The sequence below is a fragment of the Henckelia pumila genome, chromosome 1 (assembly GCF_033568475.1).
Source record: "Henckelia pumila isolate YLH828 chromosome 1, ASM3356847v2, whole genome shotgun sequence".
Taxonomy (NCBI): Eukaryota; Viridiplantae; Streptophyta; class Magnoliopsida; order Lamiales; family Gesneriaceae; genus Henckelia; species Henckelia pumila.
The window spans coordinates 136,681,531-136,825,709 of NC_133120.1; the positions used below are offsets into that span (position 1 = coordinate 136,681,531).

Genomic DNA, 144,179 nt, shown 5'->3' on the forward strand with positions numbered 1-144,179 from the left:
AAACTTATTTTTTTCATAACATGATATTATATATTAATATATACACAATAAAAATATATAAACAGTAAAATAAAAATTCTTACTTGTTGAATATTTTTGACTTCTTCTTGTATTTTGGAGCGTCGGAAAATATAGAGAACCTTCGAGCGATCGTGCTGATAACGTGTTGCGAAAAAGTAAAAATTTACGGTAAAAAGTAAAAACTCAAAAACTCAAAATTCTACACTTTATAAAATTTTTCTCTCTTCACAATTGTGTTTTTCTACACAAATGGAGAGACCTATTTATAGATCTCAATTGGAGATTAGTCAAAAATTAATACATCATTAATTACATCATCACACACTAATTTTCAATATTTTACAACTCAATTTTCAACTTTCAACCTTCAACATTCAACAATAAATAATAATATATATTTATATATATTTTCAACAAGTGGTTATATTTAGAATTGTCAAATAAGTCGAGTTTGTTAAGCCGTCCCACCTCGCCCCGACCAACAAAAAAAAACAGATTGGATTGATATTTCTTAACCCGTTTAAATAACATCTGGCCATGCATCGACTCGTCGAATGATGGGTTTTGAGGGTTGTAGGTAGGGGTGCAAACGAACCGAATCGAGCCGAATAATGATAAAATTTTAAGGCTCGAATTCGGCTCGATAAGAGTATATTCGAGTTCGAGCTCGATTCGAAGTTCGATAATTTCAAATATTTTGGCTCGAGCTCGGCTCGAAATGAAGTTCGAGTTCGAGTTCGGTTCGAAATATTCGAATCTATTCGTGAACTATTCGGATATTATGGTTCGAAAGGCTCGAAATGTTCGAAAAAATTCAAAATGTATATATATTTATTATAGAATTATATTATATTAATTAAATATCAAGGCTCGCGAACTATTCGCGAACTATCGAACAGGGTAATTACGGCTCGAGCTCGGCTCGAAAAAAAGTTCGAACATGTTCGAATTCGGCTCGAGTTCGATAAACTCAAATACGAATCAAATATTTATCGAGCAGACTCGTAAAACTCACGAACATGTTTGGTTCGTTTGCACCCCTAGTTGTAGGTCAACCATTCATGGATCGATTAATATAACTAAAAATTAATTAAAGACATGTCAAGGTTGGATTGAGAAATTCACAACTCGTCCGAATAACGGTCCATCTTGTCTTGTCCCGCCCATTCAAATGGTGGATCGTTATAAATTACGGGTTCACAACAATTCCTAATGTGCATATAAGGTAGTGTTTGAAAGAGCTTCTAAAAAACAAATTATAAATTTTTTTAAAAAAAGATTTCACAAAATTTCAAAAATATTTAATTTTTATAAAATATAAAAAATACTTCTTAATAACTCTCCCAGCTACTACCTAACATATGTTTGACAAATCACAATTAACCGTAAAAAAGAGAAAATTGGTGCGAATTGGGAAAATCCAATACGAGTGAGAGATAAAAAAAAAATTAAGAGGGGCGTTTTGGTCATTTAACACAGAGATAATCCGACAGAGAAAAGTACGGCCCGCGCGGTCCTCGTTTGTATCCGATTAAAAAATTTCCCCACCTACCATCCATTCATGAAGACCAATCTCCGCTACCCAAATTTCACACCCAATATCTGCCTCACGATCATCTCAATCCAACGGTTTATATTCACAAACTAAATCCCCAGTAACGCCCCACTATAAATTATACTCTCACACTTCTCATCCCTTCCCCAGTTTGTGCCTGTGCTCTCCACACTCGCAGTCTCTCCAGCTAGGGTTCATACATTTGCATTCGGGACCGTTTGATCTCTCCATTCTAAGGTCAGTCGAGTAGAAGGATCCTACGATCTGGCTTTTTTTTTTTAAAGATCGATTCTTATTTTTTGATGATTGTTGACGATTTTTATGCATGTAGATGCTTCTGTTTTCATACGTTATTTTTTGTGAATATTCTGTGATTTCTTATTTGGTGAAGTTACTTTTTTGATGTTTTGGGTTTTTTTTTTTGCGTGATTTGAATGAACTTTGATTACAGGAAGCAGCGGAAATGGTGAAGAATTACCCGACCGTTAGTGAGGAGTATCTGAAGGCTGTCGAGAAAAGCAAGAAGAAGCTTAGGGGATTCATCGCTGAGAAGAATTGTGCTCCGCTTATGCTCCGTCTTGCGTATGCGTTCCTTGCCGTAGCTGATTTTTGGTTTCCTAGTTTTTATGGTTCATGTAGTCCGTTCATTAAGGAAAATTGATGATCTGTTAATTATTGAGTTAAGATCTAGTTAGACTCATCAATATGTGTCTGTGCAGTAGTAAATGCATCCCTTCGGTAGGGTTTGATCAATTTGAACATCACAAAGTTGTGATTCTCCAGTTAAAATGGGTAGAAAACTTGTTTGGTTTACTAATAAGTAAACTAATTCAGTGGAAATCTTAGGAACTCTCGAAAATTGTGTATTTATGATCAAAATCACGTCTACACATCTTATTCATATGGGTTTTGAAAATATTAATGATCCTGAACATGTGGATGAATGGAATAGCTGTTTTATCCCTCATTGCTTGTGCCGTGAATCTTATTTTCCGAATAAGCTTGCATTCTGCGGCATGCTCTAATTTGTGTTTTTACAAGTATCCTATGTTTTCAGTTCGATTCACATGTCGCGGGTACCTAATGACATATCATGTATCTCTACTGTTTGTTGTTCAACATTAATTGTAAAAGCAATCACTTGATTCTGGTGATAGTTTGTTTTTCCTGATGGAAATGTGGTACATTGGGATTGCAGATGGCACTCTGCTGGGACATATGACCAGTGCAGCAAGACTGGAGGTCCTTTTGGAACCATGCGATTCAAAATTGAGCAGGGACATTCTGCCAACAATGGTATTGACATTGCCGTTAGGCTGTTGGAGCCCATTAAGGAGCTATTCCCCATCCTTTCTTATGCTGATTTTTATCAGGTACTTTGTCTTTAGCACTTTGTGGACTTCAACACTGTATGTTAGTTGATGGATAATGGAAATATTTAATGTCCTAAATCATGCATGCCTAGTTGGCTGGAGTTGTAGCCGTTGAAATTACTGGAGGGCCTGAAGTTCCCTTTCACCCAGGAAGGCCTGTAAGTGAAGCCTTTCATCTGTATTGTTTATTTATTTAATGTTGTGAATGAATATTGTGAAATTGTGTCAAGCATCTTGAAAATTTGTTCAAGGAACTACTTGTGTTTTATATTTGGATGCTTGTAATTTTAATTACGCAACCATTGACTATGTAGTGAAATTTTAAAAACTGCAGGACAAGTTGGAGCCTCCTTTGGAAGGTCGCTTGCCTGATGCTACCAAGGGTGAGTAAGAACATTTGCTCTTCGTAGAATTTTGTAGGATTTAGAAAGAAAATTGAGAAACTAAGCTAATATTTTCAGTTGTACTGAGGTTTTTATTTATTTTTTTTTGCTGTTAAGTACACGTTTCTATCTTTGATATTTTATCTTCATTTGATGTAACCAGGCTCTGACCATTTGAGGGAAGTTTTTGGCAAACAAATGGGACTGAGTGATCAGGATATTGTTGCGCTCTCTGGTGGCCACACTCTGGTCCGCATTTTCTACAGTTATTTCATTTAATAAATACTACCAGGATTTACTTTAATTCTTCCTTTCTGATAATTGTGTGCTTATTCAAACAGGGAAGATGTCACAAGGAGCGCTCTGGATTTGAGGGACCGTGGACTTCTAACCCCCTTATCTTTGACAATTCTTACTTCAAGTAATTCTATCTGTCTCAATTTCTTATACCGTGCTTAGATCTTGTCTTTCTGTTTGTCTGAAGGACCCAATTATAAAGGTTTGCATCTTGACTTATGTACTTATGTTTTTGGTTATAAACAGGGAGCTTCTGAGTGGAGAGAAAGAAGGGCTTTTGCAGTTGCCATCAGACAAGACTCTTCTCACCGACCCTGTCTTCCGCCCACTCGTAGAGAAATATGCTGCAGTACGTGTCTAACTTTCAAAAACTCTCTTCTTTCTATCAGGCATCAGCAATCTTTTCCTGATATTTAAATTGTTTTTTGTTAGGATGAGGATGCCTTCTTTGCAGATTATGCTGAGTCTCACCTTAAGCTCTCTGAGTTGGGGTAAGACATTATCATGAAGCTGTGTTTGTTTGTGCAAAAACCGATGATCTTGTTTCAACACATTTTTTGACGTTCCAATTTATCTTAAAAGTTTTTCATCAAATACATATCTTGTATATCGGATTAAGTTTTCAAAGCACTATTAATGCAATTTTCTATTGAAATTTCTGCAATATATTACATCATCTAACCTTTTATAAAATCACACAAACCCTAAACCCAATAAATGATACAGTTCATCAACCTTCACAATCTGTATTACCACACAAGTTCACATGTATTTTCTGGAGTCTCACTTTTATTCGCACTATTAGAAAAAGTTTCAAATCGAAACAAGGTGAAGTCGTTGATATATGTTGATTTTGATTTGCAGATTTGCGGAGGCCTAGAATGTTGGCCCAAGTAAGGAGTGATGGATGACCTAATTTGTCTGTCGTTTGTGTTGTCTCCTGATTCTGGCAAACTTGTTGATGTATTAAGCTACTTGTGCTTTCTTTTGATGATTGTTGGAATTTGAGATGGTCGTCAACTTTACAAGAATAATAAATTTAGACTGCAAATTTAGCTCTTTTTTTTTTTGAAAAAAAAAAAATCTTGTTTCATATTTGTTTGTGGGTGAATGCGTATTGTCTATGGAGTTCACTCCTCTTGTCCTCTTGTTGCATGGAGTATGATCCCCAACGGCAAACCCCCATTGAGATCCCTATATTTATAGTTTAAAATTAAAATAAAATATAATATTTAGGAATCTATCATATGTGGGGTTTCTATGGATGTCGTGTCTCCCATGATTGGTCCAAATCAAGGAGTCTCACGTGAAGCTCATTGATTAGAACTAATCAAAATCCGCCACGTTATTCACAGGATATTATATTGTAGGTAGCATCGACATCTCCCATATGTGGAAAGGGGGTGTTAATTTCTTAATAAAATATTTATGAAGTTAAAGTAAGATAATACGATGTCGACTTTCTAAATATTTTTTATATTATTATTCGAATTTATTTAAAGTCTCAATATTTATCTATTACATACGTTAATGCATTATCATCCATGAATTCATTGGATGACAATTTCCTCCCAACTCCATGGGAAATCGGATACCCCACCTGAATGAATGAAGAGTATGGAGATATTTTTTGAACTCGATTAAATAAATATGTAAATGGATATGAGATTTCGGATTTGAGGATAGAGCAGAATGTAATAACATCTTACACATCTCGAATTGAATACCCGATTCTATATATATAGATATACACACATATATTATATATAAATATAGAGAAATTTTAAGAAGTTCAACAATTCCTGCCCACCTTGTCCCCAACCACTAAAGTCCGGTATCGGATTTTAGTTGTTTTTTATTTTTATTTTTCGCATCACTAAAACACGGTACCGGGTTTTAGTGGTTGGGGACGAGTTGAGAATAATTGGTTGGACAACTGAAAATTTCTATATAAATATATATGTAAATATTTATTCATGTATTCATTATATTAAAGAAATGTTAAATACATATATCTATATATGCTTATATAAATATGTGTATATATTTGTTCATGTATTAATTATATTAAAGAAATATTAATTTTTTTTAATGATGGTAGTTGGATGAAACATAAAAAATTATTAGTGTAAATCTAACGGTATTTTGTAGAATTCCGAGGTTGGGATAAATTATATATATATATATTATTTATTTCTTATATTATGTTTATTTTGTTAATTTTTTATCTTTCATATTTTTCTTAATATTGTTCTTATAAAATTTGGTGAATAAGCATAGTTTTATAAAAATAATCAAATTTGAAAAAATAAAATTGTATATGATAATATAATATTTGGGTAGAAACAAAAAAAACATGAACGACAACCCTAGCTTCGTTCTTGCCGGCGGTGATGGGGCTTCGGCCGATGAACCTCCGGATAAGGGGCGTATTTCTTATGCTGCTGCTTTCCTGGCTTCATCTCCTAGGACAACTAGGAAAAGTTTTTCAGAAGGTGGAGAGGGCTCTATACAAGCTAAGCCGATGGTCTTATATAAGAACAAGCCTGGCATTTTCTTTTCTAGGAGGAGACTATTGTGATGGAGAAAGCATATCCTCATGCATTGATCGGCAAATTTTCGAGCAGCTGGCCTTCGATGGAGAAAACGCTTTAGGCGTTTGCAGGAGTAGGGTTTCTGGGCCATATTCCATGAAGTTTCTTCGGCCGAGATATCTCTTTATTGACTTCAAGCTCGAGGAAGATATGGCTAGATTCTGGGGGAAGGGCCGTTGGTTTGTTCGGGGGCAACTTTTGCGGGTGTTCAAATGGACATCCAAATTTGATTATAAAAAAGAAAGCTCGATCGTCCTAGTTTGGGTTAGATTTCCGGACTTGCCGATTTCCTTATTTGATAAGAAACTCATTTTTTCAGTTGCTAATTTGGTTGGGAAACCTCTGAAAATGGATGAATTAACATCCAAATATGAAAGGCTCACGCTGGCTAGGGTGTGCGTGGAGGTAGACCTGCTGAAGCCTCGCCATGACGAAATTTACATTGGTTTGGGAGATAAGATCGTTATGCAAAAGGTGGTTTATGAATCCATCCCTAAATATTGCACAGATTGCTTTCATGTAGTGTAACGCCCCGAATTTATCTTAATTGAGCTTAATTGAGTTAATCGGAGATTTCAGAGTTCAAGAGCCGACTTGATTTTGATCAGGATCCTTTTTGCAAATTTTGGATTTTTCAGGGACTAAAATGCAAAAATGGAGATTGTTAGATATTTAATGGGCTTTTGACTTTTCTTCTCCATTCCTTCTCCTTCTTCTTCCTCTCTCCCTCACCCCTCTCCTCCATAGACGATGCCCCAAACCCATTCCAAGCTTTGTGATTTCGATTTTCGGTCGATCCGTCCGTTGGAATTTAATTCTGAAGACAGATTAGCGATCACGGCAACGAGAGCTCCGTCATAGCGTAAGTTTATCTTCGATCGGACACTTTCCATTTTTTGGATATTGTTAGAATCAATTGGTTTTCGGGTATGTTGTTCTTGGCAGAGTTCTGATTGTTTATTCTCTTTCGGTTTTGAATTTGGACGTCGTTCGGAATTGTTTTGATTTTTGGAAGATTATTCGAAATTTGGGTTTTGGAGATTTGTTGGGTTTGAGCCATTTTTGGGTTTGATGGTTGATTTGAGTTTATTGGATTGATATTTTACTGTCTGTATTTCCGATTTGATCAGTTTTAGCCGTTATGCCGCCAGTTTGAGTTTTGGAATATCAATCGTTTATATTGATGAGATTTTGGATTTAGGAGTTGGAATTGAGTTTGAATGGTTGTTTTGGATGGATTGAAACACTGGAATTCTTTTTTATCTCCTTTCAGATTCAGTTGCAGATTTTGGAGTCCAAAAATTACAGAATTCGAATCGTTGACGAATTGATCGAGGTTTGATATCGAAGTTACTTTATTATTTGACTTGAATCGAATGATGTTTGATTGAGCCTTTTGTGCTTGTAGCTTGTCCGGATTTCAGCTACGTCAATCAAAGAAGATGTAAAAGACGACCCTAGAATGGAATAGGACGATTAACTCGAATCCGGAATGATTCGAGTGTCCTAGGGAAAATCACATACTTGCATGCTTCTTGAATTATATGTTATTTATTTTACTGGAATCAGTTGAATGAGTTTTGATTTGCATTGCATTCATATTGAGCCAATTACCTTTGTTTTGCGGGCAAGAGAGGCCCAGAAGAGTTAGATGTTCTGTGGACTATAGTTGAGTGACATTGGTTAGCAGATTTTTACCAATTGTCGAGAAACACTCCCTATATGTGCCAAGAATCTAGAGGAGAAAAATATGCACCGTCCACCTCGATCGGGAAAGTCGGTGTGTTGGTGATATTTTGCCCTCGGGATCCCAATTGAGAAAAGAGAACTTTTACCTTGTGATTATCCAGACTTGATAATCCTTGTTTTAAAGACATGCATATCATTTTAATTCAGTTCTTGATTGGATTAATTGATTATTTGAAGAATGAGTTCATATTATGATTTGATATATTTACTTGATAGCATGTTAGTCTCTTTTACTGGGAATTGTATTCTCACCGGATTATCCGGCTGTTGCTTTGTTTTGTATGTGTACTTGGCAACAGGTGGGTCAGGAACAAGTCAGAAGAGGCATGGTTAACTTCGAGGGAAAGATATAGAAGTGAGACTCGGTCTAGAAGTCGATTCTAGCATGTCAATCTAGTTTATATTAGAACATGTTTAGTTATCGAACTTCATCGTTATATTTTTGTTGCATGTTCTCGACTTTGGTTTGGTTGTTGAACTCCAGAACTCCTGTTTTAAATGGAGGAATCAAGTTTGTAACGCATGTTTATGTTTCGGAGAATTGTATGGCACAATGTTCTTGTTTTTGGTGATTCTAGCACCGGAGCAGTCAGGGAGGCGCGCCCGCGCATCCTAGCGTGCGCATGAGCCAGGGCGCCGTGCGCGCCCGCGCAGGCCCTTTTAAAAAAAATGTGTTGGCTTTTAATGCTTGCTTATTTTTAATTACTCCTTTAATTGATGTTTAGAACCGAGGTCTCACATTAAGTGGTATCAGAGCGATAAGTTTCTTGGACTGAATTAGAGTGAGCGGGGTAGATCGAGTTCGCATGAATTGAATTCTCGCATGTGATTGAGTTATTTAATTGTTTGTTTAAATACCATGCGAGTATGCTTTATTATGTGAAGATTACTTGAACTACATGATTGTGATGTTAATTGTAAAGCATGAATTATCTGGAATATAAACTATAATTGTTTCTCAATTAAAATTGAATATTTCTGAGATAGAAGAAAATTGTTGAATAGAGATTATGGACACGAGATGATTGAGATTGAGATGTTTGTGTCCTAATGCTCTCGAATTTAAAATATGTGTTCCTCGATAGATTTTGAACAGGAACATTCCGTATCGGAATTCGATTGAATGAGGTTGTTCTACGACCGAAGAATGGACGTTACTCCAACATCGATGGAAGACTTGTTGATGAGGTTCCAGACCTTTCAACCCCCAACCCTGAGAAGTTCAGGAGTGCAGTGAAATGTGTGAATTGGTTAGAAGAAATCGACCAATTATTTGATTCTCTGGAATACAACGATGACCGTAGAATTCGGTTAGTTATGTACCAAATGCAAGGGACTGCCAAAATTTGGTGGATTTCTAGGAAGAAGGCATTAGAGAATCAAGGTTTGGTTGTTTTGTGGAGTTTGTTCAAAGATGAATTTCTTAGGCAGATTCCATTCCAAAAATCGACCGTGTACAGAGGAAGTACCACTAGAGGTATTTTGCAACCGAGAGGACAGTCATTCAAGAAGTACGGGAGTAGTTCTTCCAGCTCCAGCGGATCAAAACAGTCTGGTTCCGGACATAGTTCAGGATCTTCCGGTGTATCTTGCAATAACTGTGGAGGTCAACACCTCAGTGAGCATTGCCTTGGGATTTCTGGATGCTGCAATATATGCCATCTACCAGGATACTTTGCTAGGAGATGTCCTCAGCGTTATACCAGTGGGTCTCAGCCAGGGAGTTCTTTTAGACCGATGGTTCAACAGGAGGGACAAGCTCGTGTAGTTCACTCATTTCAACCACCGCACGAGAATCGGCCTAGATGCTCTTCGATCATGAATCAACCTCCGATTCAATAGACGTTGAATCTTTCTCTCCATGAGGATCCGCAGACTTGTGTTGCACCCGATGATGACACAACAGGTAATTGTTGAGTATGATTTTATGCTCTTATTCTGATAGTTCTGTTACGCTCCGTATTTCTTAGCTGAGGATATTACTATGATGCATCCTCTGCCTTTTGAGCTTTTGCATTCCATAGTTGCTTTTGTCTGTTGTATGACCGCTTGATTTCAGAATTGTACGGAGGAATTCTCTTTGTATGCAGTTGATGTCCTAGAATCTAACTCGAATTGGTTGATAAATCAGTGGTTAGAGAGTTTGCTGGTATTGCCAGATGAGATTCCGGGATTGCCTCTGATTTATGAAGTTAATTTCATCAAAGACTTGAGATCAGACATCATCATTTGAGAGTAGTAAAAAGAGGTATGGAAGAGTGGATTCGGAATGAGGTATGGCCGCTTTGATTCTGTTGTAGTACCATTTGTATTGTAAACTCGTCTTCAGTTTTATAGACCCTTTGAACAGAACCTATCAGAGATGTTAGATGAATTTGTAAGTATTCGATCGGTGGATTTCTCATCCATTTGAAGGTTGTAATGATCTTTTAGATTCTTGGTTGATGATCACTGATTTCATGCCGAGCAGTGATACGCTATTTTACCGACGGAATTTTTATTGGTTTGAGGTGTTCTTTTCAACCATGTTATCTGGAGGTGGAATTTCTGTTGATCACCTCACGACCGTCACAAAATGAATTGATCTGTTCGACGTCTTTACCTAGAATTTGAAGATGTTTGAGTCCTATCGCAGATTATGTAAGAGATTCTTATCATTCGTAAAGCCGATTACTCAGCAGGATATATTCTTATGTCTGGACTTAATCTTATGAGACCAGTTCTTATAGATTTGAATAAGAGATTGACCAGTGCTTCAGAATTCTGTATTCTTCTGTATTGCATACCTTACGGTGCTTTGCACTTATTCTTATTGAGATTTGATGTTTATTCTTGTTTGAAAGAATCAATTATTATCCTGAGCATCGAGACAGCTGAAGACGCTCGAGACTCAATGTCTGAATCTGGACTTTGATCTCGTCGCGATCTTATTGATTAGAAGATCTATATCGCTTTTCTTATGAGGAAATTTCCGTAATCTTCCCTGATGTTGGTAGCTGTAGTAATAATTTTCCGTACAGACTGGGTATAAGAAAGAGAAGATGATTAGAAGTACTGAGGAATTTCTGATTGAAATCTTTTCATTCCGGGGATATCGAATGCAGCAGCTGTTGCTCTAAGCCGAAAGATATGTTTTTATTTTATCTACTATCGGTAATTCTATTTGAGTGACGATTGATACAATTTCGATTTTGAGTTTGAAGCAGGTATGAGAATTCGTTGAAGGAATTCAGATTGGGTTACAGTTTGAGTTTCAGTTCAGTGCCGAGATCGTATGTTGGGAGTAATTGTTTTGTTACATCAGATGTTTCGAGAAAGCAGAGTATCTAGAGATCGGCACTTTGAAGTTATTCAGTATTCTTTCAGATGACAGACGGATATTCAGAGAATTGAGGGATTGATCTTTTCAGAACAGATGCATAAGGAAGTTTAAAGAATAACTACTGATAATCTGGACTGTACACAGCTGGTAACTGAGAGAGAGATCTGATTTCGGTGGTACAGTTTATTATTTCAGAATAGAATTGGGAACTTTCGACAGGTGTTGTTGCAGAGCTACCGGTCAGTCTGAGTTTGAATTGCCATCCGAGTTTGATTGATCGATTGATGAATCTGCTATTGTATTTCCTACAGAATGGTTCTCAGACATGATCAGATGTTAGTGTTTTTGTCAGAACTTTTGTCAGATTGATTGAATATCGAATTTGGTCATTTTAGATAGAGATCTTGGTTATGGCCTTTCTTTTGGTATAGTCTTCGAATAGACTTTTGTTATTCTAGTACACCTGAGTTCAGTGATTATCCTCAAAACGACGGACAGCCAGAACAGATGATATGTATTAGAGGTTTGCCTCTTGTTTAGAAAAAGTTTTTGTATGAGCAGTCTATGCCTTCTCTTAAGCTCAACCTTAACCAGACTTGGTAAATCAAGGTACCGATCCTGAAGGTCCATGGTTCTAATGAGAGGAAGATATGAAACTCCCTGATCCCGGGAGGGAAAAATCTGAAGCATGGTGCTTGACCCTTGCGCTAGCTGACGAGTGTCGCCAACTTTTATGAAGTTCTTGTACAACAAAAACTATCAGATGATTATCTGGATGGAATCTTTTGACGAGTTGTGCGAGCAGAATTGAAAACCTCCATTGTATTGGGATGGTTCTTCTTTTGAATCACCTGTTTTGGAACCAGAATTTTTTCGAGGTTTTGATCAGTTGATGATTTTGTGTAAGAATGAAGATGACTTGGACTAAGCGGTCGAAGTATTCAGATTTTAGATGCAGAATTTTGTATTTTGGTCGGAAAGATCGAATATTTCGGAAGACTCCGAGTTTCAGAAATATTTGCCAGAGATGAGAAGAGAGATAAATCGTCTCTGAGATTGTTTGAATATCATTAGAGTCCAGAGATAATGGGCGATCTTTCCTACAGACTTGTTTTATTCCGTCTCTTTCTGGTTTTCACGTAGTGTTTTTCATCTTTTGATGCGAATTATGTCCGAATCCTTGTTGTTGGGTTACCAGATCAAAATTTCTTTTGCTCTTTAACTGATGAGACCGGATTTGTTGAGATGACAAATTGCTTGAGATGACTAATTCAGAGTTTCGACCTGAATCAGAACAGTTCTGAGACAAACCGTTTCAGTTTGTATTAGTGCAGTGAAGTTGCTACGGATTTGAAGAAGCAGTTAGAAGAACAGAGTTTGTTTGGAGTAGCAAATTCAGGGTTAGTCCTGAGAGAAGAATCTTTATTGCAGTCTTGACTCTATCTAGTTCTTATGAGATTGAACCGTTTTGATTTCGAGGACGAAATCTATTTTTAGAGGGGGAGAATTGTAACGCCCCGAATTTATCTTAATTGAGCTTAATTGAGTTAATCGGAGATTTCAGAGTTCAAGAGCCAACTTGATTTTGATCAGGATCTTTTTTGCAAATTTTGGATTTTTCAGGGACTAAAATGTAAAAATGGAGATTGTTAGATATTTAATGGGCTTTTGACTTTTCTTCTCCATTCCTTCTCCTTCTTCTTCCTCTCTCCCTCGCCTCTCTCCTCCATAGACGATGCCCCAAACCCATTCCAAGCTTTGTGATTTCGATTTCCGGTCGATCCGTCCGTTGGAATTTAATTCTGAAGATAGATTAGCGATCACGGCAACGAGAGCTCCGTCATAGCGTAAGTTTATCTTCGATCGGACACTTTCCATTTTTTGGATATTGTTAGAATCGATTGGTTTTCGGGTATGTTGTTCTTGGCAGAGTTTTGATTGTTTATTCTCTTTCGGTTTTGAATTTGGACGTCGTTCGGAATTGTTTTGATTTTTGGAAGATTATTCGAAATTTGGGTTTTGGAGATTTGTTGGGTTTGAGCCATTTTTCGGTTTGATGGTTGATTTGAGTTTATTGGATTGATATTTTACTGTCTGTATTTCCAGTTTGATCAGTTTTAGCCGTTATGCCGCCAGTTTGAGTTTTGGAATATCAATCGTTTATATTGATGAGATTTTGGATTTAGGAGTTGGAATTGAGTTTGAATGGTTGTTTTGGATGGATTGACACACTGGAATTCTTTTTTATCTCCTTTCAGATTCAGTTGCAGATTTTGGAGTCCAGAAATTACAGAATTCGAATCGTTGACGAATTGATCGAGGTTTGATATCGAGGTTACTTTATTATTTGACTTGAATCGAATGATATTTGATTGAGCCTTTTGTGCTTGTAGCTTGTCCGGATTTCAGCTACGTCAATCAAAGAAGATGTAAAAGACGACTCTGGAATGGAATAGGACGATTAACTCGAATCCGGAATGATTCGAGTGTCCTAGGGAAAATCACATACTTGCATGCTTCTTGAATTATATGTTATTTATTTTACTGGAACCAGTTGAATGAGTTTTGATTTGCATTGCATTCATATTGAGCCAATTACCTTTGTTTTGCGGGCAAGAGAGGCCCAGAAGAGTTAGATGTTCTGTGGACTATAGTTGAGTGACATTGGTTAGCAGATTTTTACCAATTATCGAGAAACACTCCCTATATGTGCCTAGAGTCTAGAGGAGAAAAATATGCACCATCCACCTCGATCGGGAGAGTCGGTGTGTTGGTGATATTTTGCCCTCGGGATCCCAATTGAGAAAAGAGAACTTTTACCTTGTGATTATCCAGACTTGATAGTCCTTGTTTTAAAGACATGCATATCATTTTAATTCAGTTCTTGATTGGATTAATTGATTATTTGAAGAATGAGTTCATATTATGATTTGATATGTTTACTTGATAGCATGTTAGTCTCTTTTACTGGGAATTGTATTCTCACCGAATTATCCGGCTGTTGCTTTATTTTGTATGTGTACTTGGCAACAGGTGGGTCAGGAACAAGTCAGAAGAGGCATGGTTAACTTCGAGGGAAAGATATAGAAGTGAGACTCGGTCTAGAAGTCGATTCCAACATGTCAATCTAGTTTATATTAGAACATGTTTAGTTATCGAACTTCATCGTTATATTGTTGTTGCATGTTCTCGACTTTGGTTTGGTTGTTGAACTCCAGAACTCCTGTTTTAAATGTAGGAATCAAGTTTGTAACGCATGTTTATGTTTCGGAGTATTGTATGGCTTGATGTTCTTGTTTTTGGTGATTCTAGCATCGGAGCAATCAGGGAGGCGCGCCCGCGCATCCTAGCGCGCGCCCGCGCACCTGCGCCCCTTTCGGGCAGGGGTCATGCGCGCCCACGCCTCGAAAGGGCGCGGCCGCGCATGAGCCAGGGCGCCATGCGCGCCCGCGCCTGATGAGGCGCGGCCGCGCGGGCCCTTTTAAAAAAAATGTGTTGGCTTTTAATGCTTGCTTATTTTTAATTACTCCTTTAATTGATGTTTAGAACCGAGGTCTCACATGTAGGCCATGGAGTTGATGATTGTTATGTGAATGAACGAGTTCCACGTCCACCTCCTAAAAATAAAAAGCAAACAGATCTTCGTGCTCTTATTAATGAAAAGAGGATTAAGGAAACAGTTAGTTTGGAACATGCAAATGATCAGCAGGCTGGTTCCAGTGGAGACAAATCGGATGGTACTCGCTTGGTTTGAAAGGAGGTGACTTCGAAAAAAGGCAAAGAAAAGGTTGGTGACGGATCAATGGTGAGCCCCCCCTCGATCACCCCCTGGTTCTCCCTTTCTCAACGGTGCTGATCAGGTTTACTTTGGCCCTCGTAGCCCTATGAGCGGTCAGCGCTCGAAGCCTTCGAATCGCTTTGACCCTCTCCTTGCGTACTTATATGAGGAGGATTTGGTTCCACATGTTCCCGAATCTTCAGTCAAGGCTTCAGGCTCTGTTAATTTCCAGCTAGGTGACTCTTCTGAGTCCATTGATCCCCTAGTGGATAACTTGGCTAATGACCCCGTGTTGGCTAGAGATTTGGTTGTCAATGGAAACCTTATTAGATCTGGGAAATTTGATGGAGTTTGGCCTGGATCTTGGGTTAATGGGGTATTTATTCAAGATGGGTTGCATGAGGATAATAATGCTGATTTGGCTTTGGTTTGATCGGACCATACATTTCAAGAACCTGAGCAGTGCGGGGAGTCTTTCACTAATGAGGGTGATACTAGGCCTTCAGATGGCTGTACTGAAGCCTTGGTAGAGGAGATGGCTGCCCATGGTGATTTACGAGGTTTGGCCGGGGGTTATTCAGTACGGAAAGGGACCGAGCTTGCCATTACGATCACAGAAAATATTTTTGATGATATGTTAAATATTTCTACTGATACACCTGGCGGGGTCGTCCTCCTAAAAGAAATAAATCGGTGCCTCCGACAATGCCAAGGGAAAGTGTTCCTAATCTTGATTCGTCTCAGCCTTTCAATATTTCTCAATGTTGAACGGGATCATTTGGAATGTTCGTGGGATTGGAAATTCTGAAGCTCAAAGACGCATCAAGTTTTTGAAGGTGTCTAACTCTCTTATTTTTTTAGGTGTTATTGAACCCAAGAGACAGTTAGATCTAGAATGGAGCTCTAAAAAATTTGGTTTTTCGGAGGTTATCTCTAATTGTAGCAGCAAAATATGGCTTTATTTCTCTCATCAGGTTTCATTATCTGTGGTGGTGGATCATGAGCAATTTCTCCACGTCAAATTATCTTCTCGCCTTTTTCCAATTGATATTTATGTTTCTATGGTCTATTCTAAATGTAATAGAACAGAAAGGCGGGATCTTTGGGATGGTCTTCTGGATTGTATTCCTCGGGATGGATGCCCTTTGGTTGTTGGAGGATATTTTAATGTTATCACTAATCCGACAGAACACTCTCGTGGTGTTTTCAATTGTCCAGGTGCCATGACTGATTTTTTTTTATTTTATTACTTAAGAGGGGCTGTCTGATGCTGGTTTTGTTGGTGCAAAGTTCACTTGGACTAACAACAGTATTTGGAAGCGTTTGGATAGGGTCCTCCTTTCTTCTAATTGGGCGGAGTTCTTTAATTCTTTTAAAGTGGAGCATCTTCATCGAGGGTCTTCTGATCATTGCCCCCTTCAGATCTTGGCACCTTTATTTCCCAGGCAGTCTGGGTCCTTTCGATTTCAGGATATGTGGTTTTCTCATCAGGGGTTTATGCAAACTGTGAGATTGAACTGGAATAATCCTTGCCCTTATATTGGTCTCAGCAGATTGGTCTTTAAATTAAAGAGGCTTAAATTCATCTCAAATGGTGGAACAAGGATGTGTTTGGTAATGTTCATGATAATGTTAAGGTTCTTGATCATAAATCTTCTTAGGCTCAGGTCGATTTTGATTATAATCCTTCTGAAGAGAATCGAACAGCCCTCTCCTTGGCCCTTGCTAATCTCGCCATGGGTTTATCTATGGAAGAGGCTTTCTGGAAGCAAAAAGCTTCTGCCAAATGGATTATGGAGGGTGAGAAGAATAGTTCTCTTTTTCATAATATGTTTAATCGGTGTCGAGTTCGTAATAAAATTTTTTGAATTTGGGATGATGGTACTGCCCTGGATAATCCTTCTCAAATTTCGGAGTCTGGAGTTCGGTTTTTTGAGAGTTTGTTGACTGGTGAATCTTCAGCCCCTTCTGAACCTAAGTTTGATAACATCCCGGTGTTGGTTACAGAGGAGGATAATCGTTTTTTATTAGCGCCGTTTTCTGAGAAAGAAATCCATGACTGTGTCCTCTCGATTCATCCAGATAGTGCTGCTGGTCCTGATGGATTTTCAGCTGGGTTTTATAGAAACTGCTGGGAGATTGTGAAATCAGATGTTATTGATGCAGTCATAGATTTTTGGTCCGGCTCCCCTCTACTTAGGAGCATCATGACTACCTCACTTATTTTAATCCCTAAGATTGGTGAAGCTCAGAAATGGTCTGATTTTAGACCAATTAGCTTATGTAATGTCAGTAATAAAATCACTACTAAGTTAATTACTCTTCGTCTGAATCAGCTTTTGCCGAAAATCATATCTCCTTCCCAGGGTGGTTTTGTTGCTGGTCGCCTTATATCTGATAATATTCTCCTTTCTCAGGAGATGGTTCATCACTTAAATAATCAAACGAGGGGGGGAAATATTATGTTGAAATTGGATATGGCTAAAGCTTATGATAGGGTTCAGTGGAATTTCTTATATCAGATGCTTAGAGCTTTTGGATTCTCCGAGGGTTTTTGCCAGGTTATCCTTCATTGTGTTAACAATTTCTGGTTCTCTGTTATGGTTAATGGTTCTCTGTCGGGCTTCTTCAGTCGAGAAAAGGTCTCAGGCAAGGAGATCCGATCTCTCCTTCTCTCTTCATTATTGATGTTGAATATTTGTCTAGGGGCTTGGATAATGTATTTGCTCGGCATAGGGCGCTTCATTTCAGTACGGGCTGTCCTTTCAGAATTTCTCGTTTGGCGTATGCAGATGATCTTATTATTTTCGCGAATGGCTCTATCCCAGGGATCAAGATACTTCGGAATTTTTTATTTCATTATGAACAGTGTTCCGGTCAGCTCATTAGTAATGCAAAGAGCGTGGTACTCACTGCTAGTAACTGTCCACCTCAGAAGAAGGGGAAGTATCTGGAGATCACTGGCTTTGGAGAGGGTTCTCTTCCTATTAAATATTTAAGTGCTCCTCTCTTTATAGGCCCGAAGAAGAGTTCTTACTTTTCGCATATTATTGTTAATGCTACTAAGAAATTGCAAGGATGGGATACACAGCTTTTGTCCTTTGGTAGCAGATTGGTGCTTATCAAAAGTGTTCTTTGCTGCATGCCTATATACCTTTTCCAGGTTATGCAGCCTCCGGGGACTATTTTGCAGAGATTTTAGATGTTATGTGCCAAATTTTTATGGGGAGCTAAGGAGGGGAATAGAAAAATTCATTGGGTTACTTGGAAGAATATTTGTCTTCCAGTCTCTGAAGGGGGTTTAGGTATTCGAAGACTAAAGGACTCCTTGACGGCCTTTTCTTTTAAACTATGGTTTCGGTTCAGGTCTGTGGAGTCTTTGTGGAGTAAATTCTTGGTGACTAGATACTGTAAATTTGATCCTCCAGCAGTTGTTCAGATTAAGCCAAATATTTCTCCAACATGGCGACGGATGATGAAAATTAAGAACAGAGCTGAACATGAGATTGGTTGGAGGATTGGAGAGGGTCTGCTCAGCTTTTGGTTTGACTCTTGGCTTTCGGATGACCCTATTTCTTCTCTGACTATTATTCATGGGAATTCTTCCAGGCTTGTTGAATGGTTTTTGGAGGATCATAAATGGAATTTGGCTCGCCTCCTTTTAGTAGTTCCTCCTCATATTGCTTACAAGATTATGGATGTCCCCATTCATCCTATTTCGAGAGATGTTGCAGTTTGGAAGCCAACTCTTAGCGGTAGATTTTCTATTAAATCTGCCTGGGAGCTGGTTCGGCATCGGCACATGGAACTGGGTTGGTTTAAAGGTTGCTGGTAAGTTGTTTAAACCATCTATTTCTATTTTTTGCTGGAGGTGGTTCTTTAAAAGAATTCCGGTTGATGATATCCTTCAGGCTAGGGGGATTTCTCTGGCATCGATTTGCCAAGGGTGTTGTAACCAAGAATCTTTTGAGCATTTATTTTTTGAGTGTGACCCTGCAGTTGGTGTGTGGCAATTTTTTGATCGGCTCTTCCGAGTTCAAAATTTTCAAATCTTCGCTAATTGGAAGATTTCGACTGGCTGGAGTAAGAGTGGCCACATTAGGGAGCTTATTCCTTTTTTGATTATCTGGTTTATTTGGAAGGCGAGAAATGAGCACAAACATAAGGGTACCAAAATTCACTCGGCGAGGATTATTCTTCATATTAATGAGTTTATTCTTTCTATTAACCGAGCAGGCTTGCTGAAGGGGAGTCATTGGACTGGTTTTGAGGATGTGGCTACCTCAATGGGTATGAACTCGGAAATTTCGAGAACTACTACCATTCGTCTAGTACGATGGTTGGCTCCGGAGATCGGTTTTTTTAAACTAAATACTGATGGGTGTTCTAATGTGGGAGGACAATCTGGCATTGGAGGCATCATCCGGGATCATCATGGGCTGGCGGTTGTGGCTTTTCATGATTATATTGGGATTGGTTCTAATATGAGAGCAGAGATTCTAGCTATTTTAAGGGGTCTGCAGGTATGCAAGTTGTATAATTTGTTTTTCCTTTGGCTTGAAGTCGATTCTTTAGCAGCTCTTGCTATTTTGGATGCGGATTTTTCGGCTTGGGAACTTACTGGGATTGTGACTAAGATTCAGGCTATTCTTTTGGAGTCCATGGTGCGAAAATCTCATATTTATAGGGAAGCTAACGGAGCAGCGGACGAATTAGCTAACCTTGGCTTGGCCTTGGGATCGGCCATACTACATCCGACAGATATTTCTGGGAAGCTTAGAGGGATCTGTAGACTAGATAAATCTAGTCTACCTTACATTAGAGTTAAATCTATTATTTCTTAATTCTAGCATTTTTATTCTTATAATTTCTTGAGAGGCTCTGGTCTAGTCCCCCTCTCTTGTATTTTTTTTTTTTATGAAATAAACGGGTAGGGGTCCGCTTAACCCCCGCCACAAAAGACGGCTTTGGGAAAAAAAATATAATATTTGGGTAGGGTATGAGTATGCATCCTCCGATAAGTATGAGGATGGATATGGTATGGGGTGAATATAATAAATGAAAATGGGAACAGAGGTATGATATCCTACCCGAACCCGACTCATTGTCATCCCTATTTGCATCCTCATTTTCTTCCACTCCTACTTATTTCATTTCAACTCTTCTGATTTTTTTCTTAATTTTAAAACGTACTTAATAAAGTTAAAACTAAAATTTGAATTTTACAGAAGAGGGTACAACTTTAAAATGTAAACTTATTGGAAGGGTAAATTGGAGATAAATCTTTAATCAAAGAATCGTGGATTTTTTCATAAAATTATATGATAATGCTATGTGTACATTGAGGTTTATATAAAGGGTTACACGTCCTATTAAATTAGGAAAGTATCCCAAAACTCTTTTAAAATTCTTTCTTTCAGCCTAAATCGTTTGTCTTGCTCAAGAAATTTTTTAATTAATTTTTTAGTTATTTATTATGCAGTTTTATAGAGTGTTAAAATTGAACCCATCCCGAGTTGAACTGAAAAATACCGAACCAGGGTTGAGGTTATTTGGTTCGGGTGGACCCGAAATTTGACCCAAAAAATTAATCGGGTTGGGTCAGATAGGTAGGGATGACAATGTGCCGGGTTTAAACTCATCCCCGTGCGAAGACGGGGCGGGTTCAAACCCGGTCAAATGGGTTACGAGGCGGGGTTGGGCAAGTCCAAGTCAACGGGTCCAGAGTCGGGTTCGAGGTGAGTCCTGAATTTGGGTAGACCCGCCCCGCATATATATATATATATATATATATATATATATATACATATAGTCATGATCCACTACACACCAGTGTGCAGGAATTTTGGAACAATGAGAGAGTTTGAAAAATGACATTGGTCAACCAAATTTTTTGATTTATGACCTTCCTTCAAAAAAAATTTGCAAAATGACCTTCAAATACAAAGGAAATGCAAAAATAAAATAAAGGAAAAAATTGAGAAGGTTATATTTCCAAATTATGGTCAAACGGAGGTTATTTAGTTAAATAAATCCTATATTATATATATATATATTATTATATTTATTATTATTATTGTTATTATTATTATTATTATTATTATTATATATATATTTATGTACACAGTATACATTATACTGCTTATATATATATATATATATTATATATATACACTGTAATTATTTATATAATTCTTATTTTATATATTATATTAAATATATATTGTATATATATATATATATACATAATATATAATTAAATATGGACTTGTACATAAATTATATATATTTAATATAATAAATATATATGTATGTAGATATAATATATATCATAAATAATAATTTATTATTTTTTAAAGAAAAATAAATGTTAACGGGTCGGTAGGTCCAATTAATAAAACTAAATGTTAACGGGACGGTGGGTCGAACCTATATCATAAAAAATAATTTATTATTTTTTTAAACAACTAAATGTTAACGGATCGTTGGGTCCAAGTAATAAAACTAAATGTTAACGAGTTGATGGGTCCAATCCGGGTTGGACCCGTCGGATTTTGATGCGGGGCAGTATGAGACTAAAAAATAGGCGGGGCGGATCCGAATCCGGGTCCAATTTTTTATTGGCAGGGCGGGTCTCGGGTCCGGTGAAACCCGCCCCGTTGTCATCCCTAGATTTGGGTCAACTCGAGATGACCCGATTTTTTTTACTTATTTATAGAATTAATAAATATTAACTATATTTTTATATATTGCATGTTTGAAAGAAAATTATTATATATTGTATCATAGATTTTATCATGTAATATTTATTTTGTAAAACTTTGATTTTTAAAAATAATTTTTCAATTTTTGTAGTAAGTATATCTTTAATTTTGTATAATTAAATTTTTAAATTTAAGTTATATATGAGCGATATTTTTTTATTATCTATTTAAATCAAAATATATTGAGTCATATTTCTGATTTTGTATATTTAATTATTTAGTTAAAAATTAAAAAAATAAATATTTTTGATTTTTTTATTTTAATTTTTTCGAGTCATATTTCGGGTTCAACTCGAATCCAAAAAACTCAACTCTAATCCGATTTCTTTCTGGTCAACGGGTTCAATTTTGACACATTAAAACCACACAATAAATAATAAAATAAAAAATTATTTTCATTAAATTTTTTTTTTGAGCAAGACAAACAATTGTAGATTAAGGTACCGTTTAGAGTTAGTGATAAGATAAATAATATAGAGATAAATAATATATTATAATAAAAAATAAATAAAAAATGATAGTTAATATAGTATGTTTGATTTGATTGATTAAATTTTATATAAAAATAGTAAATTATCATTTTGACCTTTTAACAATTAATAAAATATAAATATTATTATTTATAAAGGGTAACATAGTAATTTAAATTCAATGATTTGATTGATTTAGGATAAATAATTAATGAATTGATTGATGTAAGATAAATAATTAATGGATGGATAAATAATATGACAAAAAGAACGTGAGATGAGATAAGATAAGTTGTACATAGATTAATAATATGACAAACCAAACGGTAAGTAAAAAAAAGAATTTTAAAAGAGTTTTGGGATACATTTCTAATTTAACATAACGTGTAACCCTCTATGTAACTTTAACATCCCAAAACTCGAGAACGCTACTAAACATTCATTCTTAAGATTTGAGAAAAATTTGCGTAAAAATAAAACCTTTATTCAAAATAATTAACTGCGCGTCAGTTATTTTTAAAAGATAAGTCTCGACATCCAAGCAAGACAAAACCCAACATTGGAATATGTGGAACTTGTTTTCTTCCAAAGTAGCAGAAAACATGCACAGTTAAAACATTTCTCTAAACACCGCGCTCATGCATCTTTCGCCTTCCCGACCGTCTGCTTCTCTTCAGGTCCGACTCCATACTCATCAATGTAATCATCAAGAGCGTCATTACCTGCACCATTCAAGTATAGTGAGTTTAAAAACTCAGCAAGAAAATGTATACAAAATTCGTATATAAAACTTGAAACTTAAAATTATGGCATAACATGAACATATAGTAAAACTTGACATTTATGGGTGATGAGATACATGCAGTTGTGGCAACCATCATTATGAGCACTTCATTAGTTTTCCGTGATCATGGATTCGTTATACAACTACCATATGACATTGGCCATATAAACTTTCATTCTTTGAAAAGGTCCTCCCCGGGGCTCATTCCAGGACGTTAGTCCTAACATTCTGTCTCGTGAGCACATATTTGGAAAGGCTCCTTTGGGACTCAATCCGGAGTACCAGTCCCGTATTGCCACCACAAAAGCGTATACAACATCAAAATATTTTCATACATCATCAACATCATACCTTCATCATTTCATGCTCGTAAAACTTGCGTGATAACATCATGTATATCATAATTCATAAAACTTCATGACTTTCATAGTAAAATAGCTTTCATGAAGAAAAATCACATAAAGATGCTCACGAGACATTCGAATTAGAAAATTTTTCCAATAGAACATCTTAAAAACACTTAAAATACCTTAAAATATCATAAACTTGAAATTCGAACTTCAAATGCGAAAAAAATAAAATGGGCAGAACTATTTGCGCCCGGGCGCGCATAAAACGACCGCTCGAGCACGCGGCCCGCTGCTTGAGAGACCAGGCAACGGCGCGCAGGCGCTCCTCGCGACTTCCTCGGTCCTTTTGACAACTGAAAAATAATAATCTTAGACATTCAAAAGCTTCAAAACTCAAAAAGTATTTGCCCAAAAACGACCAACATCAAACAATTTGATTCAAAACTTTACATCTAAAATACTCACACCCAAATTTCTGATTGTTACACGACTAAATCCATAAATCTCAATAAACGTTAACCAAAGACATCAGGAACGATTCACGATTCACGACTCTACATCATACTCATGAAATTTTTGTTTTTTTTTTTTTTGTATGTATTCACCTTATCACCTCCCTCTACACACATTAATCGATCCAACAATTCATGCCACTCGTTTTCTATTCATTGGTGGGGTTTTCATCTTTTAAGTATTAACCACCTATATTGTGGATCATGTACCACCCTAGGAATTTTGGCTTGATCAGGTGTCACATGATATGTGATTCATGTAATGAGTATGTGTTGATGCGTGTGCATATCTTTAATTATTTGTAACACATTCAATTATATGATTAATCGGTGCATGGCCTGGAAAAAAATAGTAATAAAAAAGGGAATGCTTGTTTGCTCGTCCGTGTATTGTGGAATCGTGTGTAAGGCTTGTCTTCTCAAGTTTTGGAAGCCCAGAAATTTTGTTTTGATAACTGTTTGTTTCGAGTCGGGTGAAGAGATTTTATTTTGAAAGAAATTACGAGGTTAATTGATGCATTCGCTTCGGGGCATTGGTTTTTTTTCGAAAAAAAATTAATGAAAATTTCAGAACTCAAAGACGAACCATTCTATATAATGAGAGTGCCGAAGAAATTGTTTTGTATTGTTCATATTTATTTTTAAATCCTTTCACAAATGATTTCCAAATTCCGTTGTTGTTCCATGCACCTATGCACATACGTGTACTGTAGGAAATTTGAAGGCATTTGGAATGAGTTGCGGTACGCGTGAGTGACATATTTTTAATTTTCATTTTGGGGCACTTATCCAAGCCTTAGGATATTTTCTGCTAATCTTTTAAAACTGATTATTTTTATGTTTATTTTTTATTTTTTAGAATTTTTGAGGAGGCTTGTTTACTCAAAGTATTAAAGTCTATGGTTATGAGGATTTTAAGGGAGATGCTTATATTTTTATTGCCTTTGTGTTATTGGGTGTTCCAATAATTAAACCAAATATTTTTATAAGTTTGTGGGTTTGATTTCGAAAGTTTAATTGCTAAATTTTGTTTGCATGTGGTAAGATGGCTTTGGGCCTGCATATAAAAAAAATATATATTTCCTTTGTTTTAAGAAAATTACGAAATGTTACATCCATGGAGATAAATCATAAGGTGTTGATATAACTTGTGATGATGAATATTGTTTTCCAACTACCCAAATAGTTGAAACTCGTCTGCTAAAATTCCTAGTCTTAAATTTCGAACCTCGGTTTCAGAATCTGGATGTGTTGCGTCAAAAGGTTTCCATGCATGTTAATCTGCTCGGTGACACAAATTTTGTCTCCTCATGTATTTGGTCCTCATGATAATGAATAGGCTTCAGAGTTTCTACTAAACATATAAACTTTGTAAACGTGGAGTTAGAGGAAAATAATAAATTTTCTTCCATGGGACATTTTTTTCTTAACTCCTTGATATAAACTAGGCTTGTAACATGGATGTGTGCAAAACTTACTGTAGTAATCAAATTCCTAATTAACCAATTAAACTGTCTAAGCATGTTTAAATGATTAAAATATGATTAAGAAACCGTTATTTGAGGAAAATAAGTAAAAAATAAGATTCAGGACGTTCGAAAAAGACTGGGAGGGCATCAAGGGCCCGAGCAGTTCGGAAGGTCCGAACTTGAGTGTAAGTAATTCGAAAACTCCGAACTCATTCAGAAGGCAAGTGTGCAGTTCGGATGCACCGAGCAATTAGGAAGTTTCGAACTTGATATCAGAAGGTCTGATTTTTTTTGGATAATAATTTATGGGTTTTTGATTGGTGATTTGACTCGAAGAAGTTTGGAACATTTGAACCAGATATCGAAAGGTTTGAAATCAGTTTGCAACAGTGAATTGTCCAATCACAGGGCACACATTTGGTGGATAGGGATTCGAAGCTCAGAAGACACGATCGCAAGGTCCGAATGGTAGATCGGAACTTCTGAACTCATGTCTATAAATAGAGGGTCGAGGCTGTCATTTCTTCACACCATTCCACACTTCTCTCTCTCATTTCAATTATTGGTTTTAGGATTTTTAGGCATCGTCTCGATGGCTAGGCAAAAACGAGGCGCTAACGGGGTTGTAACGAAGTTTTTCCTAGAATTTGGGGTCATCTTCATCAGTGGGCTAATGTCGGGCATAGTTAATACTCTGAGGTCCTTGATAAGTTTGGAAGTATACATTAGCTTAGTTAAGGCTTTTAGATTGGTGTAAATGATACAATATACATTTGATTATAGGCTTGGATACTAGGTTGTTCACCTAGACTTGACCTACAGAGGTACATAAGTACTGGTTGAGATATCCAATTGAGTATACATTCTTATGTGTTGCATTTTATCTGACAAGATATGCATGTATTACTGTTCATAAGTTGCATTTCCATGTATCACGCTGAGCTGTATCTCTTTCGAGATAGTCATTTCTAGTGGGGTCACTCAAGTTCTACTTTGTGGACGATTGGACATCGTTAGTCACAGTAGTAGACGGGTCGGGTGGGCTTATGTACTTAATTGATATATGATTTGGCTTGGCTTTTGTTATAAATCGAGTGTTATTATGCGTATTTCGCTGTTGTTTATGTGGAATGCAGGAAGTGGACAAGATATATGAATTGTAGTAACCCAAATTCTATTTTAAGAGCTTAAATGGTTAAACTTGGTTAAAAAATTTTAATTTGATTAATCGGACCAAAAAATCGACTCCAAGATGTCAGAAAATGGTTCAAGTGTCAAATTTGACTCAGGTAGTTTGGAAGGTCCGAACTACAACCATGGAAGATCGGAAGATCCGAAGTGATCAGACCAAGCGAAGGAATACGGAAGCAAGATCAAAACTTCCAAACATGAGATCGGAACTTTCGAAGAGTTAGTTCATGCGCACTAGTGACGTGCCGCATGCGTTTTGACACGTAATCACATGCAAGATATTGGAACGTCCAAAGGTGTAGGTTGGAGCTTCCAAACAGGGCAGTTCGATACGTGGAAGACATGCAGAGATCGGAGCTTCCGAACCAGGATCGGAACTTTTGAACCCTTGCCAATAAATAGGCCAAGAAATCTCATAATTAGTGTGTTTTTGGAGGTGTTTACTTCAATGTATATTCTTAGGGTTTTTAGTCATCTTCTCGAGGGCTGGGCGATAGCGAGATGCTGCGGGACTTGTAGCGGATCTGTGCTTGGGTCAGGGCCTTCGACATCAGTGGGCTGATGACGGACACAGGTATAATCTGAGATCCCTATTATTATTAAGGAGTATTTAATAGCTTAGTTAAGACTTTTAGATCAGTATTAGTTATGCATGATTATCTTGACTTGTAGAGATGGACGGTAGATGCATGTACATCTATAACAGTTGTTGAGGTACGTAAGTACTGACTGAGATAGCAAGCGAGTATGCATGCTTATGTGTTGCATATTTGTGCCATGATACATGTTTTATTGCTTTGATATATTATGATGCATGTGCATATATCATGATGAGCCTGTTTCTCCTTCGAGATAATCCTTTCTAGTAGGATTGCTCAGCCTTTGTTTTTGGACGGTTAGATGCTGAGAGTCACAATGGCCAACGGGTCGAGCAGACTCTAGTGTTCTTGGACATTGTATATCCACGACCGGTTTGGAGTGAGGGAGTTACCCAGTGGTTTGAGTTTCTGATGGTAGTACTCACACTTTGGCGCCAGTCTGAGCAGGTTTTGATCAGTATACCCAGTTACCTAGTCATTCATTTTGCATGCATGAAGTAAGTATTTTTACTCGTGATTTAAGTTCTGAGCGTAGTTCCCTCACTTTCATGTTATTATGGTTCTTGGAAACCCCTTTCAACGGGGCAGTTGCAGTTGGTTACCTTGGACTTGGGTGTAGCTGGTGACCAAGGTTGGATTGCAAAGTTAGATGCTAGGTTTTAGTTAATTGATTTAAGTTGATGTTTTTATTCTTTCGCTTTGGGTTTTACTTACCAGTTGTATTATGTCGGTTTAGCATTTTGGTTTATTTTTCCGCAATATCTCTGATTATTGTATTGCATGCTTATTTAGACTCTGGTAGTAGGTGATCTGGGTAGGGTCACTACATTTATGGTATCAGAGAATACAATAAGGTTCTTTGGGACATAGTTCTGGTATTTTGGGTTAACATGGGTTATCCTTGTAGAGTGATGGCTGGATTCAACAACGATAGCAGCGACAAGCATTGGAGCGATGAGTCACATAGGATTCCCCGATATCACCGTCATCAGGATGATCGTCGGAGATTCGATTTATGTAGGTTCCGACAGTTTGGACCAAAGATAATGATCGATTATGAGACTACATGCATAGCAGAGGATTGGGCGAATTGTATGGGACGCTGCTGTCTATCTTGCTTTGACCTGGGAAGGAACCTCTGAAGGTTCTCCAGAATCAGTTGGAGAGATTTTCATGAAGATCCTGCCTCATCTACCAGATAATGGACCCCACAATATTGGAAGGATCCGATATATTGGTAAGATCTTTTAGATCTTTGGAGGAATAAGTTCTGCCAGAATTTTGCCCTGAATCATAGTAGAGGCATCCAACAACCTCACGTTCAAGATCAGATGCAGACTAGGGTGAATGATGATACCAATATGATTATGACGGTCGAGTTGTATAGGGTATCTTAGAAGGAATGTAAGATTTTCGCATTAAGTCAGATTTTAAGTGTTTTAATAAGTATTCATGTTGTAAGAATTTGAATCATTAGTCTATGTTGTTTATGTTACTTTGAGTTGTAACAAGAGTTGTACAGAACCTGGATGGGTGGTTCAAGTATTTCGAGTTTTGGAATTATCTAAGTATAATTCCGGTGTTTGGTTGATTGGTATTCAACTACAGTGACTCTGAGAATATTTTATAATTAGTTTAGAGTTATACATGTTGTTGGATGATTAGTTCTGGGCAGTTTCTCTAGACCAGTTGTATTAGATTGAAACCTTGTCGGTTAGTCAATGGCACATTTGTGTTTTTACCAAGTGCTGTGGACTGTAAGGATTTATGACTAGACAAAAAGGATGCGCGACCCTATTCCCAGTGTTGCTTTGGAAGCCTTTCATGCATCAGAGGGTGTATAGGGATGGCTACCTCAAACTTGATGTTTTACCGCAGTCACAGAAGGGTATAGCTATAGTGTTAGTGGGATCTCTTGAAGAGATGTATTTTGGTGCCAGATTTAGTACCAACGGAATTTAGTATCGTTATAGTCTGACTCCGTCAGATATATAGTTTGAGAATTTCTGTTGTCAGAATAGTCTGGAAAATGATATTCCTCGATGAATGAAAGTTCTGAATGGATGTGGTACACATTCGGTATTGGGATTAGACTAGATGGATTATTTTGAATAGATATAGTGTCAATGATAACTTGTAGTTATCTTCTGACTCCGTCAGAGATAAGTAAAAAAAGAAACTCGGGATGAGATATCCTTGATTCTAGCATTCTTGTATTAGATGACTTCTTATAGACCGTGATGTTAAGAAGTTGAAACATTAAGATCAGATTATGTTGATCAGGTGATGTAAGATTCTAGAAGTATTCAGGAACCAAAAAAGGTTGCCTAACTTGCATGCTAAGCAAGAGCCACCGTGGATTGATATCGATAGATGATACCGTGAAGTCTAGTAAGTATCCACTTGTATTTCGGTAATAAGGGAATGTGAACTCTGAGGTAATTGCATTAGTTCTATAAGCCTGTCGTGCTTAGGAAAATTAAGTCAGATGATAACACCTTGAAGGAATTATCAACTTCACTTAGAATGTTGAAATTCAAAATTCCTTAAGCCATCTGGGATTTATCAGGAATGTTTATGTCAAGATTCCATAATTGTATGATCTGTTTGAGGATAGTAGTTGAGATTCAACTAGTGTTGACATAGAATTTCAACCCTGGATTGCATTATTGTCAGACTTCGTCGTAAATAAGAGGAACTGATCAGTAAATTCAAAACTTTTGGGTCGAACAGTTTGAATTTACCAAATAATGGATGTGGTCCATAAAAGACGTGTCTCCGAGTTTATCTGTTATGGTTATAGGTAGTGAAACCTAGTGACAACTAGGGTAAATATTACCTTATCAGGATGGACTAACTTACTTTAAGACATGATATTGTACCCAGCTTGGTACCAAGGATCGTCAACCAAGTCTTCTGAGACTAGATTGATTAGTTGATAAAGGAGTATTGTAGAACGTCAGTTTTTGAGGCTTGATCGAATGTGCATTAGTATTCAAAGATTTTCTACAGTCTCTTTGAGATTCAATCGACAGTTTTGGTTGAACAAGTGCAGTTTTTCCAGTGGAATCTAGCAAGATTGTATGTTGATTAACTGATGTTCGTAAAACATTAGTAGTTAAGGCCTATGGTGATTTCGGGTCTGACAGATTTTTGTTGCCATTTCTCTTGATTATTCGCTAGATCATTGACGCAAGTTATTCAACAAAGTTGAATACAGTAGCATCACAGATTGCAAAAGAGTCGGGAGGACTTTGAAATTATCTTATCCTTTTGCTAATGGTTTAAACTATATTTGGTAAGTCAGGTATTTGACAGACTCAGTGTAACATATGAGTAAAGGTTACTAGTAGTCCTGGTGGATTTGAGAGTCAAAGTTTAACACCGAGGACTAGCTGACATCAGATGGTTTCGATTGTTAGTACCGGACTTAGTACTAATAGGATTGTGATTCTAGTATTTGAGATGACATGGTTTGTCATCTGAGGGCCTGACTTTTTGACTCATTATTAGGTGCATCTTATAAGATGTTACGACACTGGTGTAGTAGTTAAGGCTTGGTACTTTTGTAGTAAACCGATTTTCATTATAGTAATAATAAAGACTAAGCATGTTTAGAATAGTTAAAACATAATTAAAGAATTCTCAAATGGATTAAAGGAGTTGAAAATCGGATTCCTCGCGTTCAAAATGGTCCAGGAGGAGTTCCAAGTGCTTGGGAGTTCGGACGATCCGAACCAAGCAAACCCAGGGATCGGACCATTCGAACACTTCGGAAGCTAAGTTGCAAGATCGAAAGCTCCGAATAGATCAGACGATCAGAAGGTAAGGATCGAACGATCCGATCTCATTCTTGTAATAGATAAGGATTTGATGTGACAGCAATCGGAGATCGGATCATCCTATCTGCTGTCGGCAGCCAGTTATTGGATAGGAGAACACATGTTTGGATGGGGTTGTTTGGGAGAGATAGGACCATCCGATCGATGCCTATATATAGGGTTCGAGGGTGGCCATTTTCAGTGCATCAATTCCTCTTCCTCTCTCCTTTTAGCTCAATTTTAGGGGCTTTTAGGCATTCTTCTCAAGGGTCGGGAGGCGACGAAGCGCTGCCGGGGTTGTAGCGGAGTTGGGCCCAAGTTTTGGGACTATCGCTATCAGTGGACTGACGACGAACGCACGTATTATACTAGACTCAAATTAGCTTAAGTGAGTATCTGTTAGTCTATTTAAGGATTTTAGTGAGCTGTAAGTGATGTAGTGATTATATGCTTATGGGCTTGGACTTGAGTACCCAGCTGGCTAGGTTGCTTGAGTTACATGATTTGAGGTACGGACGTACTATCCGAGATGTCCTGGTTGAGTATGCTTATTCTATGATTGAATTTTTTATGTGGCATTGATTATATGTGCATTTATTATGTCATGGATATTATGCTACATGCATTGACACGTTGAGCCTGTACTTTTCATTGAGATAACCAGTAGAGGGGTCGCTCAGCCCCATGATTATTTTGTGGATGGATGCCATGGTTTTGGATCCGGATAGTCCACGGTTTTATGGTATGGGAGCCACCTGCTGATGCGACTGCGCAGCGTGCTACATACCATGGCACCTTTGACTGAGTAGTGTTCTATCTATGATAGGTTCTGGGCACCCATTCATATGCATTTGTATTTGCATTCATAGCATGTGTATACTCATACCTCCGTGTTGAGTATTATTTTCTCACGTTCGTGTGTTTTATTGGACACCCAATTCGACGGAACAGTTGCAGGTTTCCCAGGTTCGGGGATCAGTGAGTGCTTGGCAACCGGAGAGTTGGGAACTCAGTTGGAGCTAGCAGTTTTAGTTAGGCTTGACCCTTTTGTATTGGATTTCTATTGGGTTTTATTATTATTATTTTAGGTTTCAGTTATTTATCGATTGTATTCTGCCGGGTTAGTATTTTATTTAAGTTTTCGTAGTTTTCTCTGATTATGTTATTTAAGCTTTAATTGCATGCATAAGATTTGGTTCCTTAGTGATTCTGGGAAGATTGCAGCACACAAGTTAGACAGACTCCGCATGTAGTGTTTATCATTGGAAGTAGAGACTTATGTAATACCTTTCAGAGTTATAGGTAGCATTACTCAGATATTTCAATTGATGAAAATCAATTGCAGGACAAGGAAGCGATCCTTGTTGAGTGATAGGAGAACTCTATTGCTCAGATTTTTCAAGAAACAAATGTTAGATTTCATAATTCAGTAATTTTGATACAGTTAGTTTTGATCCAGTGTGATCTTCAGTACTAAAATCAGTGATAGTTCCTATCACAGCTGTTATCCCACAGTTAATGGACATATGTCGATGACTTAAAGGCTGGTCTCGAAATCTTCTGTCTTGGTTGGATTGGTAACCAGTTGCTAGTAAAGCAAAACTTGTTTCTCTAGAAAGGATTCCAGTGCAACAGGAATTGCAATCAGACAGTTCTTCAGGATGACAGTATTTTTCTCAATGTGAGCAAATTTTCCAATTATATTGATGGATGGTCTTTACTTTTGGATGTGATTTAGTTCAGATAAGTACACAGTACTTGAGGACAGTTGGTAGACTATATTGTTAACCATGTGAGATAAAATGTTCCTATCTTAAGATCCATGTTGAGAGCTAGTACAGTGAATTATGGCTATGTTTGGCAAGATCTTAAGAACTGCAGTAGTATTTGTGTGCAGTGATTTTTGTATAATGACCTTAGGAAATTAGTTGCGACATGGTTTCTTGGAGTGTTTCAGTTGACTGTTTTTGGTCCAGGTGTTGGGAATGTTATTATTCCTCCGTGTCAGATTAAGGACATGTAAGAATGATTTTGCGTGGTTATGCCGATAGCATTTTCAGGTTAGACTTAGACCTCATTTCGAGGATGAAATCCTTTTAAGGTGGGGAGAATATAGTAACCCAAATTCCATGTTACGAGCTTAAATGGTTAAACTTGGTTAAGGGATTTTAATATGATTAATCGGACCAAGAAATCGAATCCAGTATGTCAGCAAATGGTCCTAAAGTCAAAGTTGACTCGGGTAGTTCAGAAGGTCTGAACTACAACCATGGGAGATCGGAAGATCCGAAGTGATCAGACCAAGCGAAGGAGTTTGGAAGCAAGATCAGAACTTCCAAACATGAGATCGAAACTTCCGAAGATTTAGGTCATGCGCACTAGTGACGTGTGTCGTCAGCATTTTGACATGTAATCGCATGCATGATATCGGAACATCTGAAGGTGTAGATCGAAGCTTCCAAACAGGGAAAATGGGCATGTGGAAGGCATGCAGAGATCAGAGCTTCCGAACTAGGATCGGAACTTCCGAACCCTTACCTATAAATAGGCCGAGAAATATCACAATTAGTGTGTTTCTGGAGGTGTTTTAGTATATTTCAGTGTATATTCTTAGGGTTTTTAGTCATCTTCACGAGGGTCGGGCGATAGCAAGGTGCTAGGGACTTGTAGCGGAGCTGTGCTTGGGTCAGGGCCTTCGACATCAGTGGGCTGACAACAGACAAAGTATAGTCCGAGATCCCTATTAGTAGTAGGGAGTATCTAATAGCTTAGTTAAAGGCTTTTAGATCAGTATTAGTGATGCATGATTATCGTAGAGATGGACGGTAGATGTCTGTACATCTAGGACAATTTTTGAGGTACATAAGTACTGACTGAGATAGCCAGCGAGTATGCATGCTTATGTGTTGCATATTATGTGTCATGATGCATGTTTTACTGCTTTGATATATTATTCTGCATGTACATATATCATGATGAGTCTGTTTCTCCTTCGAGATATGCATTTCTAGCAGGGTCGCTCAGCCCTTGTTTTTGGACGGTTAGACGCTGAGAGTCATAATGTTCGACGGGTTGAGCGGACTCTAGTGTTCTTGGACATTGTATATCCACATCCGGTTTGGAGTGAGGGAGTTACCTTGTGGTTTGAGTCCCCGATGGTACTACTCACACTTTGGCGCCAGTCTAAGAAGGTTTTGATCAGTATACCCAGTTACCCAGTCATTCATTTTGAAATTACTCATGCTTTACGTAATGAGCGTACTTCGCTCGCATCCATGTTATTGTGTTTCTTGGACACCCCTTTCGGCGGGACAGTTGCAGGTGGTTACCTTGGACTTGGGTGTAGTTGGTAACCCAGGCTGGATTGTAGAGTTAGCTGCTAGGTTGTAGTTAATTGTTTAAGTTGATGTTTCGATTGAGTTATATAATTCTTTCACTTTGGGTTTTACTTATCGGTTGTATTCTGTCGATTTATCATTTTGGTTTATTTTTTCTATGTATCTTTGATTATTGTATTGCATGATTATTTAGATTCTGGTTAGTAGGTGATCTGGGTAGGGTCACTACATGAATTGCATGAAAAGAGAGATGTTGAGGATATATAGGAGGTTGAAGAAGAATTAGTTCATGATTTTGGAAGCACAAAGGGAGAGCCTAAGCACTAAAATTCACAAAGTTGTGGCACCTAGATGATGTTGGTAATGCATAAGGGTGGTGCCTATGCACCACTATGAGGCGCCTAGGCGCTGATACCTGCAAAAATAAGAGCCTAAGCTCTAATTTTAAGATCCTAGACGCTGATCCTGCACGGAAATATGAAGAAAAGAAGAGTTTGCGCAATTCAAAAGATCGGACTTGTTGGGCTTTAATCATCAGGTTTCAAGACTTATAAAATAAAGGATCTAACCTACAAGGAAAAGACGTTACACAACACATGCACATAAGAGCCGAATGGAACGAGATTCTTTGAGAGAGAGAGAGAGAGAGAGAACGAGAACGGCATGTTAAAATCAAGGAATTGGAAAAAAGATCGATTGCGAAGACGAAGGACGCTGAATCTGGGGACGAAGATGCAGATTTGGCTTTGCTATTCTTTCTCTTTCATCTCCTATTTTTGAAGTTTGATGTCTAAATTCATAAACATGCCTTGTTTTTGTTTTTTTTTGCATTATGAACTAAGTTTTTATTTTTAGAGGAATGGTGTAGCTTAGTTGAGACGATTTCTATGACTTTTTTATTTATGTGATTGAATTCCTCAAGTTTACTTGTGTTTTCTAGGTTTTAAAGCTTTCAATTTACTGGTCATATATTGAATGTTAATTTATTTGGAATCTGACACTCAGAAGAGGGGATTTTGAATCAGATAATAAGAAAACACATCGTTGAATGTTTATATAGTTCGGGAGGCGTATAACGTCAACAAAGCTAAGTAAGAACATTGTTTTCACAATATCATTAAGTTATATTTTTAATAGGAATATTGGAATCAAAACTTAATTGATATACTCTATTTTTTACTTTGGAAACGGAAATAGAAATTAAGTAATAGTTCTTTGCTATTAAACAAGTGGAATTCTTGAACATAAATTTGATAGAAATGGTAATCGTGAAAACTAAGTGAAATCAAACCTCTAGATAATTTTATCTTGTTGATATCTCTCAATTGTGCGTGTTTGCTTGCTGATTTTTCTACTTAATCTATTTAGTTTGAAATAATCTGACTTTGAATTTTTTAGATAAAGTCTGGTATATTTTAATTACAAGTATTAATATAATTTTGAATACATACTCCTCGTAGGAACAATAATATACTCACTTTTTATTAAAACTTTATGTCGTGCACTTGCGAGCAAGAAAATACGCAATAACTGTGATATTTCCAGGACATTTCTGATCTACGTCCAGATGATTGTGTTAGTATCCAGAGGGGTATTTTTGAGTAGGTGCTGTAGTGACCTAGTCTAGACCACATAGTAACTAGCAGTCTTAAGCATGCAATTAGCTTAATATAAAAACACTTGTTAAAAGAACAGAGTTTATTGCGAAAATGTAAAACCTCATACAAAGGGAACCTATAAAATACAACCGACACTAAAAACCCAAATTTATTTTCCCATACGTATTTACAACATACAACTTACTGCATGTACACTTGTTAAAAGAACAGAGTTTATTGCGAAAATGTAAAACCTCATACAAAGGGAACCTATAAAATACAACCGACACTAAAAACCCAAATTTATTTTCCCATACGTATTTACAACATACAACTTACTGCATGTACATATACTCCCAGCAGCTCCTCGACCTGCATCTAACCTTTCCTTGATCGACTCGTCCCATCCAACCTGAGCCTTGTCCCGTGGAATGGGGTGTCCAAGATAACACATTGAACATGAGTGGTTAACGCGCAGTACAAAAGTATGAGTATACAAATCTAATATGATGCATGCAGCGTGAGATGATTGGGGTGACTGGTCTACTACCAAGTTTTTCTCAGACTAGGCGCCAATGAGTATGTAGTACCATCTGGGAATCCGACCGCTGGATAACTCACACACTCGTCTAAAACATCGTAGTATCAATCTCCATGCATTGGATAACTCTTGGTGTCAGACAGTATAAACAGGTGTAGGGCTGAGCGACCCTACGATAAAAGCTATCTCGAAGAATATATGGCTCAACGTGTATGTGCGCATGTAGTATGTATGAAAAGCTGTAAAACATGTATTGTTGGGAATGAAACCAAAGTCTCAAATTGGAAGATCAAAGAAAAGATCATGGATTAATATATGGAATAATATCTCCATTGGTATGAGGTCTTTTGGGTGAAGTTCAAAACCAAATCCATGAGGTTTAGACCCAAAGTGGAAAATATCATACCATTGTGGAGATATCCAGATTACATTGCTTAAAAAATGGAGCCGTCTGTGTGAACCCATTTACCCCACGAATTCTTGATCAAAAATGGTATCGATGAAATTCGACATTGAAAAGTTCACTAGAGTCAATGACTTCGGGCTTTGGAGGATCAATATGAAAGCTATCTTGATTCAACAGGGGATAATCAAAGCACTTGAGGGAGAAGAATCGATGTCTGGTGATTCAAATAAAAAGACTCGGATTCTGCAGAAGACATTAAGCTCCCAAATTCCAGTTACAACTGGTGGTTTCCTTCTACTATTTTTTGTTGCTCTTTGATCATGGAAAAGCCAATTTTTGAGAGACACTTATCAAAAATTCTCCACCTTGTCTTCAAAGGTTGGCTGCCTTCCTCCACCTCATGGACGGATATACATATGCAGCACAACCCTTTTTTTTGTTATATATATCTATATATATAATTTCAAAATAATTAATAGTATAGTAAATTTTAAATCTTGTATGTTTTTTGTTTCTTTAAAAATTTTCTATAAAATTCAGCTTATGACTTCGGCCTCTCAAGTCTCAAATACAAATACAAACTAAATGTCTTTTTGTTTCAGATTAATTTTTAAAATTATAATAGTTGTGTGATATGAATTTATTAAAAATGATATTTTTCATAATTTGAGAGCAAAATATATTACTTGAATAATAAAATTATTCGGTGTTGAATCAAAATAAATTGTAGTGGTTGGAAAAAATGAAAATTTTGAGTCTTATTTATTGTTGTATTACTCTAAATTCATGAAATTTTCATATGAGTTTCAAAATATATTATGAATAAAATTTATTATGTTTTTTTTTATAATAATATATAATTTATTACATTAAGTTCAAGTCCACCCTAACTCTAATTCCTAGATCCGTCCCTGCTCCACCTTGAAAACTAAGTTCTCTCTCCTATGCTAACCAAGCTTTGGTAGTACCTAAACTTGGTTAGAGTCAGTATCTTGGTTAGCGTGTCCGTTGAGTTATCATTAGTGGATATTTTCTATATAAATATATATATATATATATATTTACCATATTTACATTATATAAGTATATATATTTTTTAATTTTTTTATTCAGATAATTTAATTATGTGAGAAAATCGAAATTATGTGTAATAATTACTATTTATATTTTAAACAAGCGTGCTGCTAAAAAATTGATTTGGTATGATCAATTAGATAAGATTGTGCTTGGATGGAAAATTTAAAAATGCATTTCGTTGTTTAAAGAAATAAGAACATAATACACCTATCGCATGTTTACAAAGTATTTCATATTAATTATGATGAATTTCATGTTCACAATGATTTTATTTGAAATTAATTCTACTTTGTATTATAACGCATGTGTAAATAAATAAGGTATGATTTTAATATAATTCGAAAGTTATTTGATTGGAGAAATTATCAATAAATACCTAATACCAAACAAAAATTTTTTGTCAGTCCATGTATCAGACATTCCCCTTGCTCAGTCCTTGTTTAAAGTTATTGAAGTGTTTGAACTCCCTATTGGGTTCTAAATACCCAAAATACCCTTATAATAAATTTTAAAACCACAATTACTTCCTTTTTCTTATCAATATATTTGACTTTGTCACCTTCAACCCAAGAATCATTGACAACGGCTCTGAAGCTCAAAGATAATAATTAGAACATCCAAGGAAGTGCACTACCTTATATTTTGACGGTTAAAACACATAAAAGGATAACATCGAGTGGAAGGTGAGTTTGGTTTATGTGTTCGATTTTTTTAATTAATGTGTGCAAAATAAAATGAGGTTTATTTTTTGTGTATGTGTCGTAAAATGGAGCGAAAAATTTTTTATTTTATTTTTGGGTGTTTTAGAATTTATTAGCTTTTATCAAATTAGGTTTTGTTGTTTGAATTTAATTTTATGACTCAGTTTGTGTAGGACCCAACCCGGATCACCTACTAATTCACTTATTAAGCATGTAATTAGAGATAATCCTAAAATAATAATCAAACAGCGGAAATAAAACGAGTAACTACCCCAACTGGAAGTATATAACTGGTGACTAAAAACCCAAAGTAGCAATAGCGTTATACAACCAAATCAAAAATAGTATCAAAACCTACTAAAACAACACTGAAGAAGAAGCACAACGCAGCGACCACTGGTCCACACTCAACCCTCCCTCGAACCACTATCCTCGCCCAACTTGAGCTCTGTCCCGATGAATGGGATGTCAAAGAAAACACAATACAAGGACATGAGCGAAATACACCCAGAATTTAAGAATGCGTATACACACTCGACAAGGATCACTGTAGCATCAGTCTCCATAATCACGGCATTTTTCGGGGTCCAACAATATAACAAGTACGTAGGTCTGAGGGACCCTACTCAACTGGCTATCTCGAAGAAGATTCGGCTCAACATGAATATGCACATACAGCATAATATATAAAGTGGTAAAACATGGATCATGGAACATAAAATACAACATATAAGAATGCATACTCACTGAAAATTTCAGTCAGTACTTACGTACCTCACTAAGGTAGTTCTAGAAATACCAGTCTAGGGTCCAATCCTACAATCCAACAAGTATCATATCCTAAAGCTGGTCTAATAGTATTCACTATTCCAATAGATACTCCCTAATACTACTAGAGATCTTAGACTATACCTGCGTCCGTCGTTAGTCTTTTGCTGTCAAAGGCCCCAACTCCTAAGCACCGCTCTATAGCTCCTCGATTCTATGGCTGGAAATGCCCCAAAGAACTCAAGAAAAGAGAGGAAAGAAGTGTGAATGAGCAAGAAATCTGATTCTAGGATGCCCTATTTATAGGCGACGATCAGAAGCTCCGATCCCTCCATCAGGGAGGATCCGATCTTTGCATGCAAGCCACGTTCCGAACTGCAACTATTCGGAAGCTTCGATCTCTACTTAGGAAGTTCCAATCCCATGAATGTGTCTGCATGTCCAAATGCTGGTGAAACGATACTAGTGTGCATGTCCTAAAATTCGGAAGCTCCGATCTCACGTTCGGAAGGTCCGAACTCACCCTTTGCTTTCGATCTTCAGCTCCTAGGTTTCGGTGTTTTGATCTGTTTGGTGGTTCTGAAGCCCTGATTCCATATTTCTGATCCGACTAATCACTTGGTTAATTTAGATTGTAATCTCTTAATCATGTTTTAATATTTAATCTTGTAAAACGGGGTACGGGTCACTATATTTGTGTTTGATTTTTTTTTCAATGGAATGATTTTGTGGAAGTTACTTAGATGACTCCATTTCTATTGATTTCATGCCCAACATTTAGGATTTATTTTTTTTAAAGGTTTGTGTTGCATTTTTTCCATTATGAAGTTATTATCTAGAAATACATTATAGTAAACAATTATACAAATCAGGCCTATTTTTTTAGGTTTAGTTCTTGATCGATAAATTATTCAAATTTGAAGGATTAAAATATGCACAACATTGACTAGTTTTTTTAGTTTTTTTTTTTAGAAAAACTTTGATCTTCAATTTGAATATTATGAATGTTATGTTTTGCATGAATGAAAATTTGTACTTTATGTTTTTAACTCTAGATGGTTAATACTTGATTAGGTCAAAAACAAAATAAAATATATAAGTCTTGAAACTTTGTGTTTTTGGTTTCTAAACACAAGAAATAATTGTTTGTGATAACTGATGCTTATTTATTTTATTTTTTACTTGCAATATTACTCTATTATTATTATTTGTAATTGTACTGCTATTATTTTTTATACTCCGGTAGGAAAAAAAGATTGCTAGAAGGAAAATAAAGTATCACATTACCTTCGAGAAGGCCTACACATTTGAATGAAAAAAATGCTTGTTGTAGAATACTCCGATTTTGTTGTGTTTTTATATGTTGTTGTATGGTTGGAACTTATAGTTGTCTTTGTGGTTTATGTTTCTTTTTGTCTCATGGATAAATATTTTTTTAGTTTGTGGAATATGTTATGGACTTGAATAATATGCGTTAGTATTTAGTTTATTCATATCTATAAGGTCAATAATTCATATATGTTTTTTGGGATCCCGATGATGAGATCACGTAACGACTCACCGAATCTCCCAATCGAGGTGGTGCCACGTATCCCACTCCCCTAGACTTTGGTGCAACTATAAGGAGTATGCTGACACTAGGTGAATCTCTACACCCAGGCCACTGACAGTATAGCCCCCAAAACGTCTAAACAAAAAGGGATGTTCTGCCCGCTGAAATCAAAGTTGGCTCAAGATGAATGCATAACAAAACATAAGCATAAGCCACATAACAAAAGCTCAATCAATAAACAAAATACAAGTTTCACATGCTAGAACAAGTAATGATGCAAGTATGTGATTTTAAGGAAAACTCGAGAACCAACTGTCCCGAGTATGCTATCCCGCTAACGATGACTGTTTTTACCTTTCAAGGCAAGTAGCTCCAACTCTGGATAAGCTACAATAAAAGATTGTATCAATAACTATACAACCTAAACAACAATCAACGGCTCAAGGAAATCTCTTTACCGTTCTTCGTCCAACTCTTGACGACCAAAAGCTGTCAATACAGGGCTCGACAAACTCCAAACGAATCTGTACAAAGATAAGAGATGATCAACAACGACGATCAACTCACAAGACAAAGTTCAAGAACTCAAAAACGGTTCGAAAACCCAAAACTCAAACCGGCGGCATAACGGCTATAACTGAACAAACCGGAAAAGCAGACAGCAGTTCAATATCGATAACAACTCGAATCAATGTTAATACAACAATAACAAGGCAATTCCAACAAATCTCAAAACCTCTTTTTCGAAAATGGCTTCCAAAAATCATAACAATTCCGAACGTCGCTCTATTTCAAAACCGACAGATAATAAACGATCAGAACTCTGCCAAGAACAACATACACGAATCTCAAACGATTCTAACAACATCCAAAAAATAAAATGTATCCGATCGTAGAAAAACTTACGATAAGACGGAGCTCTTGCTGCAGCGATCGCTAAACTGCCTTCAGAATTAAATTCCAACGGCCGGATCGAGCTCGGACAGAAATCTGGAAGCTTGGAAGCTCAATGAATCGGCTTCAATGGAGGAGGAACGAAATGGGGAAGGAGGAGAAGACTTTTCAACTTAATAACAAGTGTAGATAATATATAAAATCCACTATTTGCTTTTTAGTCCCTAAAAAATCCAAATTTTGCAAAATAGACCCTGATCAAAATCAAGTCGGCTCTTGAACTCTGTAATCTCCGATTAACTCAAATAAACTCATTTAAGATAAAAACGAAGTGTTACAGTTCTTTACTTTGATTTTTAGTTTCTTTTTGCGTATTTTTATTTTTATTTTTATCTATATTTGATTTTTGTTTCTTTTCCATGCCAGTTGGTCATGCCTGCCAATATATCTAGACTGATGCTACCTTACCCAATGGATACCGTCCAGGAGGAAGAGGATGAATCGAAAACCAGGGGAGTGTTATTTTTGTTTTCATTGTGTTTTTGTTCGTCTTGCATTTGTGTGTTTGTTCATGTATTCTGTTCATTGTTCTGAAGCATTGAGGGCAATGCTTTGGATAAGTATGGGGGGTAGACTAGTTTATTTTATTATTTGTTGTGTTTTTGTTGCATTAGTAATGTTTTGTGTTTGTTTGCATCTAGTCTATTTTTGTTGTTGTTTGTTTTGTCTTGCATAAGTAGGATGAGATATAATAGCCAATGATGATGAAGTTTATTTAAAAAAATTGGATTTTTGAAAAAATTTGCTCTTGATTGGACATGAGAAACTGTAGGTTGAACCGTGAATATTTATAAGCACTTGTGTAAGCCCAGTGGAGTGTAACGAAAGATTTGATGAAGTTTCTGTCTGTTTGACCATTGCACGGCAATAGGTGGTTTGTGGATCTTGATTGTGTTCTATGAATTTTGATGAGGCTCTAGTATACACTTATGATCTTGGGCGCAACTAGAAAAAAAATTTTTACAACTCCATCCGGGCTTGGACAATGATTGAAATCCTAATCATTGCTCCATAGCTAAGTTTGCGGGTAAAATGGGGTTGATGCTCCATCCGGGCTATAGACGAGGGGATTAAAAAAAAAGAGAAAGATTTTTCGTATCCTAGCCAGTTATAGCTAAGTCAGCGGATAATTATTGAGGCTAAAGCAATATCGGGTGCAAAATCCGGAGGTGTGTAATTCATTATCTCAAGGGAGGTGGGTTTAGTCTAGAGGTCGTTTGAAGGAATGGGCACTTGAAGAGTGAAACTTGCACTGATTTGTCATAGGTCGCTAAGCAGTTTTGAAACAAATTCGGTCTAAGTTTTATGAAACTGGAATGATAGTTCACACACACACGTTCACGTTAAACCGAATGTGTATTATGAAAAGTTGAGAGCGTCGGTAATTTTGTTTTTGAGATTGAACTTCTCGGAGGTTTTGCACTCTCATGAATCGTCCTTACTTTTGATTTTGTTTGCATATTGTTTTTGCTTGTCTTGCTTGAGGGCGAGCCAGAGTTAAGTATGGGGGTGTTGATAAGTGTGTTGTGTATACATTATTTTGTGTCATTTTTATATTTATTTCGCATGCATTTATTTTATTTCGTGTGTTTTATTGATATTTTATTTTATGTGCATGTATTCTACTTCCTGGTTGAATTTTGTAGGATAATGGAGCTTTTAGGAACCAACTGTGATAAAGACTCGCGCGTGCGCCATACAATGTTCCAGAAACATGAGAATCAAGACGCGTGTGCGCGAGCTTCTTCCTCATGCGCGCGCAGAAGGAAATTCCAGAGACTCGAAGGAAAGACGCACGCGGGCGAGCTCCTATCTCGCGCGCGTGCGAGAGGAGGCGAGAGGACACTGTTTTGAAGAACTGCGTGCGCGCGAGTTCTTTGTCAGGTGTGCATGCGTGTCGCAGAGTCAAATTAATTCGAGAATTATATTTTGTGAAGGAAACTAATTTGTTAGGGGATCCAAACACTATAAATAGAGGATTTTAATATCTTTGAAGGGTTTCGAGTTCCAGAATTTCTGACGCAGTCAACGTGGGAGGCGGCTACTGCTCGGGAGAGAAGATTTCTTCTTCTTTTCTTATTTTCTTTTGATTATTCATGATTAAAAACTTTGTTTAAATCATGAATTTATTTATTGAGTAGTTTTCTCTTTCGATCAAGGCCACGTGATTGGGCCAGACAATTTATATAGAAAACTTGATGGTTTATTCAAGAATTTTCAGACTTGAATTTATTTAATTGATTATCGAATTTATATTTGTCTTGTGAATTTTCTGGCCAGTTATTTGCTTGCATGTTAATTGATTCCAAGTCGATAGAGGAGGTTTCGATTTTGATCACTTCGATATTCAACATATTGTCAAACCAACTAAAAATAGAATTTGGTTTCATTATGCGGTTTGGGTGTAAACTGAATTTTCACAGCTCGTCATGCATTCAAATTTGATTAGAATTACGAAAGATTAATCCGTAAATATTTGAATAGATTTGATTGTTCTAAAAATAGTCCTTTGAATAATTTAGGAAAATTCCCGTGAATTAAGATTAAGTCTAATGTCTTAAATCAACTGCTTGTTACATGAATTGTCTGGTACCTACGTGAGTCCTTGATCGAATTTTTCCCAAATTGAATTTTGATCAAAAAATTTTTGTTGTGTTTTGAGTTGAATCTTATTTTCAATTTAATTTCTTAGTTTAAAATCCTGAAATCACTTTTATTAATTAGTCTGAATTAAGTAAAAATAATCATATTCCGGTAGTCATATTTATACAGTCCATGTGGGTTCGACATCTCGGCCTTTGTTCACTTTATTATAATTTGACCTGGTGCGCTTGCCAGAAGAATTTATTCACACCGAATTAGCCGGTCAAAGATGCTTTGACTAAAAGACAAAAACAATTCAAGGGCTAAGTTTTGTCAAAAACCAAAAAAGGAGAAATTGTTGAGGAATTTAATTTTCGGTGTTTTGCGTAATTAAGTCAAATTGCATATCCAAATTGCATCACTGAACTGAACTGGGCAAAACTGGTTAAGTAAAAAAACTGCTCAATGGATAATATAGTTTACATACCCAGACTACTTAGCCAATTAGTTTGCCTCACCGAACTGCGCACATCATTGAACTGCTATCATCACCAAACTGAAGTATGCGCAGTTAGTCTACCAACATTTCAAGAATAATCAGTTGATGTCAGTCTACCTCAGGGGATAAAGTCTTCATTACTCTGACATTATGCAACCACCTCCGCACATTCAAATCGTACTATTGCGGCATAGAATATTAATGTGGCAATACAAACAGTGCAATGGGAATAACTTGAAGACAACGAATATTATTTAAAAATTATGACCGTTGGTATCAAAGCCTATAAATACGCATCAAGATCAGTTTTGGAGACCCTCTTGCAAGCTCTTACACGAACCATCCTTATTGAAAAAGTTCAGTCTACCAAAAAGCTTTCACAGTTTACCTAGCAAAACTGCTCAAGAACTCGAAGCACACATTCGAAGATATTATCTTATCATTGAAGGATCAATTTGTGCATTTGTAATCGAGTTGTAAAAACTTTGTATTAAATTCAGTCTAGAACTCTTTTTGTTGTTGAGTTACTAAGAGTTCTGAGATAGGCAGTGTGGTAAGTCCTAGTCTTGGATCGGGATTTTGCAAAGAGTTGTAAAGTTTAAAATCTTCTAGTGTAAACCTTCCTACTAGGGAAGAAGGGGTGACGTAGGAGTATTTGATTCTCCGAACATCCAGAAACATTTTCTCGTGTTTTTCTTTTCAGTTTACCACCTATTATCAATCTTGAACTTTATTTTATCACTTAGTGTTCAGAATCTATTAGTTGGAATTTTTTCGCACATTTCATTTGTTTGTCAATTAACATCGATAGTCTAGAAGGAGAGAATTCAATTTTCAACCCGATTGAGTTCTAAGTTTTCATTGAAGAGAAATTTTTGTGGTGTATTCAAAACCCAAACCCCCCCCCCCCCCTCCCTCTACACCCAAACCGATCCTATCAGATATTTAAGCATCTATTAACTAAATTTTTAAAATGACATTTGTATTTATACTCCACTAATAAAATAGCGCGCGTGATCATGTGGTCTGGCACAACACATGAGCAAGAAAAGTACAAATGAGTTTTAATTGCGCATATGATGTTCTAAATTTTGGGATAATATTTAGGGCCACTAAGATCGACCTTGCCAAGTGAAATTAAAATAGGTTCGAATTATCCTTGATTTGAAATAATTCAAAATATATTTGGAAAAATCTCGAGCATTTGTGCCACAAACAGAAAGGAAATTAAGAATGAAATAATTATTATTTACACACACACGAAGATGTTATGTTTTCGTGCATAACATACAATATGATGCGAATGATGATTTTCTCATTATTTTATGAATAGTTTCTCAATTCTATTAGTGTTGATAATTTAATATCACGTGCACTACTTTGACAAATATAGAACAAGAATGCATTGTTCATTATTCAATGAGACCACATGTGGTGATAAAATTAATTGTCCAACATCTATAATTGCGTTATTAGATGTACTTCTAAACTTCAACAGTTGTTGAATATGATATTTAGACATCTATTAACCAAATTTGTAAGATGAAACTTGTATTTAAACTCCGCTATTAAAAGAGTACGCGTGATCATGGGGTCTGTCACAATACATGAGCAAGAATAGTACAAATGTGTCTTAATTGTGCATATGATGCTCTAATTTTTTGGATAAAATTTTGGGTCAATAAGATTGACCTTGCCAAGTGAAAGTAAATGAGGTTCGAATTGTCCCTGATTTGGAACAATTCAAAATATATTTGAAACAATTTCGACCATTTGTGGCACAAACATATAGGAAATTAGGAATAAATGACTTATTCTTTGCGCACATATGAAGATATTATGATTTCATGCATAGCATACATTATGATGATTATGATGTGTTTTCATTATTTTATGAATAGTCTTTCAATTTCATTAGTGTTGATAATATAATATCATGTCATTATTTTGATAAATATAGAATAAGAATGCATTGCTCATTATTCAATGAGATCACATATAGTGATATAATTCATTGTCCAATTTCTAAAATTACATAATTAGATGTATTTCTAAATTTCAAGAATTGTTGAATATGATATTTGGCATTCGAACCTAATTATTTTACGTACTTCTCAATTATTTGAGTATTATACTCAACATATTTGCAAAATATACTAAAATTCCTAATAGTTATACTCAATCTTATATTATTTGTACTTGGTTTTCTTTACTTTTAAAACTTTTCAAAAATGATGTTGTGCACATTTAGGTACCCAAGGTTCATACTTGGACTATTTTATTTAGTGCTCAATTTATTGAATATTATACTCAACATATATCCAAAATGTGATTCGATTCCTAAAACTCAATGTTGAATTATTTATACATGGTTTTATCTACTTTTTAAACTATTCAAAAAATGAGTATGTGTATACCTAAGGTACCCCATGTTCATACCCGATCTATGTTATTCATGTGGACTTTTTGAATACTACATTCAACATATTTGCATCATTTACTTCAATTTCTGATAATTATACTCAGTTTTGGATAATTTTGTACCTGGTTTAATCTATTTTTTAAAGTTTTAAAAAAACAAGTGTGTGTACACCTAGAGTACTTTAGGTTTATACTTGACCTAATTTATTTAGTGCTTAATTATTTGAATATTATACTCAATATATATATGAAAAGTGTGCTATTTTTTAATAATTATTCTCGATTATGCTCGATTTATTATTTTTCGTGATCAATTAACTGAATAATATACTCAATATACTCGTAACATGTACTACGATTCTTCAATTTGTTTTATGTGCTACTCAATTTCTCAATAATATACTTACTATTTAATTATTTATGCATAATTCAGTCAAATTTGTACAACTTTTTTGTGCAACAGGTGTTGCACTAACATGTATAGATACAAAATAAACACATGTTTAATACATCATCATGATCTAAACAACAAGATTTCATCAGTACATAAGCAAACTAACACCACGAAACTCCATGATGAAAAAAAAAAAAAAGTCAAAGTTCAAACTCACAAATTACAAAATATAAGCATAATTAATTATAAAAAATAAATGACTCAAAGTTTCTATCCAACAATCCATTTGTGTTTGACAGTATAATCGTTGTCATGTGGGATTAATAATTGTTCATCTTCATATCTTGTTCATACCCATAGATGACATTCGTTCATGGGCTAGACATTCCAACCACGTGCATGTATAAATACTATGATCGACGATTGCACCTTGCTGACACAAGATTCTTTCACCACATTTTCACTATCAATGATATTTAAAGATTAAGTATGCAAATCGGTCAAAAAAATATATCACAAATAACATAATGATTTACACACTTTAATAGCATACTAGCAGCAGAGTCACACGCATCGCGTGTGTAAATCGCACCTGTAACAAATGAAATGTGAAATATAATTTAATATGATTATATGTTTATATTAAATGTAGTGTTTGATATATACTAATTTTTTGTACTCAACAATTTTTTCCTTAATAGCATAAATGCATTCTGTTGTAGTAAGAATTTATCTCAATATGAAAATTTACTCTTAATCTCGTCTTTTCTCCATGATTTTGCAAAAATGATTGTACACTTCTTTTTGTTCGGTAGGTAGAATGAATGATTGTTGATCAATCACATATATGTTTATAAAATATAGAATAATATAATTTATTCTCCCACACTAACAAAATTAAAAATTCGTTGAGTTTGTGGTATGAAAAGTGAAAACACTTCCCAAATTTCATATCATTTTTTTACATTACGTGTGCTCTTAATAATCAACAAAATGCATTATGTCAAATCATATCCATGAGCTTAATTGAACCAAAGAATAAATATAAACATAACTAAATCAAATTATTTTGATGAAAATCGAATTCTCAATCTTTTTCATTTTTCCCAAGTTGTTCAAATAACACATCATGTTATCTTGGACCAAAAAGCTCAACCACAAAAAGATTCACATAACTGAGTATTCATACAGAGCAGCTATCTTTTTCATAGTAAATGATGTTTCATATATTTGCATAATTTTTTGGAAAATCATTAAGCCAAAGACTGGCATCTTCTAGATGTACACCTGTAGATGTACATTGTTATTGTTATTGGAATCCCATGAAGCATGAAGGAAAAATGAGACTCTGTCTTGATCCTGCTTCGTCGAATTTACCTTCGGATAAAAAAATGAAAGCAAAAAAACAAAGACCATAATTGAGCAATTTTTAAGAAAGTATGGTCTTAAATCATTCATTCTCCTTTTATTTCCCATGACATTAGTCTCTTTTACTATGAATAACCTAAAAAAATCACTCCAAAACCATAAGGAGAGAATAATCACTATCAATCTGAAATATAATATAACTCACATCCAATCTTCAATCAATACCAACAAACCTTCCACTCCAAGTAACATCAATCGGTAATAAAAAACAACTTGAGAGATCAAAATAATCAGCAAGCAACATGAAAAATCCGTCAGATTTGAAAAATGTGGGTAAAAGATCAATTTACACATGTACCTTAAATTGTCATTTTTTGTGATAAACTTTAGTGACAATCACAAACAGAGAGACTCAGAAACCAATCGTCATTCATCAATCACTCCAAGAAAAATGGAAATCTTACTGATGAGGAACCAATCATCAATCAATACATCACTCCAAGAAATGGAAAATAAAAATAGGGAACAACTCAAAAAAAAATTAAAAACAAAAAAAATATGTGAAATGGAACAAAACTCAATTTACAAATATCTCTCATATATTCTTTTATTTTCTTCAGAAAAGCATTTTGACAAAATTGAAATGGAGTCAACCACAAATAAGCGAACATACCAGTTTTTGTTTTTGTTTTTTTACAAAATTGTAAACAATTATAAATTTGACACTAGGTGAAAATAGTCCAACATTTTTATGTTTTTTCTTCAATTAAAAGTAGTAAAAGGAAAAATACAAAATTGTATATGGGCTATACGTGGATGAGACAAAAGAAGTTTGGTCTATAAGCCAGAAATCTATAAATGATCTCTTACCTTGTTCAATAGTGAAGAAACCAACCCATCTTAAAAAAGAAAAACACATAATGGAATAAAACTTACGGTGTTCCCCTCCTTGATTGTTGAATCGATCCAGGTGCTTCATTTTTCAGAATTGAAGAAAACTTACCGTTTTGCATAATCGATCCAGGTGCTTCATTTTTCAACATTCGAAGTACAATATCCCAGATAAAAAAGTAGTACATAGATCCTTAGAATTTAAGTTTTGTTGTGAATGCGGAGATTGGATTTAATTTCGTTCAGATATTGAAAGATGAACGAAATATTTTGAAATTAAAGTGCCTTACATAATATATACGTGTAGGAAGAGGTTTTTTTCTAATAAGATATGTTGAGAGATAATGGGCATAATACGTGGAGAAAAAGGTTTATTACTCTATGAAACACAGAGAAGAAGAGGCAAAATAGTTATAAAATTACAAACATATAATCAACGTTCAACATAGGAGAGAGATGAGTTAAATCTGTAATTTAATAATTTGTCATACCGAAAGGAACAGACAGTTAATATTATTGACAGATTATTAATAAAATAGTAAAATATAATAAAAGATAAGAAAAATATTGTTGAGAGCCGAACTAAACGATCTACATTTAGAAACAACAATATAAAGATTTTTATATAAAAAAAAAGAAAAATAACTCTGCATTACATATTTGAAGCTAGCATATCACATCAGAGAGTTCAAAATTCCAACCAAGATTACGTGAATTGCTTTCAAAAATATTTCGCACATCAATAAATTATATAATTTATAGTCAGTGGGTAAATATGTGAAATCAATAAGATTGGCAATGTAAGATCATGTGTTTTAAATATTTTTTCATCAATCAATAATTCCTATAATCTATTACAGTAAGGCCCCGTTTGGTAGGGCTGATAACTCAAGGATTAATACTTAGTCCAATGTTTGTCTCGTTTTTAGCTCAACTCTGGATAACCAAGGGTCCGTGATAATTCACTGTACGAGCCTGAAAAGAGCAGATTGTGTGTCCTCGATTTCAGAAGGTATTGGAGTCACGCTTTGAATAGTATCTCGGACAAGCAGTGGATGTTACCTTTTTACCCTTCACCATTTTCGCATATTTTCCGCCATTGTGCAGAACGAAGTTGCGAGACGGTGGGGAAACGCAAGAATTACGATGCAGTGATTTGTACGATTTTGGGCAAACGGGTTTCAAAAGAGAAACCCTCAAAAGAGAAACCCAAAATCATCAGTATTGATGTTCTTCCGGACAATTGTTTGTTTTTCAAAGTTTGGAGACCAAATAATATTGCAAAAATTTTACACCAAACCAAGAATGGGTAAATTACAACTAATCCTGGACGAGGGATTACTCCATCATGAACCACCATCAAACTTTTCAATTCAATTCATACTACTAAGCACCTATTATTCCACGGGCATATGATTCAAATAAATTGTAATAAATCGGAAGAAGGATAGTTGTTATTCTCTAAAGAAAACATTCACATCTCGACAGGGAGAAGACTTCACCATCCCAGTATTCCGGTCGAAGTATCCGTAGCGGAGTAACACAGGTCTCACCCAAAGACACCAAACGGTGAAAATCAACGGCCGAGCGAGAACCACGGAGGAGTAAAAATTTTAACGACTATAAGAATTGAAAAAGTATAAGAGATCGACAGAAGCCGTGGAGGACAAATCTCGGTAAAAGCCGATGAGGACATATCTGCCAAGGAGGCCAGAAATTTTTGGTGTAGAGGATATAAGAAATGAGATCCAAGTTTCTACGCTCGAATTAGGATTTGGTACTTGCATCGTAAAATCAAATATTTGACAGGGTTATTTTTGGCATATAACAAAATATTTAATAGTTTATCTTTATCACAAACAACCAACAAAACAAATACCCATTTATTGAATATCTTTTATAATCAACTTAACAATCCCATTTTTTTCTCAATCCTACATAATACCATCATACGTACCAAGTGGACCCTAAACGGCTAAAACAAACACCTTCATTGATTTTTCTCTTTCTAGTGAAATTTTTTAAGTTTAGATTTTCATAAATAGAAAATATAACTCAAATGGCTAGGAAACCGCAGTCACATATTCAATAATCATGCATAGATCTAGTGAAAGATAAAGTTCAGAACAGTTCATGAGAAATCAAGTCAAACTCAATTGATGCATAACCGAAAATAGGCAAATTTCAGGCACAAATAAAACAAAATGTGAAAAATGAAAAAAAAAAAAAAAAGAAGGAAAAAAAGACAGCAAAGAATTGAAGGGCATTGGGATCTCACCGAAGATAAGATGACGCCTTCAATCGAGAAGTAATACACGACTGGATTTCCAAATCATCCCTTGTTGTAAAAAACTAACATATTGGATTGACTAATTAGTAAAAATAAAATTTATCAAAACAGGAGAATCGATATTTATATTGTGGTTTGGATTTTTTTTTTCTATTACTTTGTGATTTGAAATTGGTCATACCAAATGTAACAATCAGTTTTTATATCATGTTCATTCTTAATAAAATAGTAAACGATAGTAAACAATGAAGAAGATAGTTAATACAAGGAAGATTCTACTTTGTGAAACAAAATACGAACTCTCAAAGTGAGTCAAATAATAGTGATCTTTGACACAATAGAGTTCAGTGATGATATAAAAGATAAGAGATTTTGATAATCATCAATGTGTGGAGCTACATAAATTGAACAAAATTAGATAAAACAGGAGGGGTGGTTCTAAGCTCAAGGTGGTTCTAAGCTCAAGGGTGGGGTCAGGTCCGGCAGTTTGTAAAAACTTTACCATGGATGGACCTCTTCTCGAAGGCTTGAGTCAATCAATGCTTGATACAAACTCCCATGGAAAATTTTATCAAGGATTGAATGCCGAGTTTAACTAGTTTATGTGCTTTTTGTAAGAAACGTGATGAAAAGCAGATTAATAAACAAAAAAATTCAAAATTAAATATAATTAAGTTCCATATAAGACATCATAGATCAACCAACTACGAACCAATATAAAATCAAGAAAACAAACAAACAGCAACTAAAATCTCTAAGTTGTTTCACCAATCATTAAAATCTAGTATATCATGACCGACTACTCAATTTTCAAAATACACAAGAAAATTTACATTTTAGTTTTCAAACCATCACATAATATATATTACACTACTTTAAAAGGATTCCCACCGAAAATTGTTAGAAAAAACATGATAGAAGAAATGAAATCCTAAATAAAAATATTCACAATATTTCATATTTTCAAGTTTTTGTTGCTTGTAGACAACATAAAGAATTTTTTTTAAAAAAAAATCATACGAAAAACAGAACGTCAATTGAAAAATTAAATGAAATACCAAATTTACAAATTAAAAATCTAAAACTTTAGAGTATTTGAAGACATAAAGTTGATATAGAAGAAAATAAATTGTGATAATTTTCCTCATTATCAAGAAAAGCAAAATTTGATACTGATGGTGAAGGTGGCTCGCTTGTATTTACCTGATTTTTTTCCATGTTTGCCTGATTTTTCCCAGATTGACAAATGAGTATGAAAAAACTCCGTTGATAAAGAAAATTTCATTAAATCCAATGAATAAATATATTTCCTCAAACTAAAATTGAAAGCGTGAACGTGAAATCATAACACTCACCAAAATCAATTAGGTTCTTTACTCTTGAATGGAATTCAACATCTAGGATGATTTTGGAGAAGAAATTAAAGAGGAGCCAAGTATAAGGATTTTATTGCGAGGGGTGGAATTTGATTGGATTTTGGGGAAGTTGTAGGATTGGAGGAGAAATGGGTAGCAATTATTGGAGTTATAGAATTTATACGAGAGAGTGATTTGAGAAGATAACGTGATTTGAGAAGATAACTGATCGGGGCAAAACTGTAAAATGAAAAATAGACAGACCAACGTACCAATATGTTTTACAGGCTGCTCATCTTTTATTAAATAGTAAATTTACAAATTAAAAATATAAAACTTGAGAGTATTTGAAGACATAAAGTTGATATAGAAGAAAATAAATTGTGATAATTTTCCTCATTATCAAGAAAAGCAAAATTTGGTACTGATGGTGAAGGTGGCTCGCTTGTATTTATCTGATTTTTTTCCATGTTTGCCTGATTTTTCCCAGATTGACAAATGAGTATGAAAAAACTCCGTTGATAAAGAAAATTTCATTAAATCCAATGAATAAATATATTTCCTCAAACTAAAATCGAAAGCGTGAACGTGAAATCATAACACTCACCAAAATCAATTAGGTTCTTTACTCTTGAATGGAATTCAACATCTAGGATGATTTTGGAGAAGAAATTAAAGAGGAGCCAAGTATAAGGATTTTATTGCGAGGGGTGGAATTTGATTGGATTTTGGGGAAGTTGTAGGATTGGAGGAGAAATGGGTAGCAATTATTGGAGTTATGGAATTTATGCGAGAGAGTGATTTGAGAAGATAACTGATCGGGGCAAAACTGTAAAATGAAAAATAGACAGACCAACGTACCAATATGTTTTACATGCTGCTCATCTTTTATTAAATAGTAAAAGATATTAAAAGATATTAAAATATAATATGGACAATATTAAAAGTTATTGAAATACAATATGAGCTATAGTTGAATTCTTATTCTTTCGTGGGTCGATTAAGAATATTTTCTGAAACTTTCAATATTTTAAAGAATTTTAGAAAATTGAACAAAAATTAGAATATTGAACTAAACCCGATTATTGAACTAAACCTTCCATATCGGACATGAAAATTGTAATATTTGAATACTGGAAGAAATAAACATGTATCAATCTATCTATAATTTGAAAAGAGGAAACACAAATCACCTCACAAAACTAAACCCTAGATTGAAAGCTTGTAAGTGATCTCAAAGTTTTAAATAAAAATCTTGCAGATTTCAATTTCAAAACCTGGTTCATACTCCACAACACAAACTGAAGGACATTGCATCAACATTTCCAGTGTTTTCAATAAAGCAAGATAACATAACTCTCAGATTCAAACATTTTAATTACTTAAAATACTGACCTAAAAATCCAAACATATTTTAACGGAAAATGCTCAATTCTAAACACGATCACAAAAATAAAAATATACTAAAAATTAGAACGATTGCCACGATTAATATCAAAATCCTCAAACTCGTCATCGTCTTCAAATAGATCCATTTTAACTTCTTCAATTTCAGGCTTTGGTGGTTCATTTTCCGTTCCTAAAATCATGCAACATTTGGTTACATACCATAAATAATACACAGAAAAATCAAAATCTTCGGAGCAAAACCACCTAAAAAGTCTAGCTTGAGCATACTCAATCAGAGATTTATCTTACAGTTATTTTGATTAAGAGGTACCATATAAATAATCGATAGATCTTTCTCCAAGTTTGAAAGAAATTCATGGAGGTTGCTTGGTATGCTCAACTCAAATTTCAAAAAAATAAAAATAAAAAAACCCCATAAAAATGTTAAATTACAAAAAATGCTTATCATTTTAAAATCAAACACTTTAAAATAAATGTTATATAATATACACACAATGCATAATATTTATATATTACATTACACACGTAATTCGTGTGTATTATCGCTAGGTAACAATAAAACTAGAGTAAAAATTTATGGATTTTAAATCTATCTTTCCAAGTGTACCCAACTATATTACAATTATAAAAATGTGTGCACATAGATGTGTGTATATATATATATATAATATTAATATAATAAATAATAATAAATAATAAATAAATAATAAAAATATATTAATATATATATATATATATTTGAAAATAATGATGATATTAGGAACTCCGAACCCGACCCACCCGTTTATCCAATCCATAGCATAAATGGCCCATCATCCCTATGTCTGCCCTTCTCCGTTGCTCACTCAATTTCTCTCTCTAGTTTCAGTCTTTGTGGCTCTCTTTCTCTCTCTGTATCTACACCTATATCTCTTCATCGCTTCGCCCCATTTCTCGATCCAATCATCTTCTGTAAGTCTTGGAATCTCCAATCTTAATTCCTTTCCCCGATCCCTAATTTTATGCACGAGATGGAAAATTGAAACTTTAGTAGTTTCGATTGGGTTTTTGCTTGATTTGATTGTTGGTTTAACTTGGGTTGCTTTTAATAAGTGTTTGTTTGGAATTTGATTTCAATATTTTTAGTATTTCTGTGCTTGATTTGTATTTTTTACATATAGTTCTGTTCTTGATTTAACTGAAATTTTGCATCGGTTCAATTCTTGCTTCGTTTGTTTTGGATTTTTGAGTGGAGAGTTTGGTGAAATGGATTTGAGAAAGGTGGATGCACTGCCCTTGGTCGTGGGTGAAGATTCTTAGGTTTGACTTTGGATAGGGTTGGTGAATTGAATTTTAATCTTAACATGAATTAGTTCGCTGGTTAATTTTTAGCTTAATTTTTTTAAAAAAAATTGTTGGGTTTTAGTAATGTTTATGTTTTTTTCCATTGTTTAGAGTACTAGTTGTGGAAACATATTCAATTTAGCAGCTATGCTTGGTATTTTTTTTTATTCTTGCGAAATATGTAACGATACTAATGCAACAGTTGGGTATTATCTATTTAAACTTTACATATTTTCTCAGGAAACCATGAGTGAAGGAGGAGAAAGGATGTGTCCCCTCTGTGCTGAGGAGATGGATTTAACTGATCAGCACTTGAAGCCATGCAAGTGCGGCTATGAGGTACATCCCCTCATACTTAACAAAAGTGGAACTAAGAGATGCATTTTTTTCCTCCAAAAATGGTATTGGTTTTTGAATATTTGAAAACCTTGTGCTTTATACTCCGTGGGATGCTTTTGTTGTTTGATATGTACTAAGACAAGATTACCCTCATCTATTTTCCTTTGTTTGCATGTTTCTTACAGCTTTTAAAACAGACCTTTTTTCAATCAAGATTACCGTCATCTATTTTCTACTTTCTTTGCATGTTTCTTACATCTTTTAAAACAGACCTTTTTTCAATCTCATTCTCATGCATGTTTGTCTGAGTTAGTTGCACTCAATCTCTGAAGAAGTAATCGATCCTGTTAATCCCTGGAGATATATCCTACCATCGAGGAACTATATTTAGTGTCACGAGTTGTCCATTTGATATTCTAAACTGTTACAATTTAAAATAAATTTGATTGTACAAATGTTTTTGAGCTGTACAAGGTAGACTCTCTTTTCTTATTCACATTTATGGCTATATCTTTAATGCTAAAAGGTTTATTTGTCATGTCTCCTTGCTCTTGAAGACCACACTAGATGTCTAGGTGGCACCTGACTTTAAATAATTGCGTCTGAAGGGTGATTGAGAATATTTTACTTTGAGAATAGGCAGAATTGTTATCGGCTGTGTGAGTATGAAGGTTCTTTATTCATGTTTACTTTACTTGTGGCCAGTGTACGCTGCTTATCTTTTCCTTTATGAAAAAATAACATATGCTTTAAAATGCTGTCAGACAGTTTAAGGCAAAAATAAAGGAAAAATTTCTGGATGGATTTTTTTGTAGCTTAAATAATATTATAGCTATTAAAGTCATGTTATGTGAAAATTTGAATAGTAGTCCTGATTTCTTGTCTCATTTCTATCCATTTTTTGGGTGGGTGTTCTTTTTCACCATCTCAACTGTTTTATGTTCTAAAGTGTGAATGGCAAGGGCCGCAAGGCAGCAATTGCTAACTTTAACTAGCTATATTGAACATTTAGTTAACACGAGGTTTGGGAATTTCATAATCGTCTAGTACTTCTTTATCTGACCTCCTTGGGAATGGATTCTATGGTTTTATCGGCTGATTTGGGGTGTGAATGCGATCTTTTTATTTCTTACCACATTTTTTATATGCTATTTAATGCGACTTTTTTGGGAAAAATCATGGTTTTCTGATTTGGTGCCATGAATGTTTTCTGTGTTTCAGATTTGTGTTTGGTGCTGGCATCACATAATAGATATGGCTGAGAAAGATGAGACTGAAGGACGTTGTCCAGCTTGTCGTACTCCTTATAACAAGGAAAAAATTGTTGGAATGACTGCAAATCGTGAAAAGTAATTGAGTTGATGCTCATGATTATACCTTTCATGTATCTAAATTTAGGTTATGGTGATCTATGCTTAATTTGATATTTTTTATGGTTATAACAGGCTGGTTTCAGAGATGAGCGTGGAGAAAAAGCTGAAATCACATAAGGGGAAGAGCAAAACCTCAGAGGGAAGGAAGCAACTGGGTAGTGTACGAGTTATCCAAAGGAATCTCGTCTATGTAGTGGGGTTGCCACTTAATTTTGCAGATGAGGATGTTAGTATTTTGCTTTGCTTATTTTATATTGCAAGTTTTCTCCAGGTTTTATTTCAGTTGGCATTCCTATTGGTATTATTAGTAATATTGATAATTAATTTTCATGTTAACAGCTTCTTCAGCGGAAGGAATACTTTGGTCAGTATGGAAAGGTGCTGAAGGTTTCTATATCACGAACGGCCACTGGTGCCATACAACATTTTGCAAATAGTACATGCAGTGTGTAAGTTCCAAATACCCATGCTTAAACCCTGAATTGTACTGTTAATTTGTTTTTAAAAGTTTTTAAAGTATTTTGTGATTTTGTGCAATTTTATGTTCAGAGCAGCTTCTTTCTGTGTTTTGAAGGATGTGGGATGAGGTTTGGGTCTGATACTGTTGCTCTCAAGTTCTGGTGGAAATGATGTGATGTTTATTGTGTTTAAAGAAATTGTATTTACTTTTATGGAAAGAAATTATATCATCTTAGTTCTGTTCCCAGGAAATTATTAACTATATCTTGTGGTTTAATTGGTTTTGAACTTGGATAGTTTAAACTCCATACTGTTATATGTTTGGAAGCACCAACCTGGTTTGTTGGTGTCAGGTCTCTTCGCATGTTTGTTTTTCAGTAAGAACCTATGTTATTCTCCGTGTCTTGTCATTAACACATTTACTTTTTTGCTGCCTAGATATATAACATATTCAAAGGAGGAAGAAGCCATTCGGTGTATCCAGTCAGTAAATGGTTTTATTTTGGATGGTAGACCTTTGAAGTAAGTTTTATGTTTTCATTGTACGTTTTATTGTTTTGCGTCATTCGATAGTTTTTTGAGAGCCATTACCGCAGGGCATGCTTTGGAACCACTAAATATTGTCATGCATGGCTGAGGAATACGGTAAATATATTGACCTTAATCACCTTATCAAGTTAAATTAGGAAAAAATTTAACTAAGGCCTCTGAATTGTCCTTTGAAGATATTATCAGAATATGTGTCCATGGCACATTGTTGAATACATCGGTTTTCCTAATGAAAAATTATACCTTTTGTTCCAGCCCTGCAGCAATCCTGATTGTTTATATTTGCATGAAATTGGTTCGCAAGAGGATAGCTTTACTAAAGATGAAGTAATATCAGCTTACACAAGGTATTTCCATGTCAGATGCTGTCTGTTCCTTTTTCTTTTCCATTGCATATTTATTTTATCCATATACTCTGTTTTTGAATCTTGTGCACATGTGTGAATCTCATGTGTGATGTTCATGCGAATTAAAAGTATGTTCTTGAACACGGTCTATTTGAGCAGTTTCTAATATTGATACTTTTTTTCTCACATTCCAGTGGCTGCCATGTCAGTTTGTTGGTTCTTGTCAGTCAAACTAGTGATGATGTGTTGTGCTCCCAGCTCTATTTGCATGTTATGGTCCTTTTTGGGCTCTATGTGTGAAGATTAGACATTGCACAAATAATCACTAGAGTAATATTTGTATTGCAGAGAGCTAATTCAAGTGATTGTTAAAAAAAATTTCAGTATGGTGAAACGTTTGATCCGACAAGTAGCTGACATTTGTTTCAAAATAATTTCTTTACCGACTTCTTGATTTTCGTCTTGATTTTGGAGATATGCTTGTGAAGTTCTGGAAAAGGCTGTAGCTTATACCGCGTGTAGCACGATACTGCATTTCTGAACGACGTATTCCTCATTGAGGCTTGAGGTTGAATTCGAAAAGAATTTATTGGTTATGCTCCATGAGTTTTTAAATTTCATCGTGTCTTTATCTCTGATAAGTTTTCTTGTACATCATGGCTAATTCAAAAACTATGATTATTCTCTATTTGCCACGTGTTATGTATATATATATTTTTTCTGTTTCTTATGAGTTTCTGTGAGTTTCATCATTGTTTCTATTGTAATTAAATTTACTTACACCATGATTTTAAAGGAGTAGAGTTCAACAAATTACTGGTGCAACAAATAGTATGCAACGTCGTTCAGGAAATGTGTTACCACCAGCGGCAGACGAGAACTACAATAACAGCCCTCCCCTTTCAGTGAAGCTTATCAACAAAACTGCTACAAGTGCAAATGTAAGGACTCCTTTTCTTCACAAAAGCTCTTACTTTCCAGCAAATGGTGCTTACAGGCTCTGTTTATGGTATTACAGCTTTTATTTATTTTTTTAAATTTAGTCTGTGGAATATCTCACGGGTCTGCTGCATTCAGTTCATGAAGTCAAAATTGTTGGTTTTTAGAGATAGTGGCGAGTACTGTCTGTCAAGTAATTGACTTTATTATCTATAACCTAGTTAGTCAATGATTTTGATGATACATAGATAATGGTTGTTCCTGTTGTGATAACGACTTGAAATATATAATTCAAAATACCTCTATGCTATATTTCCAACTGATTTATTTTTGGTCAACCTGGTCAGCAAAATTCCGGTGGTGGTGCTGTAGTATCTCCGCCAAATAGTAGCTCGGGTAGATCTGCTGCTCTGCCAGCTGGAGCATCGTGGTATGTCATTTTTTGCCTATAGTTACTTCATCTAATTTTGCAGTCTCTCAGCGTCCTATTGTGTTTCCAGGGGAACTCGTTTGGTAGCATCTTCTACTGAAGTTGCAAGCCTGATTCAGGTTTCTTCATTGCAAACCGATACTGGGAAAAAGTTGGTTCCTATTGAAGAAAACTCCTTATCTCCAGATAAAACTAAGCTGGAAAATTTTGTGCCTGCTAAAAAAGAATCAAAACCAGATAGCATTGCAGTGCTTAAGAGTTCATCTACTTCTGCACATCCCCCAACTTCCCCATCAAATCAGCAGCTGCATGGCGTTGATACAACCAAGTCGCCTCATAATCTTTCTAAGATGGTTGATTCTTCCCTAAAGTCTTGTGGACCTGCTTTAGACAACAATTCTATGGACGCCACTGATGAAATTATTGAGAACATATGCTCTGATTTTTTGTCATTGGGCATCCATAACTACGCCGAGCAAATTAAAGAAGCAGTGACTTCTGAGGCACCTGGAAGATATGTAAACATGACTAATGCTCTTTGTGTCACAGATGGCCTGTCTGACTTTGGTTTGGGAATTCCCACTCCAGCGACACAAGTCAAATTGTGTGAGACAGAAGATGACTTGTTGTCTTTTGATAACCAAAGGCTCAAGGATCCTGAGGTTTCTGCCAACATAAATCATCTACCAGATATTTTCAATTCGTTTCATATGCCGAAGCTTTCTACTATTCCTTCTGTGTTAAATACCGCTGACGGTCCTACCAGTGTTGATTTGTGTGGGCAAGTTGTAGATAAGAAAGATAACTTGATAGTTTCTGCTTCTAATTTTCCTGTAAAGTCTGGTGGGCATCCTTATAACAGGCTCAACAGTCTAGATGCTAATGATGTTGAATATTCTAATTTATTTCCGAGCAAGGATAAAAAGTTACTGCTAGGGAGATATGAAGGTGAAGTGGCCGTCGGTGCTCGTAATATGGGGGAGAACAGCATTATATCAAATATTTTGTCCATGGACTTTGATTCATTGGATGAATCTTTAACATCACCTCAAAACATTGCCAAATTGTTGGGTGAGACCGATAAACCACAAGGGTCTTTTGGAGTATCTGGTTCATGGAAAATACAGAACAGCAACCAATCAAGGTTTTCATTTGCTAGGGAGGAGGACACGAACCAAGCAACCCATTTTGGACGGGCTAGTGATTTTTTGGAAAAAGATTTCAAGCAGCGCCCTTTTGGCAATGATGTCCCTTACAGCAACAGTAATCATCTTGACAATGATAAGATTGCTACTCGCAATAATTTTCCATTTTTAGGCTGCATAGAATCTGATGTTTTTGCCGGCAATCATTCTCATATCTCCAATAATAAGCTTTCTGGTAAGTTCTCTCTGAGCCTTGTTCCCTTACCCATTAATAAGTTTACTTGGCTCTCATTTTAAGTGCAATTTTTTTCTCATGTAATTTCATTGCTTATGGAACAACTGAGAGAATGTGTGGTTCACGTTTGATGGACATGTACTCAAACTAGTACGACAATTAGCTATCGACTCTTTTTGTTCGTTCCCAAGAATAGCATAGCAACATCTTGGATTGTCTCAAGGAATAGATTTTGATAAATGCATTTTGTTGTAACATAGGATGGATAGAGAAGTGCATACACTTATTTCACATTTATGAGGGTAGATGCCTATGAAACTTTCCGTTTTCTGTAATATTTGAATTGAAGAACCTGATTTGTAATGTCGAGTGAACTAAGAGGATGATTGGATGACTGTTTATCTCATTTCTTCAGTCCTTTCGCTGTCTCATCCAGTTCTTTCTTTTTCAATTCTTTTAACAGTTTCAAGATCTCAGATATCCGCCCCTCCAGGATTTTCAGCGGCTAGTAGAACCCCACCTCCAGGTTTCTCATCATATGAAAGGGCAGATCAGCTTTTGGGCACATTATCTGGTAAGTTTTTTTGGCTGAGCATATGTAGGGATTATTTTTTTGTTCATAACTTGCCTGTTTTTTGTTTCTCTAAATCGCGCAGGAAATCATGTAATTGATGCCTCCTCTTTTTCAAGAAATCAGTGGCAGACACCTCCAAGTAGCAACAATTCTTTTAGTAATTGTGATATTGAATTCATGGACCCTGCAATTTTGGAAGTTCGCCATAGCACACTTCCAAGTGGCATCAACAGTCCAGTCTTAGATGTAAGGTCCAGTTACTCTCCACAATTGAATACATTCGAGGAGGCAAGGCTCCAATCCTTTTTGCAAAGATCTCTTCCTCCACACACAAACCAGAAAATTAATGAACTTGGGGATGGTTTTTCCTCTATTTCTGATGCTTATGGAGTTCGTTCAAGGGTTATGGAGCAAACCCTATCCAACAATTTCTCTCCATTTTCTCAGTTTGCCCATCCTCAGTCTAGAAATTCAATAGCTTCTAATGGCCAGTGGAATGGGTGGAATGAGGGCCCTGGTGCAAATAATTTGGGTATGGCAGAACTTCTCAGAAACGAGAGATTGGGATTTAATAAGTTATATGGTGGTTATGAAGATTCAAAGATGCGCATGCCCAGTTCTGGAAATATGTACAATGGGAGTTATGGGATTTAAGTGTCTTATTTTCCTTGGCTGGTAAGTATATGGGTGATGAAATAGGATTTTATCGTGTGTGACTTAGATGAATTCGCTTGAAGCATAAAATACAAATGCCCCATTAACTAGCTCTCGTGTCCCATCTCATAAAGGCACCAGAAAGTTCCAAGAGTGTTAGAAAGTTCCAAGATTGTTACCATTCAAGGAGATGAGATCGGTGATTAGTCTTGCTGGGCAACTTTCAGGTTGGTGAAAGATCAAACCTTCCCAGACAATGTCTGGAAACCAACAGGTAATTTTCTCCCGTATATTCTCTGCGCCTTTGACTTTATTAAATTGTAATTTTAGTATGTGATCCTCTGCTTGCATTGTATGATTTGTGGGCAACGAATGGTCTTTTACCTCTTGTATCATTCTTGTTTAAGGAAAGAAAATAAATTTTTTAGCAAACTTGATAAAGTTTAATCTCTGCCGAGTGTTATTTTCACTCTGACTTTTTGACTTGGGTTTGAATTCATCAATGCTTTCGTTCTTAGTAAATGTTAAACAACTTTGTGCATAACTCATTTCAATCATAAATAAGATCATTTTAAAATCTTCCAACTTTTAGAGGTAAGGAGATTTCATTCTTAGTTTTATTACTAATTTGCAGATGAAAGGAGCTTAAGATCGAGGCTCAAAGTGAGGGGCTGCTCGCCCAATGCTATATACAACATGATCCTTCAGTTTTTGAGTGTCTGTTTCCGTTGTACTGAAGAATCAGATCGGTTATTTCAGATGAGGTGATTGCTTTTACTAATATATGCTTTTATATATATTAGTTAATTATGAGCAGAAGATTGTTGATGCTTCACTTGTACTAAAAAACTTTATTCGTTTACAAAGTTATGAAGTCGCAGGGTTGCAAGCGATGTACTATTTATCTCAAAAGTGTTCTTATAATTTATGAGTTCATACTTGTTCGTAGAAGAAGAAACTGGCCAGTTGGTAATCCGTCTGTCCTGTAATGGTCTTGTTTTGTAGATGTGATTTTCTTCCATTCTAAGTATATATATGAAATCATCTCTATCGTTTCTCATCAAAACAAAAAAAAAAAGAAAGAAATTATCTCGTTCTTCAATGTTATGTTTATTAATGCAGATAATAAGTTGGTAAGGATACATCTAGACCTAGGATGTACGTCTCTTGTTGCTCTATAAACATAGCCACTTGGCACTCAAAACTTGCATTTGTTTTTTAGCCTTGATTCTGACGACAACGGATTTTACAAGCGAAGGTTTATGCTTTAGTATACTAGACCAGATTGGATTTGTGAGCTGAAAAATGTTGGACTTTATACATAAAAAATTTGTCGTGAGAATTCCTCGAAGTCTCTTCTAAATCAAAATCGTGGCGTAAAGTGTATCCTCGCACTCATAATTGAAAATACATTTTGAATTTTTTAATGAATTAATACAACAAAATTTAAGAGTAATTCTGAGAAGGAAAACTGAAAGTGCAACCCAAGTGAGAAGAAGAATTCTTCACCGCACCCGTGTGCCTATTCGGACCACGGTTTAATGTGGCGCGCGTTGCTCATCGACAAAATTGATGATGCTGCTGTGGCCTGCATTCGAAACATAAAAAAATACACAAATGTTTTCGTTAGATGTTATAGGGTATAGGCCGAAGGCATTAACTACACTTTGTAGCGAAAATACAAAGGCCCCAAAGTGTAACAGAGACGACACATCCCAGATACACATATATATTTCCCTTGTAACGTTGCCACTAGCCATACTTTTTTAACATTAAACAGTTCCTTTCTAATCAATGGTAGAAACGGAAATTTTGAAGAAACTGGCATTTTTAACATAGTTCGAATCAATTTTACATGAAAGTTAATTTTTTTTCCCCCCAATTTATAAAGGATAACTGGTTACAATTAATCATTCTCATACTCCTTCGGAGTGAGTCAACATAATTTATCAAAGATTTCCCGGATTCAAAGTAAAAGCTAATGTCAAACCTTGGCAGTGTATTGAATTAACTTGAGGACCAATCAACTCCACTCCCTCATCGTCAAATGATGAAATCCCAGATGAAGTAATGTTGAAAAAGAATCCTATAGATGGGGATGTTGAAGACTTTGCTATCTTTATTAGCCTTTGTCCTGAAACCAACCAATATTTAATGTTATTTGATGATCAAATGTGATCGACACCAATTAACAAGATGATCTCAGCTTTTCAAATCTCATAAGTTCGGGACCATCTGTCACAACTCCGAATCCTAAATTTCATTATAGGTCAAGACTTCAAGTTACTCGAACTTTCCTTTCGTGATAAAGGTGGAACTTGACCTCACATTATGTCCATGGATTGTGAGTATTCGGACAACCTATCTCCACATTCAAAAGATTCGACCGTAAGGGAACAACAAGAATTTTTAGTCTCTGCTCATCAAACATCGTAGTCATAAGAGAAATGGTTACCCTTTGCTTAAAAACCAAGAATGCAAGCAGATAAGTGTCATTCAATTTTCTTTTTTTCCTTGAGGTTGGTTACAGAGAAATTATGAAGAGATGGACAGCTAATTATGAATTTGAATCAGATTCTTGCATGCATCAGATTGGTAAATGTGAGTTAATAATCAAGAAGACCTGATCTAAATTCCAGCACAAGACGAACCGTAACAGAATGAGCCCAGTGAATCCCCAGAGCGGCAACAAGATGAGAGTCAAATGCAGTGGGATCTTCTAAAGTCACAGATCTGTTGTTCACTGCACAGGGATCTAATATCACACATTATTTAGTAATATCTTGTGACCATTTGTAAATAGTACCTTGGAATTGATATTGGGAAGCTTCATCATGGAGTTGAGATCGAACTTGGTTAGTCACTACGATAGGAATTCGAGAAAATTCTGCCAATGATCTGAACAAGCATATGGAAGGACAAAAACATGATCCAGGGAAAGGAAAAACAAGAGCAAGATTTTTCTCGAAGTCTCACTTGATAAATGAGATATGTGAACCCAACGGATGCTGTTTAAGAGGTCTTCGGTCATTTTCCCTGAGCAATACATGCCGCCACGCTTAAAAACGAAATGGTCTGTGAATAACATGTGATTATTTTGCATTTGTGGCAAAAACATAGTTTCTTGAGGAACAAACACAACAAATGATTCAAGAGTGAAAGTACAAGACCAATCTGTTCGAATCATGGGAATCTTAAAGATGCAAATAGGTGAGCAGCAAAATTAACAACATTAAAGGATCCCAATCTTCAAACATAATCATACAGTTATGTGAACATAAAAAGCAAAAATAAAAAAGAAGTAGCTGGTGTTTGTGGAATGTGGTTAATGCTTATGTGAATTATCCTTTATCAAGATTGGAGAAATAGATGCTTATGAGACAGAGATTGATCAATAACTAATGATCTTCCTAAATCATTCATGCTGGGAGAATCTCCTCGATCATCCAAAGCACTAGCACACACAAACTGGGAAAAAACAACTCCTTCGTTGATGTTGAAGCTGAAAACTTTGGTAGTCTCATCTTGCTTAAGAACCATCGACAATTTTGTTTTAATCTCTCATAGGCAGTAAAAAAGCCCAATGCAGTTGCTAGTGCGAAAATCACCATCTTGTGTTAATAAAATGAAAAGAGTTTGAGTGGAACATAGAGCATGGATAATCAAAACCCGAAGAAAGTATGAAAGTTTGAGATCCCATATAGAGCGTTAAAAAGTTGTAAAAATATATGTCAAGAAATGTTTGATTTAGTTAAATACGTTGGAATTTATGATTTAGTTTAAATGCTATAAACATATTGATTTACTCATGTCCAACTCTCTAGTCAAGAAATTATGGCGAAGAATGATGTGATTTAAAAGAAATTGAAACAATAGTTTTCAAAGAAAGCCTCATAAATTATTAGAAAATATACTCAACACATGAAAGCCCAGTCCTCGGATAACTTTCTTGTTTTCTTTCAACTCTGCATCTTAGATGGAAAGCACGACAGAGGAAAAGATGGTTCATTTGGTATTACAGTACTCCCATTGTAGTTCCAATGGCTCATAGAAAGCCAAATGTACATTTCATGCGGTCCCACATGCTGGACAGTATAAACAAATACATGTGGCACATTATAGATAATTGGATATACAGTGGGGGGTCGAACAAATCGGAAAAGATAATCACCCGGAAACAAGAGCTGTCATGCTGTCAATTATAAGCAGCTTCACATGTTGGTGGAGAAGTGAAACCTTGATCTGTTCCAAGCTGTGGACGAAAATCATTGTCAGGACAGGTATTCATACCATGCAAAGTAATTCATAAAGACATTAAGTACCAACATTTTATATAAGAACTAGCAGTCAAGGACACAAATCTAAATCATATAGCTATTTAATAGATTCAATACCATTGCATGATAGAGAAATGGATGCAATGAGAATTTGTTTTTTCATGAGAGTTGAAGAACAAGAACAACAGAGGTCTTGAAAGCTATATAGGCTATTTGTACGAGAGTTCTTGAGACTCCACAAACTCAATCATATAGGATATTTAAAGGATTCAATACCATTGCATGACGTGGCATGATTTGTACGAGAGTTCTTAAAACTTTGATTACCAAGGGAAAATCTGCTATTCTTTTATATTATTCGTATATGGCATGAATTACTATCATTATGGTATCAAATTCTATATCAAAAGCAAATAACAGATATGTTGAACAGTTGAAGTCAATAGTTATAGTCTACTCAGCCATTCCATTTCGTTATCAACTTACATGGATTGTTTATCCAAAATTGAAGACTGTAACATTAAAATTGAATCCTTATATACCTTTCAGTGAATTCAGATAATGATGTTGGCCTCAAAACTAGGATCCGTCCTGCCATCTGCCACACAAAGTCACAAACAAAGTCTAATATAATTAAAACTGTACAAATGTTATACACAAGCCAAAAAGAGGCCGACCTGAACTGTCAAATATGCCAATACACAAACAGGTTATATATTAGATACATACATACATACATATATAAATGTATTGAGAGAGAGAGAGAGAGAGAGAGAGAGAGAGAGAGAGAGAAGTTGGTCAATAGAAGGCAAGGAGAAAAGTTACAATAACAAGTTCCAAAGTCTAATTATAAAAATTAATCTTGGATTACTCCCTGAAAGCTCGACCAATTGAGAGAGAAAGTATTTTAAATTTGGTGGAAGTTTGTCCCTGCCACTTTCTTAAAGAACAGACCCGATCCCCTTCATCCTAGAGGCTGGACTAGGAAAAATATGGAGTCAATTAATCTGATTCCTGTACTTACTCGCAATTTCACAATCTCACTTCGCAGTCTTGTGCGGCCAAGAAAAGATCTAAGTCGACAAAGCAAAGTAATGCACAGGCATAACGTACTCTCACATTCATCCGTGCATCAAACGAACAAAAGAAAACAATAATATACTAGAAAGCAAAGTGTAAACCTCTTGTGCTAGTCCGTCCTTGTGAAATATTTCTGGGAGACTATTAACCCCCATTTCAATCATCCTAAAAGAAAGGAACAGTCAAACCATGGACAAGTGGAAGTTCAAGCTCATTAGTATCTAATGGATAGAAAAGATACCTTCTTGAACTAAATTTTGATTCGACATCTATGTATATAACAGATCCTCCTAAGCCTCCATAAGAAGTAGGCAATGAAGCAAGTAAAGCAAGCTTCAGGCAAAACTACGAGTTCAAACAGAATAAGACAAGGTCAGCTCAAAAGATGAGAGATGAAATTGCCAATGGCACGAAGTACAGGAGCAATTTATAACATTTAGCACACAGTATCTGATCCAAGAATCTTAGTCAAGATGAGTTAGTAACACAGTAAAAGTTCGCCAAAATAATCATGCCATGCACTCACTAGAGCCATAGAGTGGGTGGCTAAGCAAGCACGACTGCGGACAACGGTTTATGCTAGCAAGTACTTCACGTTTGTCCCAGCTTTACAAAGATGATCAACCCAAATTGTTATAATACACACCCTTGTAAACTCATTCATATTGCTTCAACATTCTTATGTGGGATAAAGGATTATAAATCACATCCTAATTTATGAATGAGAAAAATAAACAGCATTACTCAGAGATTAATAATAATGAATTTACAGAATTGATTACAACGATACAATTAATTGGCAAGATTTCAAAACTCAAAATACAAGATTTGACTCTGGAGTCGGGGACTATGGGAATATAAGGTTAGAATTTGACCCAACTTTCTAAGGATATAAAGTGAGCGTACTTGAGATCATACTCTGAGCAAATTATTTTAAGGTTGTGGATTCGGGTGATTGAGAACTGGACAAATCCAATTACAATTTAATTTCTTGGACGTTTTTATCCTTGAAGAGCAGCCTCATGAAACTGAAGGAAATGTATCCAAGTCCTAGGTGCGTATTGTTGTATGTAATCCATATGCATACCATGTTAATTAAAGTTGCGTTTCAGCTCTAGAATACCTATGTTATACAACTGGGACAACAGATAACTAAAACTTCTTATGTTCGACTTGCCATATGGAATCGCCGGGTTTATTTTACTTAAAAAAAAATTACTAGTTCTTGGCATCCCTTTACAAATCCATCCTGTGTATCTGCATCCTCCATTCACAAATGGACATTGATTCATAACATAATCGTCCAAGTAATTTGCCAAAAAATTCTATAAAGAGAATCATCACAGCTGCTACTAAACTTGAATAGCTATAATCATATTCACTTTGGTAGCATAGCTCAAGCCAACTAAGATACTTGTCTGCTGTCTCCTTGCAAGTCCCTCGGTAAGTTATTTTGTATAAAACTACTTTTAAACTTAAAACATAGACGGTGTGTCACGTAAGAGAACATAACATGAGTGGCATAATCCCGCAATGATAAAAGAATAATATGATAAAAGAGAACATCAAAAAAACATTTCCTAACATGAACTGTCTGAAATAAAAGGTAGCAAAAAAAACTAGAAACTTGAGATTCATAGGAAGAAAATAAGTTCCATTCAAATTCAGATTTTAAGACATTATAAACAGCTAGAAAAATTTTGCTAAGTTACCTGAGTTTTGCCAATTCCTGCTGGACCTACCAATTCTGTAACAACACCAAAAGGTATTCCACCGCCGAGGGCTGAATCAAGTCCTTTTAATCGTGTGGGAAGATGGCCAGCCAAGTACTCATTTTGGATTCGTTGCTCCAACAGTGATAAGGCCTAAAATTGAGTTCAAAATTAATCATTCTTCAATAAAAACAGTTCTACAGTCCCCTGGTGCACCCATGAACTCACTGTTTGATATGGTGGGCATGAAATTTCACTTATATGTGTCAATGCTCTTGTCACTTCTTCCAATCCAACATCCAATAATTCCATCAACTCGAATTCACTCAGAGATAACGCATCCTAGAAACAAATAACTTTCATCAAGTATCGGCAAATTTGAAATTTAAACTAGTTATCTGAGACACTGAATTGAAACCTTTTTGGTTGTTATTCCATAAATCACCCATGATACCATTGGTCACAATCAATCAAACAGGAGATTCTATGAAAACCAATTTTCAAAATAGGAGAAACACGATTGAGTAATGTAACAGCTGCCATTTCAAATTTAACAAATTCAAATTACATATACATTTCTAAAAATGTAATCCTGCACTGCCTGAGAGCCTACAAACGATGAAGAGAGTCCAAACCCTTCACAGTTTCTGGTGTGTGACTTTAGCATCAAATATCCCACTCTTTAAGAAGCACACACCCATGTACACCGACTATGGGGAACCTTGGTTACCCATCAATGTTCTGTGCGTGCAACTTTGTGTACCAAATGTGGAAATAGGCAGACCCAAGGATAATCATTAGCAAGGCCAATTTTTCCACCGCATCGGTTCTCAAAAATAGAACCAATATTGAAATGGGTGCAAAGAAAGCGACTCCCAATCTTGACAATTTCTTGAAAAGGTGACATGAGATCATAACACTTAACTTGGCAAAATGTCTTTTTATTCGGATATTTACTTAAACATACAACACAATTAATATTATGTCCTCACTACTCATTAAATTGAAAACCGTAAGTAGCATAAACACCTTTTCAATTAAAAGCAACAGTTTCTTTCACTGCCAAAAATCGAAAATCTCTAACATAAACACACAGAAAAAGGCAACCTTAACCCAAAGATAAAGTTAATAGGAACACAGTCGCCACAAAGCTTGGATAATTTTGATACAAACACATCGAACAGAAATATACAGCCATTCCGTTGCTTGAATGGGTATAACAGTAAGGCACCGACCTTGGCAGTGATGATATTACGAGCTGCAAATATGTAAGCAGTAGATCTGGGAAGACCCATTTCGCTGATGAGCTTGTTCGCCATTCCCAGTTCCCTCTATGATCTTTATTGAGGATTTATTTGCAAAAATTCCTACACTTTCGCGGGAAAAAGATTGGTGGACGTATTTTGGCTTGAAATAAAAATAAAAAATAAAAAAGTATTTAATAGAGATCACCAGTGGATACACACCACCTATGTGGCTACGTGAATGATTCAATACATCTATGAGTTATTTGAAGCTCGATTCAATTAAAATTTAAGTCATTTATAAGTTATTTGAAGCTCGATTCGATTAAAATTTATTTGAGCGCGCTAAGATAAACGAACCACGCTCAAACTTTACATTATTCGGCCTGTTAGTTTGTTCTTTATGGAGGATTTGTTTGCAAAAATTCCTACACTTTCGCGCCGAAAAGGTTGGTGAACGTAGTTTGACTGAATTAAAAATAAAAATAAAAAATTATTTACTAAAGATTACATGCGGCTACACCCACCACCACCTACGTGAATGATTCAAGTCGTCTCTGAGTTATTTGAAGCTCGATCGATTCGATTAAAGTTCGTTTGAGCGCGTTAAGATAAACGAACCAAACTCAAACTTGACAATATTCGGCTTGTTAGCTTGTTTTTATGGAGGATTTGTTTGCAAAAATTCCTACACTTTCGCATCGAAAAGTTTGGTGGACGTAGTTTGGCTGAATTAAAAAATAAAAATAAAAAAAATATTTAATAGAGATTACCTGCGGCTACACCCACCACCACCTACGTGAATGATTCTAGTCGTCTCTGAGTTATTTGAAACTCGATCGATTTGATTAAAGTTCGTTTGAGCGCGTTAAGATAAACGAACCAAGCTCAAACTTGACAATATTCGGCTTGTTAGCTTGTTTTTATGGAGGATTTGTTTGCAAAAATTCCTACACTTTCACGTCGAAAAGTTTGGTGGACGTAGTTTGGCTGAATTAAAAAATAAAAATAAAAAAGTGTTTAATAGAGATTACTTGCGGCTACACCCACCACCACCTACGTGAATGATTCAAGTCGTCTCTGAGTTATTTGAAGCTCGATTCGATTAAAGTTTGTTTGAGCGCGCTAAGATAAACGAACCAAGCTCGAACTTTACATTATTTGGCTTGTTAACTCGTAAACAGCTCGTTAGTAGGGTCGTAAGTCAGTTCTTAGATGAAAAAATATTTTTGAAATTTAATTTATTGATCGAGCAAAATTAAAACACATTTAATATTCAACCTCTTATAGAATGTTGTTTTAAAACTAAAATGAATTCAATATTACAAAATCAAATGATGTTTATCAAAACTAATCACTTTGTGTGGACCGATTGTTCGTTCCCTCGTATGTGGATGCCTGCATATCGTCCGTGTCACTACCATGGCTTCCCAACTCAATTTCAGTATCAAACATCACTGTGATATCTACAAGATTCTGTGAATTCATCACAAAATGTGTTTCTGTAAAATGAATTTGACTATCGTAGTTTTGAAATGCATCGACTATGGTATTATCGACCTCATCATCACTAAACCTCGTCTAGTTAACATAATCTTTTTGTCTCAAGCAGGAGCATAGCTAGAAACTTATAATCTGGTGGGCGAAATTTTGTTTCTTCGATTGTTGTCATTCTCTCAATATATTTTTTTAAGTTTTCTTCATATATAATAAATAATTTACACAAAATAATTGCTCAATATGACTACAAAATACCCAATGAACCGTTAAATTAAATGACTCAAATACTCATTATTTCATCTTCATTTTTATCTTTCTAACACACCCGGCAGAACATTCTTACAAAATATTCAATACAATATTAAAATAAATTGAGTAAAAATTAATTAATAATTCCAGCATACAATTAACAATAACACTAAAACATCGCACCCAAATTTTATCAAACAATATAATCTCTCAAATATTTAATACAAATGGAAACAAAATTAGAGTTGTTAATAAACTAAATAGATTAATTATTTCCTTCAATATTAGGCTAAGAAATGAAATAGATTCATTAATTCCTTCGATAATAGGTTAAAGTTATTTATATTTGGATCATTTAAAAATTATGGGCTGAACTATTACAAAATTTTGACCCAAAATAGCTGCTGGGCTATAGCCCAGCTTTGCCCATACATAGATCCGCCCCTGGTCTCAAGCCACTGACAAATAGCCAATCTGAAGTTGATTTTTTGTCGTTGGATAGGTCAAGTACACAATCTGTGAAGCTTGAGTAAAAAACACGAATGGTTCGTAATAATGTAAATTCCTTTTCGATTAACTTCGACGGTGTTGTTCTTGGTATGAACACGAGTGCCTAATCTAAGATATGGATCAAATCATGTATATTTGAAAAGTACTATCTTGTTCGTTGAAAGACTAGAGTATTTGACCTCAATTATTTCATCTACAGTACTGTAATAATCAGTTCAAGTCCCATCATTAGAAAAACCGCGAACATAGACCCCTGAATTATCGGTGGCTTTGTGAGATGTATATTGAGTTGTGTTGAAATTGAAACCATTCACACAATAACATCAAAAACTTTTTACTTTGGGAAGCGATCAGAATGCAACTTGTCTAATAAATAGGTAAAAAAAGTATTCATGTTGTTATGTAGCCTACGAAGAAATATTATTTGAAGACGAAGAAAATATTAAGTCATACATTACCCTAAAAAAACATTATGTGGATTGATTAAAACTTTATTTTCTTACATAGCTTTTGAACCAGTGAAAGAAATGAAGCCGCATTTGCGATTCCACGACAAAGTTAATGATCGATACATGGATTCATGGATTTCAGATGATTCTCGTATATGATGCGATTTAGGAAGTTAGTAATAAACAAATAATTCATTTAATTATGATGTATAATATTTTTTACTTGAATAATATTATTATTTATTGCTTACATAATGAAAGGCTTGATTTCGGCACAATTAAGTAGAACATAAGTAGCAACATCATGATATTCGCCGTTCTCAAGGTGCCTAGATTTAGACCCCCCAATCTATATGCCTGACATTTTGAATATTGATAGATTATCTATGTCATGCTCGTTCACGTCATCGAATGGTTGTCTCCTTATTTTTCTCTCTTGTTTTTATCGAATTGCTGAAGTAATGTTGACAAAATATGGACGCTTCTCTAACCAAATAAGCATTGCAGATGGATTCTTCCATGCGTTCTTTGTTGAGAATGGTTTTTTTTTTTTCGATTTTTGCAAGAATATTTCGAACGGATACATCAATCTAAACTGGCAACAAGCGCTTTATATGGGAGATGTACACAAAAATGTTCTATCGAGTCAAAGAAACTTGGTGGAAATATCTTTTCCAACTTACAAAAAATTAATGGTATATGTTCATTCAATCATATCACATCAGTAACTTTGATATTTCTTGCAGTTCTGTCCACGAAAAATAAACTCAAAGATCCGTCAAAAACCTCCCACACTTTTCTTGTTAATAACTCTGAAGGCCACCGGTTCAAGTCATTGCATGAACACATGACAGTCATTGTAGTGACCCATTCTAGATCACCTACTAACTAGCAGTCTTAAACACACAATTAACTTAATATAAAACACTTATTAAAACAACAAAATTTATTGCGGAAACTTAAAAAACTACTACAAGAAAAATCGGCGGAATACAACCGGTACTAAAATCCCAAATGAATTTTCCAATCAATATTTGCAACATACAACTGACTGTAGGTGCATATGCTCTCAGTAGCTCCTGGACCTGCATCTAACCCTACCTCGATCGACTTGCTCCTTCCAACCTGAGACATGCCCCATGGAATAAGGTATCCAAGATAATACCATGGACGTGAGCGAATAATGCCCAATACATAAATATAAGTATACAAAACTAATATGATGCATGCAGCGTGAGATGGCTATGGTGACTGGTCAACTAACAAGTCCTGCTCTATAGTGACCTGCTCCGAAATCACCTACTAATCAAACTTAAGGATGCAATAAATTTCTTAAAGCACAATAATCAATTAAAACCAGCAAAAACTCAAATGATTCAACAATACAACCGACGGAATACAATCGGTACCGAAATCAACTGTTATACAACCCGATCGAATGATAATGCTAAAAATCCACAAATGAAAACCTGGTACGGAAACAATTCCAACATTACTAATTGCGTGATTTCTTGCTCGCAAGCGCACGATGTCAAGTTTTAATATAGAATGAATAGAGTATCGTACCCACGAGGAGTATATATTTAAAAATAAATGTTTTTTTATAATTAAAATAGACTAGATTTTATTTAAAAAATTAAATAAGATATTTTTTCACAATTAAATAAATTAGCTAAAAAAAATAAGCAAATAACACGATCGAGAGAATATAAATTAGAGAAAATATCTAGAAGTTTGATTTCACTTAGTTTTGACAACGACTACTTCTAATTAATTTATGCTCATGAATATCACTTGTTTAATAACCAAGAACACTTATTAATTTTATTTCCATTTTCCAAGTAACAAATATAATGTATTAATTAAGTTTTGATTCTTATATCATTATTAAAAATCTAGACTTAATGTTATGTGAAAACGATGTTCTTATTCAAGCTTTGTTGACGTTATACGCCTCCCAAACTATATAAACTGTAAACATTCAACGATGTATTTTCCAATGATCCTATTTAAAATCTCATCTCCCGAATGCCAGGTTTCAAATAAATATAACGATTCAACTATTTATCAAGTAATTGAACGCAATAAATTCTAAAAAACACAATTAAACTTAAGGAATTCAATCAAATAAATCAAAAAGTCAAAGAAGTTTTCTTATCTAAGCTACATCATCCCTCTAGAATCAAAAAGTTAGTTCATGATGCAAGCAAAACAAAAACTAATCATGTTTATCAGTCTAGACATTGATTTGCAGAATTTAAGAAGAGAAGATAAAGAAGAACAAAGCCAAAATAGCGTCTTTTTCACCGAATTCCGTGTTCTTCGTTTTCGTAATTGCTCTGTGCTTCCAAATCTTCTTCACGTGTGCACCTCGTTTTCTCTCAAAATCTCTCTCGTGTGCATGTGTTGTACTCTGTGTTGTATGGCGTTTAGATCAGATCACCCCACTTTTATGTCTCCTCGAAGCCCGTTGAACAAAGCCTGGCAATTCGTGACTTTAAAAAATACAAAACTTTGTGTCTTGTGATTCACGCAGGCAGCGCCTAGGTGCCGCAGATCAGATCATATCTTCTTCATATGCGCAGCCCTCGTTCTCTCTCGAAATCTCTCTCGTGTGCATGTGTTGTACTCTGTGTTGTATGGCGTTTAGGTCAGATCACCCCAATTTTATGTCTCCTCGAAGCCCGTTGAACAAAGCCTGGCAATTCGTGACTTTCAAAAATACAAAACTTTGTGTCTTGTGATTCACGCAGGCAGCGCCTAGGCACCGCAGATCAGATCATAGGTGCTGATTTTTCATGCCTAGGGCGCGGGTGCGCTACATGCCTTTAGCCCTCGGTGCTGAGACGCTTCAAATGTGGCGCTAAGGTGCCAATGCTTCATTTTTCTAGCGCTGAGGCGCTACCTCCATGTAGCTGAGGTGCCAAGCTCTCGTATTTTTAGTGCTTAGGCGCTATATTATGGTGCCTAGGCGCTAATGCTTCGGCTTTTAAGCGCTTAGGCGCTATTTCTAGATCCTAGGCACTGCAGACTTTGTACTCAAACATCATTTTTTTCATGCCTATTCATATACTTTGTCTGCTTCCTGCATATCACAAAAACAACAACAAAATACGCATAATATCACTCGATACATCACAAAAGTCAAGTAAAATCATATGAAAATTAAGTTCATAAATTGCATTTATCACCGCTGCAGCTCAATGACTGCTACCTCCCGGTCCATTTAACCTAAGCCCTGCTCCATGGAATGAGGTGTCCTGAACCAAAAATCGAGGACGTGAACTAACAATGCTCAGTACGAAAGTATGAGTGCACATATTCTACGAATACTAATGCAAATGAACGGGTACCAGAAACCTATCAAGGTAGAAAACACTGCTCAATCAAGTGGCATCATGGTATGTAGCACGCTGGACCATCGCATCAGAAGGTGGCTCCCATACCAGAAAGAAAATGTGGATATAGGTGACTTGACCACGTAATCCAACGTGTCCAACCATCCAATCAATAACTCGGGATTGGGCGACCACACTACTGATAATATCAAGTTATAGGCTCAACATGATAATGTATGCAACATAATAATCGTGTCATAATATATGTACATAAGCTATGTCATATAAGCCATGCAAACATAGAACTTGCATACTTAACCAGGATATCTCGTGTGAAACCCCCATCCCACATGGGAAAAATCAAGGATTTAAAATGGCCTACAATGGACTTCTATAGCAACTTGGGTTAATCATTTTCGTAAAGCGAGGACGAATACGAAGTAGTTGCTATAGGAACCCATTGTGCAGTCGCGCAGGCGCAGCCCTGGGCCTGGGGCGTGACAGAATGGTATCAAAGACGGTCACCAGCCGACAGACCCCGGGAAATAAGTGCTATGCGAGACAAAGTGCTACGTGCGTGGGAGCCACCTTTTGAACCTGCGGGGCAAAATGCTACATGAAGGGAGCCACCTCTTGAACCTGTAGGAGCCACCTCTAGATTCCCGGTGCTGGTGGATTGAGAGGTCAGCTCGCGACGAGGACGTCGCGTTCTGAATAAGGGGTGATTGTGAAACCCCCATCCCACATGGGAAAAATCAAGGATTTAAAATGGCCTACAATGGACTTCTATAGCAACTTAGGTTAATCATTTTTGTAAAGCGAGGACGAATACGAAATAGTTGCTATAGGGGCCCATTGTGCAGTCGCGCAGACGCGGACCTGGGCCCGGGGCGTGACATCTCGGATAGTACATCTGTACCTCAATACAAGCAACCTAAAAATACTATCTCTCTAGTCCAAGCCTATAAGAAGATAATCACCATATCACTTATTGCCTACTAAAAGCCTTAACTAGACTAATAGCTACTCACTAAAGTGATATATGTGTTTTAGTTACACATTTTAATGTCATTGTGCTGTTTTTTTGCATGCATTCATGTGTCTTTGTTCATGTTTTAATTAAGTTTTGTTTTTATTCCATGCATCATATCTACATGACATACTCCCGGGTTTATAGTGTAGGACATGAAATTTCTGGAGAAATTTGATCAGACCCTTGCTCGCTCGATCGGTAACAATCTACCGATCGAGAGAGGTGAAGATAGGAAGTGGAGTGCGAGACAGAGTATGTCCCTCTCGATCGGTCTCATTCTACTGATCGAGCGGGCACAAGGAGAAACAAAGAATATGTGAACAGAGCATGTCCCGCTCGATCTGGAATTTTATACCGATCGAGCGGGCGCAAGGAAGAGAAAAAAAATGCATGACAGAAGATGTCTCGCTCGATCGGTAATTTCTAACAGATCGAGCGCGATGCAATTTTAGGGAATTTTATCTAAAAAATGAAACTTGTATTTGGAGGACTCTAGTCCATATTTAATATTTATTTTCCAAAATTTGAGTGGCTGGTAATCAGTTTTTCAAATGGCCAAGGATAGAAAACACTCTTGGCGGCTAGGTTTTCATCTTTTCTCCTTAGAATTTATTTTTTTTTCAATTTTTCTTAGGATTTCATGAATTTTAGTGGCTAAGTTTTAATTCTTGGTAGATAAAGACAAACCTTTGAAGTTTTATTTATCTCGTGAGATTTTGATTTTGATTGTTTAATTTTTATTTGAGTATCAAGAGTTGTTTGGGATTGATTGATATGCTTGTGTGTTTAATTATTGGCTGACTATCTAATAATTTTCTCATAGAATCTGTTACCCCGAGAAAATATTTCAACCCGAGGTCATTTATAATGGGTCTACCGGATATGACTCAACATGTCAAGGTCCAGCCCAGTTTGGGCTATGTTGGACTTTGATCAAGGCTGGTTATTATGGGCCAACCTGGGCTGTTTCTAATAGGACGCAGGTATTATTTTCTAGTTCAAGTAGGACTCTGATATGTATGAGATAAGCTTGGATCTTTTCAAATATTCACAAGATAGAGATAAACTTAAGAAGGATCCAATGGATGAAGAGTCCTAGTACATGACATGTTATAATTCGACTAGGTAACTTACTCTATTTACTCCTATAAATACAGGTACTGTTATGGTTGTATTCATTCATTACTCACTATTCATTATTCATCAACACTCACTCTCACTTTTACATTCACACACTCATATCTCTCAGTTTTCGCATTAATCATACCCTTTGTCTTCAAGACACTGACTTAGGCATCGGAGGGGTCATGCCGAAAACACCTTTGGCGTCCCTTGACCTACTTGTTGCTTTTGCAGAGTTCATTGGTACCCGACCCGACTTGCTTCATAAAAGAGTTGGAGGATCCATTCTACCAGACCGAACCCGAGGTAAAATTTCGACATCATCAATTGGCGCCGTCTGTGGGAACGCAATTCAAGCCCATGATTTGTTTCTACCTTAGTTGAACTAGGCGAAAGAAATCATCTCCGACTTCTTCTAGTAGAAAACCGAAAACAATAACAATTTCCTTGTCGACAAATAGCAATTCTTCCGAGTTCCCTCAAGCCGCAATTACTTTGAATACAAGCGGCGAACACCCACTGCCATATCTCATATGCTCTAGAATTCTACCACAATGCTCCATCGTTGTCTTTTTCTCCTCAGACCCACATAGTCGCTCCTTCACTATTCTGCCGAGGAACATGGTCCGGGCTGTCATCCCATGAGAATGCTTCAATGAGGGATTATCGGTCACAACCATCTCTACCTTGTGTGCTCACACATGCTCCGAGAATTACATCTCACCGCCCTTATTTCCAAACTCGATCCCCGCCACACCAAAACCCATGTCAAAGGCGCCACATTCATCGATCAGGCGCACAGACTCGCAACCTCAAAATCTCTGTTCGATTCTCCTTCCATGCCTCTGTTTTTGCGAGCCGTCAAGAAGAAATTTTTGGCCAACATTGTTCTGTAATGAATCTTTTAAGCAAATCATTATCCAAATTCGGTAATGAATATTTGTTATGCCAAAGTGTCTTTTACCACTACTCACAAGTGAAGAAAAAATCCATATGAAGTCGTACAACCATCAATCAGCTGTTCGATAAAATCACTCCAAGGATGATCAGTCCGTAGATCTATCGAATGAGGCACACAACACGATCATCGCCTCAAAATATCAGGTGATAAAGTTCCGATCCCATATTTTCATTAGCCTCTTATTTGCTTGCTTTCTCTCGGCATTAATTTTTGACATATATATATATATATATATATATATTCCTGAATCCATGGTCCCTCTGTATAGCTTATGCCATGTCAATTTTCTGGAATATATTTAATTATTCCAAATGTGTGTTTTGACTTTGAGGTCATTCGTGATACTTTGGTCAGATTTTATATAATGAGTTTTGACAATGCACGTGAGTTGTTTGATGAAGTGCCTCAAAAGAATTTTTACATAGATTTAAGTTGGTGGGCCACACCATCCATGGGTAATTTTAGTTTTTTTTTGAAACACTTAATTTTAGTTTTTAACACATTATCATGAGCAAAATCCGCCAAATAGGCGTTTGAGCAAGCCTATGTACCGTCTCTAGACTTGTGTTCTTTGTTAATTAAGGATATTATAATAACACGAACATAAAAGCTATAGTCAAGGGCTATAGAGAAAATCGAGTAACCCTCTAATGTTGCATAATAATTTTTTTTTATGTGAAGTCATGCGTTTAATTAACTCAAATATTGTATTGGACTTCTATTGTCTTGTGTTTTTTGTTTGGATCTTTTTACAGACATCGGGCATGCAATCTCGTAATAAGGCCCAATTATATCATATCGGGCATGCAATCTCGCTGTAAGGCCCAATTATATCACATTGGGCATGCAATCTCGCTGTAAGGCCCAATTATATCATATCGGTCGTGCAATCTTGTTGTAAGACCCTCTTTTACGCATCGGGCATGCAATCTCGCTGTAAGGCCCTCTTTTACATCATTAGGCATGCAATCTAGCAATAAGGCCCAATATGTGGTTCAACACTTCAAAAGCCCAGACAGGTCTGGCACTCAAAGCCCACGTCAGTGGCCCACATCAGTGGTATACAAAGCCCAGGTAGGTCTGGCACTCAAAGCCCACTTCAGTGGTATACAAAGCCCAGACAGGTCTGACACTCAAAGCCCACTTCAGTGGCCCACATCAGTGGTATACAATGCCCAGACAAGTCTGGCACTCAAAGCCCACTTCATTGGCCCACATCAGTGGTATACAAAACCCAGACAGGTCTGGCACTCAAAGCCCACTTCAGTGGCCCACATCAGTGATATACAAAGCCCAGGCAGGTCTGGCACTCAAAGCCCACTTCAGTGGCCCACATCAGTGGTATACAAAGCCCAGGCAGGTCTGTCACTCAAAGCCCACATCAGTGGCATCATAAATCCACGTCAGTGGTATTCTCCAAAGCCCGACCAAGCTCGGCATCATGTAATCCCACGCAACTCGTGGTTATCTTAAAATCTCGATCTGCTCGGCAACATCAATTGTTATCTACAACTCTTTATTTGAGCTCGGTTTCATCAGGTTGTCGTCTATTGATCTTTATTCGAGCTCGAATCTAATCAAACCTTCATCTAGACCGTTCGTTGAAAACACATCACACGGATTCAAATCTGGGTCGTCCAAAGGAGGCACAGGTAGTTGGTCCGGTCTACATTCTTGGTCTAAACTCATTCTTCTTTTAGACCAGTTAGAGAGGTACTATTGTTACCCCGAGAAAATATTTCAACCCAAGCCCATTTATAATGGGTCTACCGGATATGACTCAACATGTCAAGGTCCAGCCCAGTTTAGGCTATGTTGGACTTTGATCAAGGCTGGTTATTATGGGCCGACCTGGGTTGTTTCTAATAGGCCGCATGCATCCTTTTCTAGTTCAAGTAGGACTCTGATATGTATGATATAAGCTTGGATCTTTTCAAATATTCACAAGATAGAGATAAACTTAAGAAGGATCCAATGGATGAAGAGTCCTAGTACATGACATGTTATAATTTGACTAGGTAACTTACTCTATTTACTCCTATAAATACAGGTACTGTTATGGTTGTATTCATTCATTACTCACTATTCATTATTCATCAACACTCACTCTCACTTTTACATTCACACACTCATATCTCTCAGTTTTCGCATTAATTATACCCTCTGCCTTCAAGACACTGACTTAGGCATCGGAGGGGTCACGCCGAAAACACCTTCGGCACCCCTTGACCTAGTTGTTGCTTGTGCAGAGTTCATTGGTACCCGACCCGACTTGCTTCATAAAAGAGTTGGAGGATCCATTATACCAGACCGAACCCGAGATAAAATTTTGACATCATCAGAATCTAAAGCTAAATTAGATATCAAATCCGTAATTATTTGATCATTCTAATTTGTGAAGCAACTATGAATAATAACTTCCGCTTGTGAATTTGTTAATTCGTAGGAACAATAATTGACTAGATTAAATACAACCGCTTGTGTTTGTGTTGTTTAGCTTCATCAATTTCACTAGTTTGAATGCTACCTTGGGTTTAAACTTTAATCGCTTGTATTTTGGTTAATTAATTGGTAAGAGTTAATTTAGGACACTTGTGTTTAATTAACTAAAATTAAGGTGAGATAGTAATTAAATTTGCAATGATGAATATTCAATGAGAATTAATTATTTTTAGGAAATCGATGATCGAGTGAATAACTTCAAGGGTGTAGTCTACCGATACCAAGACTTGTTAATTTATTGATTTTTCATACTCTTAATATTGCATGCTAGTTGGTGAAATTATTTTAATTTGTTTTAAAATATATGTAGTAAAATTCAAAATCCAAAACCCCTATTTTATTTATTTTCATTAATTTTATGAACACAAATAAATTTCACCTTCTTCGTGGGAATGATCCCTACTCTCTCTACTACATGTTTATTTAGTTAATCTGAGTTGGGTTAATTTGGGCGCGATACGACTAAGCGTCACCAAATCTTGGCGTCATTGCTGGGGAAGACGTTTAATTTATTTGTGTTTTATTTTTTTATTTTATTTATATTTTTTTCTCTAGTGCTTCTCTGGTTTGTTAATTCTTACAGGTGAATCTTCTGAAGAAGAATTTTCCTACGATTCAAAGATATAGAGAAAATTCCACAGAAGAAAGAAGGAGGCTCAAAGAAAATTAAAAGAGGAAGAAGAATTTCGAATTAAAGATTCTAGAGAAGCAATGGCTGCAAATGCGAATCTAAACTTGAGACAGCTTGGCACCCCTGATCTAAATCAGCAACCCTTATGCATTAATTTTCCTACTGTAGAAGCTAATGCCACTTTCGAACTAAAATCTGGACTAATACATCGTTTGCCTTCTTTTCATGGTTTTGCAGGTGAGGATCCCCACAAACATCTGATGGAGTTCCACGTGGTTTGCACAAGCATGAAACCCCATGGAGTGACGAATGAACAAATTCAACTGAAAGCCTTTCATTTTTCTCTAAAGAATGCTGCAAAGGATTGACTATACTACTTACCTCCTGGATCCATCACTACTTGGACAAAGATGAAGAGGATTTTCCTAGAGAAATACTTTCCAGCTTTGAGGGCGGCAAACATCAGGAAGGAGATTTATGGCATCAAGCAGTATATGGGAGATTCACTTCACGAATATTGAGAGCGGTTCAAGAAGATCTGTGCTAGCTTTCCGCAACACCAGATAAGTGAAAACCTTTTGATTCAATATTGCTATGAAGGTTTGTTGCCTCAGGACAGGAGTATGGTAGACACGGCTATTGGAGGAGTTTTTGTGGACAAGACACCACGAGATGCTAGGAACCTAATAGAGAATATGGTTGCTAATTCTCAGCAATTTGGCACCAACACAAGTGATCCAGCACCCAGAAGGAATAACGAGGTAAATATTTCTTCCCTTGAACAACAACTGATTGATCTGTCACCGCTCGATCGGTAGAGTTTGACCGATCGAGCGATGGACTTGTGACCAAGTTTCTGTTTTGCAAAAAGGTGGCCCGCTCGATCGGTTGAATCTTACCGATCGAGCAGAGCTGGTGTTGTTCGGGCAGTAAGTTTTGCAATTGTTGCTCGCTCGATCGGTTGAATCTTACCGATCGAGCGAGGCCCTTTTAAAAAAAAAAAAAATTCTTTTATTGCTTTTAATCTTGAAGCTTGTATGCTTAATTGTTATTTAATCCGAGTTTAGATGTTTATAACTGAGGTCTCACACCTTTACTCATCCAGACATTGCCTTTGTTGTCAACAAGTTATCACAGTTCATGAACTCGCCTTCTTCCATTCACTGGGGTGCAGTCAAATGTCTTCTGTGCTACTTAAATGGTACACGCTCCTATGGTCTTCTTTTTCGGAAAAGTTATTCTCTGATTTTGCATGCCTACTGTGATGCGGATTGGGCTGGTGATCTTGATGATCGCACTTCTACTGGTGTATATATTGTGTTCTTGGGCTCGACTCTTATCTCCTGAAGCTCCAAAAAGCAAGGGACTGTTGCTCGCTCATTTACTGAGGCTAAATATTGTGCCATTGCATCTACAGCTGCAGAAATCCAATGGGTTCGATCGCTTCTTCAAGAACTCGGGGTTGCTGTTGGGCCCTCCCCAGTCTCTATCCACTGTGACAATATTGGGGCTACGTATCTCTGTGCTAATCTATTTTTTCACTCCCGCATGAAACATATTGCCTTGGATTACCACTTTGTTCGCGAGCTGGTTCAGAGTAAACAAATTCGATGCTCTCATGTCTCTTCCTCTGATCAGCTGGCTGATGCTCTAACAAAGCCGCTTCCCAATACTCGATTGCGTCTACTTTGTTCCAAGATTGGTGTCTCTATGAGCTCACCATCTTGAGGGGGCCTATTGGAAATTTTGAAATATATTCTATATTATCTTCTATATATTTTGTAATTATATTTTTTTCTTTTATCTCTTAGGTCTTCTAGTTGTATATAAACATTAATCTTGTATTCATTTTTGGGAACATATCAAAAAAATATTATTCCAACCGTTTCTACATGTAGATCAAATTTATTTATTCAGTATGTTAAAATTTCTAAGAGAATGAATATTAGAAAAACTTCAAAGCATATTATTTGTTTAATTTCCTTATTTGAAATTAGGGTGTCTAGCCACCCCATGATTCAACACTATATATATATACTTAATTACTTGAGGTCCACACAAGTTATGTGTCGGTGGAACAAGGTGAAATTCCCATTTTGGGGCTGGAAGAAGATATATATTAATGATCAATTTTCTGAAAAACGTCGTCCACCTTATCTTGACCTCACATACTAGTTTTATCCAAAATCTGTCGAAGTGAGTACGCAACAAAGTGCCATTTTCATGCACAGATGGACATGGAATCATCCCAACAAAATTCACGCAACAAGACACCATCCCTGATACCCCCTTTACCCAGGGATTCCAGAGGATCTCTCGAGGTCTTCAATCCCACTTCTTATCCTTCCAGGACTACCAATCCTCCCCGCCAATCCTGGACTACTCGCAATAACAATCCCGACGACGCCGCCGCCGAGGGAATCACATCGTGGTTGGCCCTCAAGGACTCGACGGCTACTACTCCTCCTCCTCCGCTGGCTTCCAAGACTATTGCCGAGATATTCAGTGATTACGACGGTGTAAAGTCTCCCGGAGAGATCGGTGCGGCGGCGCAGAGGGCGGCTGAGTGGGGGCTGGTGCTGAAGACTGATGAGGAAACTGGTAAGCCGCAAGGAGTTAAGGTTAGGACCTCCGGTGATGAGCCGAACAGCAAGTCGGGGAAGCCCAGGAGGGATTCCGGCAACTCTATCCGAACCTCCGGCGATTCCACGGATGATGGACCAGGTTCCATTTTATTATATAAATTTTGTTTTCTCTTTTGTGTGTCCAAAAATGTTTCAAAATTCTAAGAATATACTCACTACACTAAGAATTTTATGGATATATATTTCTTAAATAACATGAATTAAGACGTTCTTGATTACTATGTAGATATGGTTTTGCATTTAAACTAAAACGAAGAAAATGAGAGCACAAAATCACATGCATATCATCATCATATGGATCGGATTAACTTTTAATTATACACTAATTGTATATATACTTGAGGACAAACACTCCGTGGGCGGCCTCACGGGTTAATTATGTGAGACGGGTCTTCTATTTGGGTCACCCATTAAAAAGTACTACATTTTATGTCAAAAGTATTACTTATTATTATAAATGTCAAAAGTATTATTTATTATTGTAAATATGGGTAGGATTGACCCGTCTCACGTATGAGACGGTCTCACAGGAGTGTTACTCATACTTGAGTACATATATCATTTTCAAAAAATTTTAACATGGAGGAGAGGTTTGTTATAATCCAATTTCGAAACTTGGGCCGGATGTTACGGTAGTGATTGGGAGAGCGATATGAGAAGTACTTCTTCATTTTTTTATTTTTTCCTTGACAAAATTTTGAAATTTTGTTAAGAAAAAATTGAGATTCATGATTACGTGTTATAAACTTGGGATGTTGAGTATGTGATGTAATCATAATATATTTTTCCAGTATTTTTTCCCATAAATTAATAAGTATTTATGTAATATAATTAATTTTTAAATTTTTTTTTTTGTTTTCAATATTTGTTTATACTTTTTTAAAAAAATTAAATTTATTTTTGTACAAACAAAATTAAGAAACGTCCAAAGTCTATTAGTATAGATACATGCACATAGGAAAAAAAGATAAAAATATATTGGCGAACCTTTAATTGGTCCCATCCTTCGCTAGCATGTTCTTAGATAGTAACATTTACGAATACAAGCATTATTGTTCAACAGTCCTGTGTAATTCAAAAATCCAAGGAACAAAATTTTGCTATAATAGGGATAAAATTGTATAGGGTACAAACCATCCTGGAACTAAAAAAACACGATCAGGTTTCTTGTTAGCGGGTCAATCCTTCTCATATTTATTATAATAAAAAGTAATATTTTTGGCATAAAAAATAATACTTTCTCATGGGTACCTCAAATCAAATTTATTGGTCCCTAGCTCCAATATATATACGTATACACGATTCATACGAACAATTAATCGTGTCAATGGATTAAATTAAATGTCCTATATCTTGAAAATATTAATGAATTATCAATGCCCGGATATATATATATAATTTTTTTTTTCCAATAATTGGTTAATATATGAGAATGATTGTGTAAAAATTAATTTAGGGAAAGAGAGAGGATTCCCAAGAGTATCCGAGGACATTAAGGATGCACTGTCGACGTTTCAACAAACATTTGTGGTGTCCGATGCGACCAAACCAGACTACCCAATAATGTATGCAAGCGCTGGATTTTTCAAGATGACAGGCTACACTGCTAAGGAGGTCATTGGTAGGAATAGGTACGTATTATTTTTTTTTTGAATTTTATAATTTTTACTTTTTATTATGACATTTTGAACTCTAGTCATGTAGTGTTTGGGAGAGCTTTTAGGAACCAATTCTCAGCTTTTTCTTAACAAAATTTTGAAAATTTGTGAAATTTTGTTAAGAAAAAGCTGAGAAGTGCTTCATAGAAGCTCTCCCAAACACTACCTCAGAAACTAATAATCATTTATCTCTTACTATTTAATAAAGAAAGATAGGTTCAAAGTAACTCTATTTGGTATTTTAATGTAAACGTCCTAAAATACCCCTAATTATATTAATTGAAATGTAAAAAAAAAACCAAAACAATAAGGATAAAAAAATAATATTTCATTCTCACTATCCCACTTTTTCAACCTCTTTCTCACGTTCATCACAATTATTGTAAAAACATAAAACATTTCATGTCTTTTTATCTTTTTTTCATTCAAATTTTTCTTTCAATTATTGTATTTTATGTAGTTTTCACACACAAATGTGTGCTTTTTTTCTAGTTTTTAGATGTTACAAACTTTGTATACTTTATACATTTTTGATCTCCGGCTTTGAAAGAAAAAGGTTGAAAAACCAAAGTTTTAGATTTTCATCGTCGGAGTAGTCAAAAACCAACCTTAGTTTAATTTTTTTTGACATAACGTAACTAAGAATGATACAGAGAAACTGAATTCTTATAAATTGATAATGAAAACAAAATTTTGTGAAGAAATTGAAAAGGTTCTTCCTGAATAATTATAATGTTGAGTCGTCACATCTATGATGCTAGTATTTGAATACGACATTTTTCTACTAATAATGTCATTCATAATTCAACAAGAGGAGCCCCATATGTTTTATAATATAATTACCCTATTTACTGTTTCACATTGTGACACATCGTGCAGCACAAAGGCCCTATACACACGTGAATAAATTTTATAAGATCTTTTTTTTTTGGTTACAAATTAGCACACAAATATCTTATAAAAAAAACTAATATCACATATACAAATCTTTGTGAAAAAAATGTTTAAGTTTAAAATTTTTTACTGAAGAACTAACCACAACAATGAATTGTAACCATGTATTTCATAGAAATTGACCAATTAATATATAATTGGTGTTGGAGAGGGGACAATATTTACGACATTTTGGTCGCGGGTGCAGTCGATTTTTGCAGGGGAAGGATACAGATCCAGATGATGTTGCAAAGATAAGGGAGGCATTACAAGGGGGATCAAGTTGGTGTGGTAGATTGCTTAATTACAAGAAGGATGGGACTTCCTTTTGGAATTTGCTCACTATTTCACCCATCAAGGATGAAACTGGAAAAGTCCTCAAATACATTGGGTAATCACTTGTTTCTTTCTATTATTTTCAAATTATAATGTTACCGTGAATGAACCTTTTTCTAGAAAAAATATAAGATCGAACCCGAGATAAACAGATAAAATATGCTAATATCGGGTGAAATATAACTCAATAAAATTGTAGTTCAGTCGCATTCATTGAACAACTCGATAACCTATATCTAATTTAGCCAAAATGCACCAACTTTTTTTTTTTTATCTTTACTATATTATAATACTTTTCTGCCTTTTAAAAACTGTTTTGGTATACAAATGATGACACCATTATATATTATATTTATACCCTCAAAAATACATTTGTCTTTTCATTGTTGTTTGATAAAATGAACAAAAACAATTCAATCTCATTATCTTCATCTCCCACCATCTTCTCCCATTATCTTTGTTTTTTCAAATCAAACAATTTAACTCACTATCTCTCCCACCATCTTTTCAAATCAAATATTTAAAATAAAATAAATATATAAGATTTATATATTATATCACACACGCAAAGCGTGTGCTGCTTGGATGCTAGTTTCAATAGAAATTACTCGAGACCGGGGATTAAAAATGATGTGGATTTTTTTATAATGATAATTTCGAATATTTTCTGATGTGGTGAGAATCGGAGTCAAAACTGAAATTAATTAATGCATGCGTTACAAAACATAGAAACCTAAAAATAGATGATTGTGTTATTTTTTTTAAAAAAATATTTTAAAATATAAATAAAAATACAATTTTTTTTTTTGTTTGCGTGTCACTGAATGGGAGATTTAGGGCCACACTGGGAAAAAAGAATTTAAAGATAGCAACATGTAGCTAAATTTTACTAAAGGTGAAATCGACAGTTTTAAATGCATAGAAATGAGAATAAAATCAACTTTATAATAAAAAAACTAGAACTCATGATGACAATCATATATATACCCTAAACTGTACGACTTGCTTATCTTAAATACAGTAATTATTGATCCGTGATATATGTAAATATTTTCACTATGATAATACAAACCACTATGATACCGTTTGGTATCATGGATGGTACGTGCGATAAATGAATAAAAACATGATAAGATGTGGATAAGCAAGACATAGATATGAATAATATGTTGTTTTTTATTTAGTAGGATTATTGTGTGTATTCTCTTAATCACCATTCAATTTCACTTATATGACACTCATCCTCCACTAATACCATGGGTTAAGAAGTATTTGTCATCAAGCCTATATCTAATGTTATACCGGGCCATGAGATATCATTGTGTTAACAAAAAAATGAGAAAAACATGGGATGAGTAAAAATTTGTGTCTCATCTCACTACCATCTCATGTACCAAACGGTACCTATATGTTTATTGTTTCAAGACATATAGAAAATGATTGGTAGATTTGGGAAGGGGGATTGGGTCTTATGTGAGTCTCGAACTGAAACCTTATCTCAAGAGGCCGGTGACGAAAATATGATGTTATTGAGTATTGAGTGCTTTTATATTATATTGAAGCAATAAATTAGGTTAGGTTTCTGAAAATTAAATATCGAGTTGTATATATATATATATATATATATATGGTCCCTCGTAACATGCTTGAGTGCCTATCAGAATAAATGTACCTGCAGGACATACATTCTCTCCTTATCCCAATCAATTATTTCTGCTTTTCGTAGCCAATTTCACATCTTATCATCTGGCCTCTTTATTCCGAATTTATTTACTTAATAAAAAGACTTAACATTTCTATTAAAAAAAAACAAGTTAAGAATAAAATTCGATAATATACGTTATCAAAACGACCAGAAAACAATTATATACGGTCAAAATTACAATTTTCCAATTTCTTTTATCTCATATGAGTACTGTGGGGTAGGGATGCAACTTCATAACTAGCTTTTTTCATCAAATGTTGGAATAGGTGTAGATCGATTTTCTTTGAGATACTTATATAATGGTGTCCCTAAATATTATCCATTTTAAAAAAAAATAAATTTCAACTGCTGAATGCTGATCCATCGGTCCATTTTCATGGTCCAGTGATTGATAGATAAACAAAGGTCTCATTTATAATTAATGACGAAAGTTTGTATGATCGAGCGGTTGTCGTTTTACCAAGAACTATCAAGACGGATGCCGTTTGGTAAATGTGTACTTCAAATCTTTTAAACTGTACAACATTTCTAGGGTCACGTTTCAATTATTCTATCTAATAACGATAATTATTACACCCAACAAAGTTGTTTAAAAATAAAAAATATAAATCTTTCCCCGTAACATATTCCCATTTTTTCTAAAAAAATTGAATTCGGAAGATCATATATATGAATGAGAGTGTGAATCCTAATCTGAGTCATCGTAGGATTCTCAAGCAATGGTTGTACATCAGTCTTCTTCTATAGCTTCCCAAAGATCTAATGCTTCAAGATAAGTTGTCATCTTAGGTAGTGTTTGAGAGAGCTTCTAGGAAGCACTACTTCTCAACTTTTTCTTCACAAAACTTCAAAATTTTGTGAAGAAAAAGCTGAGAAGTGCCTCTCCCAAAAACTACCTTAATAGCCCAAACTTGATAGTTCTCGCAATAAAAAATTGGTGGTGCCAGATGGGAGAAATTTGCTCCAGTTTCCCTTCTGGAAGGTGATTGTGTTTATGGATTTTGGGTTATTTTGTTTTGATTCACTCCACTCAAAGGTCCCTCAAGAAGTGGGCTCTAGGATACCAATTTGTTGTTTACAACAACAAAATATTATGAAAGTTTGTGGCTGCAATACTCTATGTATAGAGTTAGAAAAACATAACAAAAACCAGATATCTTCCTAATAGCAATTCAAAATAATTCAAAAACTATTTCCTAAAAACTTGGTCAATTAACCAATTGTTCTGCAAATTTTTAATAACTATTAGTAAGGCATTTTTTTTAACAGAGATTATAGTTATTGTATTGTAATAATATGCATTTTTAAATACTCTTTTTCTTTTTTGCTAATATTTGACTGTGGCAGAATGCAAGTGGAAGTAAGCAAGCACACTGAAGGAGCCAAGGAGAAAATGACCAGACCCAATGGCCTTCCGGAGTCATTGATCCGTTATGATGGTAATTATATTTGTATTACATATTTGATTCATCAATCTTGCTTAAAATATTATAAGAAAAACATGTAAATTTTTATTTGAAAATATTTGTGAAGCCCGACAGAAGGATTTGGCCTCGAATTCGGTAACCGAACTGGTGGATGCAATGAAGAAGAAACCAAGAGTAAGGGCACTAAGCGAATCGAGTAATCGTCCTTTCATTAGAAAATCAGGCGGCCGGAGCGACTTGGAAATCTTTGAGGCTCCGGGGAAGAAAAGTTACGACTACCCTATTCACCCCCGACGACATTCTCATACCAGCTCAAGACCTTCCATGCAAAAAATTGTTGAAGTCATTGAGGATCCTCAGAAAAAGAATCGTCGCAACTCTTTCATAGAGTACGACTTCGACTCTATGAATTAATTTGCATCCATGCATTGCATATAACTAAATATATTTTTCTAAACATGCATGCATGTATCTTGATCATAGTTTTTAGATATGGACTATATATAAGTATCTTAAAGTATAAGCGAAAGGCGAGGTTTACACGTAAACATTCTATATATATATATTTTTCCTTGCATGAGTATGATTAATTTGTTGTTGCAATATGTGAACCTAATGTACTTAGGATTTTAAAGAAAGGGCGGTTATCTTCTACTGCTCAAGAACATATCGAGCCCACTTTCGACCTGGTAGACGATGATGATAATGATGACTATGATTCTTCTTCTGAGAGTGATGATGATGGAAGACCTCAAAGTGTTGATGACAAAGTGAGGAAGAAGGAAATGAGAAAGGGTATCGATTTAGCCACCACCCTCGAACGTATCGAGAAAAATTTCGTTATTACTGATCCAAGATTGCCTGACAATCCTATTGTAAGTGCACAAATTATAGTTAAATGTAATGTAATTATCCCGGAAATTTGAAGCCAATTAATGATAATTTTTATGCATTTTTGTTAGATTTTTGCTTCTGATAGTTTCTTGGAATTGACCGAGTACAGTAGAGAAGAAATCTTGGGGAAGAACTGCAGGTAAACATTTAAAGTGAAAGTTTGATTCATCATTTAATTTGTAGATTGCTCGATCATGCTATATATATGTATTATTTACAGATTTCTTCAGGGCCCCGAAACCGATCCAACAACGGTGAGGAAAATCAGGGAAGCCATTGATAATCAAACAGAAGTAACCGTTCAGCTGATCAACTATACGAAAACTGGCAAAAAGTTTTGGAATCTTTTCCATTTGCAGCCTATGCGTGATCAAAAGGTGATCATCATCTGCGATATATATTCATGTGATTTCGGATCTTGAATCTTTTGGTGTAAGCAGGGAGAGGTACAGTACTTTATCGGGGTGCAGCTCGATGGAAGTGAACACGTAGAGCCTCTTCATAACTGTATCCCTGAAACAACAGCCAAAGAAAGTGCAAAATTGGTATATATATATGTTTCAACTCTTATTTTTCTTGCCATTTTTTCCCATATATATAGTCTCGGTGATGCTTAAAAGTCAGGTAAATTTAAGTGCATTTCTTTTCTGTTGTTTGGTTGTTAGGTGAAAGAAACTGCGGAAAACGTTGATGATGCCGTGAGAGAGCTTCCAGATGCCAACATGGTAGAGCGAAAATTTATGCTTGGATTACGTTTTCTGGGAATCCCTAACTTCATTCTACGTGCAGAAACCAGAGGATTTGTGGGTAAATCATTCGAAAACCGTCCGTCCAAAGCCCCATAGGAGGGATAGTCTTTCTTGGAAAGCATTTCAAAAGGTACTATATATTTTAGGAAAAATGAAAACAAGTCCAATTTCTCGAGTTTCTTGATCTTCTAGTGGTGACACTATCCCTCGTTTTTGCTTATGCAGATTCTGGATAATGGAGAAGAGATAGGCTTGAAACACTTCAAGCCTATTAGACCATTAGGTTCTGGTGATACCGGGAGGTGCGTATAAAACGAGGTGTACGTATTGCCTAGCTTCCCATTTTCTTCTTGAGCAATGGACATAAATATTGTTGAACCTGTTTCAGTGTGCATCTGGTAGAACTATGTGAAACTGGGCTATACTTCGCCATGAAAGCAATGGATAAGGGTGTAATGCTCAACCGAAACAAGGTACGTACTTTTCCAATGTTCATGCATTAATCTATCTTCACTGTTGTACAATCAAATATTATCCATTAAACTTTGTCTTCAATTTTTCTGGATCGGGCTCGTTTGATCTATACTACAGGTGCACAGGGCTTGTGCAGAGAGGGAAATATTGGATTTGTTGGATCACCCTTTTCTTCCAGCATTGTATGCTTCATTTCAGGTTGGGTAAAATGAAATGAACCTCAACGAGAACTTGAAATCTCTGGTCTCGTTTTTCTCCAAGTTCTCCTAGTATTATTTTTGTGAATCTTTGAAGCATTTTGCAGACCAAAACTCATGTATGTTTGATAACCGATTATTGCCCTGGTGGAGAGCTCTTCCTTCTTCTTGACAAACAGCCCACCAAAGTATTGAAAGAAGATGCAGTAAGGTGCACTAGATCATATATACTTTTATTCAAAAACAATATTGTAAAAAATTAATTAAGCAGCAAACAATTCAAATATAACATGATCAAATAATGTAACTGATATATAACTGGTTAATTAATGTTGTAGATTTTACGCTGCAGAAGTAATCATAGCGCTCGAGTATCTTCACTGTCAAGGTACGTAGAACTATATATATTCATGATATATAACACATAAAAACATAGAAATTCCATCGGTACGTATTAATAAAAAGAGTAATGCTACATGTACAACGATTTTTGTACAACAAATCTTACAACACAATGCAAAAATTAAATATATCAAAATCTCACGATAAATTGAATACAAAATCTCGCGATAAAATAGCAAATATCATGATATAATTGTTGTAAATATCGTTGTACACGATATTTGTTGTACCTTGAGCATAATCCTAATAAAAATCCATGGTTTTCAGGTATAATCTACCGGGATTTAAAGCCAGAAAACATATTGCTTCAGAACAACGGTCACATTCTTTTGACAGACTTTGATCTATCCTGTTTAACATCTTGCAAGCCACAGGTTCATAAACCTCATATATCCTTGCTATAAATGTTAAGCCGCATCAATGTTTATATATATTTAAATAAATTTAATTCTGGGTACTCATGTGACTTGTACAGCTTCTGATTCCAGAGTCCAAGGAGAAGAAGAAGAAGAGTAAGAAAATAAAACAGGATCCAATCTTTGTAGCTGAACCGATGAGGGCGTCAAATTCTTTTGTTGGTACCGAAGAATACATTGCTCCGGTTAGTATGTAACTTACATTCATTCTAGGGGATTCACTTTTATTCTTTGGATAAATTAAATGTCATCTATATATGGTGCGAATAGATTATCCTATTATATTTAAGTTATATATAAATATATTTTTAAAGCATAATCACCAGAATTAATCCATGGAAGCTCAATCTGCCTAATATATATTCAACAAACACAATCATGCATGCACCAAATTAAAGGCACCTAGCTACTTGTATATATATATATATGAGGAATTTTCAGCTGTCCAACCATGTTTCTCCACTTGGTCCGCGACCACTAAAACACGGTAGTGGGTTTTAGTGATGTAAAAAAAAAAAAAAAAAAACCACTAAAACCCGCATGGTTGGGCAGCTGATCAACATTCCTCTATATAAAGTTCTTTCTACTTGAAAAATATTTACTGCAACAATTAATTTTTTAAAAATCCACACTTGTATATAAGTTCGAAGTTTGAAACGAACATTAATTTTGAATTCGATTTTCAACATAGCAAATGCTTAAATTCGATCGATAACAAAATCAATCAAGAGATTTCTAGTGTTTAATAACCAAGAGGCCTCTAAGGTAGTGTTTGGGAACTTTTGAGGTTTTCCTTCAACAAATTGTAACTTATAGATTTCGAGATTACCATGAGAGTTATTATTTCGGGATAGAAAAATGCAGTAAGTTCGTAACACTTGTGATTAAAAAAGTTCGACTCTTGTCTCGATCAAATTAATTTCTGTTAAAATTTCTATAACTTAATTGAATATATATTTAACTTTTTTTTTTATTTTTTTATTTTTGATTGCTTATGATGTTTGTACGATATATACCTTGCTTCTTCTAAACAGGAAATTATTACTGGAGCAGGCCATACTAGTGCAGTAGACTGGTGGGCTCTTGGTAATTTTATTCTTTAATTTCAATTTTTTTTATTTTATTTTTATTTTTTTTACATTTGAAACAGTATTTCCAAGTATTTAACATATCAATCAATTTTCAACTGAAATTTCTTATTTTCATTGCGTTTGAGGGAGGGCAATATTATTTTGGAAGCCTCCTTAATCCTTATATATGTTGGACGTGAGAATTATCTCAAAATTCATTGCCGATATTATTCAAATTGTTACTAAACGATTTGGATACTTCACTTAATTAGCGAAAGCTAAAGTTTTTCATCGCGATTAAATTTTGCACATGGTTTTTTGTTATGAATGTTGGATTTGTTATTTCTTTTGTAGGAATTTTGCTATATGAAATGTTGTATGGATACACGCCATTCAGGGGAAAGACAAGGCAGAAGACGTTTTCAAATGTTCTGCACAAGGATTTAAGGTTTCCAAGAAGTAAAGAGGTGATGTTTCATCCACATTTTTATTACCTGCCACACGCTCTCATGCATGCGTGCACCGTGAGAGGCGGAACCAGAATTTCTAGTCTACCCAAGCTAAAACTTTAAGCTCCCGAATCTTTTAATATTTTCAATTGAGCTAACCGGGCTAATACCAAATTAATCCAAAAATTTTCAAAATTTATATATACAAAAATTTGAAAATATTTCAAGCCACCCGGGCTGTAGCAAGTGTGGCTCCACCCTTGGTGTGATCCACAATGGTTCGGTGATACAATTAGCATGGCCATGGTCCGCGATCGCGGTCGCGGAGGTTGCCATTCCAGTTCTATTGACATTTCGCGGAACAGTCGTGGTTATCGTCGCGGGGTATTTTAATAATAAAAATAGAAATAATTATATGATTTGAAAAATTTTTAATTCAAAAAAATTGAAAAAAAATACACAAAACGTTACACGACGGTCGCGAAAACCGCGAAATCTGCGTTTCGTTCCGTGACATCCGCGAATTCGCTGATATTTCAAAATAGAGCAACATTATATTAGACAACTGTTTTCACCCAGAACTTTGTCGCGGCAGCTGCCATTCCTGTTCGGAAAAATGTGGACTTATCATATAGTCTTGCATCAACTATTTCAGTATATATTGTCAAAACTTATTTCTGATTAGACTCATCGAATAATGATAAGAACGTCGAGTATCATCATCCCATGATTCCAGTATCATTGATAGTGCCTGCAAAAGAACAAATCGATTGTAATAATAGTACATTATAGTCTCTCTTATCATATATCTAGATCGAATCTTCAACCATTATTACATCAAGGGTTGATCGAGATTCGAAAACCATGTGAAATATATCAAAAAATACATGATAGTATCGCATATGTACAACTTGAAAAAAATATTTTTCCTAAAGCATATATCTTGCTCTGACCAGACACTCCATACACTATTATCTATTCAAATCACATAGGATATCCACACCTATAGGCGAACGATGAATCCTCAACTACAATACACTAGATCCTACATATGTCACATCCACACCCAATTTGGCCACGTGATAACCCTCATGGAGTCGGTACACGGGTCAAAATACAATCCTAACATGTAGAGTTTCAGTGTTGTCCTGGACCATTAGGACTAATCGTATACTACCATATTGCGGGCTTATCCACTTGATAAATGGTAACTACTTGAAAAGTATTAGCGAGGGTTGTTCAATTAACTCATCAAATGAGCACTCATTATATGTTTGAAAATATCTACGTCCTTACCAATGAAACGAGATACACAATATCACAAATTCTAGTCTCGAGCTCAAATAACCTTACTTTTGTTTAGGCGGGTGAATCGATCGACTAAGAAGTTATTTAGAATGTACAATAACTTAAATATGTGTTTCATGACCGTCATCATATATATATGTACGAGAAATTTTCAGCTGTCCAACCATATTTCCTCACTTGGTCCGCGACCACTAAAACCCGTGGTTTTTGTTTTTTTTTCGCATCACTAAAACCCACTATCGGGTTTTAGTGGTCGCGGACCAAGTGGGGAAACATGGTTGAGCAGCTGAAAATTCCTCTATATGTACAGTCTCATATTTATAAATATTATAGTATATTCATGGTTTTTATCTATGTAACTTGTATGTGTATATAACAACAAATTAAAAGAAAAAATTATTTTTTTAATCCTGTATGTTTGTCACTTTGCGATTTTGGTCATCTATATTTTCAGATTTTAGTTTAAGTACGCTATCTTTATTTTTTTGGAAATTTTAATTCTTTTTTGATGTGGCGCTGATGTGGCATCAATACAATGCTGATGTAGAGATGACGTGTCAAGTGTCACGTAAGCATTTTCGAATAAAAAAGACTGAAAAAATCGAAACATGTAGGACTAAAACTGAAATATGAAAACGTAGAGGAGCGAAATCGCAAAGTGACAAATATAAAAGACGAAAATTGCAGTTTTTCCCAAAATAAATGCCAAAATAAATATAAAACATAAATCAAATTAAAATATAAATTGTTATTACACTTGAGTCAATTAAATCTTGGCTTGTAGAACATCTAATCCAATAACATAATCATTGCTAAGATGATGTTCATCTATTGGAGGTAAAGTTTGATATTATATGTGTGTGTATTATCTCATATTGATATATATGTAAGTAGTGTTTATATATTTGAATTGGCTAATAAGTGATTAGAGATGAACTTCTATATATGGCATAATTTTGAGTTCACAATTTTTATGTACTTTCATCTGGTGTTTTCTCATGTGCTATATATATATATATATATATATATATATATATATAAACACAAAATAAGTGCAGCACATTATAATTAACCAAATTTGTACGACCGCATGCATGCAACAGGTTAGTCTCCAAGTAAAACAGTTGATGTATCGATTATTGCACAGAGATCCCAAAAACAGGTTAGGATCAATAGAAGGGGCTAATGAAATCAAGCAACATCCATTCTTCCGTGGGATCAATTGGGCTCTTGTTCGTTGCACGGTATTAACTCTCTCTCTATCACTATTTCTATCTCTGTATACATATTAATGTACATTCCTCTGAAAATAAAATTTTCAAATGGTAAATCTTATATATGATTCCACGGGTGAAAAATATTGTTAAATGAATTGGTAAATTGAAATATTATCAAGTGGTTTTGGTAGACCCGACCTGGTTACTAATGGCCAGGCCTGGTTTCATGTTCGAAATCAGCGACGGTAGTAAAAGATGATCGTCGCTGAATTCAGGAACTTTAGACTGTCGATGAGCTCGAAGAGGTTCTTTAAAAAAATTTAGATAATTTTCCAAAAACCGTCGCTAACTGCGCTGATAAGTGATTTAGCATTTTTTTTAATTGGCTTGAAGATCATTTTATGAATTGGTTTAGTCCTTGGAATGTCGTTTCTTGGTTGTGTTATGATCTTAGAAATTGATAATTCTTGAGTTTGGGTTTGTAGAAGATGAGCCCATAACAGTCTCATATTTTAATGTATTGGGTATTTAATTACTTCAAAATCTTATATGATTTTTTTAAAATCTAACATTTGTATGATTAATTTTTCAGAATCCTCCTACTCTGGATGTTCCCCTATTCGAGGAGAAACAAAAAGATGTTGATCCCGGGTTAGATGATTTGCAAAAAAATGTGTTTTGAAAGGTAATTCCTCTTGATTCATTTATTTTTTTTATTTTTTTATTTTGAGATAACTTGTTTCATCTATTTAGAAATTGAAGTGTTGCAACTTCTTCAGTTACCTTAGTAGAAAATTCAAATTTTAGTTGCCCCTTGTCTTCTTAGACATTTTTTCCCCCGACGTCATATAAAATTGGGAAAGTACATTTTGTTGGTCTATTAACTAATTTAATTTTGGATGGTAGTCCATTAATATTTTTTTAAGTTGGTTTTAGTACACTAAATTTTAATTTTCGGTTATTTTGTTCAAATTGCCGATGAGACATAAAAAAATCAACAATTTTTGATGTCACATCAATATTTTGGGTGCCACGTCCGATGAAATAGGACTGAAATTCAAATAAATTAAAGTTAGTGTACTAAACCGAATTAAAAAAATTTAGTGGACTAAAACATAAAGTAGGAAAAATTAGTAGACTTAACATGTTATTTTCCTTATTAAACTCTGCTCACTTTTTGCCACTTCTAGAGTTACGTTGGACGAATTATTTTGATAACTAGAAGTTTACATGTAACCTTAACCTCTTGGTTGTTAACCAGTAAACATATTTTTTCGGTCCCCTAGATAGGTTGTGTTTGGATTTGATATTTATGTTAAATTTAATAGCATAAATTTTGATGAACTTATTTAAATTTTAGAATAGGATTTGGGGAAAAAATTTCAAAATGAGATCTTTTGGAAAAAAATTTGGATTCCATTGTATTGACTCATATGAAATGCAAGAACTCAAATTTGTGGAATTCAAGAATATCCAAACAAGTGTCGGAATCTAAATCTTAGATTTGAAACAAAATTTTCAATCCAAATGTAACTTCTTTTTTCTTTTTTTAGGGAATCCAAATGCAACTTATTTCAACTTAATTCATCTGCTAGAAATTGAGTTTTGATTATAATATATTTAAAATATGCCCAATGTTTTTATTAAAAAAATATATCGATGTCTTTTGAAATCCATATATACTTTAAATCACTCCCCGTATCAAATTTTTTATCCAAGCCTTATGTTTTAAAATTAATTTGGCTAAATTAAAACTTTATGAATTTCGTTATTAGGATTGAACTTCAATGGACCCAACCCATGCAAATCTAGCTATAAATCCAGCAATGGCGTCCGTGGAGAAATCGAAGCTTCTGCCACCGTCAATTAGTGTAGTGTGATAATATGGTTTTTTTTTTTTATCAATAATATTATTGTAAAAATTGTGAATTAGTTTGCTGCTGCTTCTTCTTCTTATTATTATTATTATTATTATTATTATTATTGTTGTTGTTGTTGTTGTTGTTGTTTATTATTATTATTATTATTATTATTATTATTATTATTATTATTATTATTATTATTATTATTATTATTTTATTATTATTATTTTTTAATTTATTTTTATTTTTATTTTTAATATTACTGTTGGGACACTTGTAGTTTCAATTTGTTAATAAAACCAAATTAGGACGATATATATAAACAAAGGTGTACTTCAAATTCATTTGATTGTTTGACTTAATTTATATTAGACAAATTTCATGTCTACGTTTCATTAATCTATTATCTATCTATTATTACTATTAATTTTTTTTGACGGGTATTATTACTATTATTTTATTATAAAGATAGATTTGAAATACATAAAAAAAAACCTTATGTGAGATTGTATCATGAGTTTATTTTGAGACACATCTTCAACCCGACCTGACTTATAAAAAAATATTATTTTCAAAAGTATCATCTTTCACCGCATGTATGAATCGGATTAATCCGTCTTCGCGAGATTTTTTTTTTTTTTTTTAAGCTGCTTGTCCAGGTTAACTTTGAAGCCTTTTCAAAAGGATTACAAGAGACCTACTTTTTGAAATAAACCCAACATGAATTTTACTTTAAATTCATTCATCAAATCATTTTCAAAATCAAATTTCTTTCTCCAAATAAAATATTTTCATCCAACTCAGAGTAATGTTGTGTTTGGATCGAGTTGATTTGGAATTTGGGAAAAATATTTGATTGATTAGTTCAAATGACTATAATTTGGGAGAATATGAAATCCACTACATTGATACATACAAAAATTCAAATTAAATGAGATAAAGTAATTTCAAATCCATTTAATTCGAAAGCATCGAAATAAGTGTGATGTATTTAGATAATGAATTTCAAATAATTCAGTCTAAACACACCGTTAATGTTTTATTTTGTTATACAATGAAATATGCAATTGAGTATATCTATTATATATTTTGATACTCACTAAAATTGGAGGGTGCAATCCAATATCCTAGTCCAAGCTAAGCCCAAAGCTTCAAGTTTGGAATGAACTTGAAACCAAGCAAAGAGTGTTAGAGGGGGTCGGGGACGCTCAAGTCAGAGTCGAAAAATAAATAAGTAAAGAGGAGAGCTTGAGCGTTCCCTCAAAATGAAAGTAATCAGTAGCAAATAAAGTAAACAAACTCGGTATTTATAGAGTAGAAGGTAGGGGACCACGCATATTTCGTAGGAGACCATGTGAGTGATATTCACACGCTTGTTCATCCGAGGCTCGCCCTTGAGACGAAGATGAAGCTAAGAGGTCTTGCCCTTGAGACTAATCTTAGGCTAAGGGCTCACCCACCATAGGTATGCACTACCCTAACTACTCTCCTCTATCATCGTCATCCTCAACTCCTAGGCTCATCCTCGATCACCTCACCTCATCACCTTCCCACCTCCCTCGGCTCCTCCACTCTTAGGCTCATCCCCAACTTGTAGCGACTCAACCCGAATTACTACCTAATCAGAGTTTAAGAGCATAATTAAACATACATTAAAATAAATCATTGCAAAAGACTTAAATAAAAGCAGACCGGCAGAATACAACCAATTAAACAAATTCGATTATACAACCCAATCGAATGAATGAGCCTAAAGGGCAAAACCTACAGCTAATCATGCTGTCTCCACTGGTCACTGGCTACTCCAAGCTCCTGGGGCTCAATCCTGCACCTACACCTGCCCCGTCGAATGGGGTGTCCAGATACACAGAAAAGACTGGACGTGAGCTCTAAGCTCAATACGAAAGCAATGATATATAAAATATATGCAACACATAAGTGTATTTAAAACGAGAGTAAAACAGTACTCAGAGGCGCCATGAATATACAGGGCAATATCGGGTAACAAGTCCGTGGTGCCGCTCCTATATTCACCTATCAACTATAGCGTCTACTCCACCGTCGTGATCGCTCCTAGTGATAGCAAAACCAGGGGCTGAGTGTCCCCAGACACGAATCCGCAGGAAGTAACGCCTCACTGACAGAAACTGTCAATGACTCACATCATACCAGATGCAGTCAACCGTAAAAACATGCATGTGCTAAAGCCGTAAAACATGGTAAAACAAGTAGCACATACTCATGCAACACATACAATATATATCATGTTGGCTATCTCAGTCAGTACTTACGTACCTTACTATAGGCAGTCCTAGCCGTCCCATTCTAGGTTCCCAGCCTATCATCAACTCTACAATGCAAATATTCATGCATCATTAATTAAGCTCTAAAAGCCTTAACTAAGCTATTGAATACTCCTAAATATTTTAAGGAGACCATAGCTATACCTGCGTCCGTCGTCAGCCCTCTGATGGAGACTATCCTGCAACTAGGGGCACACCCCTGCTGCAGCTCCACAGCCTCGAGCACGGCTCCACTACACGAGCACTGCTCCGCTACTATGTCAGACACTATCTGATTATACTAGAATATTTTCCCTACTCCAACTTTAAAATAAGAGTACCCAAAGCCCTAAAATAGAGCCACGTGGGCGAAGGATAGGAAGTTGGTGTGAGTCTCAAATGAGCTTCTCGGCTCTCTATATATAAGCGAGGGTTCGAGTCGTCCGTTAACGCCTTCGGAGCGTCCGAACTGCTTCGGGCCGTCCGATCATCTCATCGGATCGTCCGATCTCCGCCATGTGTCAATCAAATTGCATGCAACCATGCACCTGTCCCGAACACTGTTCGGATGGTCCGAACTGCCTCTTCGGATGGTTCGAAGTCACCCCTATGACGTCACCGATGACATAATATTTCAGGACAGCTTGCTGGGCTACTCTTCGGATCGTCCGAAGCCTTCAGAGCCTCCGAAGCCTGGCTCCGTCCATGTTCGGATCCTCCGAAATCAGGTTCGGAGCGTTCGAACCCTTCGAACCTTACCCACCATTTCCGAGTGTCCTGAATCCATTTCTGGACTCCATTAATCCATTTGGAATTTCCTTAATCATGTTTTACTTAATCTAAACATGATTACACGATTAATTACGCATTAATCGTTAATTTTGGATACGGGTCACTACATTCTCCCCCCCTTAAAAGATTTCGTCCTCGAAATCTAGGATAAACCTCGAGAACGTACTAAAAACCCTTGCTTGAGTATCTGGTCAAAATAGCTTCCGACAAACTCAGACTCTTGTCAAATTCCCTGTAAGCATCCATTAATGCTGCACCGCATTAATATCCTCCCAACTGAAGATTACTGCGCTGCTGGTTGACATTCAAACTTTCTCGGCACTAATGTATCACAACACTGATACGTCTTTCATACTGACCACGATCTCACTGCCCACGAAGGATACAAACACCCGCTTGATCGAGATCATCATCCCAAGTAAAATCTTAAACTGACGAAGACCAAGTCATAACCTGATTGGTTTACGACATTCGTCGAATCACTTACCGAAACTCAATCTAACCATCTAATGGTTCCAAAAGTTTTCAGTGCTCAATACCTCTAGTCAGGAAACACTAATCCCAACACTGTGTTGACACAACAAAACCCGAATTTCTTCTCAAGAGAATCTTGTTGACCCAAAGCTATACTCCAACATAACTTCTTAACGTGATTCCAAACTGGTCATCCATCCCGTGCTCCACCGAAGCAAACGATCTTCCTAAGCAATTACTGGGAACTAAGACCATCCAGTCTAGTACCAATCACAGTTCATGTTTCTTAGTATAACTCAACACTGTGCCCTGATGAAAACTATCATCGCTCACCGATAATGACACTAAGTCATCTTCTAACCATCGGCTTGCGAAGTCACACATACATTGCAATAGAAGTTATCACACCTCTGATGATCTACATCATCTCGACCATAGGTTATTCACCCACGAATTCAATCGATAGACATCCTCCTGATTGTTATACATACTTGCAATCACTGTGCACACATCAAGACTAAGGCAAGCTCCTACCAATCTGCTCGACTGGGACATTCCACAGTACGCAGACATATGGAAACGCTTCTTGTTCCGTCTTAACACCCGACAATTACATGCGTCTGATATAACACAACTCGGAGTCTCTGGTGATACCACCATCGCTCGTCCCAACTTCCCAAGGTTGAACATAAAGATCCTGGAAACTAAATCCCAACGGATCCTCCAGAGTCAAATCATTCCTTTTTGCTGAAGGCATCAGCCTTAGCGCTGAAAAGACTAATTCATCTATTCCCTAGTCGCTCTGGGAAAAACACTTATGCTTGAAGTAACTTGTCACCCAAAACGTCTCTGATTGTCGTTCATTGCTAAAACGCAATATCTTTGACAAACAGTCTGCATGGATGTGACTCACTGACTCGAAAGAAAAAATTCGATTCATCACGATCTTGAGAAATCTTCGATCTCAAAGACAAACCACGTTGGCTACTAAGTCAATTCTTGACTATCTCAGTCACTTCAGAGATATCGCACATCACTCGCTGAAAGATTAGTGACACCACCTGCTGGATCTCGAGAACTAGATCCCAGCTAATGCCACATCTCACAATCATCCACTGATGTTCATACGAGTACACAATTCTCGTTGGATCTCAAACACAACGGTATACTAAGACATCATCACAAGAACACTGTCCTGGGAACTACCAATTTACTTGCTTGTTTCTCCTGTCTAGTTAATACCTAACTTGACCATACAAGTCAATTGAAATCTTCCGGTATATTCGTCTCTGGCAAACCTATAGACTCCAAAGCATCACCTGCTCCGAGACTATACCAAGTACTCATCTCCTAAGCACTAAGCGACAAAATACTATCCCAAGTATTCTCGATTGCTATATCCAAATCATCACTGATTGGATTTACCCTATCGATCTCGTCGAACTACTGATGCTCGCACTTGTCTGATCAAACAATCGCTGATCATCTAAACCTACGTGGCTCAATCAATAACCATGACTCAGCTGCCACAAAGAACTATTTCCAAACACTTGGAATACTCAGTTCGCTCTGGTTTCAACACACCCATTATTGATAATCCATACAATAGCTATTAGTAGCATATCGACACAATCTCATGCCTTACTACTAAAAGCTGCCTCGTACACTGAACTTAATCAACCTAACTCTAACAGAGTTAGCCAATAACCACTAGTAGTCATTAGCACAAATCTCGTGCCACCTTAGCACTACCAATCGTTGTCTTGTTCACCCAAGGAAAACATCAAGATAAACTAAGCCCATTTCCATCCCATGGAAAATCCTACGCTCAATCTCTGAAAATATCAGACAGTACTTAGCGCAACCACTGGACTCACTATCCTTGCCTCGTTCATCCAGGATGAATATCATGATTCGTCAAATTCAGAATCATAACTAACGAATCTCCAAGATTTTTACAATCTTTGAACACTCTCCTGATTATATCCCTCATTAACACTGTACAACAATTTAAGACTAAGGTAGCTTACCACGATATTCCACCTGGAAAATCACCAAGGTTTCACGGTCATAGGCCATGCTTCCCTCACATCTCAAATAGTCCTGTACAATCCTCAACATCTGATATAATCCAATATTGATGAAGTCAATCATCAAGGAGTAGTCCTCGTATTTGAGTTGAAGTCTTAAAACAGCATCCCATCCAAGTTCTTGGATGATTCCTATCACAGGGAAACTCTAACCACAACTCTGATGACAACCTCTAGTCATCGCTGGTAGAAATCCTTCTTCCTACTAGATTCACACGTCTAACAGTAACTCAAAGGTTAAAACCTATCTGCTCAGAGTACACACTTGTCAAGGAAATCCCTCCATGACTGGTTCCCATAGCAGAACACTCAAACTATATCTCTGGCACACCAGACGATATTGAACCATCGATATCAAACCGGATATCTTAATCCAAGGTCATACCCTGTCGTGACTGCTAACAAATCCCTAGACTGAGTAGCCTTCCCATCGTCAATCCTGAAGCACAAAGGCTCCCAGGTAACGCTGGCATAGGGTCGCGCCCCATCACGTCTAGTCATGGTCATAGCCCACAACTCTCGGAATATACTGGACCTGACATCTCGATGAAAACCCATCATCACAAGTATCAACCTAACGAAGGTCAAACAGCTTACTGTTCTAAGAAAACAACCTAGAATAAAGCCCAATTTTCTAAACCGAACAATATTCCTATGCCTCTAGATGAGTCCACTCATTGCTGGCACTATCTTAGTCCACTGACTAACTAGGTCAATCCTAGAAAAACGCCTAGACTAATCGCAAGTCACACTGTCACAGTTGGCCCACTCAAATCCCATGAGCTGCAATAGTTGAACACTAATCAACTAAACCCAATTCAAACTTTTAGAAAAATCACTTGCAATCATTCACGATTTGTTGGACAAATAAAACATGTATCATTGCTTCAAGTTATGTATAATTCTCTTTATTACAATCCCATGTAATACAATTACCGTATTCCAAAAATACAATGAAATGTACAACCAAACTTGAAATGATACAACCAAAGTATGATGATTCATTACAACTGAAATACTGTTTACAAATTACATCAATACAGTATTTAAATCATCGTACTAGTCTTCGTTTCTTGAGCATGAAGCTTCTAATCGACACACGCATCAATGCAAGAGTACTCCCGTCCAAGTCTCTCTAACTGTCCTCCTACAAAGAACTCCGGAGAAATGACACGTGATAGCTAACCAGCTATGCTCTGCATCAGTGCATGTCAGTCGACCTCTTCTGCTCACGATCTACCATCAGCTTTCTTCTTGTAACCAAATCATGCTTTTGAACATGAAGTTTCTCGTGTGCCTACCGAATGCATCGGTACAAGCATACCGGCAAAACTATGTTCCGCATGAGTTTAATGACCTTACGCTCGAAACTTGTCATGCCTTAGGCATTCGAGGCATTCCCTGGTAAAGGTTTATCTAACAATCTCTCCAACTACGACTGAAGAATCTTCAGAGTAGTTTCATCATGGTAGTAACTGTACAGATTCAAGCATCAAGTAAGTCCCCACCAATCCTCTGCCACTGCCTCTGGCATCCGGTACTCGATCCAAAACTAGGATCCACATGAGTAGAAATCTTGAAAACTCGGACACGATCCATCATACCTGTCCGCACTTGCTGGTATCCCATAAGTAAAATCTTCAGAAATCCTGCAGATGATGATAGTCTCTGGGAAAACTAATCACCGCATCATCACCTCTTCAAAGGTCTCATCAATCCAATAAGGATAACCAAAAGTCTCATTACTATATCCCAAGTCTCTTGCATGCATGCGCTCTGATACCAATAAATGTAGCGACCCAACCCGGATCCACTACCTAATCAGATTTTAAGAGCATAATTAAGCATGCATTAAAATAAATCGCTGCAGAAGACTTAAATAAAAGCAGACCGGCAAAATACAACCGGTTAAACAAATTCGATTATACAACCCAATCGAATGAATGAGCCAAAAGGGCAAAACCTATAGCTAATCTTGCTGTCTCCATTGGTTACTGGCTACTCCAAGCTCCTGGTGCTCAATCCTGCACCTACACCTGCCCCGTCGAATGGGGGTCCAGATACACAAAAAAGACTGGACGTGAGCTCTAATCTCAATACGAAAGCAATGATATATAAAATATATGCAACACATAAGTGTATTTAAAACGAGAGTAAAATAGTACTCAGAGGCGCCATGAATATACAGGGCAATATCGGGTAGCAAGTCCGTGGTGCCGCTCCTATATTCACCTATCAACTATAGCGCCTATTCCACCGTCGTGGTCGCTCCTAGTGATAGCAAAACCAGGGGCTGAGTGTCCCCAGACACGAATCCGCAGGAAGTAACGGCTCATTGACAGAAACTGTCAATGACTCACATCATACCAGATGCAGTCAACCGTAAAAACATGCATGTGCTAAAGCCGTAAAACATGGTAAAACAAGTAGCACATACTCATGCAACACATACAATATATATCATGCTGGCTATCTCAGTCAGTACTTACGTACCTTACTACAGGCAGTCCTAGCAGTCCCACTCTAGGTTCCCAGCTTATCATCAACTCTATAATGCAAATATCCATGCATCATTAATTAAGCTCTAAAAGCCTTAACTAAGCTATTGAATACTCCTAAATATTTTAAGGAGACCATAGCTATACCTGCGTCCGTCGTCAGCCCTCTGATGGAGACTATCTTGCAACTAGGGGCACACCCCTGCTGTAGCTCCACAGCTTCGAGCACGGCTCCACTACATGAGCACTGCTCTGCTACTATGTCAAACACTGTCTGATTATACTAGAATATTTTCCCTACTCCAACTCTAAAATAAGAGTACCCAAAGCCCTAAAATAGAGCCACGTGAGCGAAGGAGAGGAAGTTGGTGCGAGTCTCAAATGAGCTCCTCGGCTCTCTATATATAAGCGAGGGTTCGGGTCATCCGTTCATGCCTTCGGAACATCCGAACTGCTTCGGGCCGTTCAATTGTCTCATCGGATTGTCCAATCTCTTCCACGTGTCAATCCAATCGCTTGCAACCATGCACCTGTCTCGAACACTGTTTGGATGGTCCGAACTGCCTCTTCGAATCGTTCAAAGTCACCTCTATGACGTCACCGATGACATAATATTCCAGGACAGCTGGCTGGGCTACTCTTTGGATCGTCCGAACGATCTTCGGATCATCTGAAGCCTTCAGAGCCTCCGAAGCCTGGCTCCGTCCATGTTCGGATCCTCCGAACTCAGGTTCGGAGCGTCCGAACCCTTCGAACCTTACCCACCATTTCCGAGTGTCCTGAATCCATTTCTGGACTCCATTAATTCATTTGGAATTTCCTTAATCATATTTTACTTAATCTAAATGAGATAAAGTAATTTCAAATCCATTGAATTCGAAAGCATCGAAACAAGTGTGATGTATTTAGATAATGAATTTCAAATAATTCAGTCTAAATACACTGTTAATGTTTTATTTTGTTATACAATGAAATATGCAATTGAGTATATCTATTATATATTTTGATACTCACTAAAATTGGGGGGTGCAATCCAATATCCTAGTCCAACCTAAGCCCAAAGCTTCAAGTTTGGAATGAACTTGAAATCAAGCAAAGAGTGTTAGAGGGGGTCGGGGACGCTCAAGTCAGATTCAAAAAATAAATAAGTAAAGAGGAGAGCTTGAGCGTCCCCTCAAAATGAAAGTAATCAGTAGAAAATAAAGTGAACAAACTCGGTATTTATAGAGTAGAAGGTAGGAGACCACACATATTCCATAGGAGACCATGTGAGTGATATTTACGCGCTTGTTGATCCGAGGCTCGCCCTTGAGACGAAGCTGAAGCTAAGAGGCCTTGCCCTTGAGACTAATCTTAGGCTAAGGGCTCACCCACCATAGGTATGCTCTACCCTAACTACTCTCCTCTATCATCGTCATCCTCAACTCCTAGGCTTATCCTCGATCACCTCACCTTATCACCTTCCCACCTTTCTCGGCTCCTCCACTCTTAGGCTCATCCCCAACTCCTACTCCAACCCCAACCCCAACTCCAACATGCCTTGACTCCACCGCCTACCGTCATGGGCCAATCTTACCACTTAGATCTGGACCGAAATCTTGTTTCTTGGCTATAGACTCAAATTGGGCCTAAACATGCAAGGAACCTATTCATGGGGTAGCATATTTCTATATCTATATCTATACTTTATACTTACTTTTTAATTAATTATTAATTATTAATATTAATTGTTATAAGGGTGTACTCCGAATTCTAAAAACTTCAATGTCAACAGCAATAACAGCAACAATGGCAGCAACTAGTTAAGACGAGAGAATCTCTCAATCCGCAAGATGAAATTGCCTGTTAACAGTGCTCAACGTTGGCGGCAATCGTCCCTAGGATACAATGACTAACGATCGTGATATAGAAGCACTACAAATATCACGAACTTCAGGGAATGAAAATACGTTTCAACTTTTCTTTTGAGAAAGTGAGGGAGAGATTTTTCAGAAATCTGATGTATACGTTCTCAGATGTTTCTGTATATATTTTATATATAGTCTTATACACAAAACAACACGTTTGAAGGCGTAAGGATGCAACCCATGACAGAAAAATCCTAGAAAGAGTCGTGACTTTGTAGTCTGCAGAAGGCGCGCTAAGCCCAGAAAGAGTCGTGACTTTTCAGCCTGCAGAAGGCGCGCTCGGTTATTTTTGACCGATCGAGGGCCCCACTTTTGACAGACTTTCTGTCTCGCTCAAAAAAGGCTGCGCTCGGCTCGGGCGCACTAATTTTTTTTTCTTTTATCAATTAAATTTTATCCAAAAAGAATAATTGACCTCGCCGAGCCGAGCCGACCGCGCGCGTGTGTTTGTTGCATAGATTAGCGTCTTGCCCCTTTACAAAACATCCGGTGCCCTAAGAGCCCAATCCCGTAATCCAAAGTTGGATTATATAAGGTGAACAACAAATTGGAGTTGTTCCAATGTGGGACAACCAATTCCACATTTCCCTCCAATTTATTTTACCAAATTCAAATTATTTGTAACACTTGGAACAAACTTTTCAAGCCATTTGGGACAAGCTTTTCAAGCCCATTATTTCCACAATTCATTCAATAACAATTTCCAACAATTAAATAATATTAATAATACACACATATATAAATATATGACTATGACTTTGATATGTGAGATTACTGATTTATCTTCTTGTTTGTTTTGCAATTTGTCTTCGTCTGATTTGTGAGTAATTTATCCTCTTGTTTGTTTTGCAATTTGTCTTCGTCCATTGGTTTGTATGTTTTTTCAAACACCTTTTGTTTAAATCATTTTATATGCTCTAAGTAAGCTCATTTATGAATTGCAATAATCATTCAATTGTATTTATCCATCTTGTCAAAAAAATTGTATTTATTCATGTTTGTGAAATTACACGATTTGTGCAATCTGTGTGATGAATCTAAAATAAATGAAGAGAATGAATCGAAGCAACAAAGGGGCGGGGTTGAATCAATCTTTTATTTCAACCAAAATTAAGATTAAGATTCAAACTCTAATTGGACAGACCTTGGTGGCCGCCTATCTACAAGCTCTATGTCCAACTTCAATTTGTGATGTTTTTGGCCGCGACTGCCGTACAAACTCTTCACTTATATTTAATTTTTGGAGTTTACGCACGGTTTTTTTTGTGTTGTTTTTTTTTTTCCATTTGATCATTTGTATCATTAAGGTTATGTTTGTTTCCTTCTCTTTGGCCCAGAAGTTTCACCGCCAACAGCCACAATACGAAATGATATTTATAAGAAAATGTTTAATTTTTATAGAAAAAGGTTAGTATGGTTCGTTGTCAATGTGCTTGAGCTTGATGTTCTTTCTATCAAAGTCAAATGAGCGGTTAATTCTTTGGTAATTACAATTTTCCCACTTACATTTGATATTATTTAACCCGACTTTTATTATTATCGAGCAACATTATGTAATAATTTAATGATTTATAATAAAAAAAAATTAAAATATTGAGACATGCATCTTAGAATTTCATGATAATCACACTCATATTCATATAGAAAACAATTAAAAAACTAACCTTTAGTAGCCATAAATTTATGTCAGTAGAAGAATGAAGAAGTGATTCCTCTCTCTTGACTTTTCTTAAACCACTGAGCTTTTTCCTTAATCGATAGATAATGAATTTTGCGTTCTTTTTATTATAGGAAGAGAGATGATCGTTTATGATAATTGATATTAGATAACTACACGTTCTATCAATATGTTGTGGTAGAAAAAACCACTTTAAAACTGGCCAACTTTATCAAACAAATATTATCTATTTAAAACATAAATTAGATATTAAAACTATTAATTAAATATCTAATTATATTATGGCACATATGCCACGAAACTAACATTTTTCCACTTGGTCCATGTGGAAGAATAATCACTATGGTTTAAATAAATAATAACTTAATGCTCAGGGCATAAAGATAAAAGTATTCGTTTATCGGTCTCATCATAATATCATAATTAAGTATGTACACTAATATGAGTCATGACGGTTCTATCTACTTAATTCGACATAGTTCCTTACATGTACCATATTATTATTGTTATACTTAATATGACTCGTAAACAAAAAATGTCACTAAAGGTTCACATTAATGTCTTTGTTAAGACTAAAATTCAATCAACTTCATGTATATGCTAATAACAAGCATCATGTCATTTGATATCAGAAACAATACATTAATGAGATCACAAGATGTCAAATACATAATATTCATTAGCATCTTTTAGTAACTCTCATTCGTACGACATGTTCCACAAATATCTTTGGAGGCAACCCTTTTGTCAATGGATCAAAAATCATGAGATTTGTACTAATATGCTCAATTGGTACCTTCTGTTTCTGAACTTTTTCTTTAACGACAAGATACTTTAATTTCATGTGTTTTTCAACTTTAGAATACTTTTTGTTTCTTGAAAAGAAGACTGCTGCAGAATTATCACAATAAATTTTTAGCGGCTTGGCAATACTGTCAACTATTCCAAGTCCTGAAATAAAGTTCTGTAGCCAATTCCCTTGAATTGTGGCTTCAAAACATGCTACAAATTAATCTTCCATAGTGGATGTAGCAATTACAGATCTTTGGCACTTTTCCATGAGATTGATCCTCCAACTAGAAGGAACAAATATTCATATGTGGACTTTCTTGTATCAACATGTACATCCATCAAAATCTGAATCTGAATATCCAATAACTTCTAGATGATCAGATTTGCGATATTGTTCCTTGCAAGTACCTGAGTACTTTATTTGTTTCTTTACACTGTTCTAAACCTGGATTACTTTGATATCGGCCAAGAAGTCCAACAACTAAACTAATGTCTGGCCTCGTACAAGTTTGTGCATACATCAAGCTCCCAAAAATTGATGCACAAAGAAATTCATTTATTTGTTTGCGTTCCAATTCATTCTTTGGACATTGCATAAGACAAAATTTATCTCCTTTCTGGATTAGAACTATACTTGGTGAGCATTTTTCCATCTTAAATCTCTCTAGAACTTTGTTAATATATGCTTTTTGAGGCAATGCTAACAATTCTTGTGATCTATCCCGAAATATTTCTATTCCGATCACATAGGTTGCTTCACCCATATCTTTCATTTCAAAGTTCTTGGAGAGAAAATTATTGGTTTAATATAGTAAACCAAGATCATTTGCTGCATGTAAGATATCATCAACATACAAAATCAAAAAAGTTTAAGTCCGTATATTGACTTTTTAAGTTTACATACCGTGTTTTATTTTTCTTCCATGGAAAAACCTTCAGGTTGATCCATATATACTTCTTCCTCCAAATTCATTCATAAAGGCAGTTTTCACATCTATTTGGTGAAGCTCTAAGTTATAATGAGCCACTAAGGCCATTATAATTCTAAAAGAATCTTTCTTAAAGACAGGTGAAAAATTCTCTTTGTAATCAATACTACTTTTTTGAGTGAACCCTTTGGCAACAAGTCTGGACTTGTATCTTTCGATGTTTGCATTAGAGTCGTATTCGGTCTTAAAGAACCATTTACATCCAACTTTCTTACGACCTTCTGGTAATTCAACAAGATCCCAAACTTTATTATGAGCCATTGATTCCAACTCTTCTTTCATGGCATCCAACCATTTATTAGAATTAGTACATTTTCTGGCCTGTGAAAAAGGAAACTGGATCTTTATGAATTCCTATATCAAATTCATGTTCTTGTAGATAAACCACATAATCATCAGAAACAGCAGGTCTCTTTTGTCTTTCTGGCCTTATTAATATTATTTCACGTGTTTCATCTACTGTAGGTTCATCGACAATAAATTCATTTATAGGAGTTTGATCATTTATATATTGTTCTTGTGACTGGTTTAACGGTTCAACAACTATAGGAACAACAATATGAGAAAAAGTCTTAGGTAAAGGAATCTCCACCCTTACTTCTTCAATATCCAATTTACATGGCTCTTCACTCCCATTAATATCGCCATTTTCAATAAACTTAGGATTTCCATTTTCAACAATTCTTGTAGAATAGTCAGGACAATAAAATTTATGCCCTTTAGATTTTTCTAGATAACCAATAAAGAAATCACTGATTCTTCTTGAATCCAGTTTCTTTTCATGTGGATTTTAAATTTTTATTTCTGTCGGGCAACCTCAAACATGCAGGTGCCTTAAACTAGGTTTCCTATCAGTCCACAGTTCAAAAGGAGTTTTAGGAACTGCCTTAATAGGAACCCTGTTCAATAAATATGCATCAGTTTTTAATGCACGCATCCACAAATATGTGGGTAATGATGAGTCATCATACTCCTAACCATATCTAATAAAGTACGATTGCTCTTTTCTGCGACACCATTTTGTTGTGGTGTACCTGGCATAGTGTGTTGAGCACAAATCCCACATTTCTCAAGGAATTTAGCAAACGGGCCGGGACATTGTCTTGTTTCATCATATTTTCCATAATATTCACCACCTCTATCAGATCGAACAATTTTCACTTTTCTATCTAATTGTCTTTAAACCTCATTGCTATATCATTTCGTATTATCTCAAGGAGTTGTGTGCTTCTTTTGGCTCCTTTCTTTGAGTGTTTTGTTATACAATCCACAAAAATACCAAGATCGGTAAAATCCAAATCTGATAGGATTTCATTCCTTATCAATCTCTCTAATCTTTTTTGGAGATATGCTCCAAAAGTTTATGCCACAAGTTAACAGATCTTTCATTTACTAAATCATGTTTAGTTCCAACATTATGATGCAAGGTTAAAAGAGTCTCAGCAAAAATATTATCAAGCCTAAATTTGTATAAACCATCATTGAGAATACCAGGACTAATGAAAAGATTTTGTTTGAACAAACTGAAACGTCCATTTCCAAACTTAAAACAATATCCAACAAAATCAAGCTTGACAAGGAAAATAAATTGCGAGAAACAGAAGGTACATAAAGAGTTTCAAACAAATCTAAATGATGCCCAGTATCTAGAATTAAACGATAAGTTCCAATAGCTTCAACTGGAGCTTTGACTCGATTTCCCATATATACATACTTTTCATTTGGATTTGTGATTTGGGTCGTAAATAATCCCTGCATCAAATTTGAAACATGAGTGGTATAGCTGGAATCAAGCCACCATGTGTTATTAAGAACTTCAACTAAATTTGATTCAAAACATACGAAAGCATGAAACACACATTTCTTTTCGAACCATGGCTTACGTTACAGGAAATCTTTCTGAAAGTGTCATGGTTTTCTAAAAAAATGACACTTAAGATTGTTGTGTTCCTTTTTCCTGGACTTGGGCAGTTGACTCGTTCACCTTATGTAGTCTTTGTTTGTCCTTTCCATTCTTCCTTCCAGTTTTCTTTCCAGCTCCTTGATTGGTTACAAGATGAATTGAATAAGTTCCTTGATTCTTAAGTTTTGTTTCCTCTTGAACTAAGATACTGTGAAGTTCATTAATATTCCATTTGTCTTTCATGGTATTGTAGTTCATTTGGAATGGACCATACTCAGACGATAATGAGTTTATGATAAACTGAATAAGAAAATTCTCATCTACATTCATCCCCAAGGACTTAAGTCTTGCTGCAATGTTCGTCATTTCAATAACATACTCATGCATGCTACGAGAACCATCAAACTTCATGGTGGTTAAAGTAGCCATTAGTGTCCCAGCAAGAGACTTATCAGCAGTTTGGGAACGCTCTCCCACAAATTTCATAAATTCCTTAGCATTTTCAGTATGAAGAAGGGTAGACTTGATGTTGTTTTCTACACTCATTCGCATAAACATTAAGCTTAGTCTATTCGATCTTTTTCCAAGCATCATGAATGTTCTTTTCATCATCACTGCTAGTATCAGTAATAACAATAGGTTTCTCAACTTGAAGTGAAAAATCAAGAACCAAAACACCAAGGTGAAATTGAATTTTGTTCGCATCAATCAGGAACGTTGAGACCATTAAACATTGAAGTAGACGTAGCATGCGATTAAAGTGAAACATAAATAGGTACTACAAGAATAGTATAATATACTGATCACTTGTTAATTATAGATTCAGCATCGATAAATATTAATGTATACTGATGTTCATCTTTGGATGATTCAAAAATATATAAAAATTATTATGCTTAATGATTTACTGTAATTTGGTAATCAAAATATTTAAATAAAATTATTTTGTTATCTTTGGATATAAAAAATATCTAACATAATATGTTAATTACCACAGTTTATATTCATAAACTGTAAGAACAGATGATCAACATTTGGGTGATCTTTAAATGCCTTATAGTTACGAATTTGAATTACCTATAACTATTTTCCAAGCATCACATACTTATAGGTAATTAAAGCTTGATTACATAATTTATAACTTATTAACTTTATGATAAGATCACTTTAGTGATTAACAAACCAACATAAAATAAATCCAAATTATATAACATTCATTAATTGAGACATAATATATTATGCCATCATCATTAGTTTCATAAAGTCAAAATTCAGAATAAAAATACTTGAACGGAAAAGACAACATCATAAGTCTTCATTACTACCAAGTTAACAATTTGCAAAATCCAAACACAGTAAATACGGTGATGGAGAAAATTGAAATTTTAGGGGGCATACACATTGGCCAATGCATACATTCGACATATATAATTATGAAGGCAAAATGTTATTGCCATGACAGCGAAATATAATCGTAATTTTAATTTAGGGCTCCTTAATTGTAACATAAACGAATGGAAAATCATGAGTTCCAAAACCATGCTCTGATACCACATGTAATAATTTATAATTCATAATAAAACTTAAAATATTGATACATGAATCTTAGAACGTCATGATAATCATACTCATATTCATATAGAAAACAAATAAAAAACTAACATTGAGTAGCCATAAATTTGTGTATGTAGAAGAATGAAGAAATGATTTCTCTCTCTTGCCTTTTCTTAAACCACAGAGCTTTTTTCTTAATCGATAGATAATGAATTCTGCGTTCTTTTTATTAGAGAGAGAGACTATGTAGCGACCCAACCCGGATCCACTACCTAATCAGAATTTAGAGCATAATTAAGCATGCAATTAACATATATATTTAAATAAATCGCTGCGAAAGACTTAAATAAATGCATACCGGTAGAATACAATCGGTTAAACCAATTCGATTATATAACCCAATCAATAAACTTAAATAAAACCTACAGCTAATCCTGCTATCACCATGGGTCACTGGCCACTCCTAGCTCCTGGTGCTCAATCTTGCACCTGAACCTGACCCGTCGAATGGGGTGTCCAGAAAATAAAAAATACTGGACGTGAGCGACTACACTCAATACGGAAGTACAGGTAAACATACAAACATGATGCATGCAAATGAATATGAGATGGTATCCATATCTGAGATAACTGTATACAAACTGCTCAGAATGGCGCCTAGGATATGAGTGGTACAACCCGGGAATCAAACCACCAAGTACACTCCTAATTCCTACCGGACGTGGACCGTGTCCTACAGATGCCAGTGCCGGCTAATCCGTCGATCGCGGGGCACTCGACATAAACTGTCCGAACAGGGATGAGCTGAAAGAATGGGTGCCCGGTTAGCCAACTTGTGGTTAAGGGCTTTTATGACTCTATGTATAAACAATCTTTGTTTAATATAATTTACATTCATTAATGGCATTTTTTTTTATCTTTCTTCATATTGTTATATTGTGATATACTATTGTTATTTTGATAAAGACCTTGAATATACTATAGTGTAAGTAAGATGAGATAGTGAATAAAGAGAGATCACTATTATGAAACACATCTTATAGTCACTGTATATTCTAAACAGTTCCTAGTCAATTGAGCCGTCCGCTAATAAGGATAAGGATCGCTCGAGATTGAGACTAGCATTTGTGATTCCAAGTACCACGTTTCATTGGTAATGAACATGAAGATGTTCAAAGCATGCAAATGAATATTCATATGATGAATGATCGAACTACCCTATTCGAACTTTCCAAGTGGTTATTATTATTTGAGTGGATAAGTCCGCGGTTTTGGTTGCACACCATTAGTCCTTACTACTTGAAACATCATTGAGACTCTATATGCTAGTATTGTACTTTGACTCGTTTACCGACTCTATGGGGGTCATCAGGTGTCGGGATTAAGTACAGTTATGACACATATAGGAGTCGATGCTTTGTTGTCAAGGATTCACCACACGCTTGCGAGTGTGGATATCCTATGCGATCTGAGGAGATATTAGTGTGACAAATATCTGGCCAGAGTACTCGATGTGATTTAGGTTACTTGGTTTTCTAGTAGCACATGCGATGTCACTATTTGATCTTCAAGATGCATTGCATAGTTATCGAATCTCGAACGACTCTCGTTGTACCAATGGTTGTTGATTCGATCGGGATATATGGATGAAGGGACTGTACTGTACGCTAACCAAAACTTATTGATTCTTGTAGGCACTATCAGTGATACCTAGGGAATCATGGGGCGATGTTGCTAGACGCTCTTACCATGATTCGTTGGGTAAGTCGGAAATCGTTGTTCCGAGTCACATGGAGTTGTGAGCCCACAGCTAGCTGTATCCCTGAACCATTGAGGGTCACACAAGCAATGGATTACTAAACCCCGTTGAGATAGTTAAATTTAAAGAGTTAAATTTAACAAAAGAAAAGTTGGACTTCTTAACTAAAGGGAGTGGAATTTCCTAAAATGACATAGGGATGGGCATTTTTGGAAATCACTGAATTCGAATTTAGAAAAATTATCTTGAATTTAAAAGGTGCAAAAATGGTTTCTGTGCACATTGGTGAAATCGGTTTATCAATCAGAGTCATGATGAATTTTATATTAATTTCTATAATAACAGGCTTGGCTTGTTGGGCTTAAGTTATGAACTATGGGCTCTAAGAAGTTAGTGTCCTAATAGAGTTATAACTTAATTCAGTCTAGAAATTATATATATATATATATATATATGTGTGTGTGTGTGTGTGTGTGTGTGTGTAGGTTTCGAAAATCACAACTTTTTCATCAAGAAATTTTCAAAAATCACACTTTATATTATAAGGGGAATTTCGAATTCTCCTCTTCTCTTTTTGAAAAAATTCGGTCTGTGATTTTTCTGAAAAGTCACTTTCTGAATTGACAGATCAAATCTGTTTATTCTCTACGATAAATATCTGATTGATTTCTAGTGCAATCAATCAGAGGATCAAATCTGTTTATTCTCTACGATAAACATCTGATTGATTTCTAGTGCAATCAATCAGAGGGTTTCTGTTTTCTATTCGTGGACCTAATTCCGGAGATTGATCGAGCAAGTCATCGGTTCCCGAGATTTACAACAAGAGCAGATTAAATCTGTTGGAGTCCACTAATCAAGCCATTGCTTGAAGAGGTAAAAATATTTAATTGTGATTTTTTATTTTTACTTGCAAGATTTTAATCGTTTGGATTTGATACCCACGATATGGAATCGTTCCATATCAAAACGAAAATTTTAAACTTCCGCTGCTCCGGGTATCACATCCGTGTGATCAGAGAACGGGTGTTCCAACAGTGGTATCAAAGCCAGGTCGTTCTTTGATCAAACGATTAAAATTAATCGATTGTACAAAATTTTTAAGCCTCGGTTTTTGGAAAACAAAATGAAAATTTTAAACGAAAATTAAATTTGAACAGGGCAACTCGATGCCCAAAAGGGCAGCAATTGTTGCTGCCCAGGGCAGCATGATCGCTGCCCAAAAGGGCAGCATGATTGCTGCTGCCCAACACCCCACGTGGGGGCTGCCCTGCCCCACGTGGGGGCGGGGTTGCCCGGGAACGTCCTGGGCAGCTCGGAAAATTAAATTTTTTATTTTTTCCAGAATTTTAAATTTTTGAAATTTTAGTTTTTGATCCTATCGAAAATTGTTTTTGATTGGTCCACGAGGTGTCGGGTCAAATTGTTTGAGTCCGAAATTTTTAAAATTGATTTTTGGATAAATTTGAATTTTTTGAAAATTTATAAATTTTATCCGTTAAATTAGATTTTATAAAATTAATTATTTTGGTACAATTGATGATAAAATATGATCTTATGAAAGGATAAGATAAAATTTGATTTTATCTTTTTAATTATGATGACATTGCATGTTGTCCAATTATTTAATTATTGAATAAAAGGATGACGATTGCCATGACCAATTTGGTAGGTGTATGTTAGGTTATTTACATTTGATTTTATTGTTGTTGGGTTTTATTAATGGGCTTGATTTATAGCCCAATTTGAATTATCATTTGTAATAAAAAGTGGGCCTGGTTTATGGCTCGTTCCTACCCTTAAATATGTATCCCCTACTTGTCATCGAAATTTATTGTAAATTTATTAGACTTAGTGGGAGATAAAGATTTGAAGACAAAGGTGGGCCCAGCAGACAATAAAGACCGAAGAAATGTAAATTGTAAGCTCAATGTAATAGGATTGCATTGCATACTTGCATATGACCTAGGATTGGACTTAGACTCGTGATTGGCAACCACGGGTCGATTAGTGATTGAGATCGATCATCCTTTAAATAATATATGATATTATTGTTGTATGCATGTTTAGACTAAATTCTATGAATCCCGCAAGCATACAAACTTTAAAAGATGAGACGAATTTTCAAAATTAAAAATCCCTCATTTTAAATATGATTTAAAATTCATATCAAGATTTATAAAAGGGAATTTAAATATTGTTTAAATGTTCCTACCTTCCATCAACGATCAATGTATGAGATGCTACCTGCGGGCATGGTTTGGCTCATATTATTGGGGGGGCCCGTTCATCGGAAAGCTGTACATTGGATCGACACATGTTGTAAGTTGGGTGAAACTCCCATGGGATTGGCTCATATTATTGGGGATCCACATGGCGACCGTCCATCACAACTTAATATTGATGGGTAATCTTGACATGTCACAATAAACGGCGTCATATTATTGGGCCCTTATTGGACATGAGGTAAAAACATGTGGGTTGCTTTGGAAGCAATTGAGCTCTATCTTATGGTTGGCTGATATTATTCGGGACTATAGTTTGTCAATTGGACTCCATGTTCCCACTAAGGAAACTAGTTTTCCATTTTCACTAGAGGGTAGTGAAACCGTTAAAATAGTGGGAGTGAAATTCATAAAATAAATTTTGCCATATTTTATGTCTTTGTAAATTAATTAAACAATCATCGGTTATTATCTGTTTCATCTCAGTATATCATTATGATGAATCTTCGTAATCCACATGTTTCAATTCTCAAACAAAATAAACTTTCTGGCGCAAACTATATGGAAAGGTTCCATGAGTTAAGATTGTCCTGAATTCGAAAAAGATTTTCTAAGTGTTAGAAAAGGCTCCTCTGAAAAACAGCCCCGACTGATGTAACTTCGGAAAGGTTGGCCAAACTAGAGAAATGGTTGGACCATGATCTCAAGGCCAAATATTACATGCAAAACTAGACAAGTCTAAAGAAGTTTGCCATCACTGCAAGAAACCCGGTTACTGGAAGCGCAACTGCAAAGAATATATATCGAGTAGTTACGAACTGCAGAGGATATATATTATAAATGTTTCACTTAATAATACTTCTTGGGTATTGGATACCAGATGTAGATCTCACATTTGCAATGAGTTGCAGATGATGACAAGAAGTAATAGGCTAAGGATGGGTGAGACCCAGTTAAGGCTCAGGAATGGTTCCAGAGTTGAATCCAAAGCTATGGAAAACATTCGTTTAATTTTTAAAAACGATTTTAAGCTATATTTTGAGAGAGATGTTTTTATTTGTACCAAGATTTCATTAAAACATTATTTCTATTTCTATTCTTGATAGAGAAGATCTTTCTTGCAATTTTGCGAATGAGATTTGCAATATTTACAAGAATGAATGTTTGATTTGAAATGGACAATTTAAAAACGATCTATATAACTTAAAATTAAAAGACGTTCCAGTTGATTATGTTGATAAACCGGCAAAAACAAATAAAAGGAAAAACGATAGTCAAAACCCGGCAAACCTTTGGCATGCTAGGCTAGGTCATATTTCCTCAAGGAGGATGAACAAGCTAGTGGGAGAGGGCATGTTTGATATGTCTGATATTAACTCTCTACCTACTTGTGAGTTCTGCCTAAAAGAAAAAAATGACTAAATCTCCCTTTAAAGGGAAGCCTGAGCGTAGTCAAAATCTGTTGGATTTGATCCAAACAGATGTTTGCAGAACCATTTAGTATCGGTACTAAATTTGGTCACACCTACTTCATTACCTTTACTGATGATTATTCTAGGTATGGGTATTTATATTTAATGAAATATAAGTCTGAATCATTTGAAAAGTTCAAAGAATTCAAGGCTGAAGTAGAAAACAAACAAGGTAGAAGTATTAAAGCACTTCGATCGGATCGAGGTGAAGAATACTTAAGTACCGAGTTTTTGGGCTATCTAAAAGAGAATGAGATTCTCTCTCAGTGGGCTCCTCCTATGACACCTCAGCTGAATGGTGTCTCGGAGCGTCGCAATCGAACTTTGTTGGACATGGTTCGATCTATGATGAGCTTCACTGAGCTCCCTCCTTCGTTTTGGGGCTATGCACTTGAAACGGCGGTATTGTTGTTAAACAATGTTCACACCAAAGCAGTGAATAAAACTCCATACGAGTTATGGAATGACAAATCTCCTAAGTATTCGTACTTGAGAATTTGGGGATGTCCTGCTTACGTGAAGCAGACAGTGGGAGATAAGTTGGATAATCGATCCACCTTATGTTATTTTGTAGGATATCCGAAGAATTCAATCAGATATTATTTCTATCATCCTACTGAAACAAAAGTGTTTGTTTCGAGGAATGCCACCTTCATGGAGAAGGAGTTCTTATTAGATAAGAAAGACAAGATGATGGAACTCGAAGAAATTCGAGAAGAACCCGAGATACAAAATAACGATCCCACACCTCAATAACCTTCAGTGGACACGCCTACACCTAGGAGATCCGAGAGGACTTCTAGACCTCCTATTCGATATGGTCTTCTTCTTGAAGGGGATCAAAGTGAACCCGACATTGGATGTGATCCAAGAAACTTCAAGGAAGCAATTTCTGATGCGGATTCGAATTTATGGCTTGAAGCTATGCAGTCGAAAATAGACTCGATGCATACAAACCAAGTTTGATCTTTAGTAGATCCCCCCGATGGAATTGTTCCAATAGGGGTGCAAATGGATCTACAAGAGAAAACTTGGGCCTGATGGTAAGGTACTAACCTACAAGGCATGATTGGTAGCAAAAGGTTATACTCAAAGACAAGGAGTTGACTATGATGAAACCTTAACACCAGTCGCAATGTTCAAGTCCATAAGAATCCTTATTGCCATAGCAGCATGGTATGACTATGAGATATGACAAATGGATGTGAAGACTGCATTTCTTAATGAAAACATTAAGGAAGAAATATATATGATGCAGCCCAAGGGATTCACATCCATGGGAAGCGAGCATAAGGTATGCAAGCTTCAGAGATCAATTTATGGTCTCAAACAAGCATCAAGAAGTTGAAACCAGAAATTTGATGAAACAATAAAGGACTTTAATTTCATCAAAAACCCAGAGGAACCGTGCATGTACAAGAAAGTAGTTAAGGATGCGGTGACGTTCTTAGTGCTTTATGTTGATGACATCCTACTCATTGGGAATGACGTAGGGATGTTGCAGTCAACAAAGATATGGTTATCAGGTAGATTTTCGATGAAGGATTTGGGTGAGGCCTCCTATATTCTAGGGATACAGATCTATAGAGATAGATCTAAGAGAATGATAGGACTCACTCAAGCAACCTACATCGACACTATATTGAAAAGGTTTTCAATGGATGAGTCCAATACAGGACATCTACCTATGTGTCATGGAGTTTCTCTATCCAAGTTTATGTGTCCCAAGACTTACGAAGAGATAGAGAAAATGACACACATACCATATGCGTCAGTCATAGGTAGTATTATGTATGGGATGATATCTACCAGATCGGATGTAGCCTTTGCTCTAAGTGTCACGAGCAGATATCAGGCCAATCCCGGTCAAATGCATTGGAAAGCCATGAAGGATATTCTTAAGTAGTTGAGAAGGACTAAGAATATATTCATGGTTAATTGAGGAAGAGAATTGAAATTGGAAGGCTATACCGACTCTAGCTTCCAAAGCGACGTGGATGACTCGAAGTCAACCTCTGGATTTGTATTCATGCTCATTGGCGGTGCTGTCTCTTGGAAGAGTTCCAAGCAGGACACCACAGCAGATTTCACCACTGAGGCAGAATATATTGCAGCATCAGCTGCTGCTAAAGAGGCCGTTTGGATGAGGAATTTCGTCCAAGAGTTGGGCGTAATTCCTGAAGCTGTTGGTCCAGTTCCGGTGTACTGCGACAACACTGGTGCCGTTGCTCAGGCAAAGGAACCAAGGTCTCATCAAAGATCCAAACACGTACTAAGGAAATACCACATCATCCCGGAGATTGTGGAAAGAGGAGACATCACTGTCGAGAGAGTGGCCTCTACAGAAAATATCGTTGATCCACTTACTAAGCCCTTGCCAGGACCATTGTTTGACAAACATCGCGAAGCAATGAGATTACGTAGTATGACTAGTTGGCTTTAGGGCAAGTGGGAGATTGAAAGAGTGGGTGCCTGGTTAGCCAACTTGTGGCTAAGGGCTTTTATGACTCTATGTATAAACAATCTTTGTTTAATATAATTTACATTCATTAATGACATTTTCTTTATCTTTCTTCATATTGTTATATTGTGATATACTATTGTTGTTTTGATAAAGACCTTGAATATACTATAGTGTAATTAAGATGAGATAGTGAATAAAGAGAGATCACTATTATGAAAGACATCTTATGGTCACTGTATATTCTAAATAGTTCCTAGTCAATTGAGCCATCCGCTAATAAGGATAAGGATCGCTCGAGATTGAGACTAGCATTTGTGATGCCAAGTACCACGTTTCATTGGTAATGAACATGGAGATGTTCAAAGCATGCAAATGGATATTCATATGATGAATGATCGAACTACCATATTCGGACTTTCCAAGTGGTTATTATTATTTGAGTGGATAAGTCCGCGGTTTTGGTTGTACACAATTAGTCCTTACTTCTTGAAACATCATTGAGACTCTATATGCTAGTACTGTACTTTGACTCATTTACCGACTCTATGGGGGTCATCAGGTGTCGGGATTGGGTATAGTTATGACACATATAGGAGTCGATGCTTTGTTGTCAAGGATTCACCACACGCTTGCGAGTGTGGATATCCTATGCGATCTGAGGAGATATTAGTGTGACAAATCTTTGTCCAGAGTACTCGATGTGATTTAGGTTACTTGGTTTCCTAGTAGCACATGCGATGTCACTATTTGATCTTCAAGATGCATTGCATAGTTATCGAATCTCGAACGACTCTCGATGTACCAATGGTTGTTGATTCGATCGGGATATATGGATGAAGGGACTGTACTGTACACTAACCAAAACTTATTGGTTCTTGCAGGCACTATCAGTGATACCTAGGGAATCATGGGGCGATGTTGCTAGACGCTCTTACCATGATTCGTTGGGTAAGTCGGAAATCGTTGTTCCGAGTCACAAGGAGTTGTGAGCCCACAGCTAGCTGTATCCCTGAACCATTGAGGGTCACACAAGTAATGGATTACTAAACCCCTTTGAGATAGTTAAATTTAAAGAGTTAAATTTAACGAAAGAGAAGTTGGACTTCTTAACTAAAGGGAGTGAAATTTTCTAAAATGACATAGGGATGGACATTTTTGGAAATCACTGAATTCGGATTCAGAAAAATTATCTTGACTTTAAAAGGTGCAGAAATGGTTTCTGTGCACATTGGTGAAATCGGTTTATCAATCAGAGTCATGATGAATTTTATATTAATTTCTATAATAACAGGCTTGGCTTGTTGCGCTTAAGTTATGGACTATGGGCCCTAAGGAGTTAGTGTCCTAATAGAGTTATAACTTAATCCAGTCTAGAAATTATATATATATATATATATGTGTAGGTTTCGAAAATCACAACTTTTTCATCAAGCAATTTTCGAAAATCACACTTTATATTATAAGGGGAATTTCGAATTCTCCTCTTCCCTTTTTGAGAAAATGCGGTCTGTGATTTTTCTGAAAAGTTACTTTCTGAATTGACAGATCAAATCTGTTTATTCTCTACGATAAACATCTGATTGATTTCTAGTGCAATCAATCAGAGGGTTTCTGTTTTCTATTCGTGGACCTAATTCCGGAGATTGATAGAGCAATTCATCGGTTCCCGAGATTTACAACAAGAGCAGATTAAATCTGTTGGAGTCCACTAATCAAGCCATTGCTTGAAGAGGTAAAAATATTTAATTGTGATTTTTTATTTTTACTTGCAAGATTTTAATCGTTTGGATTTGATACCCACGATATGGAATCGTTCCATATCAAAACGAAAATTTTAAACTTTCGCTGCTCCGGGTATTACATCCATGTGATCAGAGAACGGGTGTTCCAACATGAGCGGCCCTACATGGCTCATCTCAAAATATGTATAAGCACAATATGATATGCACATGACGCATAATAATCCATGCAAAATATGACACATAAATGCAACACATAAGCATGTATACCCGCTGACTATCTCAGTCAGTACTTACATACCTTACTTAAAGAAGTCCTAGCAGTCCCACTCTAGGTTCCAAGCCTATTAACAACTCTACAATTCAAATATTCATGCATCATTATTTAAGCTCTAAAAGCCTTAATTAAGATATTGCATACTCCTAAATAATTTAAAAAGATCATAGCTATACCTGCATTCGTCGTCAGCCCGCTGATGACAAAAATCCCAAAACTTAGCCACAACACCACTACTAGCCCTGTAAGGCCTATCCACTTCAGGCTCGCCAATAGGACGCCTAGAAGCCCCTAAATAGCTAAATGACTGCAAGAAGAAGAGAGGAAAGGAGGAAAATGTACAATGGGAAATGAACTCGACTGCCTCATATATAGACAACATTCGGACCGTCCGATCCCACATTCGGACCGTCTGATCCAGTTCGGACCGTCCAAACCCTCCGTCCGAACTTTCTCAGCTAACCACGTGTCTAGCTTCTAGAGGACGCCTGCCGACACGAGTTCGGATCCTCCGATCCATCTTTGGATCGTCCGAAGCCTTCATGGTGATAACATCAATGACGAATTATTCTCTGACAGCTGGCCATGCAAGATCGGATCCTCCGATCTGAGTTCGGATCGTCCAAACTCTTCAGGCCATCCGATCCTTGGCTCCGTTCCCAGTTTGGATCCTCCGAACCTGCATCGGATCATCAGAACCCTCGGAACTTTCCTGGCTATTTTCGAGTGTTCTGGATCTATTTTCGGACTTTGTTAATCCATCTATAATTTCCTTAATCATGTTTTACTTAATCTAAACATGATCATGTGATTAATTACTCATTAATCGTTAATTATGGATATGAGTCACTACATTCTCCACCCCCCCCCCTCCCTTAAAAGATTTCGTCCTCGAAATCTAAGGTAACACCTCGAGGACGTATTAAAGGTCCAACTCTTCTTGCATGCTTGGTCGAATATCTTTCGACACATTTAGACTCTTGTCTAATTTCCTGCAATCTTATTAACGACGAACTGCTTTCAGTACTCCTCTAATTCCTCAGTTTGGTTCTGAAAGTTACTGTGCCATTATTCAAATGTCAAATTTTCTTGGCACTAATGCATCACAATACTGATACATCTTTCACCCTTAAAGAGCATCTCTTCGGGATTTTCCTGTCGATCTGACACTCGCAACCCTTGGGTACTGATCTTGTACCAACTGACCATGAGCAACTAGAACATAAACTCTTGCCTGCTCAAGATTACTATCCCCGAGGAAATCTTGTACAGACGGAACCTTTGTCGAAGCCTAACTGGTTCGCGACATTCGTCGAATTACTAGCTAGATTCAGTTAACTATTGGTTTCCCATAAATCTCGGTGTAGAACACCCATAGTCAGGAAACACTCATCCTAACACTGCTCTTGCCACATAATAACACGAATCTCACCTCAAGAGAATTCGACTGAGATAAATCTATACTTCAAGTAATTGTTTTTCACAATTCCCAGACTAGTTATCCTTCCTATGCTCTCTTGAAGCAAAGGCAAGCTTCTAAAGCATTACTATGAACTCAGACCACCAAGTCTCGTACTACTCACAGTCCACGTTTCTTAGTATAACTCAACAATGTGTCCTGAAGAAAGCTATCGTCACTTGTCAATCACTGTACACACATCAAGACTAAGGCAAGCTCCCACCAAAATGCTCTACCCGGACATTCCACAGTACACAGGCATATGGAAATGCTTCCTATCCTGTCTCGAAACTCGACAATCATTGTACTCGATATAACTTGTCTCGGAGTCCAGGATGACACTATCATAACTAGCTACCAAGTTACTCTTAGGAATATTCCATGCTTGTAGTAACTTGCTACATGTCACACATCCGACTATTGTCCATTGCTGAAACACAATATCCTTGAAAAATAGTCCGCACGGATATGACTCCTTGTCTGGAAAGAACGAAGTCGTTTCATCACGATCTTGGGAAGTCTTCAATCCCAAAGTCAAACCTTGTTGGTCACTACGTTGATCATAGACTACCTTGATCATCTTAAAGGCATCATGCGTCGCATGCTGAAAGTTTTGTGACACATCCTACTAGATCCTGAGAACTAGATCCTAGCTAATGCCACAATTTACAATCAGACCACTGTGTCTCTTTGCTAATGTCTATTAGAGTTTCCAACTACTCGTCGGACCCAAACACAACGGTATACTTAGATGTCATCACAGGAACACTTTATTGAAATGTTCGGTTGACAACCTTCAATATTTTTGTTAGTGAACAACTACCACTAACATGGAACAAACACTTGATATCTTTCCTTACCCATCCCGATTATACGATTGTTATCACTAAGCATTTTCTTGGATCAATCTCAGCTTATCCTTAGCAAAAGACACTATCCTGGGAAATTACCAATTCCCTTTGCTTGTCTCTACTGTCAAGTTATCACATAACTTGACCATACAAGTCCAATTGCATTCGTCCATGATTACAGCAATCCCAAAAGTTTCATCTCCGACAACCCTAGAGACTCTAAATTACCCAAATTGTCGACTGCTCTGAGACTGTACCAAGTACTCATCTCTTAAGCACTATGCGACAAAATACTATCCCAAGTATTTCTTTGATTGCTACGCCCTAATCATCACTGATTGGGCTCAACTCATCGACATCGTCGATCTACCATGGCTCACACTTAGCTGGCTAGTGGAAATCACATCAGACCACCACTGATCATCTAACCTATGCGGCTCGATCAATAACCTTGACCCAATCGCCATGAGTCTACTATTCCCAAACACTTGGAATATCCAGACCATTTCATAGAAAATCCTACGCGAAATCTCTGAAAACATCAGATGATGCTTAGCACTATCATTATACTTATACCTTACCTCGTTCATTCCAGATGAACATCAAGGCTCGCCAAATACAAAATGCCATAATTAATCCCAAAGATCCCTACTATCTCTGGACACGCTCCTGATTATATCCCTTGCTAAGAATGTGCAACAATTCAAGACTGAGGTAGCCTATCACAATAGCCCTCCTGGAACAACCATCAAGGATTCACGGGCATCTACCACACTTTCCTCATGCCTCAAATTTCCATGTACAGTTCTTCGCACTTGATATTATCCACTATAGATGAAGTCCATCATCATAGAACAATTTCTATCCAAGGTTGGTTACAACCCAACAACCTAGATTAATTCTATCACGAAAAATCCCAATCGTAACAGTGATGACATCCCCCATCATCGCTGATAAAAATTCGCCTACCTACTAGATCCACTCATCTAGCAATATTCCATAGGTCAAAACCTATCTGCTCAGAGTACACACTCGTCAAGAAAACCCTACCAAGACTGGTTCTACAACACCAAACTCAAACGAATATCTCTGACATAAGCCAGACGATATCTAGATCAATGATATCAAAATTGATATATGTAACGCCCCAAATTTATCTTAATTGAGTTTATTAGATTTAATCGGAGATTATATAATTCAAGAGCCGATTTGATTTTGATCAGGATCTATTTTGCAATTTTTGAAATTTTCAGGGACTAAAATGTAAAAAGTGATTTGTTATAATATCTACCACTTGGATTGAGTTGACTAGTCTTCATTCTTGCTTCCTTCTCCTTCCCCAACGCCCTTCCCTCCATGGAAGCAACCCAACACGCCCCTTTAAGCTTTTGAATCCCGATTTTCGGTCGATCCGTTCGGTAGAATTTTAATCCAAAGTCAGTTTAGCGATCCCGGCAGCAAGAGCTTTGTTCTATAGTAAGTTTTTCTCCGATCAGTTGTACTTCAATTTTCGGATGTTGTTAGAATCGATTGAATTTCGAGTATGTTGTTCTTGAACTAGTTATTATCGTTTATTCTTAGTCGGATCGAAAAAAGAGTGTCGTTCGGAATTGTTACAATTTTTTAGGCATATTCAAAATATGGGGTTTTGAGATTTGTTAGTTTTGAAACAATATTGTTGTTTTGGTTTTGGTTTGAATTGATTGCGATGTTATACTGCTGTGTGTGTTTTCGATTTGATCAGAATTTAGCCGTTATGCCGCCGGTTTGAGTTTTGGGATTTTGATTCGTTTGAATTGTTGAACCATTTGCAGTTGGGTTTGATTTTCATTGTTGATCTTCTTTTGCCTCCGTATAGATTCTTTTGAAGTTTGTTAAGCCCAGTGTTAGCAGAAGTCGATCGTCGAAGAGTTAGACGAAGAGCGGTAAAGAGTTTTACCTTGAGCGTTTGTTTTAGTGGTTGTATGGATTTTGATATAATCTCTTTTTCTAGGGTATACAGAGTTGGAGATTTTGAATCGAAAGGTATAAGCAGACATCGGTTAAGCGAGATAAAACACTCAAGATAGATGGTTCTTGAGTTTCCCCTAAATCACATACTTGCATCAATACTTGTTCTAGAGTGGGAAACTTGTATTTTGTGATTGAACGCTTGTTATTATTTCAATTATGGTTTAATGCTTGGTGTTTTCTATATGCATTCATCTCAAGCCTAAATCTTTGATTTCAGCGGGCTGTATGACCCTTTTTGTTTAGACATTTTGGGGGCTATATTGCGAGTGGCCTAGGTTGTAGAAGTTCACCTAGTGTCAACATACTCCTTATAGTCACACCAAAGTCTAGAAGATGGAGATACGGGACACCACCTCGATCGGGAGAGTCGATGAGTTGTTACGTGATCTCATCCTCGGGATCCCAAAATAATAGCAAAAATTCCTTGATTATCAGAGTTGATATCCCGGTTTTAAAGACATGCATTTCATTTGTATTAACATTGAATATGTTGTCTTAATATCATGTTATTGATATATTAATTGTTATTGCATGTTATGTTGCTTTTTCTGGGAATATCATTCTCACCGAAGTTATCCGGCTGTTGTCTTGTCCTTGTATGTGTGCTTGGCAACAGGTGGGGCAGGACCGAGTAAAAGATTGCATGGCTAGGTGGTTGAGTTGATAGAAGTGAGGACTTTGGTGTTTTAGAAGTCGAGTTGTTATTAGAACTTGATTGCTTTTGGGCTTGTAATTCAGAACCAAAGCATGTTTTATGTTGTGTAATATTCGAATAACTCTAGAACTATTTGTATGACTTTTTATGAGTTTCGAGTTGTTATGCATGTTGAATATTATGTGTTGAGTTGAAGTGGCCATGGAATTCGTATCTGTTATGCCTTTTCTTTTGTTGGTGCAACAGGGCACGGACCGTGCCACGTCCGTGCAAGGGTCCGTGTCCCCTCGCAAGTATTGGAGTGTGCAGTTTTGTGAGAGCACGGATCCCGTGCCACCTCCGGGTGTGGGTTCGTGTGATCGGGCAGAAAGTCATGTTCTTAGTGTATTGATTCCGCATGGACCCAGACACGAAGGTAGTGCGGGGTCTGTGTGCCCTTCAGTTAAATGCACGGACCCGTGCACGGATGTGTGCACGGGGTCCGGGCATATTCTCAAAAAAAAAATTCTTTTATTTCCTGCCTTGGCTTTTAAAATGGATTGAATGTTTATTCGAGATTAGATGTTTAGAGACGAGGTCCTCACAATATCTAATCCAAGGTCATACCCCGTCGTGACTGTTACCAAAACTATAGACTGAGTAGTCTTCCCACCGCCACCTCCTGAAGCGAAAAGGCTTCCATGTATACCAACATAGGGTCGCGCCTTCTCACGTATAATCATGGTCACAATCCACAACTCTTGGCATATAATCGACCTGGTTCCTTGATGAAAACCCATCATCACTAAGTCTCATCCTATGAAGGGCATCAGACTACTGTTCTAAGGAAACAACCTAGAACAAAACTCATTCCCACTGATGAATCAACTCATCGTTGGCACTAACTTAGTCCACTGACTAAATAGGTCAATCCTAGGAAAAACGCCTAGACTAACCATAAGTCAAACAATTACAACTTGATTACTCAAAACCCATGAGCTACAAAAGTTAAACACTAATCAACTAGAACCAAGCCAACAAAACATTTCAATCATCCACGAATTGTTGGATGGTAATACATGTATCATCGTTTCAAGTTTATGTACAATTTTTTTTATTACAACCTAATGTAATTCAAATTTAGTATCCAAAATATAATGGAAATGTACAATCAATAACTCTAAATGATACAACCAGAGTCTGATGATTCATTACAATTGAAATACTATTTATAATTGCAACAATACATTATTTAAAATCATTGTACTCGTCTTCGATTCCTGAGCATGAAGCTTCTCATCGACATACGAATCAATGCGAGCGTACTTCACACCAAGTCTCTCTACTCATCCTCCTGCAAAGACATCCGGAGAAGTGATCCGTGCTTTCTAACTAGCTATGCTCTGCATCAGTGCATGTCAGTCAACATCTTCGGCTCACGATCTAACGTCAGCGTTCTTCTTGCATCCATTACATGCTTTTGAACATGAAGTTTCCCGTGTGCCTACCGAACGCATCGATACAAGCATACAGGTAGGGTCATGTTCTGCATGAATTTAATGACCTTACTCTCGAAGCCACTCATGCCTTAGCCACTCGAGGCATTCCCAAGTGAAGGTCTATATGACAATCTCTCCAACTACGAGTGGAGAATCTCTTCGGACTGAAACCACATGGGTTGCTACACACCATTCATTCCAAAAATTCCTCAGATGAATTTGACGCGATATACTCGTTCTTCTCTTCCAGTCTTCCCCGGCTGGAATCCATATGTTCTTTGATTAGCTATCCAATGCATCAAATGATGATCCACCCAGAGTAGTCAGCCTATCTATCAATATGCTACTACTGGTGTTCTTATCACTGTTGCATTCCTTATAGTAAAGACTTCTGCCGCAAATCCCGGCAATGAAGAACCATATCCTATTTTGTTAGGTCTCTCCAATCCTACAAGGATTACCCAAAGCCTCAGTACTATATCCCAAAATCTTTTTGCATGCAGCTCTGATACCAATAAATGTAGCAACCCAACTCGGATCCACTACCTAATTAGAGTTTAGAGTATAATTAAGCATGCAATTAACATAGTTAAATAAATCGCTGCGAAAGACTAAAATAAATGCATACCGGCAAAATACAACCGGTTAAACCAATTCGATTATACAACCCAATCAAATAAACTTAATTAAAACCTACAGCTAATCCTGTTGTCACCAGGGGTCACTGGCCACTCCTAGCTCCTGGTTCTCAATCTTGCACCTAAACCTGTCCCGTCGAATGGGGTGTCCAAAAATAGAAAATACTGGACGTGAGCGACTAAGCTCAATACGAAAGTACGGGTAAACATACAAACATGATGCATGCAAATGAATATGAGAAGGTATCCATATCTGGGATAACTGCATAAAACTGCTCAGAATGACGCCTAGGATATGAGTGGTACAACCCGAGAATCAAACCACTGAGTACACTCCTCATTCCTATCGGACGTGGACCGTTTCCTACAGATGCCAGTGCTGGCTAACCCGTCGGTCGCGGGGCACTCGACATCAACCGTCCAAACAGGGCTGAGAGGCCCAACATGACTCATCTCAAAATATGTATAGGCACAATATGATATGCACATGACGCATAATAATCCATGAAAAATATGACACATAAATGCAACACATAAGCATGAATACCCGCTGGATATCTCAGTCAGTACTTATGTACCTTACTTAAAGCAGTCCTTGCAGTCCCACTCTAGGTTCCAAGCCTATTAACAGCTCTACAATGCAAATATCCATGCATCGTTATTTAAGCTCTAAAAACCTTAATTAAGTTGTTGCATACTCCTAAATAATTTAAGCAAATCATAGCTATACCTGCATCCGTCGTCAGCCCGTTGATGACGAAAATCCCAAAAATTATCCACAGCTCCGCTACTAGACCCGTAGAGCCTAGCCAATTTGGGCTCGCTGATAGGACGCCTAAAAGCCCCTAAATAGCTAAAAGACTGCAAGAGGAAGAGATGAAAGGAGGAAATGGTGCAAGGGGAAATGAACTTGGCTGCCTCTTATATAGAAAATGTTCGGACCATCCGATCCCACTTTCGAATCATCCGATCCAGATCGGAGCATTTGAACCCTCTGTTCAAACTTCCCCAGCCAACCACGTGTCTAGCTTCTAGAGGACTCCTGCCGACACGAGTTTGGATCCTCCGATCCATTGTCGGATCGTCCGAAGCCTTCATGGTGACGTCAATGACTAATTATTCTCGGACAGCTGGCCATGCAAGATCGGATCCTCCTATCTGAGTTCGGATCGTACGAACTCTTCAGGCCCTCCGATTCCGTTCCCAGCTCGGATCCTCTGAACCTGCATCGGATCGTGTAACGCCCCGTTTTTATCTTATTGACTTTATTTGAGATAATCAGTGATTTCAAAATTCGAGAACGGACTTTTTATTGATCAGGGACTATTTTGAAATTTTCGGAATTTTCAGGGACTGAAATGCTAAAAGAGGATTTGTTATAAGATCTAAGGGTTGACTAAGTCTTCACTTCATCCCTTCATCCCTTCCAACGTTTCCTCCTCCATTGAAGACGCCATTCGAGTCCTTTGAGATTTCAAATTTCAGTTTCCGGTCGATCTGTCCGTTGGAAATTATTTCTGAAGGCAGTTTAGCGATCACTACAGCAAGAGCTTCATTCTATCGTAAGTTTCTCTCCGGTCAGATACGTTTTGTTTTTCGAATGTTGTTAGAATCGATTGAGTTTTGAGTATGTTGTTCTTGACAGAGTTCTAATCGTTTATTCTCAGTCGGTTTTGAATTTGAGCGTCGTTCGGAATTGTTTTGATTTTTGGAAGCATATTTCAAAATTATGGGTTTTGAGATGTGTTGGATTTGAGTTTGAATGTTTGAATGATGATTGATATGAGATGTTTGGATTGATATTATGCTGTATGCGTTTCCAGTTTGTCATAATATAGCCGTTATGCCGTCAGTTTGAGTTTCGGGATATCGTTTCTATTGATTTGATTATACCGAGTTTGATGAGGTTTCACTATCGATATTGATCTTGTGACTTCTTCTGTTAGATTGATTCGAAGTCCGTGGAGTTGCGAGACTGCAGCTTCGATCAGTTTGGAAGATTTGAGTCGGTATAGTATCGACTTTCTTCCTTATCGATCATAGAACTTGAATGGACATTGAATTGAGAATTTTTATTTTACAGATTGAAGATTGTGAAACGACGAGAAGGTATAAGACGACTTTGGAATGAAATAGGACGATTAACTCAAATTTGGATTGATTCGAGTGTCCTAGAAGAAATCACTTACTTGCTTGTTTATATGCTTATTTGAACTTGATTGAATTGATATTTGAATGCATGAGATTTCATATGCATTCATATTGAGCCGATTGATTATTCATTTTGAATTAGACGATCTGGAGATTATAGTTAAGTGGCCTTGGTAGGCGATTTACTACGAGCGTCGATTAATTCACTATAATGCTCTGGAGTCTAGAGGACTAAAATATACCTCGTCCACCTCGAAAGGGGAGTTCGGTTTGATTGTTGGATATTTTGACCTCGGGATCCCAAACCAAAGAAAAAAAGAAAGAAAGAAAGAAGAATTCCTTTTGATTATCTGAGTCTGATAATCCAGAAGTTTTAAAGCCATGCATATCATTTTATTCCGCAGTGTAATGAATTACTTGAAGAATATTTGGAATTTGATTATATACCATGTTTTGATATATTATGTGATATTGTATGCTAGTCTTTACTACTGGGAATATTATTCTCACCGGATTATTCGGCTGTTGTCTTGTCTTTGTTTGTGTGCTTGGCAACAGGTGGGGCAAGACCGAGTCAGAGGCAGCATGGCTAAGGGTTGAGATGATTAGAAGTGAGGCTTGGTGTTTTGGGAGTCGAATTGTAATCGAACTTAGATTGTATTCGAACTCTTGTTGTTGGATCGTTTGAATAAGTTAGATTGAAGTATGTTCTACTAGTTGAGATTGTATAACTTTAGAACTACTTGTAATGGAATTATGCATGTTGTATCATTGGATTGTATTGTGTTGAGTGCATGTTGTTGAATTGGAAGTGTTGGAGTTGAGCCTTTTTGATTTCTGCTGTTCCTTGATTCTGCAGCAGGGGGCGCTCGGTCGGTACTTTTTAGCAGACCGAGCGCAGCCCCCTTTCCGAGCGGAAGAAGGTTGGAAGGATTGGAGGCGCATGGTCTGCATTTTTTTAGCAGACCGAGCGCACACCTTTTTTAAAAAAAAAATTTTATTTCAGTTTTCTTTTAGACTTGGATCTTGCATGCTTTAGTGTAGTTAATCCAAGATTAGTTGATTAGCACCGAGGTCTCACATTAAGTTGTATCAGAGCGTTAAGATCTTGGACTGAAATTAGAAGAGAGCGGGGTAGATCGAGTCCGATTGAATTGGCTTCTCGCATGTGTTTGAGTTATTTAATTAATTTATTAAATACGATGCGAGCATGCTTTACTGATTGAGAATTACTTGAAGTACATGATTATGTGATTTAAATTTTTAAGTATGAAATTACTTGAGATATCAATTGTTGGTTTCTGGATCGAATGCGAATATTCTCGAAGTGGTGCTATTATTCAAAGAAGGTTTTGTACCTTATGGAACTATGAGAATTGGATTATCTGTGTCCTAACCTTTGATTATCAGATTATGGTTCCTCTAAGAGTGTTGAATATGAACCCACCGCCACTTGTTCCTTCGAATGAGAATCCGCCTGTGAACACTCCTCCGAACGAACAGGGCAGTACAGTAACAGATCAGATGGATGCAACTGCTACGCCTATGGAGACCTTACTGAAGAGGTTCCAATTTTTTCGACCCCCGATTTGAAAGAGTGGGTGCCCAGTGAGCCAACTTGTGGCTATGGGCTTTGATGACTCTTTGTAAAAAACAATCTTTTGTTTAATATAATTTACACTTTTATTAATGGCAATGACTTTATCTTTCTTCATATTGTTATATTGTGATATACTATTGTTGTTTTGATAAAGACCTTGAATATACTATAGTGTATGTAAGATGTGGTAGAACATGGGGATGTCTATCATGAAATACATCTTATAGTCACTGTATATTCTAAACTGTTCCTAGTCGATTGAGCCGTCCGATAATAAGGATAAGGATCGCTCGAGTTTGAGACTAGCATTTGCGATGCGGAGTACCATGTTTCATTGGTAGGGAACATGGAGATGTTCGAAGCATGCAAATGGATATTCATAGGATGAATAATCGAACTACCCTATCCGGACTTTCCAAGTGGTTATCACTTATCGAGTGGATAAAGTCCGCGGTTTTGGTTGTACACCATTAGTCCTTACTACTTGAAACATCATGGAGACTCTATATGCTAGTACTGTGCTTTGACTCGTTTACCGACTCTATGGGGGTCATCAGGTGTCGGGATTGGGTACAGTTACAACACATATAGGAGTCGATGCATTGTTGTCAAGGATTCACCACATACTTGCGAGTGTGGATATCCTATGCGATCTGAGGAGATATTAGTGTGACGAATCTCTGGCCAGAGTACTTGATGTGATTTAAGAAATGGTTTCTTAGTAGCACATGCGATGTCACTAATTTGATCTTCAAGATGTATTGCATAGTTATCGAATCTTGAGCGACTCTCGATATACCAATGGTTGTTGATTCGATCGGGATATATGGATGAAGGGACCGTACTGTACGCTAACCAAAATCTACTGGTTCTTGTAGGCACTATCAGTGATACCTAGGGAATCATGGGGCGATGTTGCTAGGCGCTTTACCATGATTCGTTGGGCAAGTCGGAAAGTGTTGTTCTGAGTCACAAGGAGTTGTGAGCCCACGGCTAGCTGTATCCCTGAACCATTGAGGGTCACACAGTGTAATGGAGTTTTAATCCCCGTTGAGATAGTTAAATTTAAAGAGTTAAATTTAATGGATAAAGAAGTTGGACTTCTTAAATAAGAGTAAGGGAGTAGGATTTTCTAAAATGACATAGGGATGGACATTTTTTGGAAATCACTGAATTCGGATTCAGGAAAATTTATCTTGACTTTAAAATGTGCAGAAATGGTTTCTGTGCACATTGGTGAAATCGGTTCATCAATCGGAGTCACGATGAATTTTATATTAATTTCTGAACATGCGGGCTTTGCTTGTCGGGCCTCAACTTATGACTAATGGGCCCTAAGGTGTTAGTGGCCTGCATTATAAATAAGTTATTGCAGTACAGAAATTACACACAACTGGTCATAATTTGAGAGACAGAAAATCGAAAACCCTAGCTCTCTCTCAAAAGAAATTCGGCCGCCCCCCTCCCTTCTCTGCGTGAGAAATTCCGGTCTGTGATTTTGAATTGCAGTCTGGAATAGCGAATCAAATTCGTTTATTCTCTTCGTAGAAAACTTCTGATAGATTTTCTAGTGCAATCTATCAGAGGGATTAAACCTCCATTCGTGGACCTGATTGAAGGACAGAATATTCATCAGTTCCAGGGAGAGACAACAAGAGCAGATTAAATCTGTTGGAGTCCAATAATCTCGCTTCGAGATTGAAGGTAAAATTTAATAATTGTTATTTAATTTTACACACACTTATAATTTAATCGTTAAACGGTTGATACCCACACTATGGAATTGTTCCATAATAAAATTTTAAAACTTCCGCTGCACCGGGTATCAATCGTGATTGATCTGAACGCCAGTTTTCCAACAGTGGTATCAGAGCCAGGTTGCTCAGATCAAACGATTAAATTAATCGATTGTACAAAAATTTTTGAGTCTTGGTTTTTTAAAACAAAATAAATATTTTAAATAAAAAAAAAAAATTTTTTCGGGCAAAACCCGGGCAGCGATTGGATCGCTGCCCGGTGGGGCAGCGACGGTCGCTGCCCCGGGCGGCGCACGGCGCCGCCCAAAGGGGGCGCACAGCGCCGCCCACGGCGGCGCACGTCGCCGCCCAGGGGCGGCGCTCGGCGCTGCCCAGCGCAGCGCAGAGCGCTGCCCAGGGCGGCGCCTGGCAGCGATTGTCGCTGCCCTAAAGGGGCAGCCGGGCTGCCCCGGCCCGCGCCCACGGGTGCGGGCCGGCCCGGGAGTGTCCCGGGCGGCCCGCGGGAAAAATTATTTTTTTTTATTTAAATTAATTTTAATGTGTTAAAATTTTATTTTTGGTCCGGTCAAAAATTGTTTTTGATTGGTTCACGAGGCATCGGATCGAATTGTTCAAGTCCGAAAATTTTAAAATTGATTTTTGGATAAATTTGAATTTTTGGAAAATTTTAATATTTTATCCTTAAATTGAATTTTGAAATCAATTATTTTTGGTACAATTGATGATAAGATTTGATCTTATGTATATATTAAGTAAAATATGATTTTATCTATAAAATTAGATTCTGTAGATAAAATATGATTTTATTTAATAAAAGGTAAAATATGATTTTATATGTAAAATATGATTTTATATATAAAATATGATTTTATCCTGTTTAAATTTAAATTGCCATATGCATGATATCCAATAAATTAATTTTGAATTAAATGTTATTGGATAAGGATGATCGATTGCCATGACCAATTTTGTAGGTGTATGTTAGGAATTTACATTTGTTTTATTGTTGTTGGTTTTATTAATGGGCCTGGTTTATGGCCCAATATGAATGTCATATGTAATAAAAGTGGGCTTGGTTTATGGCCCGTTCCCACCCCTAAAATGTATCCCCTACTTGTCATTGCTATTTATTGTAAATACATTAGATTTAGTGGGAGATCAAGATTTGAAGATGGTGGGCCCAGCAGACAATAAAGACGAAGAAATGTAAATTGGAAGCTAATGTAATAGGATTGCATTGCATACTGCATATTACCTAGGATTGGACTAAGACCCGTGATTGGCAACCACGAGTCAATTAGAAATGGAATCGATCATCCTATATATAATATATGATATTATGATTGTATGCATGTTTTAGACATAATTGTATGAATCCGGCAAGCATACAATAAATTGAAAAATGATGAGACAAATTTTCATAATTAAAAATCCCTCATTTTAAATATGATTTAAAATTGATATCAAGATAAATAAAGGAAATTTGAATTTGTTTAAATGTTCCTACCTTCCATCAACGGTCAATGTATGTGATGCTACCCGCGGATACGGTCCGGCTCATATTATTGGGGGGGCCCGTTCGTCGGAAAGCTGTACATTGGATCGACAAATGTTGTAAGTTGGGTGGAACTCCCATGGGATCGGCTCATATTATTGGGGGATCCACATGGCGACCGTCCATCACAACTTAATATTGATGGGTCATCTTGACATGTCACTTTAAACGGCGTCATATTATTGGGCCCTTATTGGACATGAGGTAAACACATGGGGGTTGCTTTGGAAGCAATTGGGCTCTACCTTTTGAGAATTATGGTTGGCTGATATTATTCGGGACCATAAGTTTGTCAATTGGACTCCATGTTCTCACTAAGGAAAAAGTTTCCCGTTTTCACTAGAGGGTAGTGAAATCGTTAAAATAGTGGGAGTGAGATTCATAAAATTAAATTTCGCCTATTTTATGTCTTAGTAAATTGCTTAAACAATCATTGATATATGTCTGTTTTTCTTTTCAGTATTTCATACGATGAATTCGCGTAATCCTTTATTCTCGATCCTCGAACAAAACAAGTTAACTGGCGCAAACTATACGGAATGGTTCCGGAAGTTGAAGATTTTCTTGACTTCGGAGAAGATGCTCTACGTGTTAGAGAAATCACCTCCGAAGGAAGCACCAGCTGACGTAAGTCCGGAGGAATTGGCCAAACTTGATGCATGGTGGGACCATGACATCAAGACCAAATGCTATATGCAAGCCTCGATGTCTGATGAACTCCAGAGGCGATTTGAGGACACCGTGAATGCTGCTGACATTCACGCTCAACTCAAGGAACTTTTTGGGGCTCAATCGAGGGCTAAAAGGTTCGCTACTGTTAAGGAGCTGATGACGTGTCGCATGCGTGAAGGGACTTCGGTCCGTGATCATGGGGTACTAGTGATTTGGCTCATACAAAAGTTAGCGACCCTTGATTTGGTGTTGGAGCATGAACTCAACGTGGATTTACTGCTTCTGTCTCTTCCTTCTTCGTTTGACGGATTTGTGGTAAATTTTAATATGAACAAGATAGAGGCCACCCTTGAAGAGATGGTCAATATGCTTGTGACATATGAATCCACACTTAAGAAGGATAAGCCAGCTTTCTTGGTGGGCTCCTCATCTTCTGCTAAGAAGGGGCCAAGTATGAAGGGCAAGAAACGTTCTGCCCCACCCAAGAAAGTCGAGCCCGAGAAGAAGCACAAGACAAAGGCTTCAAACAATGGAAAATCCAAGGATGTTTGCCATTACTG

At 36.3% G+C, this 144,179-nt stretch overlaps 4 protein-coding genes and 1 long non-coding RNA gene across 13 annotated transcripts; 3 read left to right on the forward strand and 2 right to left on the reverse strand.

Moving 5' to 3' along the window:
* Window positions 1-1,654: 1,654 nt before the first annotated feature.
* On the forward strand, window positions 1,655-4,691 carry LOC140880295 (L-ascorbate peroxidase, cytosolic-like). The gene is made up of 10 exons (XM_073284623.1): window positions 1,655-1,813; window positions 2,028-2,158; window positions 2,775-2,949; window positions 3,042-3,107; window positions 3,284-3,332; window positions 3,496-3,581; window positions 3,674-3,753; window positions 3,876-3,978; window positions 4,062-4,120; window positions 4,494-4,691. Exons 2-10 carry the CDS (start codon window positions 2,040-2,042, stop codon window positions 4,507-4,509), a joined length of 753 nt encoding a protein of 250 aa, XP_073140724.1. The 5' UTR covers window positions 1,655-1,813; window positions 2,028-2,039; the 3' UTR covers window positions 4,510-4,691.
* A 44,388-nt stretch (window positions 4,692-49,079) lies between these two features.
* On the reverse strand, window positions 49,080-53,935 carry LOC140876476 (uncharacterized). Of its 2 annotated transcripts, none has more exons than XR_012148805.1 (2): window positions 53,769-53,935; window positions 49,080-52,475 (listed from the first exon to the last, which is right to left on the reverse strand). It is a non-coding gene; the product is annotated as an uncharacterized lncRNA (long non-coding RNA). The 2 variants fall into 2 exon arrangements; XR_012148804.1 differs by having other exon boundaries at window positions 49,080-53,674.
* Window positions 53,936-55,986: 2,051 nt separating this feature from the next.
* Window positions 55,987-64,647, forward strand: LOC140879333 (uncharacterized). Of its 4 annotated transcripts, XM_073283012.1 has the most exons (15): window positions 56,011-56,129; window positions 56,742-56,840; window positions 58,062-58,189; window positions 58,286-58,439; window positions 58,553-58,662; window positions 59,111-59,194; window positions 59,269-59,317; window positions 59,477-59,568; window positions 60,365-60,509; window positions 60,855-60,937; window positions 61,008-62,317; window positions 62,781-62,891; window positions 62,974-63,566; window positions 63,680-63,819; window positions 64,180-64,647. In XM_073283012.1, the coding sequence occupies exons 2-13, from the start codon at window positions 56,748-56,750 to the stop codon at window positions 63,543-63,545; spliced, it is 2,931 nt and encodes a 976-aa protein (XP_073139113.1). In that variant the 5' UTR covers window positions 56,011-56,129; window positions 56,742-56,747; the 3' UTR covers window positions 63,546-63,566; window positions 63,680-63,819; window positions 64,180-64,647. The 4 variants fall into 4 exon arrangements, with proteins under 4 accessions (XP_073139128.1, XP_073139113.1, XP_073139119.1 ...); XM_073283027.1 differs by having other exon boundaries at window positions 55,987-56,129; window positions 62,974-63,819; XM_073283018.1 differs by having other exon boundaries at window positions 60,371-60,509; window positions 62,974-63,819.
* A 204-nt stretch (window positions 64,648-64,851) lies between these two features.
* On the reverse strand, window positions 64,852-72,003 carry LOC140874730 (DNA repair protein RAD51 homolog 2). 5 transcript variants are annotated; one of them, XM_073278096.1, is made up of 12 exons: window positions 71,850-72,003; window positions 70,843-70,956; window positions 70,615-70,767; window positions 69,144-69,247; window positions 69,004-69,067; window positions 68,365-68,420; window positions 67,717-67,797; window positions 66,522-66,581; window positions 66,352-66,443; window positions 66,169-66,288; window positions 65,536-65,679; window positions 64,852-65,133 (listed from the first exon to the last, which is right to left on the reverse strand). In XM_073278096.1, exons 1-12 carry the CDS (start codon window positions 71,931-71,933, stop codon window positions 65,084-65,086), a joined length of 1,122 nt encoding a protein of 373 aa, XP_073134197.1. In that variant the 5' UTR covers window positions 71,934-72,003; the 3' UTR covers window positions 64,852-65,083. The 5 variants fall into 5 exon arrangements, 4 of the variants coding, with proteins under 4 accessions (XP_073134197.1, XP_073134195.1, XP_073134199.1 ...); XM_073278094.1 differs by having other exon boundaries at window positions 66,169-66,300; XM_073278098.1 differs by lacking the exon at window positions 64,852-65,133 and having other exon boundaries at window positions 65,541-65,679; window positions 66,197-66,288.
* A 14,307-nt stretch (window positions 72,004-86,310) lies between these two features.
* Window positions 86,311-102,021, forward strand: LOC140879952 (phototropin-1-like). The gene is made up of 23 exons (XM_073283987.1): window positions 86,311-86,877; window positions 88,255-88,429; window positions 89,598-89,780; window positions 92,778-92,869; window positions 92,964-93,246; window positions 93,483-93,732; window positions 93,820-93,890; window positions 93,972-94,128; window positions 94,192-94,296; window positions 94,417-94,476; window positions 94,541-94,630; window positions 94,726-94,802; window positions 94,889-94,973; window positions 95,092-95,172; window positions 95,279-95,382; window positions 95,510-95,559; window positions 95,841-95,947; window positions 96,049-96,174; window positions 97,024-97,075; window positions 97,414-97,526; window positions 99,920-100,060; window positions 100,626-100,718; window positions 101,809-102,021. The coding sequence occupies exons 1-22, from the start codon at window positions 86,385-86,387 to the stop codon at window positions 100,713-100,715; spliced, it is 2,985 nt and encodes a 994-aa protein (XP_073140088.1). The 5' UTR covers window positions 86,311-86,384; the 3' UTR covers window positions 100,716-100,718; window positions 101,809-102,021.
* The last annotated feature ends 42,158 nt before the right edge of the window (window positions 102,022-144,179 follow it).

Bases quoted from the DNA above. Each gene is read 5' to 3' on its own strand.
- LOC140879952 (XM_073283987.1), top strand. From the start codon at position 86,385: ATGGACATGGAATCATCCCAACAAAATTCACGCAACAAGACACCATCC. The intron at 93,247-93,482 runs GTACGACTTCGA...TAATGTACTTAG, and splicing joins CGTCGCAACTCTTTCATAGA to GATTTTAAAGAAAGGGCGGT. The intron at 94,974-95,091 runs GTACGTACTTTT...TCTATACTACAG, and splicing joins TAATGCTCAACCGAAACAAG to GTGCACAGGGCTTGTGCAGA.
- LOC140874730 (XM_073278094.1), bottom strand. From the start codon at position 71,933: ATGGCGAACAAGCTCATCAGCGAAATGGGTCTTCCCAGATCTACTGCT. The intron at 69,248-70,614 runs GTAACTTAGCAA...TTGAACTCGTAG, and splicing joins CAGGAATTGGCAAAACTCAG to TTTTGCCTGAAGCTTGCTTT. The intron at 66,582-67,716 runs GTGATTATCTTT...TGTATTGCTCAG, and splicing joins ATGACAGCTCTTGTTTCCGG to GGAAAATGACCGAAGACCTC.
- LOC140879333 (XM_073283027.1), top strand. From the start codon at position 56,748: ATGAGTGAAGGAGGAGAAAGGATGTGTCCCCTCTGTGCTGAGGAGATG. The intron at 59,569-60,364 runs GTATTTCCATGT...ATGATTTTAAAG, and splicing joins GTAATATCAGCTTACACAAG to GAGTAGAGTTCAACAAATTA. The intron at 60,938-61,007 runs GTATGTCATTTT...TTGTGTTTCCAG, and splicing joins CTGCCAGCTGGAGCATCGTG to GGGAACTCGTTTGGTAGCAT.
- LOC140880295 (XM_073284623.1), top strand. From the start codon at position 2,040: ATGGTGAAGAATTACCCGACCGTTAGTGAGGAGTATCTGAAGGCTGTC. The intron at 3,108-3,283 runs GTAAGTGAAGCC...TAAAAACTGCAG, and splicing joins CCTTTCACCCAGGAAGGCCT to GACAAGTTGGAGCCTCCTTT. The intron at 3,754-3,875 runs GTAATTCTATCT...GGTTATAAACAG, and splicing joins TTTGACAATTCTTACTTCAA to GGAGCTTCTGAGTGGAGAGA.